The sequence below is a fragment of the Emys orbicularis genome, chromosome 1 (assembly GCF_028017835.1).
Source record: "Emys orbicularis isolate rEmyOrb1 chromosome 1, rEmyOrb1.hap1, whole genome shotgun sequence".
Classification (NCBI taxonomy): domain Eukaryota; kingdom Metazoa; phylum Chordata; order Testudines; family Emydidae; genus Emys; species Emys orbicularis.
In genome coordinates this window covers 166,123,206-166,267,384 of record NC_088683.1, presented here as the reverse complement: position 1 = coordinate 166,267,384, position 144,179 = coordinate 166,123,206, and the positions used below count along the sequence as shown (strand labels likewise).

The 144,179-nt window shown below is 45.4% G+C and overlaps 2 protein-coding genes and 1 pseudogene across 12 annotated transcripts; 1 reads left to right on the top strand and 2 right to left on the bottom strand.

Annotated features, from left to right (window-relative positions):
- The first annotated feature begins 15,468 nt into the window (after positions 1-15,468).
- On the top strand, positions 15,469-21,369 carry COL8A1 (collagen type VIII alpha 1 chain). Its single transcript, XM_065414976.1, has 2 exons — positions 15,469-15,826; positions 19,463-21,369. Exons 1-2 carry the CDS (start codon positions 15,514-15,516, stop codon positions 21,367-21,369), a joined length of 2,220 nt encoding a protein of 739 aa, XP_065271048.1. The 5' UTR covers positions 15,469-15,513.
- Positions 21,370-28,944: 7,575 nt separating this feature from the next.
- On the bottom strand, positions 28,945-120,383 carry ST3GAL6 (ST3 beta-galactoside alpha-2,3-sialyltransferase 6). 11 transcript variants are annotated; one of them, XM_065415931.1, is made up of 15 exons: positions 120,307-120,383; positions 118,526-118,582; positions 107,975-108,048; positions 86,136-86,965; positions 73,722-73,898; positions 72,973-73,072; positions 70,379-70,477; positions 68,910-68,987; positions 58,728-58,831; positions 55,268-55,331; positions 44,352-44,447; positions 40,342-40,528; positions 38,768-38,905; positions 34,957-35,109; positions 28,945-29,352 (listed from the first exon to the last, which is right to left on the bottom strand). In XM_065415931.1, exons 5-15 carry the CDS (start codon positions 73,726-73,728, stop codon positions 29,272-29,274), a joined length of 1,107 nt encoding a protein of 368 aa, XP_065272003.1. In that variant the 5' UTR covers positions 73,729-73,898; positions 86,136-86,965; positions 107,975-108,048; positions 118,526-118,582; positions 120,307-120,383; the 3' UTR covers positions 28,945-29,271. The 11 variants fall into 11 exon arrangements, with proteins under 11 accessions (XP_065272003.1, XP_065272040.1, XP_065271995.1 ...); XM_065415968.1 differs by lacking the exon at positions 86,136-86,965; XM_065415923.1 differs by lacking the exon at positions 107,975-108,048.
- LOC135873145 (U5 spliceosomal RNA) lies at positions 66,065-66,174 on the bottom strand (annotated as a pseudogene).
- Positions 120,384-144,179: the final 23,796 nt, after the last annotated feature.

Below are 144,179 nucleotides of genomic sequence, written 5' to 3'. Positions count from 1 at the left end.
TTAAAATTTAAGCCTCTTGTGATGAGTTTAACACAAAACACATTTAGAACACTGAGTCCTGCCGTGTCTTCTCGCACCACTCTTTGCGGCTGGGTAAAGATCAAGCACAATAAAGCATATAGCCAAACCCCACAATGTACACGATTGCTTTGGTTAAATTATAAAAAGGGCTCAATTCTAGCTTATCCACGTCATGTTATCTGGTGAAACTGATGATATAATTATTAAACTGCTCAAAATACCAAAGCCATGTGTGTCTGCTTATTTGTATTACTGTGTAAATGGGAAAAAAGTATAACAGTGTTAGAGAATAAAACTGAATAAGCTTCCTATGTACTGGTGGAGCTCTGCAGCCCCCTCATTTCCTCATCCAAAGGGCAAGAGAAATTCCAAAGCACAAATACTCTGAGATTTATAGGCCTGATTGCAGAGCTGACACTTGGCCAGCAGAGCTCCTTAGCAGGCCAAAAGAGAAGTAGTCTTTTCCTCAGGTATGAAGTGGGTTGGCCAATAGCATTGACTGAGATGCGGTGAAGTTATGAACAGAACTTTTACATTCCCACTTCCAGCTAAAAAGTCCTTTGAAGTATGATCAATTGATTTCTTGAATGCTTAAAACAAGCAAACTTCTGCAGAAAATGGGATCCATATGCATGTTTTCTCATGAGTTCCTTAGAAAACAATAGTCAAAACTTAGATGTGCATATGTGCTTTTAATGTAATAGTCTGGCTATTTTATAGATTCTGCCACCACCCCACCCCTCAAGAATGGATATTCGTACAGATGACCAAAACTTTGCCCTACTGAAGTCAATGGGATTTTTAATCACTAATTTCAACAGAACAAAGAAGTGGCTCTTTGAAGGCTGAGATTCACTCCAGCGGGCCAGTGGTATTTGGGTGGTGCATAGGAGTTGTGTTGGTCTTCCATATAGGGATGAATTTCACCCCAAGTTAACTAAGTTGTGTATAAATTTTGAATTAACACCAGAGGTAGAAATTGGATCAGATCCAGTAAGACTCAAGCCAAACCTTCACTCAAAAGGGGCCATTTCCATAATTATTTTGTTTCTTGACTCCCAGAGAACAAATGAGAGCCTTCCATTTTGGCCCTCAATGATATTGGCAAACAAGTGTTTTAAGGCTATACCCACTACCATATTAATTCCCCCCATGTCTATTTCTGGTGCTGTATTCTATCTGAACTTTGCTGAGAGAATTTCCAGAGCTAGATGGTGACAGGAGGCTTCAGCGAATGTTAAACTTAGTTGAAAATTTTGGTCTATCTTTCTCCAGCCAAATGTCTGGAATGAGCCAAGAAAAAGTAGCCAGGAAAACTCTACAACAACATTGTGTTAATCAATTTTGCATGCCCAAGATAAAACACACATGAATAAAACCCCCTATGTATATACCATGTGTCTTTTCTTCTGTAACAGAAGTGACTTTCAGGTGAAAATATTTTATGACTACAATGTCAATACTACATTGACCCAGTGTTGTTTAATACTGGGAGGAAAAATAGCCCAAAAATCTCAAGTTACCCTGGATGACTTGTCATACTCTCTTTTGAGGATTAAGATCATTTATTTCACATAGTCATATTTCATCATGATGAGGGTTTCATTCCAACCCAAATACATTGCAACACCTCACCACCATTTTTGCTAAATATCAAAAAGTAAATAATTTTCAACTGACTGCTATTGAGAGTCTTTGCATCAGGAAAGAAACTAAATAAAAGCTAAAAGGGTTAAAAAAAAAAAGACAAGACGCAGCTTTTTGTCATAAAGAGCAAAGTGGTGAAATGGGAAGAAACCCAAGGACAGGAGTGCACCAGGGTAGAATGAAAACAACTCTAGAAGGTTGATTTGGGATGCTGAAGTACAGTGGGTGTAATATTTTTATTTTATTTTATAATTATATAAGTTGATCTGAAATTATATAAGTGTCTTCAAGCAAACCTCCATCCTGGTTGTTCTTACGAATAAGTTGTGTAGTTAGCCAGTCTGATGTGACGGATGCTGACTGAGGCCCTGTCTTATTCCTAAACTTCCTCTTTTGTCCTCTCCCCATTAGTGTCTTATGGCTAGTTTAGCCTCATTATTACTATCATAGGACCCACCAGTCCCAACTGAGCGCCAGGTGCCCTTGTTCAAACACATAGTAAGAGAGAGTCCCTGCCCCAAAGACTTGTCTGAATAGATGAGACACAAAGCTGTCTGCAACTGCAAAATATGATGTTTTAAAACTGTCTCTCTCTCGTATGATGATTACGATGCTGACCTTTTTTCAGTTTATAGATAGAGGAATTGTTTATCATCAATATTAATCTAATATTAATAATTTAATCTAATCCTTTCAAGTCTAAATTATGGAGCATAGTGGCACTGCCCCAGGCCAGAACTTTGTATTTTTCTCCTAATGCAACACTTTAAAAAATAAAATAAATAACACGCTCCTAGAGGGATATTGCATTTGTTTAAATAAGACAACTGAAAACAATCATGAGTTTGCCTCATTTCCGCTCTTAAATGTTGCCTTTTTGATGCCCTACTGGTATAGGTTGATGTTTATTGCATCCAGTTTAGCAACAACCTACATTGGAAACAATATTACTAGCCACACACATGGACTGCTTACAGTCCCACAGATGATGAAGGTTCTCAGTTGTTGGCCAAAGCAGTCACTCTTAGCTTAAGCCAGTGAGCGGAAAAGTGAAATTACAGCTTGATTCTAAGCAGAGAGCTGTTAAAGCTCTGAATCTCAGTTAATTCCTCTACACTATCTTTCTCTCAATTCTTAAACGTAATTTTTTGTTGGCACATCTTCCTTTGGACTGAAATTCACCCTTTGTTCAGGGCCAGTACAAGACTGCTGAAGTCCCTTTTAAGCCTTCTGAGAGGCCCAAACCTGCAGATGATTACAGTCACAATAAATTTTAGTCGTATCAGTTAACTTCAATGGGACTACTCACATGTAAAGTTACACATGTGTAAGTGTCCTAAAAGCCTGATTTTTCTCCTGTTGAAGTCAATTGGAATTTTGTCACAGGTTTCAATGGGAGTATGACAGGATCCTTTATAAAAAAAAAAAAAAAGGGGGGGGGGGGGGGAGAGAGGAGATCAGGAAAATGTGGTCTATTGGGACAGTAAGTGTACCCTGTAACCTATCTGTTTCCTTAGCCTGGTAAAGTAGATCCTCTGTAACATTCATTAGGGATCCCTAGGATTGCCTCTGCGTTATGTTTGTACAGCGCCAGGGGCAGCTCCAGGCACCAGCGCAGCAAGCGCGTGCCTAGGGCGGCAAGCCGCGGGGGGCGGCCTGCCGGTTGCTGTGAGGGCGGCAGTGAGACAGCCTTCAGCGGCATGCCTGCGGGAGGTCTGCCGGTCCCGCGTCTTCGGCGTCAGGTACGCCGAAGGCGCAGGACCAGCGGACCTCCCACAGGCATGCCGCCAAATCCGCGTTACCAGCAGACCTCCCGCAGGCGTGCCGCCGAAGGCTGCCTGACTGCCATGCTTGGGGTGGCAAAATACATAGAGCCGCCCCTGTACAGCGCCTAGCACAATGGGGTCCTGGTCCATGACGAGGTGCTATAGTAATACCAACAAAAAACATATGAAGCCTGTTAATGTTTGAAGATTTGACTAAGTCTCTTTACCTAATTAATAAACTAGTCTCAACCCACATTGGGTGTCCCCCTGCAAAAGAAAACACTGGAGTTTCTTCCAAGGTTGAAGAACAATCAATGACTAGGACTTCTAAAGTGCTACAGTAACACACCTGTTAAATAAGAGGATTAAATATTTCTCCTTGGGTGAAACACTTGCGCCTGACAGATTTTCTGTTAATTTGTTTAAGGCCTGCCCTAGCCACTATCTTCCGTCTTTGATGTTAAGCAGGAGTGGTGTAACTACAAAGACTTCAGGGATGAATGTAGCCTCAAATGACTAAGTGCATTGGCTGTACACCTCCGGAATTTATAAAGTCAGCCATTATTAAAGAGGCACAGAATGATGCAAGTAATACCAGTCAAAAAATCAGTCAGATAGGTATGAAGAAGATTTAAGAACAATATTTGCTTCCAGACCTCATGAGAAAGTCTTTAAAATAATATCCGATGACAAAAGGAAAAATGCATCTCTCAGCTGATAGACAATGGGGCGTGGAGTCTTTTAGGAAACATTTCACAACTAACAAATTGTCAGATCATTGGGGCAGGGATAATTTTTTGTTCTGCGTTTGTACAGCACCTAGCACAATGGGGCTAGATGACTAGGGCTCCTAGGTGCTATGGTAATAAAAAAGAAAATAAACGCTAATAAATGCTGTTCCTTCTCGTTAATCAGTCGAGTGCATACTAAAGAAATGGTTCTCATTCAATGCTGCGCCAAATAGAAATACAAAACTCAGGCGGTATTTCCAGAAGGGGTCTATACGGCAGGAGCGGGGAGACATGATAAAGGAGTGCAATGGTGATATATTTGATGATGTATCGAAATGAATGTAATTCAGCAATGGTGACATTATAGAAATTATACAGATACTCCATTGATGGGGTCCACACACAAGGAGCCAGATCTTCATGGGATATCAATTGACATAAACCACTGACTTTCAATTTACACCAGCTGTTGATCTGGTACATAGATTAGCTAGATTAAATGAGGTCTAGAAGCATGTTAAAACTTAATTTTGAAACAAAAAACCCTAGACAAATATGCAGCATAAATTAAGACATTAATTTATTTGGAGAAAGATAGCGTGGAAAATAATATCTACTCTGTTCAGAATTAAGAAAGCTAGCTCATCTGCGTTTAACAATGTTCTGTAAAAAGAAGAGGACATGCTACCATGGTTAAAGTGAACAAACAACAAAATGCCACAAAAAGGAATTAAAATGTAAAAATAAAAAACCCAACAAAATGATGAGAAATAGGTTTAAACCTCCCTACTCTATTTTCCATCTGGATGGGCTGCTAAAGCATGTTTTGTCTTCTGAATTGAGACACTTCCTTCTAATATTTGACTTAAGGTAGAGAAAGTATGCACAAGGCAGGAGTCTTCCTTTCCAATGGAAATATCCTTCCAATAAAAATTGTCTGAAAGACGAGAGATACTTTCAAGAAAAATATTTTACAGACTTTTTATTTTTTAAAACACTGTTTACGTATCTCTCGGCTGGGGACTTTGGGTTTCTGAGCAGTTGTAAAGTTAGAACATAAAGAAAAATAAGAGAGACAGAAGCTGCCTTTTTTGACAGAATCATCAAAGCACAGCAAACGGAAATACTGTAGGTGGCACCAATTCATCTCCAAGATCTTTTGCTTTTATTTAAAAAAAAGGTTGTAAAGCAGCAGGAAGGCAAGAAGTAAGAAAACACATTGTGTGCACGATCGAAGTGAGAAAATGAACAGACAGTACTATGTTTTGCCAGTTTCAGAAACTAGTGAGCGAGACAAAATTTTATGACAAGGGGGCGACCCATAACACCAGGGGATTGTAATAGGGAGTCACAGAGAACAATAAATGGTTTCAACCTAAGATCACATAAAAGTACTTGAGAGTCCTGTGTGGCTTTCTATTTGCTGCTTCTGGAGGACCCACCCCTGCCCCCAAATAATTGTTAAAGCAATACTGCCAAGGTTGAAAGGGCTAGATTAGATTTAACTGCTATGGGTACGTGTATCTGCAGTCACTCCGAAACAAAGCCATGGGGGTGTGCAGCACAAAGAATAGTATTGTTTTCTTCCAGAGATTTTTTGATCTTGAGGCTTCTGGGTGTGGTGGGGCCTGGTTTGTCAAGTGTTAATTGCTCTTGACTGTTGAATCAGCCTTTAAACCTCTTCCAGCTATTAATTTCACCACTTAGGATCTCTGCAGAGGTCATCTGTCATCACATCACAAAATATTCTGATTCAATTAAGATTGGCTAAAAGTATATATATTTAAAGCAGTAAGAGGAGACATAGAAAATAGATTGTTGATGTTCCTTAGGTTCTTAAAATGAACAAATACAATCTAAAAACTTGGCTAGTTATGATTTACAGGACTAAGTATTGTTTTATGATGGTTTTCTTTTGATTATTTAATTTGTTCTTTTTACCCCCCTTTCCCTGCCCCCATATTTATTCACAGTGATTTTTGTGGTGGTGGATTTCTTGACTTTTGTATATTTTCCTTTGAATGTGAAGAGTAACAAACAACAATGAAAGTGTTTTCTAACTGGCTGTAGATGAATGCACCAACTGCTGCTTGCTGCGTTTAGGCAGCTTGCCAGAACAACGGTTCTATGCTGATGCACAGGCAGACAGCACCAGACTTTGAGCAATTGACGTATTTCAAGTTGATAGGTTTTTATATTTCTTTTCCCCTTGGAGGGGGGGGGGGGAAACTCTCTCATTGAAGTCAAAGGGAGTAGTTTGAGGTAGGATTACACATTTAATGTCAAACCCAGTTTGCCATGACCTCTTCTTTCCCACCCAATATAAATTAAGGGCCTAATTCTGATGCCCTTCTACTGGGTAAATTCTCATTGACATCAATAGGAGCTTTGTCTGGAAAAAAAAATAAATGAAGTGGACCACCAATGGGATTTCCAATAACCAGTATGACCTCCCAAAGATGAAAATCCAGGGCTAAGCTTGCAAACCCCTTACTCATATGAGTAGGTTTATTGTCTTTAGTGGAACTATTCATAGAAATAAGAGTTTGCAGGATGGGCTCCAACCCACAAAGTTCTCATCCTCTTTGGACTGAAAAGTCCATCACAAAACACCCATTGACTTCAACGAGAAAGGGATCGGGCCCCACCACAGATTGTTCCTCTTCAACTCTTTATTGCTGAAAAACTAAAATTAGCCTGTCCAGGCTGTTATTTCACTGTGTCACAGACAGTGATTGCAAGTTAGAGTAAGCCAGTATAAAGCTAGTGTCAAACTGAATACCCCACAGAGATTCTCAGATTTAGCTGCATATTGTCTCTCTCAAACAAATATCTGTTGCAGGGAAGTCACATCTCAGTAGAAGACTGATGAAATTGAACACAGTTTCCATTCTAACAGTAAAGTCTCACCAGACAGACCACGTATAAATGGTTTCACATCACAATTCCCACATGAATGAATTTCAGTACTTCCATGCATTCTTTACACAGCTAGATTAAAGTAGTGGTGGTACCCCTGGGAGTACGCAGAGGCCTAGTTTTAGAACAGTCTACATAAAAAGCACGAGTGAAGCCAGTACAAACTAAAATGTCATACAGATTATAGAGCAGTATAAACAAGTCATTTACTATACACTGAACTGTAAGTACCATATTTATATTCCAGTTGATTTTATAATTATATGGTAAAAATGAGGAAGTGAGCAATTTTTCAGTAACAGCGTTCTGTGACACTTTTGTATGTTTATGTCTGATTTTGTTAGCAAGTAGTTTTTTAAATTAGGTGAAACTTGGGGGTACGCAAGACAAATCAGATTCCTGAAAGGGGTACAGTAGTCTGGAAAGGTTGAGAGTCACGGGGTTAAAATGTTACTTTTTAATGGTAATTTAAGAAATGTAGTCGCTGGTACGTTATGTTTAGACCTGGGTCTCCAGTGATTACAGTAAATACGCAGAGGAACGGCCTTTTTTGTTTTCTCAGGAGAAAAAACACTATTGGGAAAGATTCTTACTTGAAGTTGGCCAGAAGCCTATCCTGGGCTCTCTATAAAGGGGACACTTAAAAAAAAAAATTAAAGGGAACATGTGTGGTGCCACTTTAGAGTAGTCTCCCTTCATTTCTGGTTGCTTTATTGAGGATAGAGCAAGCAAATTATGGGACCTGTTGTATGCACTGTGGCTAACCTTGAGCTACCACAGTACATGCAGTGCAACAAGAGACTGAATCCTCCATTGCAATGAACTGGCTCTGCTTGCCAGCCCTCCAGCCTTATTGAAGCTCTAAAGTGCATTAATGCTGTGAGAGGTTGTCACTGACTCACTGGGGCAATTTCCCCCCCGCATCTTCCATCAGACACTGATACAAGGGTTAAGGAAACTTTTTTTCTTTAGGTCAGCAGGGGTTCCCCCAGTCAAAGCACCCTCTCCTTTTCACTTGAGGCTTCTCAGAAGGAACCCACACACATTAGCGTAGGTATTTTGTACCACATCCAGCCCTGTGATATGACAGCCATTCAGGAGACTTGATTAGGAAGCTTGGTTGTGAGGTGAACTGATAACTTAGCTAACTACTCATCTGAGGCTTCATCAGATCATCTCAGAGTGAATCTATTTGGAGAATGGTCACTAAGTTGCTGGGAAGGGGGGGGCAGGGGAGAGATGTTCACATTTGTTGACTGCCAGCCTCTCCCCATGGGGTTTTCTCCCTCCTGCTCTCTACATTTGCGTTTTCTTGCTTTTTTACCTGCATTGTGACCATCTGCTTCTCCAGTTCATAAAAACTATGGAACCTTTAAATATAAGCAGATGGAGATTTCTGAAAGTCTTTAGACACCTAGAGATGCAGATAGATGCCTGGTGGGATTTGCAGTGGCTGGGTGCCTAACTCCCATGGGAGTTGGTGCTCAGGCCCTTTTGAAAATCCCCTCTAAGCACCTTGTCTTTAGATGCCTAAATACCTTTAAAAAGCTGGCCCTCAGAGGCAGCAAGGATTGATCCACAAGCTGCGCAACCCCAGGAGTAGTTTTGGAAGGCGCTGTGGTTCAGGGTAGGTCTACTCTGGAGCTGGAGGTGTAATTCCTGGCTCAGATAAACACTCCTACCTCTGCTAGCTCTGGCCGAGCTTGTGTACTAAAAAGAGCAGTGTCGCTGCAGCTGCCTGGGCAGCGGAATGGACTGGCCGTCCTACGTCCATACCCTATGGCTTCAGATGGAATTGCATTTGGGGCAGCTACACACACTGCAGCGGCTACATTGCTATTGCTAGCATGCGAGCTCAATCAGGGCTAGTGCAGATATGCCTATCCAAGTTAGGAATTACACTTCCAGCTCCAGTGCAGAGGTACGCTCAGAAGCACCGTTCCTTCCATCACTGCTTCCCTCTTTCTCTGGGAGAAGCAGGGGCCATAATTTGCTCCTGACCTGTACCAGCAGTAAATTACACCACCTTGCGCAGTGGCTCAGCTGTGCTGGCCAGTGGCTGGATGGAAAAGGCCACGGTTCTGCCCATTTCCTGTCCTTTCCCTAGCTATCTGCTGTAGATCCTAAGATCCAAGTAGCTCCCTCAGGGGCATTAGGAAATTCTTATTTCCCTCCATGGGAGCACAGTTCAAGTCACAATCTAGCCCTAAATAATTGCACAAAGAAACCCTGCAAACCCATCAAAGGCACCAGTCCTTGCCAAAACCAATAGATTAAAACAAATTTGAAGTTTCTAAGCCACACTGTTTTGGAGTTCCAATGAGCCACACAAAAAAAATATATATATATTTAAAAAAACCATTGTGTGAGATCACCTCATTTTTTGGAACCTTCTTATCTCCCATATGCCTTATCTGATTTGCCTCAGACTTTCCACCCTGGTATACTTTGTCTGTGAAATTGCAAGTGAATTGGATTAGGTTTGGCAAAGATAGAGGTCAGTAAAAAAAAAAAAAGTCTTAGGGTTGAGGGTTAAAAGTATTTTATTATCCATACGGTCTACTCTTCATTTGCTATCCCTCTCACCTGCACACAGTAGTCACATCTTGTAAGAAAACCACAAAAGCAGTGCATTGCAAGAGAAAAATTAAACCTAAAGGAATTTTACCTACTACCCCCTCTCTCTCCATTTCCCAACAAGATGGTCATTTTTTGTTGTTGGCAAGGCTTCCATTTAACTACTCCGTTCTCCAAGCCCCCCATATTCCAATTTTTAATGTCAGTCACAAGTTAGCCAGTGCCTTCAAAGCCAGGGCATCACTTTGCTTTTTATACAGATAATATCTTTGGTTTGAGATGGAAGTGGGGAAAGCAGGACACAAAAGTTATGCTTAGTGAGAGGGACTTTCACCTTCCCATTGAGACAGGTTCCTCCCCCCATCTAGTTGTTGTCAAAGCTGTATGCTAATTACCACTAAGAGTGGTAAAGGGACCAAAAAGGGATATTGAAAATATAGTGGGGAAATCAAAAACAACAAAAATAAGGATTAGGGTCTCAGAGGTCATGGGTCCTGTTGAAGTCTCTGGGTGAATCTTTCTATTGATTTCATTGGGCTTTGGATCAGGTCCATGGAGTCCAATAGAAGGGGGGAAAAAGGTGTGTTGGGGGGAAGTAAACGTAATGACCCCGATGTGAATGGTGAGTAAATCAAGCCCGGAGCTTCAGTACAAAACTCTACTACTCAAACTGAATAAATTATTTCACTAGTTTCAGCCGCAGTGGTCTGTTATCCTCTTGTGAACGAGTCATGGAAGGGGGATGAGACATACTTCGCCTGTATGTGCTGCATGTGTGTGTGGCGGGGGGTGGGTGGGAAGGATGAGAGGAGAAGGTGCAAGAGACATACCAACACTGAAATGGCGCATATTTTTTTTAAATTTAAAAAAAGGAATAGGACATTAGTACATTGACCTACTGGGTGACTTTGAGCAAGTCACTTCAACTTTCTATGCCTCAGTTTCCCCACTTCTGAAAAGGAGAGGATACTTTAAAAAAAAAAATACACGGAGCTCTACAAATGACTACGCTATAAGAACACTGTTACTATGTGCACAGATACCAGCAACTTAGTATTGTGAGTTACACAAAGCAGCACAAAGAATGCAAAAATAAGAAGATCTGCTGAAAATTAAACTAACAACTAATAAAAAGTTAGGGGTATTGCATCATTAAAGAAAAGAGAGCCACAAGCAGGATAGACTTGGTTTAGCTGCTGCCTACCTTTCTTGCTATACAATATCTGCCCATTCTTCCTTTGGAAAGGTTATCCAAAGAGGGCTTGACCCAACAACCCTTGATCCAATCCCAAAGTGAACAGAAAGATTTCCACTATCTTCAAAAAGAAGAGAGTGCAAGACAAACACTAAGCTCTTAGAATGGGTAATGGAATAAAAAGGTCTTATTTACAGAGTTGGTCAAAAATTGGGGGGGGGGAACAAACCCCACCTAGTTTCACAAGCAATTTTCAATCCTTTGAAATAAATTAAAAAAAAAAATACAAATGGACCGATGTATAGCTTTATCAAAAAATTTCATTATTTTTAAAAGAAAATTAAAGCTATAGAAAACATTATGAAAGTGATCAGAATTTTGTTTACCAAAACATTCAATAAAAATATTTAAAAAATTAAAAGGCAACATTTTTCACAAAAACAAAAAGTTTAACAATGTTGACAATTTTAGTGAAAATTTCATTTTGAAGAGGCCATCTTTCAAGGAAAAACCTTTTCATTAAGAAAACATGGAGCAATTCCCTTTCATTAGTTAGCTGCGCAAACTGTAGTTTTTCTGAGTTGTACAAAATTCATACCTAAAAATTGAAATTCTGCTTCTGATTTCATAAATGGTTGCTGTGCATATGGCTGAGATCCCACAAAACCAGGGATGATGTTACACAAAGTAGATAAGAGAGAGACTTTTAATAAAATCCCATAAGAAAAAAAGTGAGGCAAAAACACTCTCTCTCAACTGAAGGTTTTCCAAGGCTTTCCATGAGGTATCATGGAAGCTCAGCCACTGACTTCAGGGGTGCAAGATCACACCCTAAGGCCCCAACTCAGCAAAGCACTTAAATAAGTGCTAAAATCACATTGAAGTCAATGGGACTTAAGCATGTGCTTAAATGTTTTGCTAAATAGGGATGGACAACTGAATTGGGGTTTTATATATTTAGTACCAGCAATTTAATCCTAATTTGATCATTCTTACATCCAAAATTACAAACTAAATTTACCGTTTATTTGGACAGCGCTGTGTCTTTGCTACATTGTGTTGGATACTGTAAGCAACTAGCTACATTTGAGATCTTAAAATTCCTAGGAGAGGGAGTGGGAGTTCAGAATCATTAAACAAATCTACCATATAGAGTATGTTTGCTAACATACTTTCCTTATTTTAATGATTTATTGAGTTCTTCTTTCTAACAATTCAATCCTCTTCAGTTACTTTCAAGTGTGACTTAGGATCATTCTTGGAAAGATTAATGGATATGCACTATGCTAAACTAAGAAAAACACAATAATATTATACTATTCTAGAATTGATCCAAAAATGCACTAAGAGAATGTTAAAGCTGCAAAGTTAAGCATTCAAAAATTAAAAAGAACCAGTATTAAGGTTGCCTGTTCTCCCTGTGCAACCTTAATTTGCCCCCCTTGTGCATATTCATTATGATACAGTTCTCCTAGCTCTGCCACTGACCCATTTTATGAGCTTGGGCAAGTGACTTAGCCAATCTGTGCCTTATTTTACCCATCTGCAAAACCGATAGAATATGTATCTGATGTACCTCACAGAAGTGTTGTGTGGCATCATCCTTGTAAAATCTTTGAGGTCCTTATGTAGAAAGTGCTCTTTCTATAATCTGATTAAGTACTATTACTTTCCATTCTAATTTGAGAGTGGTCAGGCCAGTAAGAGGGGTATATGTTCCACCCAAGTGTTTGCCATCTTGTTCCTCTCCATTCATGTTTTGTTTGCTTAAATACTACTTCTTTGTGGCTTAACCCCGCAGCCTGAACCATTTGGCTGAAGAAGAAAATCCAAAATGGAGGACATTTCATTTTGAGAACACACTCTCTCTCTCTCTCTCCTGGGTGAAGTTAATGTGAATTAGGCTGAGTGGCCACAGCCCTATGGGCTTTTTAAGAGAGTCTGGGCTCCCCATTTTGGCACCAAAATCAGTGGTCAGATTTACAGAAGAGCTCAGCATGCTGGAAAGAACCAAACAGAGAAGCTGTGCCTTTAGTGATCCCTTATTATTTAATGGATCGTCAAAAAAGTTAAGAGCATGAGGTCTCTGTGGGAGCTGCCTTACACTGAGGCCCTCTCCCCTCCCTCACATACACCCTCAGGTCCCTGCTAAGTTGGAAAGGGGGAGCTTGGGGCTGAAGCTAGTAGGAGCAACCCAGCCCCAGGTTGATCCTTCCCTAGGTTCCTTTTGCTCCCCAGGTCTCCCTAACCTGTGGCTGGTCCAGTTGCCTTTGTCCCACTTTCCTTACACCCTCCCTGACATGGGAGGGCCTGAAGGGCCTGGAGAAGGGGGTCAGAGCAGCTGGTGGAGTGCACAACCACTTCACTGCTGGACCTGCTCCGTGTGTGTTGTGGGAGGCTCCCGTGACCCACAGGAGGCTTAACACATCCAGGAGCAGAGTACCCACCAGTACTCCTTTAGGTGCATTGATCCCCAACCTCCCTACCCACTTCCATCACCTCAGGGTCAGGGGGGAGACAAGAACCGCAGGCCCAGTTTTTAAGGCAGCAGCAGGAGCCACTGCTGCAGCCCTCCCACCCCACCACTGTACCCACCGCCCTTGGCTCCAACCACCCTTATCCTTCCCTCCCCCAATTGAGACCCCTTATTCACACACACACCCCTTCTGCTCTCACTGACCTGCCCCAGGACTTACCCCTGGAGTATTCTGGGAGGGGGCAGTGACCATTCCCACTTTCCCTCAGCTTCTGGGGAAGCCTGTCTGGTCAACCTCCCATCTTCCCTCCTGGGGCTGGGGGAGGGGCACTGCCCCCTACTCCATAGGAAGAATCTATCTTCAGGGCAGGACCACTGACCTTCCCCCTCCTGTTGGGGCGGAGGCCCAGGCCCAATGCACATTGAGCCTGGCAGGCTCTGGCCTGGCCCACTAATGGCTGAGCTGGGGAGCTCACCCCTTTGAGATGGGGAGTCCTGCCACACATGGTCTGGTCCCTCCACCAAGGGAACCCCAGTCTCTAGGGGGCAGGGCCTTAGTGGTAGCAGCCATACATATGAGGCAGGACCTTCCTTCACAGCGTCCAGGAGCTGGTAGACTCCATATATACCTGGCCTGAGCAGGAGGAAGGCAAAACTGCTCTGCCCCAAAATATGCCTCATTATGGACATAGTGCCTTGCTCAGTACACTTTACTTTGTCATCACCAAGACAAAAAGGGCCCCAATTCTCTGTTGGTACCAAACTGCACTTTGCAGAGAGGTGGTGGTAGCGGAAGGAGGGAGGGAAAGAAACTGGCTTTAGCTGCCTTTGCACTTCTCTGTATTTTCAGGCCATCCAGTGGCCCGCCCAGCCCTCGGTGTAAAGTAAAGGAGCTAGCTGGACTCCTAATTTTCATTTGGCTGTAATGGCCTCCTAGATGCTGTTCCACAGCCAAGAATACCCAGAGTACTCTGCCCTGGCCATGCCTCCGCTCTCCTCCACATATGTGATGGGGGGAGGAGGGGTGTGAAGAGCTATTTTGACACCTCGCTACCAGCTGTGGGAACCTCCTTGTTCAAAGCATTCCCTGGAGCTGAGTCTGAGGCCTGGGGGAAGTAAGGGAAGACAGAAGCAGGCCCAAAGTTTGCCGTGTACATTTGGACACTAGCAGCCAAACCACAAATACTAGAATACCCAGGAAAGCATAGCCTAGAGAGACTCTTCCCACTGCCTCAAATCATCCACGGCCACACCCTGCTCTGGTCCCCATATCTGTTCTTCCCTAGGAAACTCCCAGTTCTCTGAATCCCCACATCCCGCCAATAATGCAGCCAATACAGAAGGGAAGTGAGCTGGTTGGACATTCAGTTATAACTAAGAACAAGGACTGAGACATAGAATCAGGGCCCTGTGTACGCTGTAGTCACAGAATTCACCCTCTGATGCAGATTTCGGCTCCAGAATCTGAGCTTTTTTTTTTTTTTTTTTTTTAAAGTTACATTTCTAGCCCCCATTATCGTGAAGAAAACAGACACGTGGACTGAGTGTAGCCAATGTAATGATATCTGCCTGAGCTCATAGATAGCTTAATACAAAAGCTCTGTGAGGGGTGAAGCACCCTGTTCCTCTCAATGGGGTATTAACAAAGAGAACTTAAACAATCAGCATAGTTAACTCTTTCACTGCTGATTATTTTAGTAAAGAGAATTCAGCTAGTGCGCTTATCCCACAAATCCTAATTTGCTTCCCCCACCTGCCCAGGTGACAAAGCCCAGGGCATCCCATATCCAGTTACTCTAACTTCCAGCTCCCCTAACGACTTCTGCAGTGCAGATATGCATTTACAATACCAACACCCATGGCACAGTTAAACCTGAAAGCGTGGGAGCAGCAATGGTATAAAAGAAACCGGATTTAGTATAAACAAACATAGGGATTTGCTGTATTGAGTGTATTATTCATTTTTATGTCCAAACAAATCTTCCTATTAAAGTGCATATGAAGCTGCTAAAAATGTTTTCACCAATGATGCAGAATCTAGAGCTCTTGCTACAGAATTTAGGTCCAGCTTGCTGCAGAGAACAAGGGGCTTTGGCTAAGATATAGGATTTCTGGTATGAAAATATTATTTGCATGTTTTTATGTGCAATAATTATCCCCTTTTCTTTACTTCTGCAGGTCATGGCTGCGCTGCTAGCCCCTGTGCAGCTGCTGGCAGTGGCTGTAACAGTTTACCTAGAGCTAGTGAGATCCATTCAAGGGGGCGTCTATTATGGGATCAAGCAGCTGCCACCCCAAATCCCGCAATATCAGGCCCTTGGACAACAAGTACCTCACATGCCACTGGGCAAAGAAGGCATTCCAATGCAGCACATGGGCAAGGAGGTGCCACACATGCAATATGGAAAAGAATACCCTCATCTGCCTCAGTACATGAAAGAAATCCCCCAGCTGCCTATGCTCGGCAAGGAGATGGTGCCAAAAAAAGATAAAGGTAAACATAGAAAGTGAAACCACCTCCCACTCCTCTCAGATCCGCAGGGACCAACACTGGGTTAATATTTTAGGAACCATAATTAGTACCTAACTGCAGATAAATAATGGTCATAAGACATCACTGCCCATTGTTTCTGCAGCCAGGGGCTTACACAGCCTGGCACGCACCCTGAGTGGTTGGCCAGGTTCCTGCCATAGAAGAGCATGCTCGGGTACATTCCCAATGAATGTGGCCGAATCTGCTTGTGGTAGAAGTGGGGAGGGGCCAAGCACCAGCTCAAAGTGTCATTCACTCAGGTGTGGCCCAGCCACCCCTCCATCATGACAGGGGCAGCGGGGTGATGGGGGAGCAAATTTGAGTGAGTAGCATTGCAACCTGGCGCTCAGTGTGGCAGCAACCTCAGTCAGGTTTGGCCTGGCCACCCCAGCTGCCTAGTTTGCCTATAGCAAGAGCAGCCCAATAACCGCTTTCCCCACAAAGGTAGATGTAACCAAGGTCACACACTGCTAGGGGACCCCTCGTGGCCAGACATAGCACAACAGCTCACTCGCTGGGCTAGCCCCGACAGTTACTCCAGCGCTGTGGCAGTTTCTCTGTCAGTAGCTCAGCCCTCTGGCTGGGTCCCCATATTAAGGCCACCCCTCCCAGGGCCACAGTCCTCCAAACAGTCCCAAACAAATCTCTTTATCACAAACAAAAATCCTTCCACCTCTCTAGGGCACTTCTTTTGGGCCAATGGGGAACCCAGTCCCACCCTGTACTCTAGCTTCCAGCCCAGCGCCCTGTGCTGAACAACTAGGTCCACTCCTTTACCTGAGCTGCAGTTTTCTCTAGGCCACTTCCTATCCAGCCTTTTAAGGTCTCCTCTTGGTGATTCCATCTCTTCCCTGCTTAATCAGGGCCTCTCCCAGTCCTTCCTGCCTGGAGAGCTGGCCTTAATCCCTGGGCTTTCTGCCTAGCTCACCCTCCAGAGCTTTTCCCAGCTGAGCTTTATCACCACTTAAGCCTGGCTCTCATTCTATTACTGCAGTCACCTTCTGCTCTTTATGGGGAAGTGCCTGATTCCCCTCAGGTGGAGTTCACTCTGTAATCAGGTTGGCTTATCCCCAGGCCCTCCAGCCCACAGGGCAAGCTATCCTGTCACAAGGGTTAATGGAGGAGGGCAGCCAATCAGCAGGGAATTTCTCTGTGGCCTGGTATCGTTTCCCTGCAGACCTATATAGAAAGGTCTGAAAACCTGCAGTCCACAGGGAAAACTTGTAGTATGGGTAGGTCTGCATCTGTAAAATGGAAGTAAAACTTATCTACTGCATAGAGTGTAAAAGCACTTAGTGTTTGTACAGTGCTTTGAAGATGTTAAGTGCTATATAAATGCTATGGGCTAGATCAGGGGTCAGCCAAACACTGCACGCAAGCCGATTTTGACTGGCAAGCTGCTGCCTGCTGCAGTCCCGTCCCCCAACCCCACTCAGCCCCCCCGCCCACCGCTCTCCCCTGTGGGGGCAGGAGGCAGAAGCTTGGTCCTGCAGCAGCCAAGCTTCCCCCTCCCCTACTTCTTTCCCCAGCGTGGTGCCTTCCTGCCCCTCCTCCTCTCCTTCCCTGCGCCAATCAGCTGATGGCCCCGGGGAGGGGGAGGAGTGGCAGCGTCTTCGCTGCTCCGTAGAGGCAGAGAAGAGGTAGGGTCGGGGCCTTGGGGAAGGGGGTGGAACAGGGCATATCCCTTCCATCCCCCTGCCGTGAGCCGCTCAGGGCAGGGGGCTGGGAGCACCCCCACGAGCTGAGCACCCCATCCCTCTGCCCTGAATCCTCCCACACCCAGCCTTCTGCCCTGCACCCCTACAGCCCCCATCCCTCTGCCCTGACCCCTGAACCCCCCACCCCTACTGCCCTCTGCTGACCCCTGAACCCCCCCCACACCCAGCCTTCTGCCCTGCACCCCCACACACCCCCAGCCCTCTGCCCTGACCCCTGAACCTCCCGCACACCCCCAGCCCTCTGCCCTGACCCCTGAACACCCCCCCAGGTCTGGGGTCCTGGCTGCAGGCCCCGCTCAGCCCACTGCTGGCCTAGGTGAACAGAACCCCAGGCTGGCAGCAGGCTAAGCAGACTGGCGGTGTAAGATCAGCATTTTAAATTAATTTTAAATGAAGCTTCTTAAACATTTTGAAAACTTTGTTTACTTTACATACAACAATAGTTTAGTTATATAATATAGACTTACAGAGAGAGACCTTCTAAAAAACGTTAAAATGCATTACTGGCACGCAAAACCTTATATTAGAGTGAATAAATGAAGACTCGGCACATCACTTCTGAAAGGTTGCCTACCCCTGGGCTAGATTGTCCCTTGCTCTGTGTGCCTGTGCAGGGAATTAAGGGGGATTAAGAACTCCCTTTATGTTCCTACATGGGCTGTGCACATACTGTTTCCCTCTTACCCACGCACATGAGTGAGTGGGGAGGGGGCAGAGCTTTGACGCCACCCTCCCCAAAGCACCACCCAAAACAGCTGAGCAGATGCACAGGGTGTTATCGTTTGCTGCTGATATACATCAACAAATCACTAATACCCAGCACCCACTTCCGAAACAAGGGAGAAGCAGGGCAGGAATTGTGCCTCCCAAAGGTACAATCCTTCCCCGTGTTGCTACATATTTCCTCATACACAGGGCTGTGGCCAAGCTACAGTCTAGCCCCGACTAGTTTGATGCATTGAGCCAATACAGATTATTAAATTGTGTATCAAATCAGTTTAGATCTTTTAAAATGAAAGGGCACAACGTTCAGAGACAGAAAAGAATGGGGATATGGGGCCATGAGAGGGAAAAATGGGTGATTTAGGGTTAATGGGGTAGAAAAGATTAAGAATGCCAGATTTAAGGATAATGCTGAAAATATCACACTGGTAAATACCTTTTTCTGGTTTTCATTGGTTAAGTTCAATTCTTAACATCTCACTATAAATTTTTGTATATAGCCGGCTGCCATCAGTGCTGAAATACATTGACTTACTAAAAATGCATAGACTTAAGAAGTCTCGCATAAAAGTGGCATAAAAGTGTGTTTGGCTATTTAGCTTGTTTTGCTTGTCAAACCAGGAAAAGCTATCCCAGGAAAAGCACTTTTTGGCTGGTATAAGCTGCATTTCCACTGGAAGAGATTTGTCAGGATAGTTACAATGGTATAGCTATACCAGCAAAACATTTAAGTGTAAACTAAGTCATTGTAAGTCATCAACTAGAGGGGTGACATATTTATAACAAAATAAAGAACTACTCAAAATTTAAGGTTTTTTGCATTTCATTACAGACTTGAAAGTTGGCCCATATATGTGGAAAATTGACCTAAGGTGTGGATAGCTTTTACATAAAAATGAAGGGAAGATTTTGAGGGGAAAATAACTATTTCACTTAAACTATGAGTAAAGTGAAATTTGGGGTGCGTGAAATCATTCAGAACAATAGAAGTGCTATGCTTAATGCTAATCAACAACTGGGGCCATGAGGTGGTAGTACCTAGTGTATCTACCACAAATCCAAGTAATATCTAAATGAGACCAAGCTATTTAAACTGCATACATGATTTCCAATAAAGGTAAAATTATGGTTCATCTCTCTCTTTTCTTAAAAACAGAAATTCCATTAGCCAGTTTGAGAGGTGAGCAAGGTCTCCCTGGTGAGCCTGGACCAAGAGGGCCACCAGGGGCCCCAGGATTACCAGGTCATGGAGTGCCAGGAGCCAAAGGAAAACCAGGTCCACAAGGATATCCAGGAATAGGCAAACCAGGTATGCCTGGAATGCCTGGAAAACCAGGAGCAATGGGGCTCCCTGGGTCAAGAGGTGAGATGGGACCAAAGGGAGAGATTGGATCTATGGGAATACCAGGGCCACAGGGACCACCAGGGCCTCCTGGACTGCCTGGAATAGGAAAACCAGGTGTTCAAGGATTACCAGGACAACCAGGAGTAAAGGGTGAACCAGGAATGAAAGGACCACCAGGACTCCCGGGGCTTCAAGGGCCTAAAGGAGAAAAAGGCATTGGGATTCCAGGTTTACCAGGGTTAAAAGGTCCACCTGGGCTACCTGGCCCTCCAGGTCCAGTTGGACTCCCAGGGATAGGCAAACCAGGAATGATTGGGTTTCCAGGACCACAGGGACCTATAGGTAAACCGGGACTTCCAGGTGAACAAGGGCCACAAGGTCTTCTTGGGGCACCTGGGGTTCAAGGTCCACCTGGCCTTCCAGGTGTTGGAAAACCAGGTCAAGATGGAATCCCAGGCCAGCCTGGATTCCCAGGTGGAAAGGGGGAACAAGGCTTGCCGGGTTTACCAGGGCCCCCGGGCCTACCAGGAATTGGGAAACCAGGATTTCCTGGGCCTAAAGGTGATCGTGGCATGGGTGGTTTCCCTGGAGCACTGGGGCCTAAAGGTGAGAAAGGGCACATGGGTCCTCCTGGCATGGGTGGGCCTCCCGGGGAGCCAGGTCAACCAGGATTACCAGGAGTAATGGGGCCATCTGGTGCTGTTGGTTTCCCAGGACCAAAAGGAGAAGGTGGACCTGTAGGGCCTCAAGGACCTATTGGTCCAAAAGGTGAGCCTGGCCTACAAGGTTTCCCAGGAAAGCCAGGTTTTCCTGGGGAAGTAGGACCCCCAGGTCTTAGAGGACTACCTGGTCCAATGGGGCCAAAGGGAGAAGCTGGTCACAAAGGTTTGCCAGGCCTGCCTGGTGTTCCTGGGCAATTAGGACCTAAAGGGGAACCTGGAATCCCCGGTGATCAAGGCCATCAAGGTCCATCTGGAATCCCAGGTATCGCAGGACCCAGTGGCCCAATCGGACCACCTGGACTTCCAGGACCTAAAGGAGAACCAGGTGTACCCGGTCCACCAGGCTTTCCAGGAGTAGGGAAACCTGGTGTTTCAGGGCTGCAAGGACCACCAGGAAAACCTGGGGCACTTGGTCCACCTGGCCAGCCGGGTCTCCAGGGTCCTCCAGGGCCTCCAGGTCCACCTGGTCCTCCAGTAATAATCCCACCCACCCCACCGGCCATTGGACAATATTTGCCAGAGATGGGGCCTGGCATCGATGGAGTGAAGACCCCACCTGGCTATATGGGCAAGAAAGGCAAGAATGGTGGCGCTGTCTACGAAATGCCTGCATTCACAGCAGAACTCACCACACCCTTCCCACGGGTAGGGGTGCCTGTGAAATTTGACAAGCTTCTCTACAATGGCAGGCAGAACTATAACCCACTGACTGGTATCTTCACCTGTGAGATCCCTGGGATTTACTACTTTGCCTACCATGTTCACTGTAAAGGGGCCAGCGTCTGGGTAGCTTTGTACAAGAACAATGAGCCATTGATGTATACATACGATGAATATAAAAAAGGTTTCCTGGACCAAGCTTCTGGAAGCACCGTCATTCAGCTGATGCCTGGAGACAAAGTTTATATTCAGATGCCATCTGAACAGGCAGCGGGACTCTATGCTGGGCAATATGTTCACTCATCTTTCTCAGGATATTTATTGTATCCTATGTAAAAACAAAAACAAAACAAAACAAAACAAACCCCCAGACAAAATCACAACTCTGTTCCTCTGCTTCAAACTTTTATACCATTGAAAGATGCATTTACTGACAGTTTTAGATCCCTCTTGTACAACAAATGAAACACAAAGTTTCACATTATGCACAGCTTGTTATAAAAATGGTGTGGTGAACATATTTAATGATGTGTATCAGGTTCATAACAGTTGTTCTGTATCCAATGGGGACATATTAGCTGTACATTATATATTTCTGTGATACCATACTTACTTCGTTTCATTCACAATAATGCAGTATTAAGGGTCAAATCTTGCATACATCACTCACTCCTGTTGCCTATTTAACTGAACATTGATCTAAAGAGCGAGGTGAAAAGATAACTTAAAATAAACAGAATGTGTCAGTATGAAATGATCTGATTATATATATTTTATATATATATAAAGTTTGAATAATTTTTTTTTTAAAAGCAGGTTTTATCTAAACCTGCACCATAAGCAAAAATTCTCTTAGCTGAAATCCTTATTTTCCCCACATACAGTATCACAGAACAGTTTCTTCTAATAAAACACGTAAGATGGAAAAGAATGTTAGCACAAGAGAATTTTAATTCACTGCTAGCTGAGGGCTTTATCCAAACAGCCATTGGAATCAAAAGGAAAATTGCCATCAACTTCAGGGGGCAATAGATCAACCCCTAATACCACAGCATTCAAGAAGCCTCCATATATATTTACAAAGCAGAAGGTAGACATGGTAGACCTGAGATATGGTTTTAGTCTAATGACTTTAGATATGTTATGCCAAATTATTAAAATAATGTAGCATTTTGGCCAACGAACATCAGTGCAGTATAAAGACACGCACTTTCCCATACCTTTGCTAAGAAACTGCATTCTGTTTGGCTTTTAAGAGAATGCGCTTGTTCTGGGATTCAGCCAAAATTAGCTTATTAATGAACGTACAGCAAAAGTGGCACTTGCTCTTTTTGCTTAATAATAAATAAACTGGTTTGAGATTGTCCAATAATTTTAATCTGTAATAAGGATCAAGCAAACTCTTTTACTTTTGTCTCATTTCCATTGTGTGGGGGTGCTGAGAGGTGTTGGGGGCCTCTGATATACAGGAGGTCAGACTAGATAATCTAATAGTCCCTACTAGCCTTAAACTCTATCACTCATCTGAGAACAATTTCATTTAATAACTGATTTCCAGTTCTTTTTATTTATGTTTTGTTACCTATTGCCTAGGTTTGTATATTAGCATACATAGGCATCAAATGTGTGTGTATGTGGGGGAAGCAACATTTTTACAAGGTACTGTCTGTTCAACAATGGTGCTAATCTCACAGCAAAAAATTAATTACTGAGATTAATTTAAAAATATCTTAATACTGTACTTTTATGTGTTTCCCTTTTCAGTGTTGCACATCACACTATTGCATTAGTTTAAAAGTAGGCTGAACACATCTTCTATGTCTTGACTAATGCAACCCAATTTAATTCAAAATGAACTAGGTACTTCCATGCAGGGAAAAAAAAAAAAAAAGATTTAACTGGCATGACCATTATTTAAATACAGAGTTTAATGCAGTGTATTACCAACACAGCACTGCAATGACTGTAGTGCGGTGCGTGATCTCAGATATTTTATGGAATGTTGGTGGCAATGGACAGTTTACCAGACACTGGTGACTTTGGTGAGTTTCCAGAATATGTATGAGATATGTCAATAGCAAATAATTTTTGTATTTAAATTTTTTGTACTGATTTGAAAAAAATATCTTATTAAATATCTAAAAAAAAAAAAAGTTTCCCTTTATTAACAGAACGACTAGAAAGAAAGTTTGAAGCACCAAATTCGCATTTTGGAGCACAAGGACACTCAGAATCTATTAAAAACAAACCAGTGTGAATGATGATCTACAAAGGACATTCTTTTTTTGCAGAGCTTGCTATTAATCCATATTGCAAAGAAACCAATGTAATCGCTGAGCATTTACCAATAGATGGTGCCTCTAGAATCCTGAATGTGCTAATATGCAAATATCACTCTGAGAAAACACCACTGGCATTTGTACATAGGCCTTAATCCTGCATGACCTTGCTTGATGCACAGCAGTGTGTGGTGGGTGTTGTGGAGGCTCAGAGAGAGAGAGAGAGAGAGAGAGAGAGAGAGAGTTTAAGCATAGTTCTCCACACCAACCAGTACTATGTACCTTGCTTGAAAACACAGGTTGAAAAAAGAGTGGAGCATAGGAAGAGAGGGGATGTGCCTTGAGAGAGACAAGCTTAAGTATGATCCTCATCATTCTGGGTGGGCAATTAGTGACAGTCTCCTTTTAAGCTTTGAACCTACCAGTAGGCATAAATATACTCTGGGCTGCACAGCATGCTGCTGAAGATGGGCCATCAGATTGGGTGTCAGGAGATCTGAATTCTGTTCTCAGATCTGCCATTGTAGAACAGAGAAGTTTAGTCACCCAACTGGCATGGAGTGGGAAACAATCCGATACTGAAATAGACCAGTAGCAGATCCCTGGTTCCTTGATTGCTCAGACAGAGACCAGAGAACAAATTTTTAATTCTCACAGACCATTCCCTCATGTGCTCTTGGGGCAAGGCAGCCCCTTACTCATGGCAAAATGTAATGTCACAATCTAGCACAAAACGTCAAAACTGAAACGAATGAGTCCACATATTCATTCATGGTGGATTTTTTTTTCTTTTTGATCACTGGGCCACACTCAGAATCCCTAAAACCACAAACTGAAGAAAGGGCTTTTTCTTTTCCAAACTCAAATTCATGGGGAAAAAGTGAGAAAAAACGAACAGCACTGAAGCATTAAACCATATGTTCTTTAGTATTTCTCTCTGTGCTTTTCCTCTGAAGTCTCTCATGAGCTTCCTCTTTCCTCAAGCTCTTCCTATTGAGCTCCCAGACACTACTCATGAACAAGATTAAAAACCCACAAAAAATTGCCTGTAAGAGAATTTTTTTCTTTGACACAATTTATCATCACCAACCGTGACAAGATTTTGCTTTTGCTCAGCATAGAGTAATTTGAAACCTGATTTGCAAAAAGTGTCATTCTTCCCAAAAAAGAGTGATTTTGCCCTGCCCTTCAATTTTGAGAAAGCAAAAGCCGCCAGTTCTGATAGAATGTATCATTTTTGCACTATGCTACAGCTCATGTTAAAGTAACATGGATGGCACTTTCCCTCCCCGTTTCTCTACCCACCACCATAGAAACTTGACATCTCTTGTTAAATTAAATGTGTCAACTGAACGGCAATGATAGATCCACTATACATCATTTATATAGTGCTGTAATGAGGTCTAGCACTGTGATTTGCTAAAATGTATCCTTAAAACAGATTTATTATATGGAAAATAATCTGACAATATTCAAAACTCCACTTAAAACACCTGTTAACAGCCAATGACTGTCAAAATAAAGTTTGTATTAAAAGGCACATAAATATCAAGCCAAACAGCAAATGAAATCAAATATTTACTTAAACCAGAAAAACAAAACATTGATTTTCACATATTCTTAAAATTATACACTTTATTTAAACACAAACAGACACACAAACAACACCCCTGCTCCCATATTTTAGGTTAAGAAAATATTTAAAGGGGTATTTGAAAAAAGATAAGTATACTATTTGTGTACATAACATAACAAGACACGTCACATATTAATTATTAAACCCTTCTTGTCATTCCAAAATAGGAACAATACATTTTCATTTGAAATGTAATCTACAGATGTGCATTAAACACTCACAGATTCATCCTTAGTGCATTAATCTGTAACTTGCCTTTTAGTTATATCTGAGAATTGCCCTTAATTGTTACAGTTGAAGAAATTAAGATAACTTTCACAACAGAGCAAGCTCAGTCCATTGCTTTAAGAATCTTCCCCAAAGGCCACTGAAGACTCTCATTGACTTCAGTGGTGTTTTGACTGGGGCCTTAAAGCAAATGGACTATTGCAGCTGACAGAAGGAAAACGGAAAGAAATGTATTAATATTCGGCACAGTTATGCTGGCACTGTACATGGAAGTACAGCTTGCAGTACCCTGGAATTCGTACACTGAAGACTTCAACTTGTGCTGCTGCAGATATCAAATTAAAAAGCAGCTTTCAATAGAGTGGCCCATTGTAGATTCTGTACCCTCTAGACCAAATGAGAATGAAAGCAAATCTTAAAAAAAGATCCTGCTCTAGTTGCTCAATTTATTTTTAAAAAGAAAACTCTCAAGGCAAGTTGGAATAACAGTGGCACAGGATGACCTTAAAAATGAGTGCTATATTTAAAACAGACACCGTGATTCTGATTCTCCACTACCTAGCACCTTGTGTATTTACACCTGTGCAACATGGGTGCAAAATGCTACTATTCTGATTTGAAATCACGTTGTATCAGTATTCCCTGGGTGTAAATGACTACACAGGGTACATGGCAGTGGAGAAACAGGTCCAATGTATACAGAATTCTATAAAGCCTGCATTATGCTACCAAAAAAATTGTTGTAATAATTATTTCACTGCTTAGTATCAAAGATAAAATTACTTACCCATAAATGATGCTTTCTAAAGACAGTACCCTCTGCTCTATGTATGTAGCATTCAGAGCATGTATTAGGGGTGCTTTGAAAGCTTAACTTTGTTCTCTTTGCATTCCCTCACAACCATCTCCCCCTTCCCGGTTGTCACCATTTGGCGATGTGTGTATAGTTTAGGTGAATAACGAGACTGTCACAAACCCCAATTGTCAGCTCTTTTGGCTGACACCTACCCATAACTCTTTACTATGTCTCCAAACAAACAAAAAAACCTTATGACAGGAACTTAAGAAAAGATGTAGGTGGATGAGAGATTTATGGACGATACCAATTTGGAGAACAAGTATAGATGAGGAACTAATCACTTCTCCAAAGCTGTGTGTTGCTACATCCCTTCTTCAATGAGGAAGAAGGTGGAGAGGAAAGGAAAGAGAAATGACAAAGATAAATATCAAGGTACTCTCAAAAGGAGAGGGAAAATTATATAGCTAATTTTGGAAAGCGATCCTGTAATACTGTCATACTAAACGTTGACACTTTGATACAGTTGGACACTTTGGTGCAAGTCTTTACTGCCTACATTCTGCCAGAATGTAACGGGTTCTATACAGATACTTCAGAGACCTCATGTAGTTGTACCAGCATGAGGCTGCCACGTTCCTAGTTTGGTAAGGTAGAATTTTCACTTTTGGCCTAACTCTCCTTCCACTGAAGTGGGAGTTTTACCAATGTCTTCAAGGGCAGCAGAGTTAGGCCAACGCTGATGCTGAGTGCTTTTTGAAATCCGCACATGTAGTAATTACATAAAAACCTCTCTCAACAGCACTAGACACAAAAAAATAATGACTGTAGTTCTGATGCAACTTCCTCATGGTTTTCTTTCCACACAGACAAGCCTTTTAAATTAATTGAAATAAATGCTAGCCAGTTTCAAGAGGTCTTGTGAAAAATAATGTATCAATTTGTGTAAGGGCCTAAAAATGATGGCAGTGTGGAGATGAGAAAAATAGTGGAAACATGATTAACGGAGCAAGAGCCTCAATATCACCTTCTAAAGACATTTGGAATTACTCAAAATCATCATGTCCTTACAAAATGTAGTATGATGTGGCCTCACTAGAGCCTAAACCTGACTAATCCAACAAGCTTAATCTGAGACCATCAGGGATAAAAAAAATTATAGCACTCATTAGAACCAAGCAGCTTTAAAAAAAAAAAAAAAAAAAGAGAGAGAGAGAGAGGGTGAGACTTTTTTTTTTTTTTTTTTTAAATAATTGTAACAATTCTGACAGACAGAAATGGAAAATGGGTAATAGAAAATCTTTGACCACTTCACTCAAATCTAAACCAGGTATTTGTTTACTTTTACATTTATGATGCTAGGAAATTGTGGTCAATACTCTATAGCAAGATTCAGTCTTTTGCTTCATGCCCTGATTTCTGAAGAACACAATCCTGCGGTCCTAGTTTGTTAGATTAATCTCTGTTCAAATTAATATATACTGCTGTGGAATATTGGATTATTTTATCCACTTTCAAAATTCTTTTGAAGCATACTTCTTTGTGATTTTCTGATTCCTAGAAGATTGATCAATTGACCACAGAGTTTTAAAACATACCTTTCATGACTAATGTACCTTATAGGATGATTAGAATGGAATTTTACATTGCCACTTAGACCTTCATAGCCCCTGGTGACATTCTCAAGCAGATTTCATTTAGAGCTACCATGGACTTCTCTGAGACAACTGATTCACAATATATGACCATCCCACCAAATCTCTTATAGTTAAAGATCCTGAGTAAAAAAATTCAAAAGACCCTAAGTGACTTAGAGGTCTAGGCCCCATTTTCAGAATGACTTAGGCACTTAGGAGTTTGGATTTAGGCTCCAAAGTACCTAAATCACTTTTGAAAACAGGGTTTAGTCTCCTAAATCATTTAGGTGCTTTTGAAACTGTTACCCTCTCTCTCTCTCTCTCTCTCTCACACACACACACACACACACTCTCTCTCTCTCTCTTCACCCCACCCCCCAAAACTCAAGAGAACAGGAAAAAAGAAAAGGAAAGGAATTGCCAGATAAAAACAAAATTGTAACTCCCAGAATTGGTCAATGTGTGTCTCAGATGCTGCCTTGCTCACAATATAGAAGATAATTGGTACATGTGCTGATCTGTTGGTGCTCTTGAAACCCTTCACAGTTACCTGTTATGGTGAGGGGAACTGTGCTAAGGGGAACTGTGCTGTTTTGGAAAATACATCTTCATCTTTGGGAGAATAAGAAGCGTCAAGGCCTCTGGAATGCGTGTGTTGGGGGGGGGGGGGGGAAATCTATGCATCAAAGACATTTTGTTTGAAAGAAATTTTAATTTACAAACTCAAGATTCTAGTTCATATTCATTGGGGAGTTCTGGTTGCGAATGCATCTTAAAGTGGTCAATACTGCACAGTGGTGCCAAGACAACTCAAATATTTAAAACTCTTCTATAATTCCACAGTTTAAAGGAGATCGTGCTTACCTCTTAAAAATGAATTCAGGTGCTTGTGAAATAAATCAGACTGACAGCACTGAGAACAAATGTATCCATAAATTAGATACAGCACGAGCAGCATCAATCCAGACTTCCCCACACTGTTATACCAGTGGGTCTCCAACCCAAGTGTACACATGCTACATCCAGGAGTCCATGGGCAGTTCAGTCTGGGGCCTCTTTGTTGAGACAGACAACAAGAAAACACCAGCCTTTGTGAATTATGAAGGTGATTTTCTATGATATGGACATCTGCCCAGGTGGATTGAGACTAAAAATGCACTTTATATACTGTACAGCTACTAGACACCCTTCAGATAGTAATGATTTGCAGATACACTTATCCCAAACTGTTTTCAAACCAGAACAGAGAGGTGAAAGACTTTGTATCCCTTTATCAATTATCTCATAGCCTTCCAAGTCTCTGGGCAACAGGAAAGGAAGATACGGAAAAGAAATCAGTTGTTGAAAAATGTTCTTATTGTTAAATAAATGGTGTGCATCATATTTTTATATATCCCTGATATTTTTTAGCTGAAGGTTGTATTTTTTCATAATTAAATAGATTCACAGAAATCAGTTCACTCTAGTTGTGTGTCCCGAGATAGCGACAATCATCATCAGTCTTAGACAGTGGAACTCCGCTACCACCACCTTTGTGAGGCATCTGTGCTTCTTTTAAATATTTCTGTAACTGATATGGCATTTAAAAAATAAAAATACAGTACAAAAAATAAAATCTATCTTGTTGAAAATAGCGATCACTCTTCCATTGTCTATTCAGTCTCATGTCAAGCTGACCACAAACTGCTTATCTATAAGCGACTTCAAAAACTTTTGCTCAGCAATGATGTTGTGGTATCCATTCTAAAGGGGGTGGGGGGAAACAAGACAAAATCAAATTGTTACTGCAAGCAACAAAGATATACTCTTTTCCATGAATCAAATGGGTTACTTAGACAATACTATAGCCAGAATCTTTTGTGGAAAGGACTCATACACTTATAGGCAATGCCTTCTCTGCACACCATTAGTGACAGCATACAGTGTACATGTTCATAGATTCATAGATTCTAGGACTGGAAGGGACCTCGAGAGGTCATCGAGTCCAGTCCCCTGCCCGCATGGCAGGACCAAATACTGTCTAGACCATCCCTGATAGACATTTATCTAACCTACTCTTAAATATCTCCAGAGATGGAGATTCCACAACCTCCCTAGGCAATTTATTCCAGTGTTTAACCACCCTGACAGTTAGGAACTTTTTCCTAATGTCCAACCTAGACCTCCCTTGCTGCAGTTTAAGCCCATTGCTTCTTGTTCTATCCTCAGAGGCTAAGGTGAACAAGTTTTCTCCCTCCTCCTTATGACACCCTTTTAGATACCTGAAAACTGCTATCATGTCCCCTCTCAGTCTTCTCTTTTCCAAACTAAACAAACCCAATTCTTTCAGCCTTCCTTCATAGGTCATGTTCTCAAGACCTTTAATCATTCTTGTTGCTCTTCTCTGGACCCTTTCCAATTTCTCCACATCTTTCTTGAAATGCGGTGCCCAGAACTGGACACAATACTCCAGCTGAGGCCTAACCAGAGCAGAGTAGAGCGGAAGAATGACTTCTCGTGTCTTGCTCACAACACACCTGTTAATACATCCCAGAATCATGTTTGCTTTTTTTGCAACAGCATCACACTGTTGACTCATATTTAGCTTGTGGTCCACTATAACCCCTAGATCCCTTTCTGCCGTACTCCTTCCTAGACAGTCTCTTCCCATTCTGTATGTGTGAAACTGATTTTTTCTTCCTAAGTGGAGCACTTTGCATTTGTCTTTGTTAAACTTCATCCTGTTTAACTCAGACCATTTCTCCAATTTGTCCAGATCATTTTGAATTATGACCCTGTCCTCCAAAGCAGTTGCAATCCCTCCCAGTTTGGTATCATCTGCAAACTTAATAAGCGTACTTTCTATGCCAATATCTAAGTCGTTAATGAAGATATTGAACAGAGCCGGTCCCAAAACAGACCCCTGCGGAACCCCACTCGTTATGCCTTTCCAGCAGGATTGGGAACCATTAATAACAACTCTCTGAGTACGGTTATCCAGCCAGTTATGCACCCACCTTATAGTAGCCCCATCTAAATTGTATTTGCCTAGTTTGTCGATAAGAATATCATGCGAGACCGTATCAAATGCCTTACTAAAGTCTAGGTATACCACATCCACAGCTTCTCCCTTATCCACAAGACTCGTTATCCTATCAAAGAAAGCTATCAGATTGGTTTGACATGATTTGTTCTTTACAAATCCATGCTGGCTGTTCCCTATCACCTTACCACCTTCCAAGTGTTTGCAGATGATTTCCTTAATTACTTGCTCCATTATCTTCCCTGGCACAGAAGTTAAACTAACTGGTCTGTAGTTTCCTGGGTTGTTTTTATTTCCCTTTTTATAGATGGGCACTATATTTGCCCTTTTCCAGTCTTCTGGAATCTCTCCCGTCTCCCATGATTTTCCAAAGATAATAGCTAGAGGCTCAGATACCTCCTCTATTAGCTCCTTGAGTATTCTAGGATGCATTTCATCAGGCCCTGGTGACTTGCAGGCATCTAACTTTTCTAAGTGATTTTTAACTTGTTCTTTTTTTATTTTATCTGCTAAACCTACCCCCTTCCCATTAGCATTCACTATGTTAGGCATTCCTTCAGACTTCTCGGTGAAGACCGAAACAAAGAAGTCATTAAGCATCTCTGCCATTTCCAAGTTTCCTGGAAGTAGCCCATAGCTACATGTCAGTGAAAGGCTCTGGCAGGGGGAGGCAGCAGGGAAAGTCCTCCCCCTGCCAGAGCCTTTCCCCACTGGCAGAGTCTTTACATATGACAGTAAAAGGCCCGAGCAGCGGGACACTACATTGCTAAAAAACAGTAGTGTAGATAGGGAGACCCAGCTTGGGCAAGTAGAGAGCTACGTACGGCATGTACTCAGGTGTGTCCGTACTATACCTGGCCTGCCTAAACTGTCCCTCACGGCTACACTGCTATGTATACCCTTGCTGGGGTACAACCTGTGTATGTACTCTACAGCCACTGAAAGAAGTGTGCAGTGTGGATATATCCAAAGGCTGAGGAATAGCCTCCCCAGGGAAGTGATGGAAGTCAAACCAGACTAGACCCATATTAGATTATTCTCTGCAGTATAGTTTCTATCAGTGGCAGAGAGATGGACTGGGTGTGACCTCAGAGGCCTCTTCCATCACTAACTTCCAGGATTCCACACCATGCTTATATGAAATATAAATCTAAACATTTAGAAAACTTCTTTCTACATAAAGAATCGGAAAAGAATTTATTTTTAAAGCTCCACCTGATTTCATGAATTGTGCACATAGGAATTTTTGGCTGGTCTGTGTCCTGTCAATCAGTCTCTAGCCAATACATCAAAAACAGCCCCTCCCTCCAAATTCCAATCTATCTCCTCTTCCTCGGCCCCAATCCAAAGCCTACTGAAGTAAACTGAAGTCTTTTAATTAATTAATTAATGGAGATATCCCATCTCCTAGAACTGTAAGGGACCTTGAAAGGTCATCAAGTCCAGCCCCCTGCCTTCACTAGCAGGACCAAGTACTGATCTTGCCCCAGATCCCCAAGTGGCCCCCTCAAGGATTGAACTCACAACCCTGGGTTTAGCAGGCCAATGCTCAAACCACTGAGCTATCCCTGACTTCACTGACTTCAATGTGTTTTGGATCAGGCCCAAATCCTGTGGGGACAGACTAGGGGTTTTCTGACCCTTCTGTGTGTCTGTGGAAAAACCCCACCTAGGGAAATCCTCAACTGATTGGCCATCTGTTTTTCCTCATTCCCTGCCTCTTGTACAGCAGCAGCTAACACTGCCCCTGTCAAGCAGAGCTCTCCCTATCTCCTCAGGAGCAAACAGAAAATTTCAGATAGGGCAGAATGTAGAGCAGGGGCAGGCAAACTTTTTGGCCTGAGGGCCGCATCGGGTTTCAGAAATTGTATGGAGGGCCAGTTAGGGGAGGCTGTGCCTCCCCAAACAGCCAGGCGTGGCCTGGCCCCCGCCCCCTATTCTCCCCCCCCCCTGCTTCTCGCCTCCTGATGCCCCCCCCCGGGACCCCTGCCCCGCTCCCTGTCCCCTGACTGCCCCTGGAACCCCCACCCCTGACTGCCCCCTGCCGCCCCATCCAACCCCCCCTCTCCTTCCTGACTGCCCCCCAGGACCCCTGCACCCATTCAACCCCCCCATTCCCCGCCCTCTGACCGCCCCGACCCCATCCACACCCCCACCCCGATCACCACCCCAAACTCCCCTGCCCTCTACCCAACCCCACCTGCTCCCTACCTCTTTACCGCGCTGCCTGGAGCACCGGTGGTTGGTGGCGCTACAGCCACGCCACCACGCAACACAGAGCACCGGGTCAGGCTGGGCTCTGCAGCTGCGCTGCCCGGCTGCCCAGAGCATTGCGCCGGCAGCGCAGCGCACTGAGGCTGCAGGGGAGGGGGAACAGCTGTGGAGGGGCCGGGGGCGAGCCTCCCAGGGCAGGAGCTCAGGGGCCAGGCAGGAGGGTCCCGTGGGCCGGATGTGGCCCATGGGCCGTAGTTTGCCCACCTCTGGTGTAGAGGAAAGTAGCTGCTGGCCCAAATAATTTCCACAAGAGGGCAGGAAGGAGCAGAAAAAACCCCAGCAGCTCAAGGCCAGCTCTGCTCTTTCCTCCCATCAAGCAAAAATTGTGTGGGTCTGCTTCTTGGTTCCTTCTGACAGAAACCTGCCTGGCAGGAAAGTTTTGAAATCTGCCTCTCTTCCATTGGAAAATTTGTTGAAGCCTAATTTTCTTCTTTGACATGGTTCCTGGACTACTGCATAGGGGGGAAGCAGTAAACTCCCTCTGAAGCACCTGGCATTGGCCACTGTCAGAAGACAGGATACTGGGCTAGATTGACCTTTGGTCTGATCCAGTATGGCCATTCTTATGATGTGATATATCTTGATTTTGGTAAGGCTTTGACACAGTCCCACATGACATTTCCATAAGTTAAACTAGGGAAATGTGATCTAGATGACATCTACTATAAGGTGGATGCACAACTGGTTGAAAGACCATACTCGAAGAATAGTTATCAATGGTTCGCTGTCAAACTGGGAGGGTGTATCTAGTAGGGTCTCACAGGGGTCGGTCTTGGTTCCATTCAATATTTTCATTAATGAGTTGGATAGTGGAATGGAGAGTGTGGTTATAAAATGAGTAGATGACACCAAGCTGGGAGGGGTTGCAATCATTTTAGAGAACGGGATTAGAATTCAAAACAACCTTGACAAATTGGGGAATTGGTCTGAAATCAACAAGATGAAATTTCATAAAGACAAGGGCACAGTACTAAACTTAGGAAAACAAAATCAAATGCACAACTACAAAATGGGGAATAACTGGCTAGGTGATAGTACTGCTGAAAAGGATCTGGGGGTTACAGTGGATCACAAGTTGATGTGAGCCAGGAGTCATTCTGGTTGCACCCCTGATATGAGCCAAAAATGTGATGTAGTTGTGAAAATGGTGAATATTGTTCAGGGGTGTATTAACAGGAGCATTATATGGAAGACCTGAGGTAACTGTCACACTCTATTCTGCACTTGTGAGATCCCCACTGAAGTACTGTGTCCAATTCAGGGTGCTACACTTTAAGAAAGATGTGGTCGAATTGGAATGAGTCTAGAGGAAAGCAACAAAAATGATACAAGGTTTAGAAAACCTGACCTATGAGGAAAGGTTAAAAAACCCGGGCATGTTTAGTCTTGAGAAAAGAAGACTGAGGGGGACCTAATAGTCTTCAAATGCATTAGGGGCTGTTATAAGGAGGATGGAGATCAATTGTTCTTATCTACCTTCCTGGGACATGGAGAAGCAATGGGCTTAATCTGCAGTAAGGGAGATTTAAATTAGACTTTGGAAGAATGCTCTAACCATAAGGGTAATTAAAGACTGGAATAGGTTACCAAGGGAGGTTGTGGAATCCCCATCATTGGAGGTTTTTAAGAACAGGTTAGAGAAACACCTATCCAGGATGGTCTAGGTAGGTTTACTTGGTTCTGGCTCAGTGTGGGGAGATGGACGAGGTGACCTCTCAAGTCCCTCCCAGCCCTACATTTCTATGATTCTATGAAATAGACATATTTCTGCAGAATGTGTCAGTTTTGATGAATTGGCATTTTCCAACAGAAAAACATTCCATTGGAAAACTTCTGACCAGCTCCACCCATTTTACAGAAGGGGAAACTGAGGCAGGGTAAAGTGATTTGCCTAACGCCAAAAAACCAATCAGTACTAGAGCCAGGAATAGAACTCAAGACATTCTGACTCCTAAACCATGCTCATTCTTTCAGATCATTGTGTCTCCCAACTTATTAGTACAAGACTATTTTTCTCTAAGCATTTCCCATAAAAGAAAATAGTACATTACCTCAATCATCTCAGACATGGTCTCATTGCCATAATAGTGCAAAGAACTGTTTCGGTCAGTGAAGTTGTACTTAAAGCCTGCCACGTGAACTTCATTGCATATGTGAAATGCCAGTGTGATGGCAATTAGCCCTGTTGTAGGATGTTTGGGTTTCTAAAAGCACAAACAAACAAATATAATTGTCATCTTGATATAAGGAGACAAACCCAAGAGTGGGGTTTTTAACAACAACATAAAACCCACTAATGACTCTGCAGTACTAAAAAGTTGGCAACATTGCTAAAAGTAGCTCTGAGCTTTTTCAGAGCTGGAAATTTCAGAAAGAAAGAAAAAAATATTTCTTCTGGAAGAAAAATAGTCAAGAGTGATGAAATTGTTTATGTCCCTCCCTCTAGAAGTAGACCCAACAATATATATATCCACACCATATAAGCCAAAACATCACTTTGTACATTAAAGATAATTATGAGCAGTGTCCAGTTTTTAATTATGAAGAGCCAATTAAAATGTATTACCAGAGCAGAGGAAGACTATGTGAATATTCAATTTGTTGTTACTACTGGATCTATCTGATGATCCATTGCAGTAGTCTCCAACCTTTTTACGCCCAAGATCACTTTTTGAATTTAAGGGCAACCCAGGATCTACTCCACCCTTTCCCCAAAACCCTGCCCTGCTCACTCCACCCCCCACTCTCCCCCACCCTCACTCACTTTCACCGGGCTGGGGTAGGAGGTTGGGGTTCAGGAGGGGGTGCGGACTCTCGGCTGGGGCCAAGGGGTTCGCAGTGTGGGAGGGGGCGCTGGGCTGAGCCTGGGGCAGGAGGTTGGGATGCAGGAGGAGGTGCTGGATCAATCCTGCATAGGCAGGGAGAGGGACTGGACAACGTAATAGATAGATGGATCTTTCCATCCCTTATTTCTATGAAACTGGCTTCTGAGGACTGGAAGAGAGGCCTTAAGCTCATATAGATAGGGCCAAAAATATTTTTCATTAGTACATCATATTGAGATATTCTGATTTCCTAAACATTTGGTTCAGAGGAGTGAAGAATTCTTACTTTATAACACTTCACATTTGTAGAACATTGCCACAAAGTTTGATAGGTTTATCATAAAAATGCCATGTAAGAGTAAACATGCCCCATAAGGGCTTTAATATTCAGTTCTTTTGTAAGTGGAAATCAGAATCAGAGAACAGAACCATTATCTACGTGGAACTTTATCAAGTTACAGTATACTCTGAAAATAATAATAATTTACAATACACAAAGTGGTTGCCTCATGGTCCTGCAAATAAACAAAATAACTTTCTGCCTCTGGGCATTTAGATCATGAGTTTAGTGGTAAGACTCAAATCCCTCTGTCATTCACATCTGAAATTTCCCATACCCTTTAGTGCAATGGTCACAATGTTTGTTCTGGAGAGGTCCAAGACAGGCATGGCAGGTATGTTGTAAATCAGGAATGAAGTGAATTGATGGATGTATGGAGAATCTTACATAGAACTTGACTATACTATACCTCACTCTGTCTTTGACTTTCATGATTACCAAATGCACACAACATGAGTTAAACTTATAAAATATACTCTCATCTCCCAACAGTTTCAGAGCAGCACAACAACCAGTAATATTTAGCTGTAAAACAAGACAACCCTCCAACAAGTAAAACTATTTCTGTGGATTTTGCTGAGCTAAAGTTTTGTCAATTAAATACTGATCTGGTCAGGCTCAGAATTTGAACAAACATAAAAAAACTGTCATCAGCTGTTAAGAAAATTCTCTCCAGATTCTAGACTCCTTTTAGCATAGTCCATTCTGAGAGCCAGACATTTAACAGGAATAGGCGTGGCTTATGAATGACCTGGTAATATTTTAGCATTGCTGCTGACAAGGCAGCTATACAGGGGAGCACATATGGTTTTATAATTGCTACTTCTAGAACTGTGTTAATGTTGTGTGCAATGCTAATAAACACAGAAGTATATGACATTGTGCTGGAATATGAACAAAAAGAGGGACAGTAATGTTGGCATAATGGAAAAGATCAAAACTGGATGGAAAAGAAACATTACTGTTCAACATGTATATTCAGAAAAAAGGGATTGAAAAACTTAAAAACTATGACCTGGATTGCTCCTTCCCACATATGTACCTGCAGGAGAGGGCCTGGTGGATGCAAGACTCCATGAGGAACTCCTCAAGAATTTTCCTTGGATCACTCTCTCAGGGATGAAACAGGGGGGTGTTTACACTCTTACCGCCCTCCTCCCATGGAACAGAAAACAAGTTGGTCCCCAGAACTAATGCTGCCCTCTGGGAGCCATGTGAGACTGCCCCTTCTTGGAGTGGCTCTATGCCTCTACCGTTAAGTCAATCGCAATGCTCTGCCCCAATTTGCAAAGCTACCACTTGATGGCACTCCTTCCACTAGAATGCTAAGAGGCTGTTGGAAGAGGATAGAATGTATGCAGGAGCCCACTAAGGAATGATAGCCCCCAAATTCAGAGGGCCTTGTTATAAATTACAAATATATTTCATCATTAAAAACAATGTTTGAACAACAAAACCATGAATCTGGGTTCTGTATCTGCTTCCCTGGCTAAACGTCTTTCTTTTTCCTGGGTTTGTGACTCCTCAGACTTCTATGCCAGTACCCAGTCTTAACGGCACCACTGAGAAAACTATCCTCTGCCTCTCTTGTGGTTCTTTACTCAATACCACAGCAGTGTGACCCACATATTGGGCAGTGGTGATTTTTTGGAATCTCTGAAGGAACAGGTAAGATGTCACACACACTTCAATGTATTAAACGCAGAAAGACTCTCTGGGGCAGATGGTATACAGGTTTAATTGAGGATGCCCCTATTGCTCAGTTAATAAATACACCTCAACCTAAGCAAGTGCCACTAAACCCTTTATAACACACCCCACCATTAAGTATTCTGTTTATGCTGAACATTTTACAAACAAAAATATTTTAGGAATATTTTAGGCAGTTTAAAATAAAAACCACATTGGCACCATTTTTCATATTGCTCCAACACTCAAACCTTAGTATCGTGAATCTCACTGAGGAGGGAGAGGAAAAATAAAACCAATACATTTTACTAACTTCTGCAAAATTACCTATCTAGTTTTTCCATGCATGGTAATGCTGTATGGTTGTGATGCAATGTCTATGAACTTTCCAGGGCTGAAGTGAGGGCTATGTCCTATTGGAAGGCAAGGATAGAAGCCAGTGATATAAAGCTTTCCATTCTAGTTATGAGCCATTAGACCTTAAAACCACTATTTTTCCAGCACTGAATATTGCCCATCTCATTCCAGTGGCTAATTCAGCCAGCCCAAACCCATTATGATGAAGTCTTTATAGCCCCTCTCCCCACACATACTACTATGTATTCTTTTCCTCTGTAGGTATATGCTACATGAATCTATGTAGACACAGAAGCCATATCCACACTAGGATAAAAGGTGTATTTTTGATGTGTGTTAGCTTAAGCTGTAGGGCTCATCTCAACCAGTTAACCCATGTTAAAACTACAAAACAAGCATGGGAGATGCTACACACTTAAAGACATACAGATGTGCTTCAGATTCAATGACTAAACAAGGCCATGGTGTGGTTTTGTCTATTGAAAATTTCAACAAAATTATAAAAAAAGACCCCCCCCAAAAAAACAATAAAAGAATATAGTGTAAATTTGAAAGAGGTTTTTCAACATAGATAATTACAATAAACAGATGATTGTGATCATTTATATCGTCTGTTTGGAAACAATTGAAACAACAACAAAATATACCTACTTCTTTTCTGGGAAACTTTGTTGGGAACTGAAGCCATTCATGTGCTGTTTTTCTGATAATGATAGGATCGAGTATCCTGATTTGGTTAACTTTATAGATCATTTTCAAGGCAGGTTTCTTCCAGAAACCATTAGTGTTCTGTAATAGTCAAATATATTGTTTTACTTTTAGGATTAGTTGATTTTGCTTTTGTAGCATCTCTAAGTCTAACTCACACATCATGCATTTGGAGTGGGCAGAGAGGAGAAGCCACACACATGATTTAAAAAAAAAAAAATTACAATAGAGTCTTTGATTTTTTACATTTCTCAAAATGTCACTGAGGATATAGAAGAATGGAGTTTCTTGTATATGAAATATCTACCAGTAGTGCATTTTTATGACCATATTATGAAAACCCGTATACAAGTTTGCCAGAAAGAAAATATTACACAGTCCTAAATATCTCTGGCACAGCATAGGATAGTTAGAAAAACACTGGGCCCAACAATACCTTTGGATACATGGGGACATCTCCCCCTGAAGTCACCAGCACTTTCACCTATGTATCTGAAGGGAGAATTTGGCCTATACGATTTTGAGGCAATTTGACTGATCAGTCATATTTTCTGTACTTTGCTTGCTCGTTTGCATGGACAGGGGATTCATTTTGACTTTAGTTCCTTCTGCTGCTTACAGGGTTGCCCACTCTACCTTACAGGGTTTTCCCTATAGCCTGTGCAGATTTATTCAAAATGATGCAAGTTACACCACATTTATGCAAATTCAGAATCTACTGATGTTTGCTTTGAGAATGTTGGCAGGTACTGTGCTTATCGCTCACGTTGAAAATGGAGTAACTGATTCTGATCTCACTTGAACTGGTATATACATCAGGAGTAATTCCACTGAAGTTTAATAAATTTTAAGGCTAGAAGAGGCCATTACGGTCATCTAGTCTACCTTCCCCGGTAACCCAGTGATTCCAGAGTAAGGGAGAGCAGAAACAAGTCTAATGTCCTTCACTTGAGACTCAATTTTTAAAATACCACATGTCCTATAAAAAATTCTCCATTTCCATCTGCCATGTAAATCAATTGTTCTCCCCTTCCATGATCCGGTGTGGAGCAAAAGAATTCTCATTTGGAGGGGAAACAGAGAGCAAGTGGGAATGAATACTTAAAAAAATAGAAATTGGGGCTGGGAGGATGGGCAGTATCCTAAAACTATATGACAGGTAGAATGGTTTCAAAACAGAGGGTAATATCCTCAGCTGGTGTGAACTGCTGTAGTTCCATTCATTTCAATTATACTGATTGACACCAGCTCAGGCTTTGACCCAGAATATTTTCCAAAGTTTTTCTTGTCTTTAGCTAAATTGTAGGAACACAGCATGAGCTGTTCTGATATAAGCAAGCTCATGTAAATGTACAGTTCCATATTATAAACAAGATGTTGTTTAGTTTATTTCAGCACTTTATTTCTAAGGTTAGTACAAAGAGGTTGATGCATACACTCAGCCAAGGTAAACAAAGGTAAACAAGACAATTTGAACCAAAACTAACTAACTAAATATAATAAATAAACAAACTTACTATTTTATGACCATTCAATATGTTCCAGAGCCACTTTAAGTCATGTGGTTTGAAGACAAGAAGAACTACAGTAGTGTCAGGATCATAGTGAATCGGATCTGAAAAAATAGACTCTGGATAAAAAAGTCGGAAAGTTGTCCTCTTCCCAACATCCCCTTCGTACCCTCTGACGGGACCATTATTCATTCTGTAGGCAAGGGAAAAATAACATATACAAAGAGGATCACCATAAATCCATTTTGATGGGCTCTGCAGGGCAAATAGCACAAGGATTTAGCAGCATGACTTTTATTAATAATGTTAATTGGAAGATGTGCAGTTATACAGTAGATCCTGCATTGACAATTTAGCCCAGGGTCTTCAAACTGGTAAGGAAATTTAGTCAAGAAGGTTCAGAATAAATGACAATATTCCCAACCATGCAGTCCTACTCCAGCAAAAGTCCCTCTGACTTGGCCCATAAACTGGAACACTGTCTTAAAACTTCAGATTATCTAGTTCAGTTTAACTCAGTAGCAATTTTCTCCTAAATCATGATGGGGGAAGACAGGCCCTTTGTTTTCTGGTTTCATTTGTTTAGTAATTGATAGCCAAGATGGGAGAGTAACAAATGTGATAGAGCTGGTCACTACAAAGCTAAACTGTCCTAGAGCAGACAACAGGACAGTCACCATGGCAATTCCCCAGGGTAAATTTATGTATACTTACGGATGGGGAAGTTGCTGGCTGGTGGTAACTGCTGGAGAGTCAGCTGAAGGTGGATTTGTGCTGGAGACACAGCTCAGAAAGAGGGGGAATTGGAGACAGTATATTCTATACTTGGGTAGATCCTCAAATGAGGTGAAAACACCCCAAGGAAGACCTGGCGCGGATAGCTACGGATTAATTGCTGGAAGGTCCAGGTTCCAGAGAAGACAATACAACTCTCTAAGTGTTGGAGAAATGAAGGGAATTAATTCTCTTCTGCATCTCGACAGGATTCGGGTTCAGATTGTGTCCATCATTTACCTAGTTTTAATTTAACCTATGTGGTGCATATATATAGTTTCTATTTTTTTTATTGATATTTGTACATGCTGAGTGACTGCTGCTCTGAAAGATACTGAATTAAAGAAAATGGGAGAGCCAAGATATTGGGGACTCTGTTCTGCCCTGAAGAGTTAAACAAGCTGACTAGTGGTGGTAGTAGTGGTATAAATCACCTTCGCAGATCCTTTACTTTGTGGCTGTCCTGTACTCTTTGGAACAATCTGCCAATCCCCACATGCTAAGAACTCTCCCAGTCCTCCTTAAAATCCACTGCTTTCACAAAATCTCAAGAAGATGATCTCCCCCACCATCATCTCTGTCACTTTGTCTAAAACATTACACTGTGTATCACATTTGTCTGAGTTAGGCTGCAGACTCCTCAGGGCAGGAGCCTGGAAATGAATAATACTTAAAAGAAGAAAAGAAACTATGGAAAATGCTATTTGTTACAGATGGTTCCAGTATTTGTGGGACAGGTCCATGGTAATAAGTGAGTTCATTTTGACTCCAGAAGGAGAGGGGCCTGAAAAAAAATTATGCACTGTAATATTAATGATTACTGTATATACACATGTTGATTTTAAAGAGTCTTCATGAACTTAAAAAGACACCATAGATCAGCTAGATACCTTTGTCACATAACTAAGAAAATAGGATTTATTTAAGAGGAAAGTTCGATTCATTGTGGTGCTACTTTATTTATACCACCAACTCTCTCCCTTTGTTCTTCCCAATCCTCTTCCCTCACTGCTCCTTTCGGCTCTTTCTGCACTAAGCTTTGCACCTTCTATTATCTTGTTCGCAATACCTACAACACTACCACTTCATGTCCATCAAGTCCTCTGCCCCTTTCTCCAAAACCCTCCTTCAAAGCTACTTCTTCCAAGAATTCTGCTATCTTTCCTTCTCCTCAATAATTTTCCTTTCCCTGAATTTTCATGAGTCTTGTCTCATCTCTATCAGGGCCTGGCCTTGCAAACATTTGCTACCCAGCATAATGCATACTACCATGACTGGTCCCATATACTCTAAAGAAATTGACTACTGGCTGTAGAAAGCACTGTTTGCAAACTAATGCCATTAGATTATAAGCTCTTAAGGGCGAATGAGCATGTCTTCTATTTGTAAAGCACTGTTTTAATTTACACCACAATATACATTTTAAACAGTATATCAATACCATAATAAGAAGTTTGTTGGTAGTACCACTACAGTTAAAGTCATGCTAGGGTGCCATATGATTAAAATTTTTCTAGTGCCTGACATTTTCTTGGGATCCCTTTTTAAAATCACTATATCGCTCTAAGCTATGAAACTAAGGCTACGTCTTCACTACGGGGGGGGAGGGGTCGATTTAAGATACGCAAATTCAGCTACGCGAATAGCGTAGCTCAATTTGACATATCCGAGCTGACTTACCCCGCTGTGAGGACGGCGGCAAATCGACCTCCGCAGCTCCCCTGTCGACGGCGCTTACTCCTACCTGCGCTGGTGGAGTACAAGCGTCGATTCGGGGATCGATTGTCGCGTCCCGACGAGACGCGATAATTCAATCCCCGAGAGATCGATTTCTACCCGCCGATCCAGGCGGGTAGTGAAGACGTAGCCTAAGAATGCAATTCTTTGCTAGGAGAAGACTGAAATAAAGTTTGTTTAAAAGTTACAACATATTTTGTATAAAGAGTTATATAAGGTTTAAAACTTACAGCTTGAACACTGTTTGCAGTGTTGTTGCAACTGTGTTGGTCCCAGGATATTAGATGTAACAAATTATACAATGTTACTAATCAAAGCCAATATTGTTACTAATGACCTAAAGTAGAATGCAGACACAGGAGTAGTGCTGACACGTTAATGAAGACATAAGCTATGAGGACAGTTCAGGAGTTATCTCCACATGACAGAGGCTTTAGGAAGATTCAGTGTATCCAATATAGGGCTTACTACCCCACTACAGGACTTCAGGAAGGGGAAGAGCATCTTTGTGCACTGACTCACCACCCTAGTGAGGAGGGCTTTACACTCAGTTCAAAGGGGACAGGTGACAAAACCCCACAGGTAAAAAAGGGCAACCTTACCAGAAGGTAAATGTTGGGAGGGGCAGAGACATGGAAAATTGCAATAGAGTCATAGAAGCAACAAGAGGGAAATAAGTGGGGGAATCTGCTCAAAATCTTAGATGTCAATACAGCAATACAAGGAGTATGGGGAATAAACAGGGAGAATTTAGTTTATTAGTACGTAAACTAAATTATGAGTAGTCTTGGATGGTTTAGACACAATAAAACTTGCATTAGACTGGATGACCCTTGCAGTCTCTTCTAACCCTATGGTTCTATGATGTATCCAGCATATGCGTATAAAATCTGTGGAAGACACCAAGCTGGGAGGGGTTGCAAGCACTTAGGAGATTTGGGAATAACTGGGTAGGTGGCAGCACTACTGAAAATGATCTGGGGGATGCAGTGGATCACAAATTGAATGTGAGACTATGTCTACACTACCACTTATGTCAGTATAACTTATGTTGCTCAGGAGTGTGAATAAGCCACACACACAAGTGACATAAGTTACACCGACCTAAGCGCCGCTGTGGATAGCTTGTTGAATAAAGTTGGGGTACATATTACTTTTCTATATGCAGTGGAGATGTAAGTGAATGCCCTTTGGAGAGAGCTGTCAACAGCAAAATGAAGGTGGCAAGGAATGTTAGATACTTTCCCTTTTATCTGTTATTTCCCTGTTTTCCAAGATATGGGTGGGTGAGATGGGTCTTGGTGCAACCTTAAACCATCACTCAGTGTTATCTGTTAATTATATAGACTATAATATCACACAATTTATTGTTTTACAAATTGCTTTAAGTAGTCAGGAATATCCAGGATAGAACTGAATTTTATTGTTAAAGAGGTTAACCTATAACAGCTGAACTCCGAAGCTGCTCAAAAAAACTTTGTTATACAAGAAGAGATACAACTTACCTTATTACCACATTGTAGGAGTCAATTTTCTCCCCTAGTGTCTTGTTTCGAAGAACCCCTCCATTACCAACAACAACACACCTTCTACAGATCACACTGTTGAACAAACAGAGCTTTAATATGCATGCTCATCAAACATATCAAATTTATTATGTTTTCCTTTAAGTTGTATCTGTCTTATGAACCTTTGGCTTCAGGGGTAGCACAGAAACCAAGAACAACAGAATATGGCTTAAGGTGGGATTTTTAGTTTAGTTACCATTGTTTGGATTGGATTTGTGTGTGGTAAAGTGGGTATCCATCAGCACCCAAGCAGCATTTGATGTCAAACACTGACATTATAACATTCCCAACCCAGATTGAGTTATTTCTGAAACTGTCACAGCCATGAAACAATGACTTTTTTATCGAACACCTAGCATTTACAGATCACATTTCATCAATAAATAGCAAAGCACTCTACAAAGGGCACTCCTTGGAGTTGGTTTTATATGACTATGCGACAAGTTAAGGTACTACTCAACATGACTAAGGTTCTGTAATTTAGCCTATCGAGTAGTACTTCAATATACAAAGCAGTCCCATTTCTTTCAATGGGACTACTGATTTAGTAAAGTAGTACTTGACATAAGCAAGGGTGGTGGAATCAGACCCAAAGACAATACTGAAAAATAAAGCTTACAGAAGCAGTGGCAGATTAGCCAATGGACTGACGGGGCCTGTGCCCAGGGGCCCCAGCCACCTGGTGGGCCCTGGAAAAAATCCGCCACTTGGCAGCGGAAGCCCAGAGCCCCGGCCGCCGGAGCGGGGCATGGGAAGTCCCCATGCACTGACCCTGCTTTGCAGCAGCAGCCATGGGACGGGGGAAGCCCCCCACCCAGCACCCATCATACCTGCTCTGCAGCAGAAGCCACGGGGCAGCAGGGGAAGCCCCAGTGCCTGACCCTGCTCCCCACAGAAACGCTGGCGGTGGGGAGGGGAAGCCCCAGCACCCATACCTCGGCTGCGGCCCTGGGACTGGGGGAGCTCTCACTTTCTGCTGAGGCCCCAGACCATGGCATGGGGACAGAGCTTCTCCAATCTTGGGGTCACGGGGGGGGGCACAGAAAGGAGCAAAAGGATTTGTGGGGCTGCAGTGGGGGGGCAGAATGAGGACGACCCTGGGTGGAACAGGGGCACCCCAGGGAAGAGGCAGAAAGGGGTGGGGCTATAGGCGGGGCTGCAGGCGGAAGGGGCGGAATGGGGGCGAGGCCACAGGCAGAAGGGGTGGGGCGGGGTCCCCCAAAACCTTAATCTGCCTCTGTACAGAAGAGGTGAGACGAGCCAATGCTATGTCCCTCAGGCCTAGTCAAAGTGTTATAATTAAGGCTAAGATTTAGTCACGGGTATTTTTAGTAAAAGTCATGGACAGGTCATGGACAATAAACAAAAATTCATGGCCTGTGACCTGTCCATGATTTTTACTATAAATACCCCTGACTAAATCTTAGCTGCTCCTGGGGCGCCGATGTTCTGGGGGACCCAGGGGCTGACAGCTGGCCCCTGCTCCAGCAGCAGGGGCTGAATGCCTCTGGCTGCCCACTGCTCCAAGGCCCCTGGGGACTGCTCTCCAACAGCCTCCGGGATGGCCCCTGGGACCGCTGCTGCTCCGGCAGTAGCCGGTGCAGCCGGCCCTGGGGCTGCCACAGCAACTGCATAAGTCATGGAGGTTCCAGAAAGTCATGGAATTCATGACTTCTGTGACCGCCGTGACCGACTCACAGCCTTAGTTATAATGATCTCACTTGTACGGTAGCTTTTCAATAGCAGTTCTGTAGCCATATCTGCACTGGGAAATGCCTTTCCTTTACAAGGGGTTCTTGCTCAGCCTGTAACACATCTCAAAGGTCAATGGGTAGGTGTCTAACAAAATTGAATTTTGCAAAAAGCAGTCCCAAGGCTTGAAATGAGGTGCAAAGGGCTGGCACACCATCCCAACACATCTTTGGTGGCTCCAGATCAGTTTCCACAGGGGTGCAGGCTCCAGCAGCACTTACCTCAAGCAGCTCCCAGAAGCAGCAGCATGTCCCCCCTCCGGCTCCTATGCAGAGGCACGGCCAGGTGGCTCTGCGCGCTGCCCTGTCCGCAGGCACCGCCCCTGCAGCTCCCATTGGTGTGATTCCTGGCCAATGGGAGCTGCGGAGGCAGCGTGCGGAGCCCCCTGGCTGCCCTTACGTGTAGGAGCCAGAGGGGGGACATGCTGCTGCTTCCAAGAGCCATGCAGAGTGGGGCAAGCCCCCGATCCTGATCCCCAGCTGGAGTGGGGCAAGCCACGGACCCTGCTGTCCAGCGGGAGCTCAAGGGCTGGATTAAAACGTCTGGAGGGCCGGATGCTGCCCCTGGGGTGTAGTTTGCCCATCTGTCTTACCCTATACTATACAGATTTCTTGGGGGAGACCAGCGTTTCTCAAACAGGGGGTTCTGACCCAAAAGGTGCTGATTGGGGGTGGAGGGTCACAGTATTGCCACCCTTACTTCTGCGCTACCTTTTCAGCTGGGTGGCCAGTGAGTGGTGGCTGTTGGCCAGGTGCCCAGCTCTGAAGGCAGTGCCCTGCCAGCAGCAGCGCAGAAGTAAGGGTGGCAATACCATACCATGCCTCCCTTACTTCTGTGCTGTTGCCTTCAGAGGTGGGCAGCCAGACAGTGGCGGCTGCTGACTGAAGGCCCAGCTCTGCAGGCAGCGGCACAGAAGTAAGGGTGGCAATACACCATCCCATGCCATCCTTACTTCTGCGCTGCTGCTGGCAGCAGCTCTGTCTTCACAGCTGGGCTCCCGGCCAGCAGTTGTCACTCTCCAGTTGCCCAGCTCTGAATGCAGTGCGCTGCTGCTGGTGGTGGCAGAAGTAAGGGTAGCAGTACCGCAACACCCCCCCCAACACACACACACCTCTTTTTTGGGTCAGGACCCCTAAAATTACAACACTGAGATTTCAGATTTAAATATCTAAAATCATGAAATTTACGATTTTTAAAAAACTATGACTGTGAAATTGACCATGAATTTGGTAGGGCCCCAATGATGAACATCTGAACGTTAATATAATTAACTGATTCCTTGATGAATATTTTAGCTGAAACATCCAGCTAATGGCCTAATTCAGTATGGTTTGGTATCACAGAAGTTAGAGACGGAGAAAGCCTGTTTAGTCATTTTTATCCAACTCTTCAGGCTGTAATATAGGGTTACCATATTTCAGCAAGCAAAAAAGAGGACGGGAGGAGCCCCGCCCTAGCCCCGCCCCTGCCCCTCCCACTTCCCGCCCCCCTCAGAACCCCCAACCCTCCCCCCGTTCCTTGTCCCCTGACTGCCCCCTCCTGGGACCCCTGCCCCTAACTGCCCCCCAGGACTCCACCCCCTACCTAAGCCTCCCTGTTCCTTGTCCCCTAACTGCCCCCTCCTAAGACCCCCCCACCCTAACTGCCCCCCAGGACCCTACCCCCTACCTGTACCCTGACTGCCCAAAACCTTCTCCACCCCCCCCCCAAAAAGCCCCCCCCGAACTCCCGACCCCCCCCCCCGTCTCTTGACTGCCCCCTCCAAAATCTCCCTGCCCCTTCTCCTGCCCCCTGGCCCCCTTACCCTGCCGCTCAGAACATGGTGTTGGGCTCTGTGCGGAGCCGGACACGTGGCTGCGCTCCCCAGCGCAACACACAACCCGGTCCCACCCCACCCAGTGCTGCCGGAGCGGGGCGCTGGGCAGCAGGGGAGGAGGAGCTGCCGAGGCCCGATGCAAACGGCCCGCCAGGCCGGCCGGCTCAGAATGCGGGGGGGGGGGGGTGGGGGGGGCGCGGGGAGGAGGAGCTCTACAGCTGCTCCGGAGCCCAGCCCGGCAAGCTGCGGGGGAAGGGCTCTGGCTGCCAGAGCCCCATGCGAGCGGCTGAATTTCCTGCAGCCCTCCCAGCCGCGCCTCGCTCTGCATGGGGGGGAAATCCCGGACATTTTTAGTGATTTACAAATTCCCCCCCGGACGCTATTTTTAACACAAAAAGCAGGACATGTCCGGGTAAATCCGGACGAATGGTAACCCTATGTAATAGAAAGAGAGAGCCTGAGACATGAGGCCTGGTATAAGAGGCCTGATATAAGGCCTAAGGCCTGAACTAAAGTAATCAGGCCCTGCTGATATAAAGTAAAGTCAGCAAAAGTCAGGCTGTGAGCAGAAGTCAGGCCCTGTTACAAAACATGCCTACTTGCAAGTTCACAGAACCTGGTAAGAACAAGGCTGGTATTGCAAAAACACAAACAGCCCTAAGAAAGGCTAGGCACAGGACATTCATGTAAACACATTCCAGCAGGTTAGTATCAGAACACCCCAATAACAAGTATGGTATAAGCACACTCCCCAAAGATAATATAGGTCACGCTGACCCCTCCTAAAGATAAGGTCAGGGTGACAGATAGAGATGTTTTGACCAAACCAACATGTACAAGGTAAAGGGAGGTAACTAACCACATCAGAAGTGCAATATGTAACTTGTTTGTATCAGTGTATAAAAGAAGGGTCACAGGGGATGTGCCTTTGTCCAGCCAAGGGGGGAACAGAAAGTCCTGCCATTCACTGAGCTGGTCCATTGTAACGGGCATACAAGTCTTAGTATCCCTTTCGAGTCTATGGGGTGCTATTACTGTGCTTCGTCAACAATAAACCTGGCCGAGCACCTTCACTACTGTGGTCTTCTTGGGCAGTTCTATCAGAGTCTGCTGTGTGAGCTATCTGGCCAGATCCAGCAGCGAGAACAAACGAACGCATGCACGCACGCACACAGAGCCAACAACTGATGACACAGGCCACTGCAGGATTGCTCCCTACAGTAGATTTTCCAGCTGTTTGTCCAATCTAGTTTTAAGATGTCCTGAGCAATGAAGCAAATGAATGTATCCTAGAGTTTAATGGACCCCCCTCATTGCTGGAAAAATTGGAATAGAAAATGTCCTCTCTTAATTCTGCTCCATTGCTCCTAGTTATATCACAGGGTTCAAAGTGAGCCAGCTGGGTTGTAGGAGAGTAGCAGCCAAGGGAAAGGGAAGTGAAGGGAAGCAGAAAGGCAGCCTCTAAGGGATGGAAAGAAAAGAGACAGAAGGCTAGTGGGGGAAGGAGGAAGGGGAGAAACCAAGAAGGAAGGGGCACAGCAGGGGAGAAATGTGTACATTTCCACAAATTGTTTTTCCACTTTGAACTCTGAGCAGCACTAACAATGCAAATCAGTTACATCATAATAATCTGTCCTTTGATCAGTCCGTTTTTCATCTGCCAATAGCAACCACATGCCTCTTTAAGTGCTCAGTATAGATAACACCACCCTGATAGCCCAGGCACTATAAATAGTAGTTAATGTCTGTTATTTGCATGATTAGAGCTATCTGTTCTATTGCTCTTCTCCGCTTTTCAGATTCCAAAGTCAGCACAGCTGAGAATCTGGCCCTATAGATTTTTGCCAATGTGATGGACTAATCACCACTTATGAACAGATCTTTCGCTCACAGGTGTGGATTTCTCCACTGTTTCTCTCCCCCACTCCCTTCACCCCCAGGTGGTTGTTTTTTTATTCTCTCTGGTTGTTTGGTGTGAAGGTATAAAAAACTATGGACATCACTCTCTCGTCCATTAAGGCTGCTTTGTGCTGCTCTGATGATACAAAGTGTCCTTAAAGCTAGGTTAACCAGCCAATAAATGATTCATCCTCTATAGGGGAATCCCCAAGTGGTAGAGAGCTACCACAGTAACTTCCAGGTCACCCCTTTCCCAATCTTTGGTTTAGGGGCCATGGCCAGGGCATTCCTTCACCTCAGCAATGCCTGGCTGCTGAAATGGCCCCTCAGGCCAGAAGTTGCTGCTCTTTGCCCTGCGGACTCCATAGGTAGCTGGACAGCCCCAGGGTTGTGGGAAGGAATAGTTGGCTTTGCACCTGGTCTCTCAAGCTGCACTGAGCACAGGTTGGGCCCAGATCAGGATCAGAGCATGTGTTCTGGTAGAGTTAGAGTACTTGTTGTTAGCTTGTTCATTCTATTTTCTCCTCCTCATGGTGCAGTTAAGACCTTAATCCACAGTCCTAGTACAACTGGTTAAACAGTATTCAATTAATTGAAAATTCAGTGAGATTTATAGCTTGGTAAAACACACACATTCCAGCCCCATTAGTGATCCATTTTACACAGAATTTGAAAATACTGCTGAATATCATAAAAAAAGTGGCAGCCTCTGAATTACTGGTAAAGCATCCAATGTTGGTATCCAAAATTTGAAATTGGTTATCTAAGTCACTTGTAGATCGATTACACTTGATGTTGTATACAGTAGTTCAGAATCCAACAACTATCAACAACCAAATCATGAAGACTAGTTTTGCAGCTCTGCCTATACTAAGGGGCTTGAATAGGCTAAATCCATCTGGAGGTCTAGCAATATGCAAATTGTTTCTACATTATTTTTATCCTCCTTATGTAGCGTGTGCAGTAGCATCTGATCACTGTCTACTTTTGAGAGATGATGGAAATGGTTTAAGCGAATGGATTAAAATTATACAATATAGTTGTTGCTTTATAGCAGATATGTTCTGCTCTTGGTCTGATTCTGTTTCATAGGAGCCTTGGGTATGTAGCAGAGACTACTGGAGACATCTGTAACAGGACTAGACTTTGATCAGAGAAACTTTGATTTAAGGGACAACTTCTTCTAGTGCAGACATGGAAACAGATTGGCTGCTAAGACCATGCTCCAGGTATCAAACATGCCATTTTTAATAGCTTGTTATTCCTAGGACACTTTAGCAAGCACACTTAACAATTAATTGGCAGTAAGTGTGCTGTGAGTTAACCATAACTGCTGTAAATTGAACCTCAAGTACACCTCTACCTCGATATAACGCTGTTCTCGGGAGCCAAAAAATCTTACTGCATTATAGATGAAACCGCGTTATACTGAACTTGCTTTGATCCGCCGGAGTGCGCAGCCCCGCCCCCCCCGGAGCACTGCTTTACCGCGTTATATCAGAATTCGTGTTATATCGGGTCGTGTTATATCGGGGTAGAGGCGTACTGTCTATCTACTTATATTTTAAAAGGTGGTGGTGGGAGAAGGCGATAAATAATTGTGTCTAACACAGTGGGAGGTCTACATAAAGACCAGAAATCTAAAGGACCACTGCTGTTATATTAATATCTGGATTACTCGTGTGTCCAGCAAAGTCTCCTTTCTACACACACACACACACACACACACGCCATCTTGGATTTACCATGCTGGGGAGCCTCTTAATTTGAAGTTATAAAAGCTTAATTTTAGTTTAAATATTTAATTTATTGCAAAGTGCCTCTTCTTGCATTTTCCAATGTTAAAAGAATAATTTTTAAATGAAAGCAAAGCCTTTCAAGTTTAAAATTACTATGGGAGAGTTCCTTCCTAAAAATGGGATTCAAAATAGATGGAAGACACAGTCCACTATTTCACTGCAAAAAAATAATCTCAACCTCCCTAAACAGGAGGTTGTGAAGAAGTTTATATGATTTTCTTTGAGGCTATTTGGCAAGGGTTGGGTGGAAAAGAAATGTTCTGCTTACTCACTATTGCATAATCCATTAACAATAAAAATAGCTACTATAAATGTAAGCCAGGATTTGAATAAGAGTTATGATGAGAGAACATGTAAGTATCACGAATATAAGTATCCCATATAGGGAACTGGCATGCTTGAAAGTACATGCAATGCAGCCTTTCAAAGCTATGGCTCAGACCTGCAAACCCTTACTCAAGTCAGTAATTCCATTGATTTCAATAGGACTACTCATTTGAGAAAGGGTTTGCAAAACAGGCTCTTGCAAAATATGCATTTCAGTTAAGACTGGATTTCAAAACTGCATCACTATAAAAAACAACAACAACAACATTTCCCTCCCCTGTTCACTCTGGACTGTTTTACCGGTATCCCATATAATTTGCTTATTTTTATACAGATTTGAGGTACATGTCTTCATGGCCACAGTCCACTTTATACAAACAATGTCTGAGCCAGAATAAGAAAGCTTACTGGACAGATCACTCTATATTTTGAGTAAACAAAGCTAAATTGCAGTAATACTAAATTGTTTAATTACTTAATTGCTGTTCTACACATCTGGGTATGGAAATTGTATGGCAGGCCATAATGCTCACGAAATTGGGGGTCGGGTTGCGGGAGGGGGTGAGGGCTCTGGAGTAGGGCTGGGGATGAGGGGGTTGGGGTGTAGGAGGGGGCTCCAGGCTAGAACCAAGGGGTTCAGAAGGCAGATTGGGGGGGGGGGGGATCAGGGCTGGGGCAGGGGCACAGGAGGAGGTCAGGGGTGTAGGCTCCAGGCAGCGCTTACCTCAAGCAGCTCCCGGAAGCAGCGGCATGTCTCCCCTCCGGCTCCCATGCGGAGGCACGGCCAGGTGGCTCTGCACGCTGCCCTGTCCGCAGGCACTGCCCCTGCAGCTCCCATTGACCGTGGTTCCTGGCCAATGGGAGTTGCAAGGGCGGCGCTTGGGGCGGGGGAGGCGTGCAGAGCCCCCTGGCTGCCCCTATGCATAGCAGCCAGAGGGGGGCCATGCCGCTGCTTCCGGGAGCCATGCGGAGCGGCCCCTGACCCTGCTCCCCCAGTGGAGCGCCGGAACGGGGCAAGCCCCAGGCCCTGCTCCCCAGTGGGAGCTCGAGGGCCAGATTAAAACGGCTGGTGGGCCATATGCCGCCTGTGGACCATAGTTTGCCCACCCCTGTCTTAGATACTATAGTGATTCATGCTCTGTACATACTGCACAAATTAGATTAGTTAAAATAAAATATGTAGCACCTAGTCATCACATTTAGGCTTATTTAAACTACTGCCTGTTAAGTAACCACACTACCGATTGTTTTTACTACTAATGTATAATTCTGCAACAAAAATGAAAAAACCCTCTAAACATTATACAGCCCTCCTCCCCCAAATTTTGAGTGGAGAACAACATTAAAGGGATAAACAATCATTGTATTATTTTTGATCTATAGTGAGAATTGCTAAATTTAATTTTGCTACCTGGTTTTGCTCTGCTATCAAAATGTCTAGAAGACTCTTGACTGTATTCACTGTAGACACTACTGAATACAATGATCTTCTGAACCAACATCTGTGGGTTTGCTTCCTTCAAGACGCCTCTGAGCAGCAGCATGTTCTTTCAATGTGCAAAGTGTTCTGCCATTAAATAGCTTTCAGAGTAGCAGCCGTGTTAGTCTGTATCCGCAAAAAGAACAGGAGTACTTGTAGCACCTTAGAGACTAACAAATTTATTAGAGCATAAGCTTTCGTGGGCTACAACCCACTTCTTCGGATGCATATAGAGTGAAACATATATTGAGGAGATATATATACACACATACAGAGACTTGGTAAGACAACTCCCACCTGTTCATGCTCTCTGTATGTGTGTATATATATCTCCTCAATATATGTTTCACTCTATATGCATCCGAAGAAGTGGGTTGTAGCCCACGAAAGCTTATGCTCTAATAAATTTGTTAGTCTCTAAGGTGCCACAAGTACTCCTATTTCATTAAATAGCTGGCACTCCTCTACTCTATGAACAGCTTCTGCACTGGTCATTAGGGGCCAGGTTTTTTTGTTTTTGTTTTTTTAAGTACATCGGCGCCTAAAGATAGGAAGCTAGTGGGAACAGGTACCCTTAGGTGCCTAAAAATTTTTACAAATCTTGCCCTTGATCCTCACCTCCCTGACTGAGACTGCCTGTTGTCAGACCATCTGTAAGTGAGAACAGGAGGGCTTTTTTAAATTGAGAGCTCCCTGGGGGGGAAAAATTCATCCAATGTTAAAAATGACCATTTTTCTATCTCTAAAACAGGGGCCTAAAATAAGCTAAAGCTTGGGCTTAACCCCCAGTTTCTTAAGTTACAATATACAGAGTTCAAGTAGTATGTTTAAAATATGCCTTTGGTATTCTGATACAAGGCAATAATTTATAGCTTGATTTCTTTGAGGACAAAGAGACATAAATAAAAGAATAAATTACAATAAGCATTAATATTCTTTTATCAACATTTATGTAGTATTTTCCACCTTAACCAGAAATATGGTAAATATACCTCGTTTGGTGCGTGGGCTACAATGATGTGTATGTTGCTTGGTGCTTGAGTGTGGTTAGCTAGTTTGAAAATATGCTATCCTACTAAGAAATCAAAGTCCAGACAAAGTGGTGTCCACCCAGAAGACTTCAAAGGCCAAAACCTAATACACGGCAGTCAATGAGCAATCCACAGAGTTCCATTCCATCCCCATTCCCTATCAATCACTGGATTGCCAGAGACCGTCTTTTGTGGCTCAACACAAGGGAAGAGTCTAGGCACATAATAATGAAGTTGAATATGTATTCAAACTACTGGATTATTATTATTATTTTTAAATTTCCCCAGTATAGACATGGCCACTGTTGGTGACCTGGTTGAAAACCCACCTCAACCATGCCTTCTGAACTGGCACTAAAATCTTCTTAGTCTGGCCTATACTCAGACTTTTTAATAGAAAAGTCATAATATGGGCTTCAGGGGTAACTGCAATTTCCTAAGGTCAATAAGACTTTAAGGGCAAAGGGCCCATATTCAATTAGCAACCCCCTAAAGCATTCAACCCTCTTCAAAACAAAACCAGGATTCTAATTTACCCACAATTATTGAATGTTGACCCTACCTGAATTTAAAACTGGGCTTAATTATACATTGGGACCACTCTCTCTATATTTTTAAAATACAGTGGGTCGGATTCTGATCTCAGTCAAACTACTGTAAATCCAGAATAACTCCACTGATCTCACTTTCTGACTGACAGTTACATTTTAAAACACAAGAACAGTAACAAAAACAAAAAACAACCTCACCCATTATCTTCATTGAATAGTCCGCAGTTATGCAGTCTTGAAAGGGCTAGGCGAAAATAACTCTCTAGAAAGCAGAAAATGAAAAAAGTGTTTCAAATGAAAGTGGTCAATGTTTCACAGTGCAGAAATAAAGATACCACCTTGACTACAGCATTTTTAGCCAGAATAGCTTTTGTCCATTCATTGTCTGTCCAGAAAATAGAATCAGAACATTACCATAATCTAAGACTATATGTTAGTTCACAATACAGTTTTATTACAACTTCTCCAGGATAAACAGCTGCCCTACCTCTCCCATGCATGCCTGGGTCTGAGAACAGAATGGGATTCATGTTCAGAGACTACAGATCTGAGACTACTAGACACAGATGAATACAGTAAATATGGTGGACCAGAATCCTGGACAAGAATCGCAAATGGCAGCTTAAAAGGTCCACTGTTAGCCATTTTATCTATCTAAGGTAATCGAATGGCTTTCCATCATCATTAGCATTTGAGTGCCTCACAGTCTTTAATGTATCTATCCTCCCAACATGACTGTGAAGTAGAGAAATGATATTACCCTTATTCTACAGATGGGGAACTGAGGCGCAGAGAGACTAAGGACCAGAATTTTAAAGGTACGTAGAGATTGCTCCAGTCAGCATTGCAAGGCACTTATGACCCATTTTCAAGTGATTTTGGCACCTAAGAGCCTAAATCCCATTGTCTTCCTCCCAGATTTTTAAACAGTGTTTAGGTGCCTATCTAGATCTTTTGGTGCCTAAACACTTTTAAAAATCTGGCTATAAATACCTAAGTCACATTTTAACATGGGACTTAGCTGTCTAAGTCACTTGGCCTTGTCATGCTGCATGGGCAATGCCTAAATCCCTTTAAAAGTCTGACTTAAGTGACTCGCCCAAGGCCACACAGTAAGTGAGTGGCAAAGCTGGGATGAAAATTTAGTAGTTCTTGACTCTCATCTCTCTACACCATAAGAATTCAAGAACATAAGAACAGCCATACTGGGTCAGCCCAATGGTCCATCCAGCCCAATAGCCTGTCTTCCGACAATGGCCAATGCCAGGTGTTTCAGAGGGAATGAGCAGAACAGGGCAATCATCAAGTGATCCATCCCCTGTTGTCCAGTCCCAGCATCTGGCAGAGGCTTAGGGACACCCAGAGCATAGGGTTGCATCCCTGACCATCTTTGTTAATAGCCACTGATGGACCTATCCACCATGAACATATCTAATTCTTTTTTGAATCCAGTTCTAATTTTTGCCTTCATAACATCTCCTGGCAATGAGTTCCACCGGTTGACTGTGTGTTGTGTGAAGAAATGCTTCCTTTTGTTTGTTTTAAACCTGCTTCCTATTAAAATCCTTAGTTCTTGTGTTATGCGTAAATAATACTTCCTTATTTACTTTCTCTACACCATTCATGATTTTATAGACCTCTATCATATCCCCACTCAGTCACCTCTTTTCCAAGCTGAAAAGTCCCAATCTGTTTAATCTCCCCTCATATGCAAGCTGTTCTACACCCTTGATCATTTTTGTTGCCCTTCTCTGTACATTTTCTATTTCTAATATATCTCTTTTGAGATGGGGTGACCAAAACTGCATGCTGTATTCAAGGTGTAGGCATGCAATGCATTTACATAGTGGCATTATGATATTTATGGTCTTATTATCAAACCCTTTCCTAATGTCAAATATCAGAGGGATAGCCGTGTTAGTTTGTAAGCACAAAAACAACGAGGAGTCCGGTGGCACCTTAAAGACTAACAAATTTATTTGGGCATAAGCTCTCATGGGTAAAAAACCCACTTCTTCAGATGCATCTGAAGATCCCACACCAAAAGTTCTTAAGCAACTAAGGGTATGTCTACACTACCTGCCGGATCGGCAGGCAGCAATCGATCCAGCAGGGATCAATTTATCGTGTCTAGTCCAGACGTGATAAATCAATCCCCGTTCGCTCTCCTGTCAACTCCTGTACTCCAGCTCGGCGAGAGGCACAGGCAGAGTTGACGGGGGAGTGGCAGCAGTCGACTCACTGCGGTGAAGACACCACGGTAAGTCGATCTAAGTACGTTATTCATGTAGCTGAAGTTGCGTAACTTAGATCGATCCTCCCAGTGTAGACCAGGCCTAAGCAGTCATGGGATAAGAGGGAAGGTCCTCTCATGGATCAGTAATGGATTAAAAGATAGGAAACAAAGGGTAGGAATAAATGGTCCATTTTCAGAATGGAGAGATAAATAGCAGTGTCCCTGCTGTTTGAAGTGGGTTTTTTTACCCATGAAAGCTTATGCCCAAATAAATTTGTTAGCCTTTAAGGTGCCACCGGACTCCCCTTTCCTAATGGTTCCTGACATTGTTAGCTTTTTTGACTGCTGCTGCTGCACATTGAGCGGATGTTTTCAGAGAACTATCCACAATGATTCCAAGATATTTCTTGAGTGGTAACAGCTAATTTAGACCCCATCATTTTGTATGTATAGTTGGGATTATGTTTTCCAATGTGCATTACTTTGCATTTATCAACATTGAATTTCATCTGTCATCTTGTTGCCCAGTCACCCAGTTTTGTGAGATCCCTTTGTAACTCTTCACAGTCTGCCTGGAACTTAACTATCGTGAGTAATTCTGTATCATCTGCAAACTTTGCCACCTCACTGTTTATCCCTTTTCCCAGGTCATTTACAACTATGTTGAACAGCACTGGTCTCAGTACACACCCCTGGGGGACACTGCTAGTTACCTCTCTCCATTCTGAAAACTGACCATTTATTCCTCCCTTTGTTTCCTATCTTTTAACCCATTACTGATCTATGAAAGGATCTTCCCTCTTATCCCATGACTGCTTTGTTTGCTTAAGAGCCTTTGGTGCGAGATCTTGTCAAAAACTTTCCGAAAGTGCAACTACACTATATCCACTGGTTCACCCTTGTCTACATACTGCTTCTCTAACAATAGTAGTGTGTATATATTATATAGTACTGTACTTGAATAAAAAAAAAAGTAAAGATCCATTTAATAATTGATACTAAGGATGTCTACAGTGCACACCAAGCCTGGAATCCAACTCCGGTTTGAGCACAAGCCCCCCTTCCCTCCACACACAAATCAGTCTGATTCGGGTCAGCAAGCACTCATGACCCAGGTCCTAGGACCTTGCTAGGGGTGTGTGTCAGAGCCAGACTTGGGTCCAAGCCCTGTCACTTTGCAGTGTGGATACAGTCAAGCTCCAGACCCAAGTCAGAAGGTCTGCATAATGTAGTACAGCTGTGAGACCCAGGTCATCAACTGTAAACCCAGGTGTACAATGCAGTGTGGACTCTCAAGTACGGGCGTGGAAACACTGGTGTTCACAAGCCGGGTCCCACAGACCTAGGCTTAGTGTGCTGTGTAGACATACCCATTGATATAGCTTACATTTAATACTGTACTCATCCCTAATAAATACTTACCTGCTCTCTTTATTCCATAAGGTAACTCAAGCTTATCATTTCCATTGGACAGTGCTAGTTTCATGAAGTCATTAACACATAGGAATGGATATATTTTCTGACCACTAAGAGATGGGGGGCAAAACAGAAAGTAATTTTAATAAAACACCCATGCCCATTTGAATCAACCAACAATGCCAGCAATCGCTTTAAACACCTTCTAAATCATACTTTAAATAGCATGCTATCAGTTTTTTTAGAGAGACTAATGAAGGCATGGAAACAGCACAGCCCATGGAATGGGGAAAACATTTTACAACGTAACAGTATCAGAAGTTCAAACAGAAAGAAAGTCAGAGGGATAGATTCTCTGCTGGTGTAAACTGGCACAGACCCATTGAAATCAACACAGCTGTACCACTTCACACCAGCAGATAATTAGCCCCAAGTTTGAGAGAGTCTGCAACATGCTACAACAACCACAATTAATTTTGGTTTGAAAATTAAAAATTCTTATTCACACTGGAGGCAAAAGAGAGGCGATCTAATGAAGGTTTTAAAAAAGTTACATGAGAGGGATTTCTCAGAGGTTAACCAGATGCCCTGCTCTGAAGAGATCTCCTTGTGTTCTCTTTAATATGTTTGGGAGGTGCTCAGATTCCATGTGGCACTGTGTCAGAACCTAAACAGAGGAGACAGGTTATCTGCTCATTCAGAGGCTCCTCAATAGCCGTATATCAGGATTATATCACACAAAGGAAGAAACTGTACGGAATAAGTTGCCACGTCAAGTCAAGTCAAACATACAAACAGTAAATCCAAACCTATAAAGTGCTGAATACCTTCACCTTCCATTGACTTCCATGCACAACTTCCCTTCAATGAGCGTGCATGTGATTTGACTTTAGTAAGAATTGAGGACATGCAGCACCTCACAGAAGGTGCTCTGCAACGTGCAGGATCAGGCCTTAGATGAGGAGGTTACTTACCTGTAACTGGAGGTTCTTTGCGATGTGAGTGTGACGTTATTGACAAACTGTGACCGTATAGATCATTGTTACAACCAGGGTCCTATGGTTGCACCAGGTCTTGTACAGAGGAGGCCAAGTGGGGTGTCTATGGAAGGTTGTAGTTTGCTGGTTATGATTATGCTGTCTGTATGTGTGTATCATTTTTGTATTCGAAGTTATGAATATTGGCTAAGTACTTGTTTGATTCTAAGTAGCCTCAGTGAAGCATTTGGTCAGCTTCTTGAGAATGGGCACTTACTGAGAATAGTCCTATCAAGAAATACTTAATTGACAATGGACTTTGGGAGATGCCAATCCACATCTGAGCTTCCCTGGGAACATTCAAACTAACATGTAAACAATGGCGTCAGCCTGCAAAAAGCTGAATCACTCATAGACATGTGACTTGCCCAGGTGACTGCAAACTCCATCTTGTTGAGGGAATTTTACACAGGAGAACAAAGTGGTTTCTACCCACAAGAGAAAGACTATATAAGGCCCTGGAAACCCCTCCATTTTGTCTTCAGCTTGCTCAAAAGATAGCCTCTCCACCCCAAAGAGATGCCTGAAAGAAACTGGAACAAAGGACAGTAACTATGGGGGTGTAAGTGATTGCTGGACCCAGACTAGGAAGGAGTCTAGTCTATGAAAGAAGCTTATTGGAACATCTCTGAGGGTGAGATTTACCTGCACTTAGTTTCCTTCTGTATTAGGCTTGGATCTGTGTGTTTTTGTTTTATTTTACTTGGTAACTTACTTTGTTCTGTCTGTTATTACTTGGAACACTTAAATCCTACTTTTTATAATTAATAAAATCACTTTTTGCTTATTAATTGACCCAGAGTAAGTAAGTAATTCCTGGGGGAGCAAACAGCTATGCATCTCTCTCTATCAGTGTTCCAGAGGATGAACAATTTATGAGTTTACCCTATATAAGCTTTATACAGAGTAAAATGGATTTATTTGGGGTTTGGATCCCATTGGGAGCTGGGTGTCTGGGTGCTAGAGACAGGAGCACTTCTTAAGCTGTTTTCAGTTAAGTCTGCAACTTTTGAGGGATGTGGTTCAGACCTGGGTCTGTGTTTGCAGCAGGCTAGTGTGTCTGGCTAGACAGGGGTACTGGAGTCCCAAGGTGGCAAGGAAAGTGGGCTCAGAGGTAGTCTCAGCACATCAGGTGGCAGTCCCAAAGGGGTTTCTGTGACCCAACCCATCACAGTGTGGTCCCTATCTGTATTCCGCTGAGGGTTTAAGCATGCGCCCCATGTGTCCAGAGCTGGAGAATTTGAAAGTAGTAGCATCCGTTGATCCATGCATGTGTCATTGCATCGCCTAATAGTTTCCTTCGAGGCAATAAAGGGCTGAGTGGACCAACCGTGCTCCGGTTCCTTCTCCACTGCAAATCAAACAGATCCACAGTAGAGGGGAAGGAGGGTGGAACTGGAATACAGATAGGGACCACACAACTTAAAGAAAAAATGGTTACTCACCTTCTCGTAACTGTTGTTCTTCAAGATGTGTGGCTCATATCGATTCCAATTAGGTGTGTGCGCACCGTGTGCACTGTTGTCAGAAATTTTTTCCCTAGCAGCACCCGTCGAGTTGGTTGTGGAGCCCCCTGGAGTGGCGCCTCCATGGCGCTCCATATATGACCCTGCTGATCCGGCGCCTCCTCAGTTCCTTCTTGCCGGTTACTCCGACAGAGGGGAAGGCGGGTGGGTTTGGAATGGATATGAGCAACACATCTCGAAGAACAGTTATGAGAAGGTGAGTAACCGTTTTTTCTTCTTCGAGTGATTGCTCATATTGATTCCAATTAGGTGACTCCCAAGCTTTAACATTGTCCTGCAACTGTAATTCATTTGTTGTCAGGAATTCATGCATGTTTGGAAAAACTTCAGTGTTGTTTTCCTCCACTCAGCGAGCCCAGAATTCCAGCTCTTTTTCATCATCATTGACTTCAAATAGGTGCTCCTATTTGGGATTCCATAACTCTGAGCCCACAGCCCTTGAAGTCCTAGATTTAGATCATTCAGGCAAGAGAATCTATACGACAAGTATCCCAGCCGTGAAAGCCAGACTGAATCATGCAGATAGTGAGAGAGTGGGAATGGGTGGTCTGTAAAGAATACCTTGACCTCAGAGTGAAGTTCAAAGAAACATGTCATGGCCTCGCCTCGTGACAACCATCAAACATCCATGTGGAGCGATAGATTGATGTGCTCACTTCCCATTTCATAACAGTGGAAAAGATTTTGGAATTCAAGGGATGAACTTTTATAAAGTTTACCATCTTCACAGCATTGTCCAGCAGCCCACATCTGGCATCATGGGGTCCTTATATTCTCCTATTACGACAACTGGCTACTAGCAGCGCAATCAAGAGATGTGGCTCAGGCCTCGATCTCCATGTTACTCAGACTCCTTTTCTCCCTGGGTGTAAGTGTAAATGTTGAAAAATCAACTTCGGTGCCCACACAGTCCCTTCATTTCACAGGGACCTCCATCAACGTGGTCTCAGCAAGAGCCTACTTACCAAGGGACAGATTCCACACCCGGCAGGAACTTGTCATCCAAGTAGTCAACGGACCTTCTGTTCTGGTCAGGATTTGCCTGTCCCTCCTTGACCACCGCCTTCACTGTCTTCAGCTGTGGCTCCAGAGACTCTATTCACTCACATGACATACCATGGACTTTCTGATGACAGTCGCCCCCTGAAATGCTCTCCTTCCTCCAGTGGTGGACAGACCTGAGGCCAGAGGTGGGCCACTACCACAAAGAAAACTTTGGTGAAGACCCATGGAGCAGTAGTGAGTCCAAATGGTAGGACCCGATAATGGAAGTGCGGAGGGCCTACCGTAAATCTCAAGAACCTTGTGTGGGTTGGATGGATGTCTATGTGAAAATAGGCATCCTACATATCAAGAGCCATAAACCACATGCCTCTTTCTCTTTCTAGTGCCAGCATGATGGCTGCTAAGGCGAACATACGAAATTTGGGTTTGCGGATGAAGCGATTGAGACGGTGGCGGTCCAGGATTGGTCTCCACCCGTCCTCCTTCTTGGGTACCAGAAAATAAGTGGAATAGAAGCCCATGCTCGGATAGTTCAGAGGAATGTGTTCTACCACCCCCCTTTGCAGTCAAGAGTATACCTCTAGAGTGAGTATGCTGTCATGGGTGTGGTCCCTGAGGAGGGATTGGGGCAGGGGATGTGGATGAGGTAGCTTTGTGAGCTCGATTGTATAGTCATGACGAACAACATCCAGGACCCATCTGTTGTTATTTCACTCCAAGCTGGTAAAAAGAGTGCTAGACCACCCCGAAGGGGGTGGGTCAGGTGCACGGCAGGAGGGAAGGTGGTTGGTGGTGCTCTAGGTGCATTCAGAAGTATCACTTCTGAGAGAACTGAGCATGTGATGGTGAAGGCTGTGAAGGCGGTCCCGGAGGACGGGGTCGCTGGGTCTTCTGTCGCTTGTGAGGTGGTTCATAGGGTCATTGGTGGAAAAACTGGGGAGTCCTGAACCGTTGTGCAGGTCACAGATGGTAGAATTTTCTCTTGGGTGCAGGGGTAATAGATACCCAGAGATCATAACGTGGCTCCAGAATCCTTGAGGGAGTGAAGGAAACTGTCAGTCTTCTGGTTAAACAGGGGAGACTCGCTGAAAGGGAGGTCCTCCTATGGTATTTTGTACCTCCCTGGGGAAACCAGATGAATGCAACCACAATTCTCTCTGCACAACCATTTCCACAGCCATTGTGCACCAAGAGGTATCCACTGCATTTACAGCAGATTGAAGTGCTGTTCTTGTACAAGTCTGCCCTCGTCCAGGATAGCCTGGTAACAGGCTTGATCTTTGCCAGTAAAGTTCTCCAATTTACTGAGAAAATTATATTTGGCCAATAAGGCCTGCTAGTTCGAGATCCAAAATAGGAGGCTAGCCAACAAGAAAACATTGCAACCCAAAAGGTCCAGCCACTTGCCCTCCTTGTCTGCTGGGGTGGAGCGTGGGTGCTGTCACCTGGCCCACTCCATTGTCGCTTGGATCACAAGGGAATTGGATGGGAGGTGGGACAATAGAAACTCAGACCTCTTGGCTGGTATGTACCACCTTTTTTCTGCCCCCTTGGGGTTAGGTGTGTAAATGGCCCGGGTATGCCAAACAGTCCGAGCCAGCTGAAGAATGGCATCACTGATTGATAGAGCAACCCTGGTCGGTACCAAGGCATGAAGGATGTCCAGAAGCTAATGCTGCTTGTCTTGTACTTCTTCCAGTGGAATATGAAGGTCCTCAGCCACCCTGCGTAGGAAGTCCTGGAACTGGCAGGTGGGGGAGAAACTGAGGTCACAGCAGCATCTGGAGAGGATGATGGGAATCGTTCCTGTTCAATACTATCAGAACTGGACCGAGTGGCTCATCCTCCAAAACTGGTTCCAAACACCTACTTGAGGGTGCCCCAAGCGGGGATAGGGGTGAACCCTCTCTTGCTGAATAGGAAGGCTCCAAAGGTGGACATTGAGGCCAGGATCCCCAATATGGCCAACAGGATGGATCCGGAGGATGCTGCAGAGGGCCCCATGGAGTGGGATACCAGTGGCTCCTCTGTTGGGGGAAAGTAGGGTACCGCCACGAAGCTGGTGGTCCCTTAGGGCACTTGTAGTGGTGGTAGGAGATGAGCGGCCCTTACACTTCATCCGAATCCTCCAATGATGAAAACTCGGATCCCAGTTCCAATGTTGGTGGACCATATAAACTATAGGCAAATGGGCGGAAGCATAAGTTGACTGAGGTAAGCCCTGGGTTGGAGATCGTACCTCAATAGGCACAGGCAGCAGAGTAAGGCGTGGCGATCTTGGTTCCCCAAGGGCAAAGAGTTCATGTTGCTCCGGCGCCATTTCCAGCCTCCCTGTAGCCAGAACTGGAGCTGAAGCAGAGGACTGTCTTGAAACCGACGGTTCCCTTGAGTTAAGGGGGGGCCAACTTGGAAGGCATGCGTGGCTCAGTGCTCGGTACCACTGATCTGTGCAATTTCTTGTCTTGCTTGTGAGCCTTGGAATACACCGTTTCTCCATGGCTAGAACTCATGGAAGGTGTATCATCCTTCTTGGGCCTGGAGGAAGACTTACCATGCCATGCTTATGTGCATGCTTCCTTGCCTCCGGATTAGGCCCCAGCATAGGGTGCGTAGTACTAGTACCACTGGAACCAGACTCAATCTCCATGGTCGGAGGCATGCTCCTGGGATTCTCAGGTCGATGCACGTGGGGGGTTCCCCGGCCTGGATCTGACTGTGGCCTCATGGCAACCTCCAGAAGGTGCTTCTTGAGGCAGAGAACTGGGTATGGCTTGGGAAAGACAGGCAGATACTGCACCTTGATGAAATGTGGGTTTCTCCCAAGCAGTTAAGTAGAGGCAGTATTGGTGCTCGTTGCTGACTGAGAAGGAACACGGAAAGGAGGTGCAGATCTTGAACCCAATCATCTTCAGCATAATCCAATACCAAGGCATGGGGAGTGGGGGTGAGGGGGCATGGCACTGGTAAGCAGATTTCCCAAAGTCTCTTATCTCTTAAAAACAATTACTATACACTAAACTACACTAAAAACAGCAAAAATCAGAATAAAACTAACTATATGCAATTGTAAAACTGTTTTTATTTATTTATTTATTTAAGTTGGTCACAAACTAGAGGACACTAGCAGCTCCGACTTGGACCAGGCAGCAGTAAGAAGAAACTGGAGGCACGGTCAGTCCACCCTGCCCTTTATCACCTTGGAGGAAATCATGAGGCGAAGCAAGGGTGTATGAGCAGACCAACAGACACTACGGGCATGGCTACACTTGCAGATGTAGTGCGCTGTGAGTTAAACCCACCTTCGGAGAGTGCAGTAGGGAAAGCGCTGCAGTCTGTCCATGCTGACAGCTGCTTGAGCACTGGCGTGGCAACATTTGCGGCACTTGCAGCGGCATTGGGAGCAGTGCATTATGGGCAGCTATCCCAGCATGCAAGTGACTGCAACGTGCTTTTCAAATGGGGGGGGGGGGGTGGAGTGTGACAGGGAGTGTGGGGGGGAGAGACAGTGGGTTTTTGGGGGGCCCTCAGTGGAACGCAATAGGGACCATCACTCAAAGAGCAACAAAGCGTTAAAATGACAATGGAGAAATGATTGGTGAATATTGTCCTAAGGAGGGAGCCTAATGTAACAGCTGTAAGGACACATAGGCAGAGCAGTGTTCTTTGGGACTAGTTAGTGCAGGGCGTGCTTTTATGTTTTTCATTTAATAAAAGACTGAAGAATAAATACTTCCATCATAGTTTAATGAGTCAATATTGCTACTTCCTAAAACAAACATCAAGATTTATTAACATTAAAAATATATTTAACAGAATAAACTTTCTTCTCCACGGAAATCTTTAGTAAAAGGCAAAAGATTTATACAATCTGAAGAGAAACCAGAGAAAACAACAGAACAAAAGAAAACCATGGAAATAAGTTATGTTATATAAGTTATGTTATCTGAAATAAACAGGCTAGCCTAGATATGACACCAAACCCTACAAGTCAATATTATGATGTCGCTTTAGTAATAAGCTCTACTGTTCGCAGGCAGATGGAGCTTACTCCCTGCAAAGTGGACCTTAATTCTTCACTCTGTGATGTGAACGCACCTGGGTTTCTTTTCCATAAGGTTAAAAATCTTTTCATCCCTCCAATCTAACAAGTGACATAAGTGGAGGATCTGACCTTTGTAAATCAGCTCCATAGTGGAGCTAAGATAATTTACACCAGCCCAAGATCTGGCTCAGCATCCTAATTCTACTCCTGGGGGAATTCTGCATGACTGCGCACCTGCAGAAAACACCCTCCCTCCCTCTCTCCCCTGAATTCCTGTGCTTCCCTGCAGAAAACAGCAGGGAAGCAAAGGGAAGCCGCAACAGCGAGTGCAGGCAGTGGGTCTGGGGAAGGGGAGGTGGGGGGGGGGGGAGAAGAGGCAGTGGGGAAGGAAGGGGGGGTGGAATGGGGAAGGAAGGGGGGGTGGGATGGAGAAGAAAAGGGGATAGGGGAATCGTGGGGGGAAGCGGGAGCCTGGCTTGCAGCTTCCCCTTGGTAGCAGCTGGGGCTCCCCTGTTAAGCAGGCCCATCAAACTCTCCCCCAGACAAGCCCTACCCCCCTACACCTGGACCCCCTCAGATGAGCCCCCCACACTCAGACCCCCACCCCACTGAGCCCCAACCAGCTGCACCTGGACTCTCCCACCCCATCAAGCCCACTCACCCAGCACCCAGACCTCCCCACTTAGCCCCCCAACACCCAGACCCCCCCCCCACCAAAGCCCAACCACCTTCACCTGGATCCCCTGCATAGTCCCATTGCCCCTGCACCCGGAAGCCCACAATGAGTCCCTGTGCATCCAGATCTCCCACTGAGCCCCCTGGACCCAGACTGCCCCACACAGAAACCTCTCCCCCCACACTAAGGCCCTCCACACTTGGATTCTGCTGGGCTGAGCCTACCCACCCACACTTGGTGCACTCGGTGCAGAGGGGCAGGGCCCCGGAGTGTTTCTGGGGCAGGCCCAGCCCTTGCACTGTGTCAGGGTCAGGTGCAGCCTCACTGCCAAGTCCCTGTATTGGGGGAGGTGGGGGCTTCAGGGTGATCGCTCACCTCAATGCAGCCAGCAGCCTGTGCTCCCCACTGCCATGCTGGAGCCACATTTATTTATTGACAAATAAAATTTACAGAATTTTGCAGAAGTTTAAAATATTGTGCGCAGAATTTTTATTTTTTTGGTGCAGAATTCCCTCGGGGGTAATTTAATTCTTCTTCCCTTTTACCTCTCAAGTTACAATAAAACCAGAATACCTGTACTTTTGCTTCCTTAAATGGAGTAGGAGCTTTTGTGTTATGCCTGAGGATGAGGCTAATCAAACATCCCTTGTGCACAAAGGGGAGATGGAAAGTAAACCATCAGTAACTCACTTTTTTAGTTCATGGAAATGCAGATATTAAAACTCACATATTTCATTAAAGGTGGAATTAATTTTGACTCATTTGATGCATTGATTTCCAGAATAAGTTGGAGCTCCATCTTCAATGTGATGTGAGTTTCAAGAATGAAAGCATACTTCCATTAAAAGACAAGCTAAACAGAAACATACAGCCGAGTCCAGAGGTCCTTATTCAGTCCTAAATTGAGCTGAGATTTATAGTTTAGATTAAATTCATCCAGTACTTTCTATGCATACAGTGTCCGTGAGCAGATAATTTCCCCAAATATATGTTGTTCAAAATTTACCCAACAAATTTTATTTTATTCTTAACTCTATGGATTGATCAGACCGTTCACCATGTGTACAAAGGTCCATTTTCACAAATTTGAGCTGTGTTAGTTTGAAATAATACCATGTAACTAATCCTGTTTCCTGATTGGATGAGCACAGTTTTTGGCCTTTGAACTAGACACAATTCCACTGAATGGTAGGTATTGCCACAGAACGTTAAGAAAGCACCTCCGACCTTTAGTCCTTTGGACCTTTAGAGCTCAAATCAATACCCACTGAAGTCAGCAGTGATAGTCCCCCTAACTTCAGTGAGCTTTGGATCAGGCCCTGAATGCACAAAAATCTCCCTGGATTACTATCTGAGTAACAATAAATTCTGTCCTCAATTATAGCCATGCAACCCCACTGCCTTCAGTGAAGGCAGAGTTGGACCTGCTGCTCTAGCCTACCGATTGGAGTGTGATAGGGTTACAGTTTAATAGCTTGATTTTTAGAGATCCTGAAAGCAACTGTGGAAGCACAGATCACTGAAAAATCAGATGAAGCCCCTGAATGATTGAGTTCTAGAAACAAAGGCTTTATTTACTGTACAAGCATGAAACACTGTTCTATTGTGTCTCCCCATTATGGAAATAAAGTCACGATTATTAAATAATTATATTTAATTATTTATTCACTACAGATTCATAAGTATGCTCTGGCTGCTTTGTGCTGCCCTAGTGATGTAAAGTGACCACACAGCTGCTTCATGTTGACAGAGTGGCACAAAGCAGCTCATGTGTACTCAGGAATCTGACCCCGAGGGTCACATCTGATCTGGTAGTTACGATGAAAAATATTAATGGTCAAAATGTGTTGATAACTAAAATCTCTCTTCAGTTAGCACATTCCACCCACAATTTGGACTTACTTCCATAAAGACTCAAATGGTGGGTCCGATGAACAATTTTCTAGTCCAGATTTTCTTCGTGTAGCCGTAGGCGGCAGTCTAAAAGAAAATAATATTAAAGAATTGATATGAATTGAATAGGCAACTAAAGCAGGCGGCAGTGACAGGGTGGGAAACTTTGACAACCAAGTTCAATACATTGATTTTTTTAGTTCTACTGATGTCAACAGATCCCACCAACAAATAAAACAAATAAAATAGGACCTAATAAAGGTTTGCAAGTAAATCTTCTGGTTGCTTTCATATTAACTTTACTACTTAATACTATGCTTCTTACTGGTAAGACTTTTATCATTCTGTGCTGCTCCAAGATACCTATCTTCATTACCTAGTAGTTATTAAAGCTGCTACAACTGGAGGTCAGGTGTTAGGGCCCTGTGTGGAGATACAGAACTCTTTTGCTGACTCACCCCGATAGCCACACCAGGTGGGGTCTTACTAGTTCTACTTAAAAACATAAATACTGAGTTCTTCTGTGAGAAGAGAGAGAATATGGGGAGGGGAGGAGGAAATTCTGCATGGAGAAATCAGCCCATTCAGAATAAAGCTTGAGGAATAAGGCCTGGATCCACAAAAGGGCTTAGGCATTTGCAATACTGAGCATTGCAATGCCTAACTTTTAGGTGTCTAGAAAAAAATTAACTGGAACAACAATGGGATCCACAAAATTCAAGCTAGGCACCTCGGCTCCCTATATAATGAATGGGGAGAGATAGATGTCTTAGAATGCATTCCACATAAGCCAACACGCTAGACGTGGTGCCACCTAAGATAGTCAATGGGAGACGCTGACAAGAGGGTGTGTCCTAGCCCTGCTCCTCTCCTGGAGATAGGCACCTTCCTGAAGCCTGGATTTAGTTGCCTATCTCTGCTAGTGATCAACAAGCGGGAAACCCTCTTCTGGAGTTAGGTGGCTTACGTGCCTAAGTCATTTCTTGAGAGAATAAGTTAGGCATCTGACCAAGTCCATGTAAAATGGGGGGAGGGGAGGCTCTCCCTTTCTTCCTTTAGCTTAGGGTATTCATCCGGGATGTGGGAAATGCCTGGTTCAAATCCCCCCCACCTAATAAAAACAAGGGATTTGAACAAGGATCTGCCATCTCTCAGATGAGTGGTCTATCCACTGGATTATAGTGTGAGTCTCTCACACTATAACCCAATTAATATTTAAATTATTTCCTTACAGTGGCACAACTTCAACAGGAGAGATTGGGAAGATTCACATCAGAATTCTCCACAGCCCGATGGTTAGAACACTCACCTGAGAGGCAGCAGACCCCTGTTCAAATCCCCTCTTTATCAGGCAGAGGGGGGACTTGAAGCAGGGGTCTCCCACATCTGGGGTGAGTAACTAACCACTGGACTGGGAGGTCCTTTCCCCCGCCCAGAACTGTTTGGTATAGAGCTAGGTTGTCTCTGAGCATGCTTACCGGTTCAGGTCTGGCCGGCTAGATATGTGCTCCTCCGCCTGTCTTCCCTTTGTTTGTGGATCATGCTGGAGTTTAAGTGGGAGACAGGTGTCTGAATGCCTAGAGTGAAGCAACATTGTGCATGCTCAGAGATAGAAACATAGGTGTCTAGAGAACTTGTACTGCAAAACTTATGCACCAAATGAGTTTAGGTGCCTGCAGGGTTAGGCAGCAGCAGAGAGTGGGTTTTGTGGATCACAGTGGTGCCTAAAAATGGGACTTAGGCAACTACCTATCTTTGTGGGTCCGGGCCTAATGTTTACATTTGTAAGCACATTTCTGCCTTATTTAAGAAGGCAAAGCCCAGGAATGAAAGTGAGGTTCACTTTCTGCAATATCTATTGTGTGTGCGCTGCGTTAGGAGCAGGCAGGCGAAACCACCCATTTACAGCTGCATAATCAAATGCAAAATGATGTTCTGACTTCAAGTTGCCACATAGCACTGATACAAACCAAACTAAGGGAAATACTATGTTTGTTTGTTTTTAAAACATTAACCACTGAGTTCATGGTTTTATAGCACAAACCACACGAACAGCATTTTGCAGATCAGACTTAAAAAGAAGTGGAGGGCTATGTGCAGCCACAGTTCTGGAGCACACGCCCACAATTGTGCCTGAAACTTAATTATAGGTGTTTGCTTCCACAATAAACTCATGCACCCAGTTACCTGAGGTGTTTGTACACATGCACGTGTGAGTTTTTCACATGTAGGCAGCTCTTCAGGCTTTGACAATTTGGCCTTGTATGTCATAAAATGACACATAATAGTGTTTAAGATAGGTGGAAACTAAAGACCATCAAATCTAATCTTTCAGAAGGAAGTGTCTTTAAATCAAGGTGGATTGATTTAAGTCAAAGTGATTTAGATCACCAGTTTTAATCATGCTTTAAATCAGCAAGCAGGAAACTTGATTAAAAGAATCGATTTTAAATCTTATTTTGCATGTGTACTTTTTAGTTATTTTCCATTAAAGGTTGATTTTCATTGGTTGGTAACTATTAAAACATTTTTTTGATTTGCAACTAAATAGAGCCTTTACACTAAATTTAAGAACATAAGAACAGCCATACTGGGTCAGACCAAGATCCATCTAGCCCAGTATCCTGTCTTCCGATAGTGGTAATGCTAGGTGTTTCAGAGGGAATGAACAGAACAGGTAATCATCAAATAATCCATCCCCTGTCGCCCATTCCCATCTTCTGGCAAACAAAGGCAAGGGACACTTCAGAGCATGGTTTTGCATCCCTGCGCATTTTGGCTAATAGCCATTGATGGAGCTATCCTCCATGAACTTATCTAGATCTTTTTTTAACCCTGTTATAGTCTTGCCCTTCACAACATCCTCTGGCACAGATTGACTGCGCATGGTATGAAGAAATATTTCCTTTTGTTTGTTTTAAACCTGCTGCCTATTAATTTCATTTGGTGACTCCTAGTTCTTGTGTTATGAGAAGGAGTAAATAACACTCCCTTATTTACATTCTCCACACCAGTCATGATTTTATAGACCTCAATCATATCCCCTCCTCAGTCATCTCTTTTCCCAGCTGAAAAGTCCCAGTCTTATTAATCTCTCCTCATATGGAAGCTGTTCCATACCCCTAATCATTTGTTGCCCTTTTCTGTACCTTTTCCAATTCCAATATATCTTTTTTGAGCTGGGGCGACAAGATCTGCACGCAGTATTCAAGATGTGGGCGTACCATGGATTCATATAGAGGCAATATGATATTTTCTGTCTTATCATCTATCCCTTTCTTAACGATTCCCAACATTCTGTTTGCTTTTTTGACAGCCGCTGCACATTGAGTGGATATTTTCAGAGAACTATCCACAATGACTCCAAGATTTCTTTCTTGAGTGGTAACAGCTAATTTAGACCCCATCATTTTATACGTACAGTTGGTATTATGTTTTCCAATGTGCATTACTTTGCATTTATCAACATTGAATTTCATCTGCCATTTTGTTGCCCAGTCACCCAATTTGTTACTTCTTTATACTAACCAAGAGGATACACTATATCTATACACATTTAAGAAATTATATAGCTTGACATACACTTATTCAGATTATTAATTTTTTACTTGTCTCCTCCACATCCCAGGAAGTGCTTTAACCACTGGGCTAAATGTTTTTAGGTGGGCACCACCACTTTCTCCTCTGGCCCTTTTGTTTGGAACGAGGCAGACACCTAACTCATTCCAGCAAGAAGCAATTAAATCACGTAAGCCACCTGAGTCCAGATACTGGGTTCCCATTAATGGATTGCAAGTAGAAATAGTCACCTAAGTCCGGGCTGCAGGGAGGTGCCTATCTTCATGAGAGGGACAGGGCTTAGCACATCCTTCTGGTCAGCATCTCCCATTGGCTAACTTAGGCAGCTCGACACCTAGTGTGCAGGCTTCTGTGGATCTCCCCCCATTCATTGTAAAGGGCACCTGGATGCTTAAGACAAGCTTTGTAGATCACAGTGTTGTTCCTGTGATTTTCTAAGAGAGCTAAAAGTTAGGTGCTGTGACACCATCAGCCCAGCAGAAATTAAACTTACAAATAGACATTTGTCTTCCACAGATTGCAGTGAAGTATAACATACATCGCAGCAGCAGCCAGTAAAACCACCAGCAGAATCCGTTTCATGACTGGCAGACCTGAAATGCAACAAGATGAAATACTTTTGTTTTACACTTATTTCCACAAAAATATTTTGATGGATGGGTCAAACTGTCAACATCACTATTAATTGCATTTAATTCAGTCAAAATGGTTCCTCGGGCCTTAAAATCTGTAAATAGGGTTATGGGGTCCCTGAAGTTGAGGCATTCAAGAGCTCAGGAACAGCAACTGAATGCTATGTTCCTCTGCACTTATAAACATGAATATTGCACTGTGATAGTATAAACCAGGGGCAGGCAACCTATGGCACGGGTGCCGAAGGCGGCACGCGAGCTGATTTTCAGTGGCACTCACACTGCCCGGGTCCTGGCCACAGGTCCGGGGGGGCTCTGCATTTTAATTTAATTTTAAATGAAACTTCTTAAACATTTTAAAAACCTTATTTACTTTACATACAACAATAGTTTAGTTATATATTATAGACTTATAGAAAGAGACCTTCTAAAAACATTTAAATGTATTACCGGAACGCAAAACCTTAAATTAGAGTGACTGAATGAAGACTCGGCTCACCACTTCTGAAAGGTTGCCGACCTCTGGTATAAACTTATTGATTTGCATAGTTAAACAAATATACTGGCTAATGGCATTGAAATAGGACAAGATATGATCTCAGAAACCTACCTGTCATACTGCTAACTTTTAATTGATACTGCCTTTTTCTTTTCCCCCATCACATTTTATTAAAGTCAGGCTTTGATCAATGGAATATCCAAAGGCATATTGCGATTGGCTTCTTAGGCCTTCTTAACAATGTCACAGCCGTCCACTAACTCCCATCAGTTCATGACAGGGACTGCACTGTGGAGAGAAGAATGCTACTCGTTATTTTAAACGGATAGGAGGAAAACGCAGGTCCGAGTTCAGGAGAGCACTCAAGCACCTACTTAATTTGGGAGGAATAGCAGGAAAAGATGAACTTTTTTATTTGTTATTTTTAAGTTTTCACCTAATTTAAGTGGTTTAAGAAAACAATCAAAATTAAAAAGCAGATGGGCCAGACAAAGGAAGTGGTGGAAGAGGAAAAGTGACAGTTTCAAATGACCCTTCCTTCAAATTACCACGCTGCCCTTTCAACACTTATCAGTATGTCAGCTGCCACTTAACCTTCTGACAGTAGCAGTTTGGCCACAAAATGATGTAGAAATTTGCAAAAGAAAGATACACTCTTCTATTATTTTCACTTTTCCCTCAACTATGAAAAGTAGTTCTTAGTAGGACAATATGCTGCATATACGGCTCCCATGCTTTTTACTTATGTTTTTTAAAAAGAGATTTAATGCTAATGAACCATACTCTAATAGAAATCAGTTACACCAATATACGCATATTGGTATATTTCTCAGGTAGTTGAAAGTGCTCTGCCTTTGGCCTTGTAACTCTATCAACATCTGTTGTGGCTTGTTTTAAGCAGCATTAGGCTTGTTGGGTTTTTTTCCCCCTAGCAGTTTAAGACACCTGAATTACATCTCCCTGACTCATAACAAACATAAAAAAAGTGAAAACGTAAGACACTAATGCATTATACTGCTACATCCTATTGCCATATCCAGATTACTGCAGCATGAAAACACACAAAGCTGACAAAAGTATTACAGTTCATATACGCCTTGATCCTGAGGGAGGATCCATGCACCTGCTCAGAGACCCATTGAGTTCAAGACCCTTCCTCATGGATCTGATTGCAGGGTTGAAGCCAGGGTTTGTAATGGCATCCGTAGGTAAGGAACTCATGCAATAAACAAATTATATTTCAAACCAAAGAAGGACATGAGATCACCCCCAACATTGCCTTGCTTTACTGTTCTGAATTGTATTATCAGCCGCGACTGCTCTTTCAACCTGAACCCCTCACATATTACCCTCCCCTAGCATCTCCCCCACACCTTTAACTTAATCCAGACCGCATGCTTTTTGCCATAGTCCAGTCTTCTTCCACTTTAGGGGTACAAAGTGAGGGCTTGTCTACACTTACATTTTATAGCGCTCTAACTTGCTGGCTCAGGGGGGTGAAAAATCACCCCCCTGAGTGCAGCAAGTCTGAGCGCTTTAAAGCGCTAGTGTAGACAGGCTCCGAGCGCGGGGAGGTGGATTACCAGGAACGCTGGGAGAGCTGTCTCCCAGCGCTCGCGCGCAACCACACTTGCACTTCAAAGCACTCCCGCGGGAGTGTTCCCGCGACAGCGCTTTGAAGTTTCCAGTGTAGACATCCCGGAAACTCTGATTTCCACAAGACCTTCCCTAAAACTGCAAGGAAACTATAACCAGCATAGCCTGTTTGTTAGCAGTGCTCTGTATGAGTACAGAATGTCAGGTATGGGACTCTTTTCCAAGGAAATGGGCACATAATGATTTGTTAGAAACAGCTATCAAAATAGAGACTTTCTGACCCACCCACCTACACAGCAGAAGACAATGATATATTGGTAAGTAACAAATACTAAGGGCCTGATTCTCCTCCCACTTCAATCAGTGCACATCAGGAGTGAATCAGTTGAAGACAATGGGTCAGATTTTCAGCAGTAGCAAATCATTGACTTCATTGATTTCATTGACTTCAGTGGAGCTATGCCAATTTATATCAGATGAGGATCTGGCCTAGTGGAGTCAGAACAACAGTGTAAAAGCAGTGCAAATGAGAGGCAAATCAGCCCCTAAATGCTTTTATTAGAACAACCAATGAATTCTAAGTAGAAAAAAAGTTGAATTCTCAGCTCAAACTATATTTCAGTTTAGGTTTTAAGCACTGGAAAATGTATATCTACGTTTTTGAATAACTACTTAGGCCTGGTCTACACTAGGAGGTTATGTAGAATTTAGCAGCGTTAAATCGAATTAACCCTGCACCCGTCCACACAACGAAGCTATTTAGTTCGACATAGAGGTCTCCTAAATTCGATTTCTGTACTCCTCCCCAACGAGGGGAGTAGCGCTAAATTCGACATGGCCATGTCGAATTAGGGTAGGTGTGGATGGAATTCGACGCTAATAGCTCCGGGAGCTATCCCACAGTGCACCACTCTGTTGACGCTCTGGACAGCAGTCCGAGCTCGGATGCTCTGACCAGCCACACAGGAAAAGCCCCGGGAAAATTTGAATTCCTTTTCCTGTCTGGCCAGTTTGAATCTCATTTCCTGTTTGGACATCGTGGCGAGCTCAGCAGCACTGGCAACGATGCAGAGCTCTCCAGCAGAGATGGCCATGCAATCGCTGAATAGAAAGAGGGCCCCAGCATGGACTGATCGGGAAGTCTTGGATCTCATCGCTGTGTGGGGCGATGAGTCCGTGCTTTCCGAGCTGCGCTCCAAAAGACGGAATGCAAAGATCTACGAGAAGATCTCAAAAGCCATGACAGAGAGAGGATACAGCCGGGATGCAACGCAGTGCCGCGTGAAAATCAAGGAGCTGAGACAAGGGTACCAGAAGACCAAAGAGGCAAACGGACGCTCCGGATCCCAGCCCCAGACATCCCGTTTCTACGAGGCACTGCATTCCATCCTAGGTGCAGCCGCCACCACTACCCCACCACTGACCGTGGACTCTGAGGATGGGATATTGTCGACGGCCGCTTCCTCGGACATGTTAGCGGACGGGGAAGATGAGGAAGGAGATGAGGAGGTCGAGGCAGTCGACAGCGCTTACAACGCTGATTTCCCAGACAGCCAGGATCTCTTCATCACCCTCACAGAGATCCCCTACCAACCGTCCCCAGGCATTAACCCGGACCCTGAATCAGTGGAAGGATCAGTTGGTAAGTGTTTTAAACATGTAAACATTTATTTTGAACAGAACAGGAACATTAAGAATGGGTTTTTCATGATTGGTTTGCCCTAGGCGCTTAACATTTAAATCCTTGGCAGTGCAACTACTGCAAAAGAATCTAACAATGTCCAGTTTATCATGATGAGTTTGCCCTAGGCATTCTACTTTTCAGTCCTTGCCAGTGCAGCTACTGGAAAATAAGGTCTATATGTCCGGGGACAGAGCTGAAATCCTCATGGGACATCTCCACGAAGCTCTCCTGGAGGTAATTGGAAAGCCTTTGCATGAGGTTCCTGGGGAGAGCGGCCTTATTGTGTCCTCCGTGGTAGGAAACTTTTCCGCGCCAGGCTATCATCAAGTACTCTGGTATCATTGCCTTGCAGAGCATGGCGGCATACGGCCCTGGTTTTTGCTGGCTTTCACGCAGCATGCGTTCTTTCTCTGTCTCAGAAATCCTCAGCAGAGTGATGTCGCTCATGGTGACCTGCTTAGAATTAGGGGAATGTTACTATTGGGACTGCTTGCCTGTTCCTTTACAGAACTGTAACCGGCGGTTTACAGCCACGCGGTGGAGGCGGGAGTGGGGCAGCATACAGGGATCTTTCCCAGGGACAGCCGCGAGGGGGTGGGACAGGGGCAGAGTTCATGCTTGCCGGATTGCCGGCAGCAGGAACTGGCCAACGCTAGGAGCATTGCTTTGAACGTGAAAGGAGCAAACGGACGCTCCGGATCCCAGCCCCACACATCCCGTTTCTACGAGGCACTGCATTCCATCCTAGGTGCGGCCGCCACCACTACCCCACCACTGACCGTGGACTCTGAGGATGGGATATTGTCGACGGCCGCTTCCTCGGACATGTTAGCGGACGGGGAAGATGAGGAAGGAGATGAGGAGGACGAGGCAGTCGACAGCGCTTACAACGCTGATTTCCCCGACAGCCAGGATCTCTTCATCACCCTTACAGAGATCCCCTACCAACCGTCCCCAGCCGTTAACCCGGACATGGAATTGGGGAAGGATCAGTCAGTAAGTGTTTAAAACATTTAAACATTTATTTTTTACAGAACAGGAATATTAACAATATTAACAATGGGTTTTGCATGATTACTTTGCCCTAGGCGCTTAACGGTTCAGTCCCTGGCAGTGCAACTACAAAAAAAAATCTAACAATGTCCGGTTTAGCATGATTGTTCTGCCCAAGCCGCTCTACTGTTTAGTCCCTGCCAGTGCAGCTACAGTAAAATCCTGTCTATATGTCCGGGGATAGAGCAGAAATCCTCCATGGACATCTCCACGAAGCTCTCCTGGAGGTAATTGGAAAGCCTTTGCATGAGGTTCCTGGGGAGAGCGGCCTTATTGGGTCCTCCGTAGTAGCAAACATTTCCGCGCCAGGAGACAAGCAAGTACTCCGGGATCATTGCCCTGCAGAGCATGGCGGCATACGGCCCTGGTCTTTGCAGGCTTTCACGAAGCATCCTTTCTTTTTCCGTGTCTGAGATCCTCATCAGGGTGATGTCGCTCATGGTGACCTGCTTTGAATTAGGTAGGGGAATGTTAGTATTGGGACTGCTTGCCTGTTCCTTTACAGAACTGTAACCGGCGGTTTACAGCCACGCGGTGGAGGTGGGAGAGGGGCAGCATACAGGGATCTTTCCCTGGGACAGCCGCGAGCGGGTGGGACAGGGGCGGAGTTCATGCTTGCCGGATTGCTGGCAGCAGGGACTGGCATTGCTTTCAATGTGAAAGGAGGCCAGTGCTACTATTAAAGTTTTAAGCAGCCACAAGTCTACGGCTTACCATGTCGGCCTGCTACACAAATTCCGGTGTCCTGCCCTGCTTCTCTGATGTGCACTGCAAGACCCCAGGCACTGAATGCGAAGGCCGAAAATTCGACCTTGTCCTGAGTGCGCATGTGATAGGTGCTGTGCATGGTCTTGTTCACAGAGAAAGACTATGTTCTTTGTTCACAACTAAATTTATCTTTCTGAGGAATTCACTCCCTTTTTCCCATTCCCACAGCTGCGACTGTCTCCCAACCCAGCCTGGCATCACACTCCCAGAGGCTAGCGCAGATTAGGCGTAGGAAGAAGAGGACACGGGAGGACATGTTCTCGGAACTTATGGGCTGCTCCTGAGCCCAGGCAGCCCAGCAAACCCAGTGGAGGGAGAACTTGTCCCAAATCCACCGATCACACATGGAACGGGAGGAGAGGTGGCGGCAGGAAGACCAGCAGGCGACTCAAACGCTGCTTGGACTACTGAGGGAGCAAACGGACACGCTCCGGCGCCTTGTGGATGTTCTGCAGGACCGGAGGCAGGAGGACAGAGCCCCGCTGCAGTCTATCTCTAACCGCCCTCCCCCGCCACCAAGTCCCATACCCCCCTCACCCAAAGTCCAAAGAAGGAGGGGCGGCAGAGTCCGTGAAAACTCTCACTCCACCCCTGCAGACTGCTCTACTACTAGAAGGCTCTCATTCCCCAAAATTTGACAAGTCCTTTCCTTCCCGCCTCACCCAAGCCACCGTCCAAGTTTCACCCCCCAGTTTCATGTGTAGTTGCTAATAAAAAATACGTTTCTGTTAATTACTGTTTCCATCATGTTCTTTTAGAGGAGAGTCTGTCTGAAGGGGGGGAAGGGGGTTGGTAATTGGACAGGACAGTCACCTTTACCAGGGTACAGAGGCGGGGGCAGGTTCAGCAGCAGGGCACACACACATTGCAGTCACTAGTTACCTGGTCAGTCTGGGAGGTGGTTTTCATGTTCTGTGTGTGGGGGGGGGGGGGGGAGGCTCTGTGACTTTGTGGCGGGGGAGGGCAGTTACTGATCTTATGCAGCGGTCCTTATCCTGGATCACAGAGCCACGCAGCAGGGGATCTGTAACCGTCCTCCCCCTACCACAAAGTCACATAGCCCCCCCACACACAGAGTCCCGAACAGGAGGGGTGGCAGGCTCCGTTGAAACCACCAGTCCACCACTGCGGAGCCTGTCATTCCTGGAGTTTAGAAGCGTCATTTGCATCACTACACTACACCCGCTCCCCACCACAGTCTGCGTCCCAGTTTCAACACTTTCCCACGAAAACAGTAATAAAGAAAACGGTGTTCATTAACAAAATTCAAGTGATTTTATTTTTAAACGTGGGTTGTAAGGGGGGGAACGGGGTATGTAACTGGAGAGGATACTGAACATTTAGTGGGTAAAGAAACGGGGGCAGGTTCAGCTTCTCTGTACACAAACTGCAAAGTCACAGGTTACCCTGCTAACTCAGGAACCTAGCTTTCAAAGCCTCCCGGATGCACAGCGCGTCCCGCTGGGCTCTTCTAATCGCCCGGCTGTCTGGCTGGGCGTAATCAGCAGCCAGGCTATTTGCCTCAACCTCCCACCCCGCCATAAAGGTCTCCCCCTTGCTCTCACAGAGATTGTGGAGCACACAGCAAGCTGCAATAACAATGGGGATATTGGTTTCGCTGAGATCACAGCGAGTCAGTAAGCTTCTCCATCTCCCCTTGAGACGGCCAAAAGCACACTCCACCACCATTCTGCACTTGCTCAGCCGGTAGTTGAAGAGTTCTTTTTCACTGTCCAGGGTGCCTGTATAGGGCTTCATGAGCCGGGGCATTAGCGGGTAGGCTGGGTCCCCGAGGATGACTATAGGCATCTCCACATCCCCAAGAGTTATTTTGTGGTCCGGGAAGTAAATACCTTCCTGCAGCCATCTAAACAGACCAGAGTTCCTGAAAACACGAGCGTCATGAACCTTGTCCGGCCATCCGACGTTGATGTTGGTAAAACGTCCCCTATGGTCCACCAGTGCTTGCAGCACCATTGAAAAGTAGCCCTTTTGGTTAATGTACTGGCTGGCCTGGTGGTCCGGTCCCAGGATAGGGATGTGAGTTCCCTCTATAGCCCCACCGCAGTTTGGGAATCCCATCGCGGCGAAGCCATCTATGATGACCTGCACGTTTCCCAGGGTCACTACCTTTGAGAGCAGTAGCTCAACGATTGCATTGGCTACTTGCATCACAACAACCCCCACGGTAGATTTGCCCACGCCAAAGTGGTTCGCGACTGACCGGTAGCTGTCTGGCGTTGCAAGCTTCCAGAGGGCTATGGCCACTCGCTTCTGGACAGTCAGGGCTGCTCGCATCCAGGTGTCCTTGCGCTTCAGGGCAGGGGACAGCAACTCACGAAGTTCCAGGAAAGTTCCCTTCCGCATCCGAAAGTTTCGCAGCCACTGTGATTCATCCCAGACCTGCAGCACTATGCGGTCCCACCAGTCCGTGCTTGTTTCCCGGGCCCAGAATCACCGTTCCACAGCATCAACATGACCCATTGCCCCCATATGTTCACGGCGCGGTGTCCCGTGCTTTGCGAGAGGTCTGTGCCCCTCTCAGACTTAATGTTCTCACCGCGCTGCCGTAGCCTCCTCGCCCAATTTCTCAGCATCTGCCTCTGGAAAAGGTGGACGATAAGGTGTGAGGTGTTGACAACGGCCATAACTGCAGCGATGGTCGCAGGGGGCTCCATGCTCGCAGTGCTGTGGCGTCCGCGCTGTCACTGACCAGAAAAGTGCGCGAACTGATTGCCCGCCGGCGCTTTCAGGGAGGGAGGGCGGGAGTGACGGTTGGATGACAACAGTTACCCAAAACCACCCTCGACACATTTTTTTCCCCAGCAGGCATTGGGGGCTCGACCCAGAATTCCAATGGGCAGCGGGGACTGTGGGAATTGTGGGATAGCTGCCGACAGTGCACCGCTTCCAATGTCGACGCTTGCCCCGTTAGTGTGGACTCACAAAGTCGAATTACTGTCCTTAGTGTGGATACACACGTTTGACTTTGTAATATCGATTCCACATATTCGATTTAAGTAAAATCGAACTACTCTCGTAGTGTAGACATACCCTTAGTATCCCTTTACCCTTGCAAAGAAATTTACTAAACAAAAGAACACAAATCATTATACTCTTGAAGTAATAAAGATTCATATTACAAAATGTCACTATTTTCATTTATTTTCAACACCAAATTCCATATGGAACAGCTATGTTAAAAGACCATCACCAAGGTTGCAAAGTGAAGCACTCAGAAGTTAGAAAATGCCAGAATTAAAGGTTGCTCATGCAACCTTAACCTTGCCCCTTTATGAATTATGCATTATGATACAGTCTTTAATCACATGCTAAAATACTGTTTTTTCCACAGGATGTGAGAAGTTTGTGTGGTGAATTATGCTATTATCCATAGGATCCTTGCCTCATTTGCTGAAGAAATTAGGTTGCATTTGGTTAACACTGACATTTACTGGTTTTACTCCCCCCCCCCCAAACAAACAAACAAACAAACCCACGTTTTCTTTTATGTGACTTTAAAAATCCATTGCATAATTCAAGTCCTGTCCCCCCCCCCCCCAGATTGGTTTGATAAATGGAACCAGAATTAAAAGATGTAAGGATCTAGGCTCCAATCAGGGGGCATTGCTATTAACTTACAAGTGAGAACCTACAGGAGCAGGGATCATTTGTATTACATTGAAAACCATGCTATCCTTTCCCAATAGTGGGTTTTATCCATTGAGGACACTAGAGGTATGCAGGCAGAGTTGGCTTTGCCCACCATTCGTTATTAGGTGAGTAAACAGAGGGCTTAAATAGTGCTGTCCAAACTTTCACAAGAACTTCAAAAAATACTTACAAGAAAAGGAAAAGAAATGTGATAAGCCAGTGTCAGATATTCTTTGCATTATTTGTTTACAGTCCTTTGCTGAGTAATTTTCTGTGACTGGATATGCGGTTTTGAAGGAAATAGAGAACCATGGGAATTTCTAATAAGAAGCCTAAATAAACCTTTGCAAATTTACTTTCCTCTACTAAATGTAGGAAAACTAAGCTAGCAGATTCTATTACAACATTTGGAGAGCATTCCACATATTCAAGTGACAAAGTATCCAGATACCCAAGATTGCTCTATGTCCACTCTGAACACAAGGGCCTTAACCTGCTCCCATTGGCTTCAAATACAGACATAGTCAGGATAGATCACACACTATACTTAGTAAGGAGGTGTATTTGTAAACCTTGTGGCCACCCTTTTTCCTTGGGATAGGGGACCAGCATCCCTGCTGGGGCCATATTTTCATTTGAAATTAGCCTTTACTCTTCTGTGTCAATAATTACAGTGCCAGAGGGCGGGGTGCAACAACTTCACATCAATTGTGTGCCCTATCAAGCATTCTCATAATGATAACTTACAACTATGGTGTGGTCACCCCATTGTCTAATAAGTGTGTGCAGCAGCAGCTACCAGGGCCGCCCGGGAGGAGGAGGGGGGTACAAGTGGGGCAATTTGCCCCAGGCCCCCACAGGGGCCCCCACAAGAATATAGTATTCTATAGTATTGCAACTTTTTTTTATGGAAGGGGACCCCGAAATTGCTTTGCCCCGGGTCCCCTGAATCCTCTGGGCGGCCCTGGCAGCTACAAAGCCTAAACTGAGGCCTGGTCTACACTAGGAGTTTATGTCGAATTTAGCGCCGTTACATAAAATTAACTCTGCACCCGTCCACACCACGAAGCTATTTAGTTCGACATAGAGGTCTCTTAAATTCGACTTCTGTACTCCTCCCCAACGAGGGGAGTAGTGCTAAATTCGACATGGCCATGTCGAATTAGGCTAGGTGTGGATGGAAATTGACGCTAATAGCTCCGGGAGCTATCCCACAGCTATCCTCGGCGCTGGGTCCCGTGCTTTCTGACAGGTCTGTGCTACTCTCAGACTTCAGGTCCTCACCGCGGTGCCGTAGCCTCCTCGCCTGATTTCTCTGCATCTGCCTCTGGGAAAGGTGGATGATAAGCTGCGAGGTGTTGACAACGGCCACAACTGCAGCGATGGTCGCAGCGGGCTCCATGCTCGCAGTGCTGTGGCGTCGGCGCGGTCACTGACCAGAAAAGTGCGCGAATTGATTTCCCACCGGCGCTTTCAGGGAGGGAGGGCGGTAGTGACAGACGGATGACGACAGTTATCCAAAAGCACCCTCGACACATTTTTTTACCCAGAAGGCATTGGCGGCTCGACCCAGAATTCCAGTGGGCAGCGGGGACTGCGGGAACTGTGGGATAGCTGCCCACAGTGCACCGCTTCCTATGTCGACGCTTTCCCCGTTAGTGTGGACTCACAAAGTCGAATTACTGTCCTTAGTGTGGACACACACGTTCGACTTTGCAATATCGATTCCACATATTCAAGTAAAATCGAACTACTCTCGTAGTGTAGACATACTCTGAGTAACCATGTAATGTGTCAAGTATCAGAGGGATAGCCGTATTAATCTGGATCTGTAAAAAGCAACAGAGAGTCCTGTGGCACCTTTAAGATTAACAGATGTATTGGAGCATAAGCTTTCGTGGGTGAATGCATAATTCAAGTCCTGTTCCTCCCCCCCCCCCCCCCACCATTGCTTATGCTCCAATACATCTGTTAGTCTTAAAGGTGCCACAGGACTCTCTGTTGCATGTAATGTGGCCATTCTTTTCCTTTCTCAACCCTTCCTCTGCTCCCTACTGCTTGTTACCCTTACTCATCACATCATGTCTAAGAAATGATAAACTCTTAGGCCAGTCTACACTACAAACCTAAATCAGTATAACTGTGTCACTCAGGAGAATGAAAAATCCACGCCCCTGAGCAATGTAGCTATACCGACCTAACCACACATGTAGACAGTGCTGTGTCAGCGGTAGGGCTTCTCCCTTCAACATATCTACCACCTGTCAGAGAGGTGAATTAACTACACCAGCATTTCTCAAACTGGGATACTCCAGGGACCCCGTTGGCCCCACTGATCAATTCCTCCCCCTCCCTCTTTCAACTCCTCCCCCTCCCTCCCAGAGTCTCCTGCACACCGGGGAACAGTGTGCAGCAGGCACTGGGGCGGGAGGGGAGGAGTGGGGATGGGGCATGCTCGGGGGAGGGGGCAGAAAGAGGTGGGGAAGAGGAGGGGCAGGAGTGGAGCGGGGACGGGAAGAGGTGGGGTAGGGGTGGGCCTTGGGGGAAGGGGTGGAGTGGAGCTGGGGCCTGTGGCTGAGTGCGGGGCTTGGAGGTCCACGAAAACACTTAAATCAAAATGGGGGTACTCGGGTCGCTAAACTTTGAGAACGGCTGAACTACACCAATGGGAGAAGCTCTTCTGCCGGTGTAGTAGCATCTTCACTGAAGTGTTACAGCTGCACCCATGCAGTTGTGCCACTGTTGCGCTGTACGTGGAGACAAGCCCTTAGGGGCTCACAGGGGCTTCTTCCTTGTGCCTTCTACCTTATTAGTTCTATAAAGCAGATTTGGGGTGCAATTTAAATAAATACCAGTGTTGCAAACTGTTGCAATTTAATCGCAAGTCTTGCGATATGTGGTGTTTTGCTTCAAATCCTAGCTGCAGCAATTAAGAGGCGGCGTGAGAATCTCATCTTTCATTAAAACAAAGTAAGTTTTCAGCCCTCATGGTTGTGGAGAAAAGTTGAAAATGTGGAGTGAGGGCAACCTAAAAGTTCAAAAGCCAGTGGCAAAACACAAAACCAAACTTTTTTTAAAATCTCATGGATATTTAAGCCAATCTGATAAATTGGGGGGAGGGGGGAAGGGGGGGGGTACAACTCATGAATTTTGATTGCTTGAGGTAGCAATACTGTAATACAAAACCTTATATTCTTTTCCTGTAGTTGGCACTGCAGGACATTTCCTGTGGGCCACCTGCTCATTAAGATAAACACAGGCAGTGCTAATTCCAGGACTTAATGTTTAAAAAGAACTTCATAAACTGCCAATACACATACCCAGTAGAGTAGGTTTAAAGAATTTATTTATACTGCTCAGTTAGTGCATTGCATTATTTCTGACTTTTTCTATTTTTTGCTATCTGTTCCAAAATATCTTTGCATAGTTTGGTATCTCTACTCTTTTTCAGGAAAGAAATACTGCCATGGGCATTACATGAAAGAATTGTGGTAGGGCTTTAGTTTGATAATCTTATTTTATTACATTTACCAAGTCCTGAACTCTTACTCTTTTTTGCCATCTTTCCTTGCTTTCAATGCCATTCTGATATCGATTTAGCAAGAGACAAAGCCTCATTTAAACATAAATCATATATTTAAATGAGGCTGGGAAATTAATTTATCATCATCATGAAACGTCTCTGAATTAAAACTCCATTTCCTGGTTTGGGGAATAGGACAATGATTTGCTCTCCAGCTGTGTATGGTCAGTTTAATAGTTCAACTTACTTATATAACTTTTCTAAATGAGCAAGTCATTATAAACCTGCTTCGGAGATTTCCCTGTTTGTGGAGTTCCACACTAAACCACGACTGCCCACACTGAGATTCTACTGTGAAAAAGGTAGCGTTGGCTTCCTGATGGTGTGTTGCAACAAATGTGCTCCTATTACAAGTTAAAAAAAAATAATAATAAAAAGTTTCCCCCGTGTTGGATCCACTGATCAGGACAGAATTTATAATGTATGGGTATTCCTGTCCAATCCATATGAATGATAGGGGCAGAGGTGGTTTTGTTTGTTTGCTTTGTGGAAGCTGAAACCTCCTCTTGCTGGCACACTAGCTGAATGAGCCAGGCACTCCCACAGACACTGCCTCCATTAAAGACAGCATGTACTTCCCCACAAGGAGTGAGCTTTCTGCAGGAGATTTTTTCCAATATTTCTCCAGGAACAGAACACAGTGCTTCAGAAGCAGGGAGCAGGGGAGCTGGAATTTTCTTAGCAACAGGTATTTTCCCCAGTACTTATTCTCCACCAGTGATGTTCAGCAGGGATGGTGGTAGATGACAAGACTGTCATCTTGTTATTCTGCATTTCACCTGCTCCTGCAGCCAGCAGCTTAGCTGTACATTGCTGCACAGTACATTGGGGGCACTCCAGGAGGGTCAGCAAGTTGTTTTTAGTATCTGAAGGCTGGCCTGCCTTTATTTCAGGATGAGGTTGGTATCACATTAGGGACTGCAACGGTATAGTGCCGGGGTAGGCAACCTGCGGCACGCGAGCTGATTTTCAGTGGCACACACACTGCCCGGGTCCTGGCCACCAGTCCGGAGGGCTCTGCATTAAAATTTAATTTTAAATTAAGCTTCTTAAACATTTTAAAAACCTTATTTACTTTACATACAACAATAGTTTAGTTATATATTATAGACTTATAGAAAGAGACCTTCTAAAAACGTTAAAATGTATGACTGGCACGCAAAACCTTAAATTAGAGTGAATAAATGAAGACTCGGCACACCACTTCTGAAAGGTTGCCGACCCCTGGTATAGTGTTTAGAGAGCCAACACAACCATTCTGCTCTCCATCAGCACAGCCTGCCAGCCAGCTCAGACAAGGGAAGGAAAATCACTTCCAGCTGGGCCCTGAACAGACAAAACACCGTCATGGTTTCATTTTGTCCCAAGGCTTTAGGGAGACTTCTGCATCAGCACCTGTTGTACGCATACCTGCACTTCCCTACTCCACGCTGCTTGAGGCCAGTCACTCACCCCAGACTGGCGTATCCTTGGGCTCAAAGCACCTCGTGAAGAATGCAAGGCTAAGTGTAAATTGATTCTAACCCTTCTTTTCACCCTCAACCTGCCTTCATTTTCATAAGCAAGGTGATTTTCCAAAGAAGGAATTGAGCTGGTGTCTGGCACCCAGCAAGTAGTCACAGTGGCTGGCTCAGTTTAATTGGGGTGTGAAATAGACAAAAGCTCCTTTTGAAATTTCTCCAATTGCCCTTTTCACTTTGACTCACTGCAAAAAACCATCCACGTTGTGCTACAGATTGTCGCATCATCCTGGGGGGGAGGGGGAGGGGGGGGGAGAAATCTGCAACAGAGCCAGCTCAGGTAAGGGATTATCAAGAAGTTTATGGTGGGTTCTGGCTGGAGAGAGATGGGCAGGGTGGGAGTTTTTGGAGGGGGCAGGAACTACACTGCGTGGACATAGGAAGGGTACAGAGTATGAAAACCCAGGCAGAACTAGTTTAATCTGGGGCCTAGTTTCAAGGAACAGATTCATGGGCATTAGGAGTGGAATTTCCCTTTTGTGGAACCCACCTGATCCAGGCTGGGAAAAACTTTCCATACTCCCAGTGCTGGAGTCTGAACCTACAGACACTTGTTGCTGTCTCTCCCAATTTTGGTGTCGTCTGTAAACTTGATCAGTGATTATTTGAATTTCTCTTCCAGGTCATTGATAAATATGTTAAATAGTATAGGACCAAAAACTGCCCCTTGTGGGACACCGCTAGAAACACACCCGCTTGACTATAGTTCTCCATTTACAATTACAATTTGGGCCCGATTTTATTTAATCTATTCATTACTGACCTCGGAACCGAATGTAGGAGTGGGCTGATAAAGTTTGCGGATGACACAAAGTTGGGAGGTATTGCCAATTCGGAGAAGGATCGGGATATTCTGCAGGGAGACTTGGATGACCTTGTAAATTGGAGTAATAGTAATAGGATGAGATTTAATAGTGAGAAGTGTAAGGTGATGCATTTAGGGATGACTAACAAGAATTTTAGTTATAACCTGGGGACGCATAGGTTGGAAGTGACGGAGGAGGAGAAGGACCTCGGAGTCCTGGTTGATCGCAGGATGACTATGAGTCGGCAATGTGACGTGGCTGTGAAAAAAGCTAATGCGATCTTGGGATGCGTTAGGCGAGGTATTTCTAGTAGGGACAGGGAGGTGCTGCTTCCGTTATACAAGGCGCTGGTGAGACCTCATTTGGAGTACTGTGTGCAGTTCTGGTCTCCTATGTTTAAAAAGGATGAACTCAAACTGGAACGGGTACAGAGAAGGGCCACTAGGATGATCCGAGGAATGGAAAAGCTTTCCTATGAAAGGAGACTCGAGGAGCTCGGTTTGTTTAGCCTAACCAAAAGAAGGCTGAGGGGGGATATGATTGCTCTCTTTAAATATATCAAAGGGATTAATACCAAGGAGGGAGAGGAATTATTTCAGCTCAGTACTAATGTCGACACGAGAACGAATGGATATAAACTGGCCGTGGGGAAGTTTAGGCTTGAAATTAGACGAAGGTTTCTAACCGTCAGAGGGGTGAAATTTTGGAACAGCCTTCCGAGGGAAACGGTGGGGGCGAAAGACCTCTCTGGCTTCAAGATTAGGCTTGATAAGTTTATGGAGGGAATGGTTTGATGGGATAACGTGATTGTAGTCAATTAGGCATTAACGTGCCATCGCGGGTAAAATGAGGGTCCGGCTGTAGAATCTTGCCTGTATGCTTGGGGTTCTACTGATCGCCATATTTGGGGTCGGGAAGGAATTTTCCTCCAGGGTAGATTGGCAGAGGCCCTGGAGGTTTTTCGCCTTCCTCCGCAGCATAGGGCAGGGGTCGCAGGCTGGAGGATTCTGTGTGGGTGGGTCAGCTTTTGTGGCCTGCATCATGCGGGAGGTCAGACTAGATGACCATATTGGTCCCTTCTGACCTTACAGTCTATGAGTCTGTGAGTCTATATTTTGAGACCTATCAGGCAGCTACTTTTCAATCCATTTAATGTGGGCCATGTTCATTTATTGTTGTTCTAATATGCACTTTTATCAAGTCAAATGCCTTGATCACTTGATGATTCCCTGTTCTGTTCATTCCCTCTGAAGCACCTGGCACGGGCCACTGCCAATCCTAGAAGTTTAAATATATTACATTAACAATATTACCTTTATCAACCAAACTTCTAATCTCATTGAAAAACATATATAATTGATTGCATTGATTGGTATTAAATACATTACACTCCTTTAATTCTTTATCTATCAAATCCAGTATCAGATGCTCCATTATCTTGCCTGTTATCATTGTCAAACTAACAGGTCCATAATTACCAGGGCATCCCTTTTACACTTTTCAATTATTGGCAAAATATCAGTTTTCTTCCAGTCCTCTTGAATTTGCCCAGTGTTCCAAGACCTTGTGTCATAGGTAGAGCACAGAGTCTTAACACTAGCACCTTCTCATCTTAGGTCATGGCTACACTTGCGAGTTAAGAGTGCATTAAAGCAGCCCTGTGCACTCTAACTCACGACGCGTCCACACTGGCAAGGCATGTAGAGCGCTCGGACTCCGCAGCTAGAGCGCTCCTGGTAATCCACCTCAGCAAGTGGAATAATGTTTGATGCGCCCCCGCTGGAGCGCCACGGCGCCAGTGTGGACGCCCTGATCTTTTAATGCGCTCTAATCGGCCTCCAGAAGTGTCCCACAATGCCTGTTCTAGCCACTCTGGCCATCACTTTGAACTCTACTGCCCTGCCCTCAGGTGACCAACCATCAGACCCGCCCTTTAAATTCTCTGGGAATTTTGAAAATCCCCTTCCTGTTTGCTCAGCAAGGCGTGGAGTGCTCTCAGCGAATCTTTCCAGCTGACCATGCCTCCACGTGCCAGGCGATCCCCAGTATGGAGTAATGGCAAGGTGCTGGACCTCATCAGTGTTTGGGGGGAGGAAGCTGTTCAGTCCCAGCTGCGCTCCAACCGTAGGAATTACGATACCTTCGGGCAGCTATCAAGGGACATGATGGAAAGGGGCCATGACTGGGACGCGCTGCAGTGCAGGGTTAAAATGAAGGAGCCACGGAATGCCTACTGCAAAGCCCACGAGGCAAACAGCCACTCCGGTGCTGCCCCCACGACGTGCCATTTCTACAAAGAGCTGGACGCAATACTTGGGGGCAGCCCCACCTCCACCCTGAAGACCACCATGGACACTTCAGAGCCCAGTTCAACAAGGCAGGAGGAGGAGGAGGAGGAGGAGGAAAGTGGGAGCGAGGGTGCTGAGGAAGAGGAAGACACCCAGGAGCTGTTCTCAAGCCAGGAGGAAGGTAGCCAGTTGCGGTGGCTGGTGCTTGGGAAAGGACAAACACCAAAGGAGGTGCCCGGTAAGCGGTTTTTATTTTGGGAAGGAAGTTATTCGGTGCGGGCTCTTGGGGTGAGAAGGGTTAGGGCTGCATGCATGCCTAGATGTGGAATAGGGCGTTGATGTGCTCTCTCACATCGGCCTCAGTGATCTCTTCAAAGGTCTCATCCAGAACTTGGGCAACGCGCTTGCGCAGGTTTCTTGGGAGAGCCACTGTGGTCCTTGTCCCAGTCAGGATAACATGTCTGCACCACTGTGCCGTGAGGGGCGGGGGGACCATTGCTGCACACAGGCAAGCTGCATATGGGCCAGGGCGGAAACCGCATTGTAGTAGAAGACCCTCCCTTGCTTCCCAGGTCACCCTCAGCAGCAAGGTATCTTCCAGGACGAACTCCTGTGGAAAATGTGGGGTGCAGTGTTCAGTATAGGGGCCCCCTGCAGCTGTTGGCTCTCCCCAAGGCACAGAAACCCAGAGGGCAGTACGGCTGTGAAACAATCAGTCGCGCTTGACCCTGTGCTTACTCGCCATTTTGGGGCTCCCATGGGTTAAGTGCGCTCGCTTTGGGATGAGCAAATTCTGCTATTGTGCAGACTGTGCTTGCCCTTAAGTACGGGGGAATCATTGCTCTGTCTGGTGTGAACAATGCTGCCTCTCTTAAGTGTTGCATTTTGCCTTTACAGATGCAGCCTTAAGATCTCAGCGGTCCATGTTATCACCGGCCGAAAGACTCCAAAGGATTAGGAAGAGGCCACATAGAAGCAAAGAAGACATATTCCATGAAGTAATGCAGCAGTCCCTTAATGAGAATCTAAAAGTGCAGGAGTGGAGGGAGAGTGAAAGCAGGATCCGCCAGCAGAATGAGGATCACTGGCAGCAAAGCACGGATTGGCTGATAAGCATCATGGAGCGCCAAGTGGACTCTATCCAGGCGCTCGTAGCCATGCAGGTGGAGCACTACCGCGCCTGCCCCCCTGCAGCTCTTGTCCCAAAACCCTTTCCCTTGTGCCCCCATGTCACCTCCAACCCACTTTCCCCAACATCCGGGTTCTTATCACCACCAGCTGCCTCCAACACCTGTAGCTTCACCACCCAGCCCTGAAAACTATGACCCTTACCCACTGCACTCAGCCGCCATCACCATGCAGTATAGCCAGCCTGAAGTGCAGCACTCATTGCACAGCACTCCAGACAGGAAGGTTGAGTATGAGAACAGGACATACGCAAATCTGTGATTGAACTGTTCCCCACCCCACCCCCTGCCCTTTCTGTTTCCCAAGCAGTTGTGTTTCTTTTCAATAAATGGATTTTTTGGCTTTGAAAACATTCTTTATTATTGCATAAAGTAAAAGACACCTTAGCCCAGGAAAGCAACAGGCACTGCAAGTCAGCGTAGCAAACACAGATTCCTACTAACATTGGAACCACTGCACTTCACTCCCATGCAGGGCACCAAACATTACTGGTGGCTTTCAGCCTCAAATTGCTCCCTCAAGTAGGGTGACCAGACAGCAAGTGTGAAAAATCGGGACAGGGGGTGGGGAGTAATAGGAGCCTATATAAGAAAAAGCCCCAAATATCGGGACTGTCCCTATAAAATCAGGACATCTGGTCACCCTACCCTCAAGGCATCCCTAATCCTTGCAGCCCCACGCTGGGTCCCTCTAATAGCCCTGCTCTCTGGCTGTTCAAATTCAGCCTCCAGATGTTGAACCTCCGAGTTCCATGCCTGAGTGAATCTTTCACCCTTCTCTTTGCAAATGTTACTGAGGGTACAGCACGCGGATATAACCGCGGGGATGTCGTCATTGGCCTGGTCCAGCTTCCCATACAGAGAGTGCCAGCGGCCCTTTAAACAGCCAAAAGCACACTCCACAGTCATTCTGCACTTGCTCAGCCTGTTGTTGAACCGCTCCTTGCTGCTGTCAAGGCTCCCTGTGTAGGGTTTCATGAGCCACGGCATTAAAGGGTAAACGGGGTCTCCAAGGATCACAATGGGCATTTCGACTTCCTCTACGGTGATCTTCTGGTCTGGGGAAAAAGTCCCGGCTTGTAGCTTCCTGAACAGGCCAGTGTTCCGAAAGATGCGTGCGTCATGCACCTTTCTGGGCCAGCCCACGTTAATGTCAATGAAACGCCCACGATGATCCACAAGCGCCTGGAGAACCATAGAGAAATACGATTAACGTACTCGGAGGCTAGGTGGGCTGGTGCCAGAATTGGAATATGCGTCCCATCTATCACCCCTCTGCAGTTAGGGAAACCCATTTGTGCAAAGCCAGCCACAACGTCATGTACGTTACCCAGTGTCACAGTTCTTTGACTTTCCCACTCCAAACTGGTTAGTGACCAATTGGTAGCTGTCTGGAGTTGCCAGCTTCCAGATTGCAATAGCCACCCACTTCTCCACTGGCAGGGCAGCTCTCAATCTCATATCCTTGCGCTACAGGGTGAGGGCGAGCTCATCACACAGTCCCATGAAAGTGGCTTTTCTCATCCGAAAGTTCTGCAGCCACTGCTCATCATCCCAGACTTGCATGACAATGTGATCCCACCACTCAGTGCTTGTTTCCCGAGCCCAAAAGCGGCGTTCCATGGTGGTGAGCATGTCCGTGAATGCCACAAGCAATTTCGTGTCGTATGTGTTACTCGAGTCAATATCATCGTCGGAGTCCTCACTGTCAGTTTGGATCTTAAGGAGTAACTTGACTGCCAAACGTGACATGCTGGCGAGACTCGTCAGCATATTCCTCAGCAGTTCAGGCTCCATTCCCGCAGAGCGAAAGGGAAGACAGAGCGCACAGTACAAAAATCATTGAAAGATGGTGCCAAACGTGGACGGAAGCACAGGATTGCTAGGATGCGAACCGATGCATCACGGGGCAATGGGACAGGACCCAAAATGCCCCTCTCCCCCCCCTTTCCCACAAGTCACAGCGCCAGAATGGGAAGAGGTGCTCTGTGGGATAACTGCCCATAATGCACCACTCCCAATGCTGCTGCAAGTGTGGCCACGCCAGTGCGCTAGCAACTGACAATGTGAACACACTGCAGCTTTTCCCTAGTGCGCTCTCCGAAGGCTGGTTTAACTCACAGCGCTCTACAGCTGCAAGTGTAGCCATGCCCTTAGAAGGCCCTCTCCCTCCTTAGCCCATCAACACCTTTCAAGGAAACAAACCATGCAGGGTCTCATCCCTAATCAAATCAGGGATGGTTTAACACTTTGTCCTTTCAAGATCAGTGGTTAAATGGGCTACTTGTCTGTTGGCACCCCTCCCTCATGAGATAGAAAAGCAAAAACAATAGAACTGATACTAAACATCTGGATTCTGGCTTACACTTTGCACGGTATTGTTTCCTGGATTGTGCATCTTTACTCACAGCTACATGAATTGAGTGAAGAAAACCCATACAACCAACTGCCCCCAAACCTACATATTCACAACGTGCCACAGTGTTGTTCCACTCTAAGCTCCACCTCTAGAGCAAAACACAAAGTCCATCCCAGCAGTTCAGGCACCCTTCCAATTCCCAGGCCATGTCTACACTACACAATTAAGTCAACCTAACATAGTAATTACTACGGTTTTTCATGGCCACACTACCCTCCGTCCGTCAGTGGTGCGCGTCCTCACCAGGAGTGCTTGCACCGACTTAAGAGGGGCAGTGTGGGTGGCGGGGAGCCCATAGCCCAGGCTCTTAGTGCCCGTCTGTGAGGCTCCAGCTGTCAGCAATGCTGGGGCTCATAGCTGGAACACCCCCACACCCCATTTCAAAACAGGCACCCTACAACAAGTAAGGCAGTGTCTACACAGACACTGCTTTGCCCGAATTACATAGACCTAAGCCTCATGCCGCTCATCCATTTGGATTTACTAAGTCAGTGTAGTGGGCGAGTTACAGCGGGGGGGAGGAACATGGTAATGTGTTTGCTTACATAGTTAGATCGACATAAGCTGCCTTATGTCGACTTAACTTTGTAGTGTAGACACGCCCTCAGTCTTGCTCCAAAATCATGGTGGGAAGAAAAACAGCTACCTCCTCTCAACCCACTCAACCTTGGAGGTCTCCCATATCAACAAAGTTCTCATCCTCCCCCAATTTACCATCTTTGACTCTTACATGTAGGCGAGAGAAGCCAGTCAACACAATCCAGCCTCTCTTCCACTGGGGTGCAAAAGCCCTGGGGTACTGCCATTGGGTGAATTCAGTAACAGAGCTACAGCAGCTTGTCTTGTTCCCTTTGCAGCTCTCTTGCCTTGCTCGGGATCTCTTGTTCCTTCCCTGTCTATCTAGGATCTACTGCTACCAGCCCCCCAGTGCATGTTGCTTCCCCTCTAGCTGAAGTTGGGACTGACTACAGCCCAGAAGCTTTTGCATTTGCTAGTTAGTTGGGAAGCAGTAGACACAGACTGGGTGGCCCCTGGTCACAAACAAGGAAGCTAGAGGCACCCTCTCACTGCCCCCCCCCCCCCGTATCCTGCATAACATGCTCTAATACAGCTAGGAACAGCCCTAACAATTGGCTTCACCTACTTTCCCATGAGATGCATGTGCACCAGCTTTTTGTGCACTACACTTCTTTAAGGGCATGTCTGCACTGCAGTTGGGGTACGTGATTGCAGCTGGGGTAGGCATACCCATGCTAGCTTTAATCCAGCTAGCACAACTTAAATAGTAGTGAAGACCCAGCAGCGTGGGCTTTAGCGCTGGCTGTACAAGCCCATCTGGAACCTTGGGTACCTACTTGTGTTGCTATCCCACTCCAGGGTCGGTGCCCCTGCATCTTCACAGCTATTTTCAGCCGAGCTAGCTAGATTAAAACTAGCATGGGTCTGACTACCTGAGCTGCAATCACACCCCCAGTTGCAATACAGACATACCCTAAGTGGAGAGAAGTCTCCCTCCCTGCTGCAGCTTCAGAGCATACACATACTATGTGCTTTGTCTCATGGAGACCTTGCTTTTGTTCTGTTAATATAAAATAAAGGTCATTCTGACTGAGAGCGTATGGTTGCTTTGTGCTCATATACTATCTGCTAGTAAACATAAAAAACAACTTGAAACGGAATAGCTAGTGTAGTATAAATAGGTTTGTTTTTAAATATTATTATTACTACTACTAAGGGAGAGAGTGCTGTCCACTGCCAAATTTCCAAGATTCCAAAAACTGGTTTGAGACATTCCAACTTGTGACTATCCTTTCTTTAATGAAGATTAAAGACCAATAAATTACAAGTTTTAAAGATGCTATTAAATAGAAGGAGTCAGTGAGATTGTGTCCTTGCTTACCCCAGTCTTCTTGCAACTGACTTTGTTCAACCACTCTGGGAGACAATGAGATGGCCTCTCCTTGACAGTGTGGGAGCTACAAAGCATAACAACACTAGCTCAACAATAACTATAATGCAAGATTGGATCCATGTTTTCTTTTGTGTGTTTGATGATGAAGGAAGACACGATCCTCACAGCTAGAGGATACACATGGATAATTTTTCAACACAACAGCCCCTTTGAATTATTATTAAGGCAGATGTGTCTGTAATTATTATATTTATTCCATTCCAGACTTTCCTGATATAAATTAGCTACCTCCAGGGTCAGGAGTTGAAGGATGATGGGGAGAGCCACCAAATTGTAATGAGTTGACAGCTCCTGGGTGGGAAACCCTGATGGCATTTTCCATGACTAAATAAGGGTCAAAGAGGATTACCTTGACATTTTCCCCTTAATCTTCAATTATTTGGAGGAAATTGGCAAAATGACCAGTTCCTTTAGGTTGGATGAAAACTGGATTCCATTTGTGGGCTTCTGGAAGAAAGCCGTGAGGCCCTCTATTCACAGTTACTTCCTTAACAGCTTGATCTAACCTACAGCCAGTCTAATCTATATGAGATTGCAATACACCCAGCTAAAAAATCCTTTTAGCCTTCCAATTTCAGAAGCCCTCCTGGTGCAGTGCCTTTATTGGAATGTGATAGGGCAGTCAAATAAATTAAGCATCACCTCTCCTTCACCTCTTAAAAACCAAACAAGCACATTACTGCAATGAAATATATATATATAAATGCAACATTATGGCTAAACCTTGGTTGAGAAAGAGGAGTCAGGAAATTCAAAGCAATTGCTGCAGGAACCATAGCAACTACTATACCACATGACATTTGGTAGTTGCAATCTGACCTCCAAAATATATATACAGTGAAACCCCGCTAGAACGTGATAATTGGGGGTCCAAAAAATTTGATCGTGATAAATGCTGGGTGGGCAGAAAACGACTTGCATTTGCGAACTGCCCATAACGGTAACTGAAAGGGTGTAGCAATAATTAGTGACAGCAATTAGCCTATTAAACGAGCCAGAACCAGCCTGAGAATGGCTGGGTTTGGACTTTGAAAACCGGAGTTTTGGGACCTGGCAGACTGGGGCTGGAGCGGCTCTCGAGAGATCTGTACAAAGGCGCTCAGCCGACTCCCCTCCACCCGGAGAGCCGATTGCAGTGTTTGACACTGAGGAGTTGCTGATATTCAGAGCAGAGTTTGTGCCACTGTTTCTGTAGCATCCCTCCCAGCTGTCAGCCTGCTCCAGTAGAGGGGGCTCTCAGCCATGCAGTGAGAAAGGGAAACACTTGGGGAGAGCCGGGGAGACGTGCAAGGGGCAGAGGAAGAGTGAGAAGCAGCTGGGGAGGAGAACGGCTCTTCTCGCCAAAAGGGAAAGTGGGGGCAGGGGGGAAGAGGCAGTGAGGAAGGCACATTTCTTTTCTTTTTTTTGCTTCGGCAGCACTCTGGACGCTTTTTTTTTTTTTGCTTGGGGCTGCCGGAGCCACTTTATGATTGCGTTATATCCGAATTCGCATTATCGCGGGGCACATTATTAGCAGGGTTTCACTGTGTGTGTATATATATGCAGATTGCAGCAGCTAATTACTGATCTGTATTGGGGTCAGTGTGGAGCCACAATGCCCCAGTTGGACCAATGGGAGACAATGCTATGTATGACTCCCCAGTCCATGGGGGGCTGTGCCCACTGCACCACCTCTCAGAAGGGTGCAGTATTTGCTCCCCTCTGCAGTCAGCCAGCTCTATGGCCCTGTGCAGAGGAGAGGGTCAACGCCCTAGCTTCTTCCTTCTCCTTACTGCTTATGGCACGGCTCATACCCCTAGGAGGCACTAGCAGACTACCCTTGTGGCTGGCTTCTGTGAAGGGGTACAAGAGTTGAGAGTAAATATATTTGCATCCCTCTCACCCACCCATTTTTACACCTGCACTAGGACCATCCATTGATTGTATTGTGTTGATTTAAATGCTAAGTAATACAACAACTCAGCTGGAGTACTGCATTCGGTTCCAGGCACTTCACTTTAGAAAAGATGTGGACAAACAAGAGAGTCCAGAGGAGAGCAACAAATATGATAAAAGGTTTAGAAAACCTGACCTCTGAGGAAAGGTTAAACAAACTGTGCATGTTTTGTCTTGAAAAAGGAAGACAGGAGGGGATCCTTATAACAGTCTTCAAATATGTTAAGGGCTGTTATAAAGAGGACGGGGATCAATTGTTCTCCACGTCCACTGAAGGTCGGACAAGGAGCAATGGGCTTAATGTGCAGCAAGGAAGATTTAGGTTAGATATTAGGAAAAACTTTCTGACTATAAGTGTAGTTAAGCCAGGGGTGGGCAAACTTTTTGGCCTGAGGGCCACATCAAGGTTGCAAAACTGTATGGAGGGCCAGGTAGGGAAGGGAAGGCTGTGCCTCCCCAAACAGCCTGTCCCCCGCCCCCATCCGCCCCCTCCCACTTCCCGCCCCCTGACTGCCCCCCTCAGAACCTCCAAACCATCCAACCCCCCCCCCGCTCCTTGTTCCCTAACCGCGCCCTCCCAGAACTCCCTGCCCCTAACCGCCCCCGGGACCCCACCCCCTATCCAACCCCCCTGCTCCCAGTCCCCTGACTGCTCTGACCCCCTATCCACACCCCCACCCCCTGACAGGCCCCCCGGGACTCCCACGCTTATCCAACCACCCCCCCGTCCCCTGACCGCCCCCCAGAACCTTTGCCCCATCCAATCGCCCCCTGCTCCCTGTCCCGGCTGCCCCCCGGGACCTTATCCAATCCCCTGGCCCTGGCCCCCTTACCATGCCTCTCAGAACAGCATGTCTGGCAGCCGCACCGCCCAGCCGGAGCCAAACACGCTGCCGCTCTGCTCGGCAGGCGCGCGCAACCCCGCCACCCAGAGCGCTGCCCGCGCTGCGGCTGCGGGGGGCTAGCCTCCCCGGCCGGGAGCTCAAGGGCCAGGCAGGACAGTCCCGCGGGCCGAATGTGGCCCGTAGTTTGCCCACCTCTGAGTTAAGCTCTGGAATAGGCTTCCAAGGGAGGTTGTGGAATTTCCATCACTGGAGGGTTTTAAGAACAAATACCTAGGGATGGTCTAGGTTTACTTGATCCTACCTCAGCAGAGCGGGCTGTACTAGATGGCCTTTCAAGGTCCCTGGCAGCCCTATACTTCTAGGACTCCTGCATTGCTAAATGTGGTAAAACAAACAAACAAAACAAAAAACAAAACAAAACACCAACCTACTTACTGCATACTCTATGGGAATCTTAACTGTGTACTGAGAGCCTGATTTTTCAGAGATGCTAGGCACCTGAATCTCCATTGACTTCAACTAGAATTGTGGGTATTTTAGCAATTCTAAAATTCAGGTCAAACTGACATTTATGGATGTAAAATCTCAATCACAATACTATGTTACTGTAAGATCTTTTTCCATGCTGCCATATCATAGATTATCCTCTAAATTTTCAATTTTAACCAGATCAAGCTATGTTTTCATGTATAAATTGCACATGACATAAAAGACACACTAAGAATTAACAATATAAACCCAGACAATTATGACTTTTCCTCAGCCATATGTTAGGGCTCCCCCAATCCAACTACTCCCTCTCTAGCTCCTCTTCTAAAGAACCTTGGCAAATCAACAGGCCTTGCTGCTTACTCTGAAGGTCAACAGAGTTTGAGTCAGTTTAACTTGTTTCCCCTCAAGTCTTGGCATGCAACAGTAACAATGGACTGAGGCTTTCTTCTATCTCCAAATGTAAAAAATAAATAGAACACATGACAATAAATAAAGCGACATGCTGCACAATGTTTGAGAAAGCAGGAAGCAATTAATAGTAGGACTGTCGATTAATCGCAGTTAACTCACGCAATTAACTCAAAAAATGATAAACAGAAGAAATAGTATTTTTCAAGTCACCTCATACAAGTACTGTAGTGCAATCTCTTTATCATGAAAGTATAGCTTACAAATGTAATTATTTTTGTTACATAACTGCATTCAAAACAAAACAAAGTAAAACTTTAGAGCCTACAAGTCCACTCAGTCCTACTTCTTGTTCAGCCAATCGCTAAGACAAACAAGTGTGTTTACATTTACAGGAGATAATGCGGCTCTTCTTATTTACAATGTCACCTGAAAGTGAGAACAGTCGTTTGCATGGCACTTTTGTAGATGGCATTGCAAGGTATTTACATCCCAGATATGTTAAACATTAGCATGCCCCTTCATGCTTTGGCCACCATTCCAGAGGACATGCTTCCATGCGGATGATGCTCGTTAAAAAAATAATGCGTTAATTAAATTTGTGACTGAACTCCTTGGGGGAGAATTGTATGTCTCCTGTTCTATTTTACCCGCATTCTGCCATATATTTCGTGTCATAGCAGTCTCGGATGATGACCCAGCACATTTGTTTTAAGAACACTTTCACAGCAGATTTGACAAAACGCAAAGAAGGTACCAATGTGAGATTTCTAAAAATAGCTACAGCACTCGACCAAGGTTTAAGAATCTGAAGTGCCGTCCATACTCTGAGAGCGACTAGGTGTGGAGCATGCTTTCAGAAGTCTTAAAAGAGCAACTCTCAGATGTGGAAACTACAGAACCCGAACCATCAAAAAAGAAAATCAACCTTCTGCTGGTGGCATCTGACTCAGATGATGAAAATGAACGTGCGTCGGTCCATTCTGCTTTATATCGTTATCGAGCAGAACTTGTCATCAGCATAGACGCATGTCCCCTGGAATGGTGGTTGAAGCATGAAGGGGCATATGAAGCTTTAGCACGTCTGGCATGTAAATGTCTTGCGAAGCCAGCTACAACAGTGCCATGCGAACGCCTGTTCTCACTTTGAGATGACATTGTAAACGAGAAGCAGGCAGCACTGTCTCCTGCAAATTGTAACCAAACTTGTTTGTCTGAGCGATTGGCTGAAGAAGGACTGAGTGATTTGTAGGCTGTAATGTTATACATTGTTTTATTTTTGAATCCAGTTTTTTTCAACATAATTCTACATTTGTAAGTTCAACTTTCACAATAAAGAGATTGCACTACAGTGCTTGCATTAGGTGAACTGAAAAATATATATATTTTTTTTTACAGTGCAAATATTTGTAATCAAAAATAAATACAAAGTGAGCAGCACTGTGCACTTTGTATTCTGTGTTGTAATTGAAATCAATACATTTGAAAACGTAGAAAACATCCAAAAATATTTAAATGTTATTCTATTATTGTTTAACAGCGCGATTAATCGCAATTATTTTTTTTAATCACTTGACAGTCCTAATTAATAGCCATGTACACATCTCAGCAGCGGATTACTCCTTTGCGCACACTTCATTACTCTCTGACAAAGGGTCTGCTATCTGCAGTTCTGAAGAAAGAAAACATTCCAAAAGAAGGCACATAGCAGAGCTATATGAATCATTGTTTTCTATTCACATGGGTTGACACAGCCCAGAGTGTCGGGATCAAATAAACAACCCTTCACCATCCCAAAGAAAAAAAACCCACAAAGTCTAAAGCCCAGTTGAAACTAGTCAAGTTTTGCCCAGTTTTGGGTCAAAATTCATGCAAACCCACTCAATTTCCACCAGAAACCACAAATCTACCAAAGTTAATTTGGAAAGTTCCCAATAAAACCACAAACCCAGGGAGTTTTGCCTGATTACATGTGAATGTTTCCCAAACCCCTAGCTCCAGTCTCATTTTAAAAGAGGACACTAGCTTTTCCTTTTAATAATGAAGTGGAGATTTTCAGAACTGACTAGGAGATTTAGCCACACAGCTCCCACTGATTTTAATGGGAGTTGCAGATTTAGCCTCAGTTCCCATTAATAGTAAGGGGGAGTACATGTGGCTAAATCCCCTAGTTGCCTGTGAAAAACTCAGTCTAAATCCATAATAAATTGCATTTAAAATTGAAGAACAAAAAGAAAAAGAAATTTGAATGCAAAATCAGGGACAAGAGGTGTGACAATCTTGATTTAAAATGTAAGTTGAGTTAAGTATTATTATTAATTATTTGTGATACTATAGTCAGAGAGTGGGTTCGGGCCCCAGTAATTTGTACCGGCTTTCCCCCCCCACCGCCCCCCATCGGCCCTGACTATAGCGTCTAGAAGGACAAGTCACAGACCAGGACTCCGTGGTGTTAAAGGCTTAACTCGCCTCTCTACCAAGAGTTAAATATGGCTCAGCTACACCAATGGTAAATCTAGAATAACTCCATGTAGATATTCCTTCTCTCAGTCATACCAGGACAAACCCAGAGTAATTCCATTGACTTCAGTGGAGCTACTCCAGATTTTCACTGGTGTGAAAAAAAGAAGAATTTGGCCATACATAAAATCATTATTGTTTGTTACACTTGTTTTGCAGTAACACCCGGAGGCCTGAATCAGAGCCAGGGTTCTATTATGCTAGGGCATAGTAAAAACATATATATGAAGCCATGGCTACTACGGCTAGGCTAGGAAGGATTAGATTGTTATTGGTAACGGTCAGTAAACATCAATTTCACCACACACCCACACCCACCAACAAAAAAATATTTCCATCAATGACAACTGAACTTTACAAATAGGGCAAAGTAAGAAAAATGCTGCTTAAGAACCTATTTGAGTTTGATTTAAGGATATTTAATTTGTATATTTTGACATGCAATGTTGACAATTTGTGTTTTAATGATTGTGAAGCTTTAACTTTTTGAATCTCCGTGTCTCCTGTCATTAAGTAATAAGTCTGACCCCCTCCATTGTCTGACCTGTCCCCATAATTTCCTACAACTGTGAACATTTTAATAGATAAAAATCTGAAAAAAATGCTTAAAAATAAACATTAATATCCATTGAAATTTTATATAAAATTCTGCCAAGCACTTTGGGGAACTTACAGTCTAAGTTTATACAGGGACATCTTTCATATTCTTTGGAATTGGTTGGACTAGAAGTGTTTTAGGAAGAACGCATCAAGGAAACAATACATTTGGTATATAGAGAGTTGGTATTTAGGAATTTTTCTTTTAAGTTAGCACTATTGTGGTAAAGGAAAAGGGATCCTAACTAAAAATAATGCTACACAGGGAATAAGGTCACAGCAGTCAACAGTTCCGGGAACAGTGGCAAAATTCTGCTTGTGATTGCTATTTGAGTTCTACATGCCATTTAAGTTAAAGAAAGCAACCATTCAGTTCTTTCCTGCATGAGGAAATCCACATCCTAACTGCATACAATGCCCTTCTCTTATTTTAAAACTACTTCCTGATGTGGGGATGGATAGTTCATGAAGCCTACAATAGAATATAGGACTCCAGAGTGGCAAATTTACTTGGTGGAGAGAGCTGAATTCTATTTTTAGTTCTGGTCTGTGGGCCAGGACATAAATGTAGGACTTCACTGCTCTCTTCATCCACAACATTGCCCAGTGATGTCAATAGGAGGTTTGCACAAAGATGGAGGATAGAACCTGGCCTTTACGCAGTAACTAAACTTTTATTTATTTAGTACTTTATTGTCATATTCAATATCAATCAGTGGAAGAATATGACCCACCATGCCCCTCACTCCCCCAACTTTGGATCACTGCTATTTGTGCCCTTTGTTTCTCTTCTTTCCCCTTCCTCAATTTCTCTCCCATTTCCTTGTCTTTACATCTTTCCTTTGTTCTTCCTTCTCTGTTTCCTTCCCTGCAGCAATTCCCAAAGTCTACTGCCTAGGCTTCTCTTCAACCCTTTTCCCATTCCATCCACAAAAGGATCAGCAACATCATCGTTATTGTTGACATTAAAGTGTCACCCTTGTGGTTGATACTCCAGCGGGACTACTAGGGGACTGCAGTGTTCACACCTCTCTGAACCATTGTTTCAGCCTGTCTGCATACTCCCAGAGGTAACATTGCACCAGTTTACCCCTGGTTCATGTTTGGAAGTTTTTTTGCAATCACAAGGACTAGAAAATTGCTTCAAAAAAGAAAAACAAAACGGAGACTCTGCAGAATCTGGACATGCCCTGTGGGCTACAGAAATAGAACAGGTAGCTGCATTCACTGGATGGGACATGTCTGACACCCCAACGTAGAACACTTTAATTTAGTTCACTGGTTCAACTCCTGGCTGGGATAATAGTGACCAAAAGTTGTTACTATCTGGAGATTGCCTGGTTGGTTTTGGCGGAAGGGGTGAGCAGGGTCGGCAACTCCTAATGAACAGTTGTCTACATATAAAATAATAATAATAATAATAATAAAGCATCACCTATACAATTGGCCTTTCCTTTGGCAGTCCCAATAGGCAGGGTAAAGACTGAATAGTAAGGATGATTAGAAATATTTGCAACAAAATGATCTTTCCACCAAAACATTCCTGGTTCACAGTTTATGGAATGCAACCAAGTTTACAATATTTCAATAACTTTGTGCAAACAAAAATTGTATTGATTAAGATGGCTGCAACTATACAAGATCAAAGGTGTTCCTTTTTCACATTTTGAACTTATGTGGTTGAACAGCCCTCTCTTATTGACAGCTGCGGAACATTCATCTCTAATTATGCAGCAGAGGGACAACCTGCCTTTCACTGAGCAACCCAAACTTCTGGTGCTCCAGGAGGCCAGCCCCAAAGCACCATGAGACACTCATCTGATTCACAACCAACAGAAATATGGGGCAGCAGCTGCCCTTCCCCTTGCAACTGTTAATGCTTTGGCGTTTCTGGCCTTGCAAGATCATGGGGTTGAGGACCTTGGAAACACAGGACCCAATACATGCTTTGGAGGCAGAATGCATGTATGCCTGATGACCTCAATCCCTACTAACCTTTTCTGTGTATGTATTATAAATGTGGGTGTGAGACTGCTATGTGGCTCCACATCTTCTCTCCATAAGCCAAAGTTGCCAAAAGCAACTGTCTTAAGTCCTTCAGGGCAAAATTTCAACCTAGAAATGGACTTCATGAGCAAGTCTGTGATGTCTGGCTAGGTGGGGGAGGAGGGAGGACTAGGACGCTCAATATTCTCACAGCATGACTAGTAAAAAATGCAAAGCTAATTTTTTGGAGGGGAAAGTCATCAAATTTCCCCACACTTATTAATTAGTCCTGGAAGCTGATCTGTTCTCTTCACCAGCAGTGTCCCTTCCAAGTCAGAATTAAGGTAAAAGCTGCAGGTCAGCATGAAGGAAGCTTGCACTGCAGCTGCCTATGCTCTAGTCTTTGGATAACATGGAAGACTTGAAGCTTCAGGACTGTCAACACCTTTCTGATTCTAAATTCACACTGCTTTCGGATTTTGAAAATTAAAAGTAGGACTATGATCGCATCTTAACTACTAGTACCTGGGAGGAAGCTAAATCCAAACCTGAAACAAGGGCAGTGTCAAGTCTGAAGGGCTCAAATCTTTTGCATTTTAAATATTATGTATGTTTGCAAGCTCATACAATTGTCTATATACGTGGTTTAATTTTCCCAGTAATAATACATTGATCTTTTTCTTTAAAACAAAACACACACTGCAAAAGCTAAGCACTAGTGAGAAATTCTATAATACACAAGTCAGCGTATGCAAACAAAGGTGTTGGAAAATAAACCGATTTTCAAACTATCAAAGAATTGTTATATACAACAGAAAGAGTTATTTGCAAAATTGCAAAATGATCCCTGGAATGCTGTGGGTTTTTTTAAACACGAATTTATTATTGGCAAATTAACATGTCCAATAATGCAAAGCAGAGCTGAAAATTTCAGGAGCTAGTAAATACACAGTGTAGTTGCAAATCTGGCTCTAAAAAAACATTGCCGATGATGCAAGCAATATATTTAGCCCTTTTAAGTTAACAAACCTACATTATAGGGGGAAGGCAGCAATAAGTTTATACCGGTAAGTAATCAGTTTTAAAATCTTTTTGCCCCTTGGGCAATGTTTACACTACGAGCTAAAGGGTGTGATTCCACTGCTTGAGTATACATACTCGCTGTTGCTTGATGAAAGCTCACATGAGTATAAATTGTAGTGTAAGTCGCGGTAGCATGATCAGCCACAGCAGAGGCATGACTTAGCCATGAACACTCCTGAAACCAGTGTGGATGTACTCAGCACGGCTGATTTGTGCTGCCGCTGCACATGCGACCATAGCTGCACTGCTATTTACACTCGCACTAGCTCTCATTGCTCTACAGAGAGTATGTGCACACCTGCAGGGGAATCATTCCCTTGGCTTGCAGTGTAGACGTAATCTGACTCTATATTATTTTCAATATAGATATTTCATAGGATAGGATTCATCGATAATCAACTTTCAATACAAAATGATGGGGAACATTACACCAACTTAACACCACCACCTCCCCAAGTGGGGTAGAGCCACAGTCGATGTACTTAGGTCAATGCAGTGAGAGTGCAGACACTGCATTAGTTATGTCGACCCTAACTGTCCTCCAGCAGCTGTCCCACAATGCCCCAGACTGACCATTCTAGACACCACTGTGAACTCTGATGCCAGGGGTCACAGAGACCCCTTTAAAGTCCTACAGATTTTTGAAATTCCTTTTTCCTAATTACCTGGCTTGGCAAGCACATCTAGTGGCTCTCCATCGTTGAGTGCAACTGCCCAGCTGACCATGCTAGCTACATGCTCCAGACGTGCTCCTGCCTGGAGTAAATAGGAGATTTTGGCTCTCTTGGGAGAAGAGGTTGTGCAGGCACAGCTCCAATCCAAGCATAGAAACATGGACATCTAAGAGCAGATTGTTCAGGGGATGCAGAAGGGCTATGACAGGGACCAGCAGCAGGGCCATGTGAAAGCCAAGGAGCTGCGGCAGGCATACCAGAAGGCCAAGGAGGTCAACGATCGATCTGGTGTTAAGCTGCAGACCTGCCGCTTTTACAAAGAACTGTGTGCCATCCCTGGCAGAGACCTCCCTGCCCACAAAAAAGCATCCTTGTGCCCGAGTCACAAGCCCCTGCCAGGAACAGCCAGGAGGAGGCAGTGGTATACGAGGAAGAGGAGGAGGAGTATGGGGGATAGGTGATCAGGGGATCCAGTTGCGCAGTGGGCCAGGACCTGTTTTTGATTCCACTGCAGTTCAGCCAGCTGAGCCCAGGTGAGCCTGGTGCAGGGGTAGGAACTTCGGGGAAGTGTGTATACAAAGTTTCAATTAAAGGGATGCCCCTCTTCCTAGAGCAGCAGGACACAGTCTTTTGACTTTACATTCATTTGCTCATGCTAGAAGAGGTAATGGTACAACCAAGAGAGGTAGAGTATTATATCTGCTTTTCCTTCCCCTCGAGAGCTAGGTAGGGGGAGAGGGTTTGTGTGGAGCTGTTTATTTATGTACACAGGAACGTCCTTTGAATCCTCCTGAAAGATCTTAATGAAACTTCCATGGAGGTACTCTGCAATCCTCTCCCGAAGGTTTCTAGGGTTGGCAGCCTTATTTCTTCCTCCGTGGTAGGACACTTTCCCACGCCACTCAGCAATAACTTTGGCAACCACCATTGCAGTAAAGAGGCTAGCAGCATATGGGCCCGGGTGGCTTCAGGATGCTAGCAGCAGCTGTGTGTGCTATCTCTGCCTTTGTTACCCTCAGGAGTGAGATATGAACTAAAATGACCCACTTCCTATAGAAAACGGTGCCAGTATTCAGTGCCATTGTCTTATACAACTAGAAACATGCAGGCGAGAAATTCCCTTCTCATTTCCCCTCCCCTCCAACAGGCCACACTCACCCTGGCTGGCACTGTGACTGCCACCATGCACAAGCAATTCCAAGCAAAAGTGAGAATGGAGTGCTTAAAACTTTTGGGGAACAAGGGACATGAGTTCAGCATCTTAAGTTTCTCTTTCTATAGTGAATGCACTGACCATGATACATGTGTAGTGTTTTATCTGCAGCTGCTGTGGCCTTCAGGGTCTCTCCCTTCATATCCATGGAACATCTGAGCCAGATAAAGAGGAGAAAAAGAGGACTCAGGTTGACACGTTCAGTAAAATCCTGCAAGCCAGTGCTGCATCAGACCGTGAGCACAGGGCCTGGAGGATGAACACTGAGGACAGTCTGGAGAAGGAAAGTGTAGAGAAGAGAAAGGTGCAGGAAAATAAGAGGGAGATGCACCAGGACATAATAGGGCTTCTCAGGCAGCAAACACAGATGCTGCAGACTCTGGTGGATCTGCAGGTTCAATGATCCAGGGCTCACCTCCCTCTGCCGCCCATCGAGAATTCAGTATCACAGCCTCCCTATATGGCCACACACACACACACACACACACACGGCATATGGGGTCGCTGCACAATCCTTACCACTCCACCCCGGGAGACATTAAAGACAATCACAGCTTCACATGCACCAACCGTGGCTTTTACATGTCTGTGTATGTGCAGCTGAAATAGACACAAATGTTCTTTTCCCTTCATAAGGTCTGTTCTCTTAATTTATTAAGTTTTTAATGTATTTGTTTTAAAATTGCATAGGTTTTTTTGCACTGATTTTGTTACAGAATAAAATTTTATTATTTGGAATATAATTCATCTTTATTAGTTTGCAATACATGCTGCTGAGCGCTCAGCAGTTCTGAAAGCAACCAATTACCTATTACTGCACAACATCACACAACTCATCACATCATTGACAATCAAAAATAACAGCACCATTGGCAATGCTTTATTCCTACATGTACAGCAATCACTACAAGATTCCTACCAGGCCACAAAAGAGATGCCCCACATAGAGGACACTACAACAACACACACTACTCTGGCTCACTATCAAAACGGTCTTTCAAAGCCTCCCTAAATTGTATAGCTCCATGCTGAGCTCTAATAGCCCTTGTATCTGGCTGTTCAAACTCAGCAGACAGCTGCTCCACCTCCACCCCTTGGTGGGGGCAAAGAATAAACACCCGGGTTCCAACAATGGCCCCAACACAATGAGGGAAACCCAGATGGGCAAAGACATTAATAACCACCTGCACATTGCATAGTCTTATGACTCAGAAGGAAAGCACCGTCTTGATAGTGGTACACATCTCCATTACAACAGCACCAACAGTTGACCTACCAACACCAAACTGGTTAGCAGCTGAGTGGTGGCAATCCAGGATGATGAGCTTCCAGATGGTGATAGTCGTGCGTTTCTCTACACTCAGGGGAGCCCTCATGTTGGTGGTTCACTGGTACAGATCCTGGGTCAGAGCTCAAAGAAAGTGGCTTTAGACATCCTGAAGTTCTGCCACTGGTAATCCCAGGTCTGCAGCACTATCCTGTCCCATCAGCCAGCACTTATTGGGGGAGCCCAAAAGCAGCACTACTCTGTGTGAAACTGTTTCAGAAAGAGATGTAGGAGAAGTGACTGATTTCTTTCAGCCTCTTCATCCTCCTCTGCTGTTCTTCCTGGTCTAGTTCTGTAGCCATTGCACAGCTTTACATACCTTAGCAACAGTCGGTTTATATTCATGATTGTGAGAATTGCAGTGATCCATGCTTCCCCCATGCTGCCTGTAGGCGCTGGCTCACAGAAAGAATAGTGAGTTTGGCCCCAAAACTCTAATTCCATTGCCTTGTGGTAGGAATCCCACAATGCTCAGGTAAAAATTCCCACAATTCATATACAACTGTGGATGAGCAATGGACCCTGAGATGTCTAAGCAGAATATTGTCAGATGTCAGTGCAAAACAGCTCTGATGCTGTGTGGCTACTAATCACCAGAAAACCTTTTTGTGTGTACAGATTGTACTACTGTTGTCGTGGATCAATTAACACACCTATATGAAAACGGCATCCATTTAAAAGTGTAGACATGTCCTAAGCTAACTACTGAGACTGGATGCTGCGTTGAGGATTTGCCTCATATGATAATTTGCAGTGACTTGTGTTATATCTGATTACCAATTGTTAGTATCAACTTAGTTCTCGATTTTCTCAGCCAAAGCCACTTTGCATTGGATAGACAAAATAATAACTCTCAAAATGTTTTTTCTGCTAGTAGGTTTTTGAACGTAGTATTTTACAAATATTAAATATAGTTTTGCATTTCCCATAAATGCTTAATAACTTGATGCTTGTTTTATTTAATGCCTGTAATGTTTCTAGACAGTCTTTTCCTCAAATGGGAAGCCTTTGCTGAGTGCCAAATTCTTCCCTTAGATGCACGCACATGTAACTCCAATTGAAGTCAATGAGAGCATGACACATGGACCTTGAGGCAAAACGTGGGCCATACTCTGGCAAGTCAAGACATTACAGTGGAACCCTCTTATAACACAAATTCACTTTTCCTCAGAAAAGCTTCACTGTAAGGCAAGGATCTGTCTAAACAGAATTGCAGCTGGCACATTACAATGCGGGCCACTTTAATTCCACTTCAACATAAGAATGCAGTTCTGCTCTATCAGAATTCACTGTAAGTAGGTTCTACTGCATTACCTAAAAACATCTCCTCTTTGCTTCCCGAGACCTCAGCCCTTTATTTCCCATCACAGCTACTCCAGTTCCATCTCCACTGTGACCTCCCACCCTATTCGGTATGCTGTTAATATTGCAGACATCACAGAACTCCATTAGAGCATGAAACCTGTAGGTAGTCAAGTAAATGGCTTTTTTTTTTTGTTATATAGTGCAGTTTTTCAAAGATTTCTTTCAATGTTGCTTTTTACTCTAGAAGTTTGAGACAGAAAGCAAACTTATAAACTTTGAAAAGCCATAAAGTATTACAAAATAACACAACTGACCAATGCATCATGTTAGGGCAAGAGCCAGTGAACCCTAACATGAGGCACTGGGCAGATATGTACTATTTTGTAATGCTACAGGGCTTTTCAAAGTTCACAGGATTGTTTTATATGCACAGATGTGCATAAATACATGAAGGGCCAAATTTGCAAAATATGGGTGCCTGAAGATAGACATCTAAATCCCGCATTTGGACACCTCAACACCACTTTAAGGTACCTAAAGGTGTATGTTGACAACATGATAGGTAACATCATCAGATCCTAGTATAGACAAGGCAATCTGTAGTTTCAACTCAGTTGAGGTGATGAAGGTGAACTTTAGGCTTCTCCTAGCTAAACTGAAGTAGAACATGATAACTTCCATCTATGCTATGAAAAAGGTCAAGGTTAACTATACATTAGCTCAGCACTTTTACTAGTGTAGGTAAATCCAAAATTACACTGGCTTAACTAAATTGGCTTAACATCATGCCTTTAGTTAATTTCACGCAAATTCTGTGTTTAGAGAAGCCCTGAGGGTACCTGTATACAGCAATTAAATACCGACTACTGTTCCGTGTCAGCTGACTTGGGCTTGTCCTGTGGGGCTGTAAAATTTGTGTGGATATGTTCTGTCTCGGGCTGGAATCTGGGCTCTGGGACCTTCCCCCTCACGGGGTCCCAGAGCCTGGGCTCCAGCCCATGGCCAAACAAATACACTGCAGTTTTACAGCCCCACAGCCTGAGCCAATTGACATGGGCCAACCATGGGTGTTAACTGCTGTGTACACATACCCTGAGTTTCCTAACGGGGTTCCCTCCCTGTACCATGATCAGAGGCTCAGTCCCTCTTATTCCCTTCAGGCTAGTTGAAATGTTGGCGAGATAAATTTATTAATGTTTGTGAGGTGTTCAGATACTATAGTCATGTAAACAGATTTACATTTCTCTGCTTTCTATCTCCTTTTCTGGCTGCTGGAAGGAGAACAAGTTATCTCTCTCATTTCCCTTTTCTTATTCACTGTGCCCACAAGGACTAGAAATTTCCAGTTTTGAAATAAGTTAGAATTCTGCAGAAACTGAAGGCCTTAGCACTCCATTTCCCAAAGAAAGTTTTCTACTGGTTAATGGTGAACAGAGAAGTGGATTTATCAAACTAGGACACAGGAAACTTGCTTTGTAATAATCTGGTTCTAAACCAAGAGTGCCTATTTAAGTAAGAGCCTCAATTTATTTTTTATTGTCAGTTTACAACAGCTCATGTTAGTCCTGATTCTCAATTACTCCATTCCTGAATCTGGGGCACAATGGAGAAAGGGGGACCCTTGTGTCCCCCATATTCTGGGCCCATGCAGAGGTCAATTAAAGTAGCCTCAGGGCTGCTCTTACTTATTCTGAGCTGCTCAGAACCCACTCTGGATCCTGGGAAGCAGAGAATATCCATAGCACAATTGCTCTAGGCCTGGGAGCAGAGGCAATGTAGAGCCCTTATGCCAGCTGCTCACCAGCAAGGGAGCCAAAATGGTGTAAAAAGGCCTTAGTGTAAGTGAGAATTAGGCCTACTGTCCATGCTAGGTAACCTTTTTCTAAAGCCAAAATATTAACCATTCCTCCACTCTGATCCTCTCAAGAGCTGTCCTAATACAATAAATTTTTAAGGGAATTAAAGATGTGTCCTTATTTTTAGATGGAAGATATGTACCCAGCAGGAATCATATTATTATTAAGTACCTCACTGCACTATGTCCTTAAATATTATATAAATGCAACGGTAAGTGACACTGCTATACAAACTGCTCGCTCAATATTCTCATTACACAAACCACACCAGTAACCTCACACTACCTATATATTTTCACGGAATGCTACAAATTTATGTTGCCCTGAAGGTACCTATTTGTATTGCAGATTACTGTTGTATGAATAAATCAAGTGCTGAGCTATAAGTTAGAGAACCACAGAGCAAAAGCAGTTTAATTCCGGTACTTAAGGGTACCCTGCAAAGGAAAGCAATTAAATTCATGTGCTATTTTTTTTTTTTTTTTTTTTTTTTTTGCTTTTTTCATGTATAAAGAAGGGCTGATAGGCTTTTGGGGGCCGGGGCGGGGGGAAGAGGAGAAAAGGGTTTTTTTTTTTTTTAAACATTAGAAATTGTACCTCCTTTACCCTTTGAAGATGATTAATAACTGAAGAATTAGTAGGTTTTTGACACCACAGAAAACCAGGAAGTGAAACCAAGCGGAGAGAGGTGGTAGCAATTATTTAGAACTTCAACACCTATTTATGTTAGACAATGAAAATACACTAGTCAATTCTACATCCTGCTTTTTCTACACTAACGTGCATATAAGACAGGAGAATGTTTAAATTCATACTCAACACTGTTTTCATTGACTAGCATTTTTTAAAAGGGAAATACTTCTGGTTTAGAGACAAGAATAGAATTATTGCGGTAATGGGGGTTTTTTTTATGTCCTCCTCCCCCCGCCTCCTCCTACGCCCATGTACCCAATCTCCGCAGAGTGGGGGCAGGGGAGTAGGGCTCGGGTGTTAGATCAGACTGCTGTGGTCTGAACGAGCCTTCAGAGTGGTGAGTGCCTCTCTGCTTAAAGAGACAGCACATGGACTCTCAGACACTTCCCCAGCAACCAGTGCACACACACACCATCTCTTTCACACTCACCTCCCAACACATACACCTCTACCCTGATATAACACGACCCGATATAACATGAATTCGGATATAACGCGGTAAAGCAGCGCTCCGGGGGTGCACTCCGGCGGATCAAAGCAAGTTCGATATAACGTGGTTTCACCTATAATGCAGTAAGATTTTTTGGCTCCCGAGGACAGCGTTATATAGGGGTAGAGGTGTACTTGTGTTGTTGTTGTTACTTCTTGGTACTTCCTGCAATGCACATATATTCTCTGTAATTTTATTCTTTCAAAGTGCTGTTATTTTAGTTTTTTGACTGGTCTATGCATCTCATAATTTTATTTCTCGCTCATGCTTACATTTAAATTCTTTCAGTAGTGAGTTCTAAAATGCCTAACTTGTCCTGGCTAGAGTAATTATCCCTATAATTTTTTAAAAATATATATTATCTTTAGGTTTTTTGTTTCTACTGATGGTGCACAGCCGCACATTACCTCGACATTGGTGCACATAACAAAACTCATTCCGCACATGGATGGAAAAAATTAGAGGGAACATTGACCCAAAAGGGGGACTGGCAAGGCTGTTGTAGGGGAATTTGTGAGATCACCTTTTTCCTTGCCTTCAGAGCTGGCAAGTTTCTCCACTGGCAAGTTTCTGCGCAGTAAAGCAGCTTTCTTCAGTGTAACTCCAGAGGTGCACACACTGCCAAGCCACTCAGTGCGCAGAAACTGCACAGTTGCAGTGCTGTAAAAAAAAAAAAAAAAAAAAAAAAAAAAAAAAAAACACACCCCGACAAGAGGCATACAGCTTTCTGCGCTGGGGCTACAGCACTGCGGTGCTAGTGTAGACACCCAGGTCAATTACAGTGCTGCAATTGGCCTCTGGGAGGTGTCCCACAATGCCTGTTCTCACCTCTCTGGTCATCAGTTTGAACTCTACTGCCCTGCCCTCAGGTGACCAACCATGAGCCCCACTCTGTAAATTCCTTGGGAATTTTGAAAGCCCCTTTCCTGTTTGCTCGGTGACACGTGCAGTGGTCTCAGTGCATCTTTCCAGGTGTCCACGCCTGCTCCACGCACCAGGCAATTCCTCCACTTGGAGCAATGCCGAGCTGCTGGACCTCATGAGCATTTGGGGAGAGGAGGCTGTCCAGTCCCAGCTGTGCTCCAGCCATAGGAATTATGATACCTACAGACAGATTTCACGATGCATGACAGAAAGGGGCCATGACCGAGACACACTGCAGTGCAGGGTCAAAGTGCAGGAACTGCGGAACGCCTACCACAAGGCACGGGAGGCAAACAGCCACTCCGGTGCTGCACCGATGAGCTGCCGGATCTACGAAGAGCTGGACGCAATACTCGGTGGTGACCCCACCTCCACTGCGAAGACCACTGTGGCTACTTCAGTGGCTCGCGTGCCAGTCGAGAGCGGACCTAGCCAGGAGGAGGAAATCTTGGACGAGGATGTGGATGGGGACCCAGAGGCAGAGGACGAATCAGAAGTCAGAGATGCATGCAGCCAGGTGCTCTTCTCTACCCTGGCACAGACTAGCCAGTCACAGCTGTCGGAGCTTGGCAAAGCGCAAACAGGAGAGGAGGCCCCAGGTAAGTGGCTTTGATTTTGGGAATCGCTAAAGCAAGTTGTTGGGGGCAGGAGGGTTGCAGAAAGCAGGCTTGTGTCTATATGATGCGCGTACCACCACATGCCTAGTCTGAGGGGCGGAACAGAGTGTTGATTGACTCCCTCACTTCACGGGAATCTGCCTCAGAGATCTCCAGGAATCTCTCATGGAGATACTGGGCAATCTGCAACCGCAGGTTCTTTGGCAGAGCTGCTTTGTTCCTTGCCCCATTACGGGTAACTTTGCCGTCACTGAGGGGTGGGGGGACCATTGCTGCACACAGGCGAGCTGCATGAGGGCCAGGGCAGAAGCTGCAGTCTTGAAGAAGACCCGCCCTTGATTCCCTGCTCAACCTCAGCAGTGAGATATCTTCCATAATGAACACAGCCTGTGGAAAATGTGGGGACAGGAATGATTATAAGCCCCCACCCCCTATAGTGCTGGCTTTCCCTAAGAGCCACGTGTACAGTATGGCCCTGGAACACTGATTTCCCTTGCCCCTGCAGTTACTCACCATTTTGGGGGTCCTGTGGCTCATGTGTGCTTGCCTGGGGTCAGCCAGTTAGTGACAGGTATGTGAATAGTGGCTGCGTTTTAAATCACTGAATCAGTGGTCTCTGTGTTGCAAACAATACTGCTTCTGTAAAACGTTGCATTTTGGCTTCACAGATAGGACCTTGGGAGCCCAGCCTCCCTCTTTGTTATCGCCAGCTGAACGGCTAAGCAGAATTAGAAAGCGGCCATGAAAAACTAAAGAGGACTTTCTGCGTGATGTCATGATGCATTCCACGGCCGAAAAACAAGAATCGAAGGAGTGGCGGGACAGCAAGAAGAGGGACTGAAAGGAGAACGTGGCACGTCACAACGAAGCCACAGAGCGGCTCTTAAAGGTTATGGAGCACCAAGTGAACACGCTCCAAGCGCTTCTACCACTACAAACCAAGTAGCTCCATGCCTGCCCTTCCCTGAAGCCGCTGTCACAAAACTCTTTTCCATGCGCCCCCCAGACACTGCCAACACACTTATCAACCTGCTGGCTCCAGTCTTTACCCGCTGCATTCCACTCCTGCCCCATCACAGTCCAGCCCTTTGGACTCCCAGTACCCACTGCACTCAACACCCGTCCCTCTGCAGTTTAGCCCTGCTGAAGTACAGTACCAGCTGCATTGTACTCCAAAGGACAAGGCTGCATATGATACCTGGACATACACAAATCTTTAGCCATCCCGGGACCTTACCTCCGCCTGGGACCCTCCCTTCCCCCATCCCCCACAGTGCTGATGTGTTTTTTGGTTTGTCTCTCTCCTCCGGTTGTTGTTTTTTAATAAAATAATTGTTTTGGTTTGAAAGCAATCTTTATTCCATTAATTGAAAGCAAACAGAGCCCTGCAAAGCAACAGGTAATTTTCTTAAACCTTCATAGTGCATCGTCTACACTAATCACAATCACCTCCTAGCATTACAAGCACTGCACTCCCGAGCATAGCAACAAATATTAGTGGATTTCAGCTTCAAATTGCTGCCTTGACATCCCTGATCCTTATGGCCCCACGCTGTGCCCCTCTAATAGCCCTGGTCTCTGGCTGTTCAAATTCAGCCTCCAGGCGCTGAGCCTCAGCGGTCCAGCCCTGAATGAAACTTTCATCCTTCCCCTCACAAATATTATGGAGTGTACAGCATGCAGCTATAAGCATAGGATTATTGTCATCGGCCAGGTCCAGCCTCCCACATAGGCAGGACCAGCGGTCCTTTAAATGGCCAAAAGCACACTCAACAGTCATTCTGCACTTGCTCAGCCTGTTGATGAACATCTCCTTGCTGCTGTCAAGGTGCCCCATGTACGGTTTCATAAGCCACAGCATTAAGGAGTAGACAGGGTCTCCCAGGATCACAATGGGCATTTTGACTTCCCCTGCGGTGATCTTCTGGTCCGGGAAGAAAGTTCCTGCTTAGAGCTTCCTGAACAGGCCAGTGTTCCGAAAGATGCGTGCGTCATGCACCTTTCCAGACCAGCCTGCGTTAATGTCCGTGAAACACCCATGGTGATCCACAAGCGCCTGGAGAACCACAGAGAAATACCCCTTCCAATTAACGTACTCGGTGGCTAGGTGATCTGGTGCCAGAATTGGAATATGCGTGCCATCTATTGCCCCTCCGCAATTAGGGAAGCCCATTTGTGCAAAGCCATCCACAATTTCATGCATGTTGCCCAGAGTCATGGTCTTTTGGATCAGGATACGATTAATGGCCCTGCACACTTCCGTCAACATGAGTCCAACGGTCGATTTTCCCACTCCGAGCTGGTTAGCGACCGATCAGTAGCAGTCTGGAGTAGCCAGCTTCCATAGTACAATTGCCACGCACTTGTCCAATGGCAGGGCAGCTCTCATTCTCGTGTCCTTGCGCCGCATGGCTGGGGTGAGCTCATCACACAGTCCCACGAAAGTGGCTTTCCTCATCCGAAAGTTCTGCAGCCACTGCTCGTCATCCCAGACGTGCATCACGATGTGATCCCACGACTCAGTTCTTGTTTCCTGAGCCCAAAAGCAGCGTTTCGCTGTGGTCAGCACCTCCGTAAATGCCACAAGCAATTTCATGTCGTAGCTACTAACGCGTGGCAAGATCAATCTCGCACCCCTCTTGCCTTTGTAGTTTAAGGAATAACTCCACTGCCACTCTTGATGTGTTAGTGGGAGCGAGCAGCATATTGGTCTACAGTGCAGGATCCATTCCTGCAGACCAAAGAGGCAGTACACAAACCAGTACACAAACCAATTGAAAGTCAAGTATCAGAGGGATAGTCTGGATCTGTAAAAAGCAACAAACATGGCTAAGAGTCCTGTGGCACCTTATAGATTAACAGATGTATTGGAGCATAAGCTTTTGTGGGAATACACCCACGGAAGCTTATGCTCCAATACGTCTGCTAGTCTATAAGGTGCCACAGGACTCTTTGTTGCTTCAAACCAATTGAAAGATGGCGCCAAATGCAGACGGAAGCACAGGGATTGCTGGGATGCGAAGCATGCATCATGGGGCATTGGGTCAGGACCCAGGATGCCCCGCAATCCCCTCCACCGTCACACAAGTCTTAGCGGCAGAAGAGGAAGAGATGCTCTGTGGAACAGCTGCCCAGAGTGCACCGCTCCAAATACCGCTGAAAGTGCCACAAGTGTGAACACGCTATTGCGCAGGCAGCTGATCTAGATTTCTAGGTTTCCTTTCAGCGCTCTCTGAGCGGCGCTGTAACTGCCGTCGATGTAACTCTGCCAGTGTAGACATACCCATAGTTACTTAGCTCTGTAGGGATCTGCACGGATGCAGCAAAAGCATGTCCAGTACCAAGAGCAGGGTGGGGGATCATCACAGTCTGAAATATTTTCAAAGAGGGGCCCAGCAAAATATGTTTGAGAACGCCTACCTTAAAGAATGTGAAAACTTTTGAGGAAGCTCTTGTTAACATTGTGGCACCTGAGCACTGTAAAAAAGGTAAAAAGTGCTATTTTGACTTTTCTCATGCATCATATAGAAGCAAAAAAAAAAAAAAAAAAAGGCACATCCCTAATTTTTGTACTCTCCTTGGAATAACCTTTAATTGCAAATCAGAAATCTAATACAAGTACTGTGGAAGTTTTCCAGGGTGATATACATATACATCTCTGGTTACTACTTCCATTCAGTTTGGCTACAATGCAACTGTCTGTCATTACAGAAACAATCTCATCCCAATGCTAAGGTCTTGAATGTTCAGCCAACTAAAAATTGTCTTTGCCTAATGGCTTTGTAACTATGTAAACAGACAAATATTTTTATGCATTACAAACCTAACATAAGGTGGGAGAGACAAAGTATGAAGAAATTAGGATTTCATTTTACAATTTTTACAAATTTCAGGTTGATATAGGGCCCAGTCCAGTCTCCATTAAAGTAAATGGAAAGACTCCCAGCGATTTCAGTGGGTTTTGGTTCAGGCCTATAATCAGGTAAACTCCCACTGATTTCAGTGGAAATTTTGCTGAATAAAGACTGCAGGATTGGGCTCATAATTTTAAATAACTATAATCTGAATATTGACTGTCAGAACCAAAATAGACTGTTCAAATCATACTCTGGAAAGCCACCAAATAACAGCACACAAATAGAAACTTAGATTTTTTTCAGTGACAAAAAAGTAGCTGTCTTTGCATAATACGTTTGCTATAAAGGGTTTTCCCCATCTACGTGGGTTTTTCCAACAGGAAGAAGAGACAGACAGAGAGAAGAAAAACTTATTTTTATATTATATATATCCCTGTAACATCAGATTTTTCATGCTATTAAATACAGGGTCCTCTCAGCTTATAGCTCTTCAGACTTGAAATGTGGCAAACAAATTTGCACGGCAAGTAGATATGTATATAGTTAGAGAGAGATCAGCGAAACTACCACATGGATCAGCTGGCAGGAGAGGAAATATCTGTACTAAGGAAAGCGTACTAAGTGGTTTTACTCCTTGCGATTGCTACTTGAATCTTTTCACAAAAATAGGCGGGCTGTGCCTTGGTGTTTCCTGCTCCCAGAAATCAGAGGAAAAAAGGCAACGCCTCCGGAGCTCCCATTACGGACCCAGAGTCGATCTTTTCGGCAGGCATTAGGAGGATTTGGAAGCAAGCGCGAGGTGCCCCCCCATATGCTCTCCCGCAGCTCCGAACGCGGCGCTAGCAATCCCACTCCGCCTCCCTGGCATCGGTTCGCGGCCCCCGTTCACACCGCTCCCCGGGGACCCGAATTCATGCCGGGAAGGGGGCCAGCGCGGGGAAGCAGGAGACACACACGCCCCTACGGAGGGGTCCGCCTCGGAGCAGCGCCTGTGCCCTTCGCCTCCGAAACGCGCTCCCCGGGCCAGCCTGCCTGGGGCGCGCCTCTGGCTCCCTGCGCTACAGGGCGGGCTGCCTCGCCAGGGCGCTGGAGAACCCAGCCGCGTTCACACCACCCCTGCCCTGCTCCCAGCCCCCGGCAACCAGACCGCCACAAGAGGAGCCACCCCCTGCCCGCGGCCTCCCTGGGGGCGCAGCTTCCTCCACCTGACCCAGCAGCAGCAGGGCGCAGAACAGCCCCCCCAGTGCAGCGCCGGGGGTCAGCCCCAACCCCGCTCTCTCCCCCCGGGGGCCAGCCCCAAGCGCTCCCCCCCGCCTCGCCTCCCAACGCTGGCGCTTTACTCACTGTGCCTGCCCGGCTGCGGGACTCCGTTCCCTCTCACTGCCCCCAGCCCGCGCGGGCCAGCCTGCGGAGCAAACAAGGGGGGGGGGGGGGGGGGTTAGCCGGGGAACACCGCCCCCGGCATGCTGGGGGCTGGCGGTGGGAGGGCGCTGCTGGCTGGCTCGGGCTGAGCTGCTTCCACGTGCCCCGAAAGCAGCAGACGACGTCCAGGAGCCCGGGGAGCGTGGCCAGAGGCAGGCCCCGCCTCCTGCCAGATGTTGCAGCGACAGCTGCTTTCTCGGAGCGCGTCTCCCGTTAGGTAGACCGCAGACAAGCCAGGGGACCCTCCCCCCGCTACACTGGCCGGACACCCACAGAAGCCGTTCGCTAGAGCCCAGCTGGGAGCCGGCGAGACAGGCGTGGAGGGAAGGGGTCTCAGCGTGGGTTCCCAGGGCTTTGAACAGAAATAACTTTCGTTTGAGCACCCTGCGCTGCAGAGGTCAATCTGCTTTTGAATAGGCAGACAGCGGATGTTGCGTAAATGAGGCGCGGACTGGAGTCTAAACTGACAGAGAGAGTAAGAAGGGAGTGCAGCCCTCTGAATCCCAGGATATCAGAGACCCCAAGTGAGGCAGGGAATAGCTTTTATTCTACCGACTTCTGTTGGTGAGAGAGACAAGCTTTCAGATCTGAAGAAGAGAGCTCTGTGTACGCTCCAAAGTGTGTCTCTCTCACCAAGATCTTGGTCTAATAAAAATATATTACCTCACCCGCCTGCTCTTTTTAATAGGGTAACGGATACAGGCAAGAGGCGCTTTTAGCAGTGTGAACAGCACATTATTTTCAGCAGCTGATAGTAAAGTGGGATTGATTAAAATCGAGCTCCATGACAGGAGGGTTGTGATTTAAGATGAATTTCGCAGGCCAGTACTTGTCCCACTTGCTTCCAGACTCATTTGCAGGATGTTGTAAAAACGGCAAGGATAATTAGAGAAACCATTTTCCACCCTCCTGTGTGTCATTATTTCCTATCATGCAAATAGTTTATTTGTGCTGGGCAACGTCCTGAAGCCAACACTATGGCATCCTAGAACCATGTTAGTCTGAGGCCTTGTCTACACTACGAGAGTACTTCGATTTTAGTTAATTCGACTATGTGGAATCGATATTACTAAGTCGAACGTGTGTGTCCACACTAAGGACAGTAATTCGACTTTGTGAGACTTTGTGAGTCCACACTAACGGGGCAAGCGTCGACATTGGAAGCGGTGCACTGTGGGCAGCTATCCCACAGTTCCCGCAGTCCCCGCTGCCCATTGGAATTCTGGGTCGAGCCCCAAATGCCTTCTGGGTAAAAAAATGTGTCGAGGGTGCTTTTGGGCGCCTGTCGTCATCCGTCCGTCACTCACGCCCTCCCTCCCTCCCTCCCTGAAAGCGCCGGTGGGAAATCAGTTCGCGCGCTTTTCTGATTACTGACAGCGCGGACGCCACAGCAGTGCGAGCATGGATCCCGCTGCGACCATCGCTGCAGTTGTGGCAGTTCTCAACGCCTCGCAGCTTCTCCTCCACCTGTACCAGAGGCAGCTGCAGATCAATCATGAGAGGAGGCTACGGCACCACCGTGACGGCATGAAGTCGGACACTAGCTCCGACCTCTCTGAGAACATGAGACCCAGCGCCCAGGACATCTCGCTGTCACTGGGTCTTGTTGATACTGTTGAACGGCGATTCTGGGCCCGTGAAACAAGCACAGAATGGTGGGACCACATAGTGCTGCAGGTCTGGGATGAATCCCAGTGGCTGCGCAACTTTCGCATGCGGAAGGGGACTTTCCTCGAACTGTGTGAGTTGCTGTCCCCTGCCCTGAAGCGAAAGGACACCCGGATGCGGGCAGCCCTGACTGTCCAGAAGCGAGTGGCCATAGCCCTCTGGAAGCTCGCAACGCCAGACAGCTACCGGTCCGTCGCTAACCACTTTGGTGTGGGCAAGTCTACCGTGGGGGTTGCTGTTATGCAAGTAGCCAGGGCAATCGTCAAGCTACTGCTATCTAAGGTAGTGACCCTGGGAAACGTGGAGCTCATCAGAGATGGCTTTGCCGAGATGGGATTCCCAAACTGCGGTGGGGCTATAGATGGGACTCACATCCCTATCCTGGCACCGGACCAACAGGCCAGCCAGTACATCAACAGAAAGGGGTACTTTTCCATGGTGCTGCAAGCACTGGTGGACCATCGGGGACGTTTTACCAATATCTACGTTGGATGGCCTGGCAAGGTTCATGACGCTAGGGTGTTCAGGAACTCTGGTCTGTATAGACGGCTGCAGGAAGGTCTTTACTTCCCGGACCACAAAGTAACTGTTGGGGATGTGGAGATGCCTACAGTCATCCTCGGGGACCCTGCATACCCGCTAATGCCCTGGCTCATGAAGCCCTACACTGGCGCACTGGACTCAGGGAAAGAACTATTCAACTACCGGCTCAGCAAGTGCAGAATGGTGGTGGAGTGTGCTTTTGGCCGTCTCAAGGGGAGATGGAGAAGCCTACTCACTCGCTGTGATCTCAGCGAGACCAATATCCCCATTGTGATAGCTGCTTGCTGTGTGCTCCACAATTTGTGTGAGAGCAAGGGGGAGACCTTTATGGCGGGGTGGGAGCTTGAGGCAAATAGCCTGGCTTCTGATTACGTCCAGCCAGACAGCCGGGCGATTAGAAGATCCCAGCGGGACGCGCTGTGCATCAGGGAGGCTTTGAAAGCCAGGTTCCTGACTGAGCAGGGTCTCCAGTGACTGTTCACTTTGTGGACACAGATACTGAACCTGCCCCCGTTTCTTTACCCAGTTACTGTTGACTATCCTTCCAAGTTACATACCCCCTTCCCCACCTTCCCAACAAATAAAATCTGTTCCGTTTTGTTACTGAACAAGGTTCTCTTTCTTACTGTTTTCGCGGGAATGTTTTAAACCGGGGACGCAGACTGTGGCGGGGGGCTGGTTTATTGTTTTGATGCAAATGATGCTTCTAAACTCCGGGAATGACAGGCTCCGCAGTGCTGGATTGGTTGTTTCAACGCAGCCTGCCAGCAGTCCTGGGCGGGACTGCATGTATGTGTCGGCCAAGTGACTTTCTGGCAGGGGGCGGAGGGTAACAGATCCCCTGCTGCGTGGCTCTGTGATCCAGGATAAGGACCGCGGCAGAAGATCTGTAACTGCCCTCCCCCGCCACAAAGTCACAGATCAACCCCCTCGCACCCCAGAACATGAAAACCGCCTCCCAGACTGACCAGGGTAACTGGTGACTGTACTGTGTATGTGTCCTGATGCTGGACCTGCCCCCGCCTCTGTAGCCTGCTACAGGTGACTGTCCTGTCCAAGTAACAAACCCCTTCCCCCCCTTCAGACAGAATCCCCTCTAAAAGACACTCTCGGAAACAGTACTTAACAGAAACAGATGTTTTATTATGAACCGCACATGAAAAGGGGGGGAGGAAACTTGGACGTGGGCTATTGTGAGATGGGTAGGAAAGGGCTTTTCAAACTTTGGAACGAGAGCCTTCCATTGCTGCAGCAGTGTGCAGGGGCCGACTGAAAGTTTTAACGGCCCTTGCCGCCCCTCCTTCTTTGGACTTTTGGTGAGGGGGGTGTGGGACTTGGTGGCGGGGGAGGGCGGTTAGAGATAGACAGCAGCAGGGCTCTGTCCTCCTGCCTCCGGTCTTGCAGAACATCCACTAGGCGCCGGAGCGTCTCCGTTTGCTCCCTCATTAGTCCAAGCAGGGTTCGAGTAGCCTGCTGGTCCTCCTGGCGCCACCTCTCCTCCCGTTCCATGACTGCTCTGTGCATTTGTGACAAGTTCTCCCTCCACTGTGTCGTCTGGGCTGCCTGCTCTCGTGAGCACTCCATAAGTTCATAAAACATGTCTTCACGCGTCTTTCTCTTCCTTCTCCTAATCTGCGCTAGCCTCTGGGAGTGTGATGCCAGGCTGGGTTGGGAGACAGTCGCAGATGTGTCTGTGGGAATGGGAAAAAGGGAGTAAATTCCTGAGACAGATAAATGAAGTTGCTAACAAAGAACATAGTCTTTCTCTGTGAACAACACCATGCACTGGACCTTTCACATGCGCACACAGGACAAGGTCGAATTTTCGGCCCTCGCCTTCAGTGCCTGGGGTCTTGCAGTTGCGATCAGAGAAGCGTGGCAGGACACCTCTACTTTTGTTGCAGGAAAACATGGTAAGCCGTAGACTTGTGGCAGCTTAAAAATGTAATAGTAGCACTGGGCTCCTTTCGCACTGAATGCAAGGCCACTCTCTGCTGGCAGCAATCAGGGAAGCATGAGCTCTGCCCCTGTCCCACCACCTCGCGGCTGTCCCCGGGAAAGATCACTGTATGCTGCCCCTCTGCCGCCTCCACCGCGTGGCTGTAAAGCAGTCCCAATACTAACATTCCCCTCCCTAATTTAAAGCAGGGCGTCATGTGCGATATAACTCTAATGAGGATCTCGGAGAGCGAGAGGGGAAGAATGCTTCGGGAGACCATGCAGAGGCCAGGGCCGTATGCCGCCATGCTGTGCCGTGCCATGATCCCAGACTACTTACTGGACTCATGGCGTGGGAACGTGTGTTACCACGGTGGACCAGTTATGTTAAAATTACATGTTTAGATGTTTAAAGCACTCACTGCTTGATCCTTCCCCTGATTCGGTGTCCGGGGTAACGGCTGTGGATGGTTGGTAGGGGATCTCGGTAAGGGTGATGAAGAGCTCCTGGCTGTCGGGGAAATCAGTGGTGCAAGCGCTGTCGACTGCCTCGTCCTCCTCATCTCCTTCCTCATCTTCCCCGTCCGCTAACATTTCCGACGAGGAACCGGCCGTGGACAGTATCCCATCCTCTGAGTCCACGGTCACTGGTGGGGTAGTGGTGGCGGCCGCACCTAGGATGGAATGCAGTGCCTCGTAGAAACGTGATGTGTGGGGCTGGGATCCGGAGCGTCGGTTTGCCTCTTTGGTTTTTTGGTAGCCTTGTCTCAGCTCCTTGATTTTCACGCGGCACTGCGTTGCATCCCGGCTGTATCCTCTCTCTGCCATGGCTTTAGAGATCTTCTCGTAGATCTTTGCATTCCTTCTTTTGGAGCGCAGCTCTGAAAGCACGGACTCATCGCCCCACACAGCGATGAGATCCAAGACTTCCCGATCAGTCCATGCTGGGGCCCTCTTTCTATTAGATTGCACGGCCATCTCTGCTGGAGAGCTCTGCATCGTTGCCAGTGCTGCTGAGCTCTCCACGCTGTCCAAACAGAAAATGAGATTCAAACTGCCCAGACAGGAAAAGGAATTCAAATTTTCCCGGGGCTTTTCCTGTGTGGCTGGTCAGAGCATCCGAGCTCGAAGTGCTGTCCAGAGCGTCAACAGAGTGGTGCACTGTGGGATAGCTCCCGGAGCTATTACCGTCGATTTCCATCCACACCTAGCCTAATTCGATATTGCCATTTCGAATTTAGCGCTACTCCTCTCGTTTTCGAGGAGTACAGAAGTCGAATTTAAGACAGCTCTATGTCGAATTAAATAGCTTCGTGGTGTGGACGGGTGCGGGGTTAATTCGATGTAACGGCGCTAAATTCGATATAAACTCCTAGTGTAGACCAGGCCTGAGTAACTTAATTCCAAGATTTCATTCCAAGGGGAATGAAAACACAGTGTTAGCTAGTGCCAATTAACTATTTTTCTTTAGAGACTATTCTACCTTCAGTGACAGGTAAGAGAACTCTGGTCTACTGGCCTGAATACACACCCAAGAGCCAGTACCCCTGCATTCTAATTCCATCTCTGACACTGACTCCCTCTATGACCTTGGGCAATTCAGTTAACTCAGCCTCTGTTTCCCCATCTGTATAATGGAGATGATACCTTTCTCATAGAGTGTTGTATGGATTGGTTAAGTTTCTAAAACTCTTTGAAAATGTTAAGTGGTAGACATAATAACCACAATAGCTCTATATATGCTGATGTACCTGTGAGTAGCTAGGATATTTTATGCTTAAAATATCAATGGGCCAAGCATAGGCAATGTTTTAGTTCCTGTCCTTGCTGATCAAGTGCCCTGTGCTATTTGAAGGGCTTTACCATTAGAAGCTGCCATAAACCTCATTAAATAATCAGGTGTACATGCAAATTAATAGGAGTACTTGTGGCACCTTAGAGACTAATAGATTTATTTGAGCATAAGCTTTCGTGGTCTACAGCCCACTTCATTGGATGCATGCAGTGGAAAATACAGTAGGAAGATATATATATATACACAGAGAACATGAAACAATGGGTATTACCATACACACTATAAGGAGAGTGATTAGTTAAGGTGAGCTATTATCAGCAGGAGAGAAAAAGAACTGTTTGTAGTGGTAATGAAAATGGCCCATTTCCAGCAATTGACAAGAAGAGTGGGGGGGGGGGGGAGTAAATAAGCATGAGGAAATAGTTTTACTTTGTGTAATGGCCTATCCACTCCCAGTCTTTGTTCAAGCCTAATTTAATAGTGTCCAATTTGCAAATTAATTCCAATTCAGCAGTCTCTTGTTGGAGTCTGTTTTTGAAGTTTTTTTGTTGTAATATTGCAACTTTTAGGTCTGTAATCGAGTGGCCAGGGAGATTGAAGTGTTCTCCAACTGGTTTTTGAATGTTATAATTCTTGACATCAGTTGGAGAACACTTCAGCAAATACCTATTCTTCTCCTTACCAGATCTGCATACAGTGGAGGGATTTTCTTACCTGTTACCACTATGGAAGAGGTTTATCTTTAAACCATCTCCCAAAACAAATTACAGAGCCACGAAGGAATCTTATCTCTTTTATTCCTGTTATCAATGTTGTTCTAAAACTCCCAACTGTATAGTATTCACATTCCCAGTTTTGGGCAGGTCACCTGGGTGGGGTTGATCTAGTTAGGTTTTACAAATAATGATAGCAGGAAGCACATTACTCATCCAGGTGTAGATGTGCCTTAATTTATACCCTCAGGCTGATGCTTCTGGATGAAAACTTCTTTTTCCTCCTTAACTTAAAAACCTTGTAGGAGAAGAGTATTTGGCTGACTAAAAGTGAAAAGTTACTCCTTCTCCCATTCCCGTCTAATTAATACATTTTCTCTTACTGATTTCCATCTTAAATTACCTCTTGTTACAATTGTTTCTTCTTAATTCTTAAGTGAATCTGCAACATGCTAGAAGTTACTCGCTCTTTCTTTCTTTCCTGCTGGCCTTTCCTTTGGAACCAACAAACAGCACTTACCTGACTTCAGTCATGTGCAAACAACACATGATCCTCCTGATCCTGTTCTGACTATCAGCAAGTTCCTAACCTGGGACCAGACCAAAATTCTAGGAGTTAACAGTTGAAAAGCCCAACTGTCAATTCAGTGAGGAGAGAGAAAGCCAGGGGAACTAAACCCCATCCAGATAGCATTAGGGGCAGGATTTTCCCCAAATGTCTGTCTTCACTTATTGTCCCTTTTTGGATCTATAACGTGCTTCCAAGAAGTCACCTGAACCCACAAATTAATGAGAGCAGCAAGATCAGGCAACTATAAGAGGAACCATTTCAGAAGTTGCTGCTGGTGGCTGAACAGAAACACACCATATCCTATCAGTTCCCAAGAAAGAGAGTCATCAGTTTCCTGATAAATATTTCCTAAACATCAGGGCAGCCAACTACATCTGATTGACTCAGCAAGAATGAAGTATTTAAAATGAAAATACATAAAGCACTAGGCAAGCAATGAAGTGGACGCAGTAAAGCCATTTGGCTGAGATCACCTGCAGTACTGGTTTAATATCTAGTACACCTCTACCTCGATATAACGCGAACCGATATAACACGAATTTGGATATAACGCGGTAAAGTAGTGCTCGGGGGCGGGGCTGCGTACTGCGGCGGATCAAAGCAAGTTCGATATAACACGGTTTTGGCTCCCGAGGACAGCGTTATATCGGGGTAGAGGTGTATTATTGTCCTCATTGATGGGAGCCATCAAGATTCCAAATAACCATTAATGGCCCACACTTTGCATAATTACAATAGGCCCTCAGAGTTATATTTCATATTTCTAGTTTCAGATACAAGAGTGATACATTTATACAAATAGGATGACCACACTCAGTAGATTATAAGCTTTGTAATAATACCTTACAAGAGACCTTTTGCATAAAGCATATTCCAGTTACATCATATTTACTCATTAGCATATTTTTATAAAATCATATAAAGTGCAACGTCACACATCCTACCTAGCTAAATTCCTCCTGTAATTCCAATAGGGTATAATATTTACATCCTAGGCTGGATTGTGGTATAGAGTTGCTTACGCATCTGCTGCTTTGTGCTCTAGAGGTGGCTGCTCTTCAGTGGTGTGTGAAGTGATTCCTGTATGTATTTTGTAAATCATGTTTTTAAAGCAGTATGATAAAGAATTAGTCATTATCTCCAGTACTGAAGGAGCATTGATCCTGGTAGATAAACAATGGACTTCCCTCAAAACATTTCTTTAGAAGGAACACCTACAACTGAAGTGTGAACAGGAACATGAAGTGTACACTTTACACTTGGCACACTTTACATCAACCGCAACAGGATATTTGTTTTACAGTAGTAAGGACAGAATACGTAATATTGGGTGAGTGTAGCCAGGGCCGGCTCCAGGCACCAGCTGAGCAAGCTGGTGCTTGGGGCAGCAGATTGTTGGAGGCGGCATTCCGCCCAATCCTAGGGCGGCACGGCCGCTTTTTGTTGTTGTTGTTGTTGTTCTTGTTCTGCTCCGGCCGCCCTGTAGGGGGCGGCGCGGAGAACCAGAGCGCCCTGCAGGGCAGTCCTCTTCCTTCCCTCTCTGCTGACCGGAGCAGAGCCCTCCCAGCAGGCGGCAGGAGGCGGCGCAGCGGGAGGGGCCGCGTGGCAGCGCCCCTGCTGTAGCCCTGGCCGCCCCCTTCTCTCTCTCTCCCGCCCGCTCCCTCCCCCTCCCGTCCCCCCCAGCTGGTCCCCCTGCAGCTGCGCTCTGGCTGCGCCGCAGGGTTTTTTTTTTTTTGTGCTTTGCCGTTCTGGCCGCCCCGTTTTTTTTTTGCTTGGGGCGGCCAAAAAGCCAGAGCTGGCCCTGAGTGTAGCATTAAGCAGGGAAGAGTACACTGCCAGCAGGAGCAGTTAGAACAAGCTCTACTAGGCTACTTAAAATCAAGCAAGTGTACAGCCAATATTCCTAACTTCAAGTACAAAAATGATACATGCATACAAATAGGATGAATAGATTCAGTAGATCATAACCTTTACAGAGATATGTTACATGGCATATGTAGCATAAAACATATTCTAGTTATGTCATATATACATTCATAAGCATATTCTATAAAGCCTTATGGGGGGCACCGTCACACCACCATTTACTCTAGTTCAAACCACTAAGTGCCCCTTGCCTCTGAAGCATCCCTAGCCTCTGTTTGCCGGAAACTGGGAATGGGCATGTGCTCCAGTTCTTTCATTTGCAATAATCTCTGGTGCTCCCTCTCCTTTTCTGTAACTTGCAACCTAAAAAGCTCCAACTTTGCAATCACTTTACTGCTTTCACTCAGTTCCCTGTTTTTCTGTTCCTACTTCCCTTTCCCGAAATAAGCAAACAGAAATCAATAAACCAGTAACCACTTTGTCTGTTCTCCAGCCACTACACTTAAAACTCACTCAAAATCACTTCCATTGTCGCCAATCAGCTGTGCACAGATCCTGTTCAACTACGCCACTGTGACGGGTTTGGTCACCGAGACCCCCTTGGGATTGTCACCTGACGTGCTGAAATTACCTCTGAGCCTGTTTTCCCTGCCAGCTTGGGAGTCCAGAACCCTGCCTTGTTGAGCCAGACACGCTAGCCTGCTGCAACACAGACCCAGGTCTGGTCCACACCCCCAAAGCTGCAGACTTTAACCAAAAACTGCTCAGCAGGTCACCTATCTCCAGCACCCAGACTCCCAGTTCCCAATGGGATCCAAACCCCAAATAAATCCATTTTACTCTGAATAAAGCTTATACAAGGTAAACTCATAAATTGTTCGCCCTCTATAATACTGATAGAGAGATATGCACAGCTGTTTGCTCCCCCAGGTATTAATCACTTACTCTGGGTTCATTAATAAACAAACGTGATTTTATTAAGTATAAAAAGTAGGATTGAAGTGGTTCCAAATAATAACAGACAGAACAAAGTAAGTCACCAAGCAAAATAAAGCAAAAACACACAAGTCTAAGCCTAATACATTAAGAAACTGATTACAGGTAAAATCTCACCCTCAGAGATGTTCCAATAAGCTTCTTTCACAGACTAGACTCCTTCCTACTCTGGGCCCAATCCTTTCCCCTGGTACAGTCTTTGTTAGTTCCAGCAGGGGTGTTCACATGACTGGCAGCCACATTTGTTCTGTTCCACCCCCTTTTATAGCTTTGGCACAAGGCAGGAATCTTTTGTCTCTCTGGGTCCCCACCCCTCCTTCTAAATGGAAAAGCACCAGATTTAAGATGGATTCCAGTATCAGGTAACATGTTCACATGTCCTGTGAGACTCCAGCCTCCATTCTTCCAGGGCTGGCCCACATGTACCCAGGAAGGTTTGCAAGTAAACAGAGCCGTTTACAGGTCATTGATTCTGAAGCACCCTTAATGGCTTCCACTTAATATGTTTACCTTAGTAATACAAGTTTATATCTTATTCTCCTAACTCCAGACATAGAAATAATACATGCAAACAAATAGGATGAACACACTCAGTAGATTATGAGCTTTGTAATGATACCTTGCAAGAGACCTTTTGCATAAAGCATATTCCAGTTACATCATATTCACATTAATAAAGTATATGGAGAGCAACGTCACAGGGCGACAGGGGATGTTCATTCTCCCTGAAACACCTGGCATTGGCCATTATCAGAAGACAGGATACTGGGCTAGATGGACCATTGGTCTAACTCAGTATGGCCGTTCTTATGTCCTTATGCCTGTGACAGGGTGCAGTATTCACCTGGTGGTTCAGAAAAAGGGGGGAGGCGTGTGACAGGGTGCTAAGCAGAAAACTGCTTAGCCAACCCTCTGTCACTCCAGCTCCAATTAAGGGAGGTGAATTGGAGCTAGGTAGATCACCTGGCCCTGATTGGGGAAGCTGGAACAGCTGCTGCCTCATCAGGCTGGGGCTGGATAAAAGGTGGTGGGAACACAACCTGTAACTAAAAGCACCAGGTGAGCACTGTACCAAGGTTTCTGTGTGACCCTCTCAGCCCAGGAGGGGCAGAAGCCAGGAGTGCCCTGCAAAGACCCCGTTACACATGGGGGCTCGTCTGGGATTTGTGCCAGAGCAAGAGTTTGGCAGCCTGAGATAGAAAAGACCTTGTAGTGGCTGATCAAGCAGCAGGAAGAGCTGCAGAAGGCAGTACAAACCTTTCAACAGTCCCAGCAGCTGGAGAAGCAGGCCCTGCTCAGCTGGTAAGCTGAGCAACAAAGGAGCCTGCAAGACTTTATTTGGGAGCAGACCACCGTTCAACAACAGCTCCTCTAGAAGGTGGTGAGTCCCCCCGTAGGGGATGGCATGTGGGCACCGGGCTTAGGACTATGTAAAATGGGCCCGGCAGATGACCCTGATGCCTTCCTAGGCACTTTTGAGCAGGTAGCTATGGGGACAGGATGGGACAGGATAACCTGGGCCCTGCAGGTGGCTCCCTACCTGGCTGGCGAAGCCCAAGCAACCTATATGGCCCTGAGTGAGGAACAGGCCAGGAGCTACGACACGGTAAAAGCGGCTGTCTTAGATTGGGTGGGGCTGTCGGCCGAAAAATATCGCCAGCGCTTCCAGGAGGCGAAGTGGAGAGGGGGTTTGAGGCCCCAGGCCTTCACTCAGAAATTAATGGACTGGGCCACCTGATGGTTGAGAGCTGATGCCCAAACCATTAAGGAGCTTATGGATGCGCTCGTCCTGGAACAGTTTTTATAAAGCCTCCCTGAGAGGACAAGGGTATGGGTGAGAGGTGGAGGCCGTGGTAAAGCTGACAAAGGAGTATGTGGAGGCAGACTCCCCCAGGAAGGAGGGGCACCCCTATAACGATGAGGACTGTGGGAGAAAATCCAGGGAAACCCTGACTGGGAAGGGTCTGGAGAAAAGGCGGGAGACCAACTGGGGAGCTCCCACTGGGACCAGGCAACTCGTCTGCTGGCAGTGCGGGCGAGTGGGACATAAAGCAGGACTGCCCGGATATGGACTGCGGCTTTGCAGAATTTTGTGGGTGGCCCAACTCTGGAGGGTGGGGGAAGGGGTGGAAACTGTCCACCATTCCTGTGAAAGTGGGGAGGAGACCCTAGGGGGGTCTGGTGGACTCAGCCTCGGCCTGCGCTCTTGTAAGGAGGGAGCTGGTGAAGCCACAGTGGATAATCCCGGGGGCCCAAATAAATCCAGAATGCATCGATGGGGATGAGAGGCAGTGCCCAATGGCCCAGGTACCCCTTGAGGTTCGGGGCCAGTTCTGTTGGAAACAGGTCAGGGTGGTAGAGGGCCTGCTGTACCCAGTGGTGGTGGGCACTGACTGGGACCCCTGACCCAAAGGGAAAGGAGATTGGGCGAGAAGGCCCAAGGTGAGAGAAGGGAGAGTCCCATTGAGGAAGGGGGAAGAGGTCTTGGAAATAGAAAGCCCTAGACAACACAGCCTGAGTCAGGAAGGACGGGACAAAGAAAAGGAGAAAGAAGATAGGGAGGGAGTATCCGCCCCAGGGCTCTCCGCAGAGCCAGTGGGCCCAACAGAACTCTCTGTAGGCAGACACCTAGGAGACGAGGCCCGAATCCTGCTTGAGGGGTCTTGGGAATCTGAGATCCTGGGTGCCCAGGAGGAAGCTGGGGCCAATCCTGAATCCCTGTCAGAGGTGAAGGAGTGAAAGAAAGAGGAGTGCACCCAGGGGTGTGACTGGTGTGATAACCTCTGGGCGGAAGCAGTGCTATGGAGTGGCGCACCTCCCATGCAATGTACTTGCTGTGGATAGGGGATGGTCGAACCCCGCAAGGAAGCTCAAGCAGGTCACCCAAAAGATGAAGGCCTCCCCAGTAGGACTCCACCCATTAGAAGGGGGAAAAAGGGACCTGTACGGTCGAATCAGGTGGTTCAGAAAAAGGGGGGAGGCGTGTGACAGGGTGCTAAGCAGAAAACTACTTAGCCAACCCTCTGTCACTCCAGTTCCAATTAAGGGAGGTGAATTGGAGCTAGGTAGATCACCTAGCCCTGATTGGGGAAGCTGGAACAGCTGCTGCCTCATCAGGCTGGGGCTGGATAAAAGCCCCAGGGGAAGGAAGCCAGGGGAGGAGCTAGAAAGAGGGAAGCTGCACTAGAGGAATGGCAGTGAGGGGAAGCAGAGATAGATAGCTTGCTCCATCTCTCTCCTGCTGGTGGACTATAAGAAGGGGACTATGTGTATGGTGGAAAGGTGGTGGGAACACAACCTGTAAATAAAAGCACCAGGTGAGCACTGCACCAAGGTCTCTGTGACTCTCTCAGCCCAGCAGTGGCAGAAACCAGGAGGGCCCTGCAAAGACCCCGTTACAATGCCCCACGCTGTGGAGCAGAGGTGGGCAAACTACGGCCTGGGGGCCACATCCAGTGCTCCAGAGATTTTTAATATGGCTCTCGAGCTCCTGCTGGGAACCGGGGTCTGGGGCTTGCCCCACTCCGGCGCTCCAGCCGGGGAGCAGGGTCGGGATCTTGCCCCACTGTGGCACGTCCCCACTCCGGCTCCTACGTGTAGGGGCAGCCAGGGGGCTCTGCACGCTGCCCCCACCCCAAGCACCGCCCCCACAGCTCCCATTGGCCAGGAACCACAGCCAATGGGAGCTGCAGTGGCGGTGCCTGCGGACAGGGCAGCACACAGAGCCGCCTGGCCACCCCTCCGCATAGGAGCCAGAGCGGGGGGGCATGTCGCTGTCTCTGGGAGCTGCTTGAGCTAAGCGCCGCCCATAGCCTGCCCCCCTCCAGCCCCAACCCCCTGACCCAGTCCTGATCCCACTCCCATCCTCCAAACCCCTTGGTCCCAGCCCGGAGCACCCTCCTGCACCCCCAACTCCTCATCCCCCAACCCAGAGCCCACACCCCCAGCTGGAGCCCTCATGCCCTCCTGCACCCCAACCCCCAATTTTGTGAGCATTCATGGCCCGCCATACAATTTCCATACCCAGATGTGGCACTTGGGTCAAAAAGTTTGCTGCCCCGCTCCTCCCCCTCCCCCGGCTGTAGAGGAAGGTGAAAACCCCCAGGGTCTCTGCCAATCTGACCTGGAGGAAAATACCTTCCTAATCCCAAATATGGCAATCAGTTAGACTCTGAGCATGTGGGCAAGACCCACCAGCCAGACACCTGGGAAAGAATTCTCTGTAGTCCTCAGAGCCCTCTCCATCTAGTGTCACATCTCTGGCCATCGGAGTTATTTGCTAATAGCAATCACAGATGGCCCATAAGCCAGTGTAGGCAGTCTCCTCATATCACCCCCTTCATAAATTATCAGTCTCAGTCTTGAAACAACTTAGATGTTTTGCTGCCACTATTCCCCTTGGAAGGATGTTCCAGAGCTTCACTCTGATGGTTCGAAACCTTCATCTAATTTCAACCCTAAACATCTAACTTAGCATCAAATGTATCAAACTCCAAGTCCCTGAATTGCACAGTAAATGGGTTTGAACAAAATCACTCTAAATCTACCCTTTCTGCTGCTGAGACACCCCATCAGCCATAAAAAGAACCCACAAACCGCTTCTAAAGATGCAAATTCAAATGGGGATCAGAACAGAGATTTAGATAAAAGAGAAAATCTTGTTATAGGATCCATAGTCTGTCTGGGTGTCATGTAATAATCACTAATTATGTTTTTTCAGACAAACCCTACACCTTCTATATATTTCTACTTTTTTTTCCGGATTGTTTTTTAAGAATACAAATCAGGAGGAAAAGTTAGCATTACCATTTTAAAATAACCAATTTATAGACCAAGCTCGTCCTAGGAGATGAATGTTGTTGTAAGATATTGTGGCACTGATTCTACACTCTCTATTTGCAGGTACATGATTTTGTGGGGCTGATTCTGATCTCTTTTATACGATTGTAAAATCAGTGAGAGCGAGAACAGAATCGGGCCCAATGTGTGCCCATCTCTTCCAAGTGGTTGAATGCTAAAATGTAGATCCGCACAATCCTGTTCTCTAGGGATCCTGCCAGTCCCACACCAGCTGTGAGAGAGCTCTCTGCTACATCCAGTTACACAGATTACAGTAACTACTAATCACCAATGTGGTACATTCACACAGAGAATGGCAGCCTGCTGAAACGAGTCTCAGAGCCCAGGTTGACAGACTCTGGGGCTCATGCTATGGTGCTAAAAATACCTGTGTAGACTTTGTGCCTTGGGCTGGAGCTTGGGATCTGAAGCCTGGGGAGGGGTGAGTTTCAGAGCCCGAGCCGCAACATCTACACCTCTCTATTTAGTGCCGTAGCCACAAACCCTGAGAGCCCGAGTCTGTTGACCTGGGCTCAGGGACTTGCTGGCGCAGGTTGCCAGCTGCTATATAGACATACCCTAGATGGCTTGTTCTGCCACCAGTTGCAGCTTAGTGAAGTTTCCGCCAGAGGCTGTCAAGCATGCCTAAGAGCTTTTAAAATGGCTGTTAGTCACTATGGGTATGTCTATACTGCAATTAGATACTCATAGCTCGTGGGGCTCTGGCTAAGGGGCTGTTTAATTGCAGTTTGGGCTCAGGCTGGACCCCAGGACCTAGGAGCCTGCGAGGTGGGAGGGTCCCAGAGCTCGGGCTGCAGCCTGAGCCTGAAGATCTGCACTGCAATTAAACAGCCTTTTAGCCTGAGCCCCTTAGCCCGAGTCAGCTGGCACAGGCCAGCAGCAGCTGTCTAATTACAGTGTAGATGTACACAGTAAGACACACTATACAAATACAGAACACTAGCTATGTAGTTCAAGCCTAGCTTCTCTGGGCCTGATCATCCGATGGACTATGCAGTACCCACAGTCCCTTAGTTTGTAAGGAATTTTACTCATTAAAGAATTGGGTAAAGTGCACACCTAGCCTTTCTCCCTGCGTATCATCACTGCATTGTGTACTGCTGCATTTACAGTGTGCATAAGAGAAGGGGTAGCCATACAAATTTGGGGAGGAAGGGGATGTGATGGAAGAAACCCAGCCAGCACAGTATTGTTTCCCAGCTCAATGCATACAGCAAGCTGACAGCCAAATAAATGAAATTGAAAGCATGTATAATTACATGACACACCAACCACCAAAGGTCCCCACCACAAGTTGAACAGTGTAGCCATAAGAAATGTTCATGTACATGCAGTCAAGTATCGGGGGGTAGCCGTGTTAGTCTGTATCTACAAAAACAACAAGGAGTCTGGTGGCACCTTAAAGCAGGGAACACTGGTTCTCCACTTGCGAAGTAACTCCCTGCTCTCCATGTGTCAGTATATAATGCCTGCATCTGTAACTTTCACTCTATGCATCCGAAGAAGTGAGGTTTTTGCCCACGAAAGCTTATGCCCAAATAAATGTTAGTCTTTAAGGTGCCACCAGACTCCTTGTTGTTCATGTACATGCAGAAGCATCCACAAACCCCAGAGAGGTGTATCCCAAGCAAGCAGAAGTAAATGCCTCGCGCTACACAGAGTGGAGACAATGGGTCAAGGCACATGGGACCATTGAGGAGTTCTGAGAGTACAAATAACAGAGAGGAAGAGGACAGAGTAAGATGTGGACCACAAGGGATACAAAGAAAGTGGTGCAGGCATATCCTTCCTTCTCCTATATACAGACACAGGCTAAACCTAAACAGACTTCCATGGCCTTGAAAGCAGCCCTTCTTCACAGTGGGACAAGAGATGACAGCTACCTCCTTTGGCATAGGGCAGAGCCCAGGAGCCAAACGCAAGGCCTCAGATTAAGAAGGATGAACAGGATGCCATGGTGATTGTGGCGTTGTATCTTTTCCTCTTTGCCTTGTGTGCCTCTGTCGCTTAAGTAAGGAGTTTTTAAGTGGGAGGGGTCAGTATGCCCGGGTCTTTTTGTGGCAGTTGTGGCACTCACTGTCCTGCTATTGTTGACTATTTCCTGTGCACCAGTGAACAAGCTGTTTTGTGGAAATGGTAGCAGGCGAAGTGCTCCTGCCATTTTGAGTGCAGTTTGGCACCCATTTTCAGCACCCCATGTGAATTTTGCTTTCTCGCTCTCCTTTGTGTGACCACCCTTTCTGTCTTCCTAGCTCTCAATTCCCTTTTCTGTAGGGCTGTGTCCATTTGCCCTTTGTCCTGACCTGTGCAATAGCATAGTTATTATAAGCATCAACAGGGCCGCCCAGAGGATTCAGGGGGCCTGGGGTCTTCGGTGGCGGGTCCCGGGGCGGAAGGACCCCCCGCCGCCGAAGGACACCCCGCCGCCGAAGACCCGGAGCGGAAGAAGCTCCGGGGGCCCGAGCCCCGCGAGAGTTTTCCGAGGCCCCCGGAGCGAGTGAAGGACCCCGCTCCAGGGGCCCTGAAAAACTCTCATGGGGGGCCCCTACGGAGCCCGGGGCCTGGGGCAAATTGCCCCACTTGGCCCCCCCCCCCTCTGGGCAGCCCTGAGCATCAAGCCAGATCAAAGAGACCTCTGATATATAACCATGTTCACTTTGTCCAGATTCTTAACTGTTGTAAATAGGCATGGTTCCATGTATTGATTCACAACAGCTGAAGATTTGGATTAAGTATAAGTGGTTATATCTCTGAGTGCTCTTTCAATTGGCTCTGTCTATAGAATGATGCAATAGTACAGGATGAAGGGAACACAGAATGAACACAGAAAAATAACAAAGAATAGCAGAGATTAGACACAGGGAAGGGGGACAGTGAGAAAGATAGGCAGGTATAAACCAGGAGTTATTCCACAGAAGCTAACAGAGTTACACTGCTGTAGGAGAAGGTTAAGGGCTTGATCCTGCACCACTGAAGTCAGTGGGAGTTTTGCCACTGCGAGCTATAGCAGGGCTGAAGTGAGGAGAATCAGGCCCTGCCTGTTTACTACTTCTGAAGTACTTCTACAGTGACCTACTTTGAACTTAAAGATGGGGAGATAGCTACAATATAAGGGATGCCGGATATGTAATTTTGAACACGTCATTTTCTTCCTCCAACTTATTTATCAGTTCACGAATTCTGGCTGGTAATGAGACATACCTATAACCTTGGGCCAGATAATCCCCTCAGTACACAGCCTGAGTGATCAGGCATGCCAGTGGCGGATTAGCCACTGGCCCAATGGGACCTGGGCAATGTAGAGGCAAAGTAAATGGTGGTATATGTTAGTCAGCAGAGGAAAAGCTTTAGAGGGTGTAAGCTGGTGCAATTTACACAGCAGAAAGGTGGGAAAGTAGATTTATAGCATGAAAAATAAAGTGGGTCCCTCTCATGCTACACACTTTTTTTTACTACTTCCTCCTATTTGCTTTTTCTTCTAAACCCTCAGTGTATAAATTACAACATTTACTTACCAACCTGCAATTTACACCACCATTTTCCTCATCACTTCTTTTGGCTGAAGAGTTATAGGGTTACATCATCCTTTCCTATGAAAAAGTCAGTGGGAGTCGGGAAGTTTCTTGGGGACTCCACATGGACACATTCTTTGGGGAGGGAAGAGGGTGTTAAGGCCCATGGAGAGAGATGTGTTGGTATTCCAAGATCTCTGGGCATTTCAGTGGAGGATAAGCCTCTTCACAAAACTCCTGGGTTGCCCCTTCTTTCTATAGCTATGCTGCCATTAGCTCCCAGACGATGCAGGATTCTTAAGGTTTGGGAGGGGGATGATACGGCACTAAGGGCTGTCCCCCTTTCACTGTCCTATGTCATATTAACCCTCAAAGCCTCTACGGGTCAGTGTTTGAATGGAGGAGCTTCTGTAGGTGCAGAGGAAGTAGGAATGGGGGAAAGAGAGACTGCTACTTTGGCCTCTCTGCCCTCTGACACTTGTGTTTATTAGAGTGAGAACTCTGTTCATTTCATCCACTCTGTATTCAATATTGCCAAAAACTCAGGCACTCCCACTCCCATTTTCCCCCCCCCCCCGTCACAGGATTGATTTAAAAATCGTGAGATTTTAAAAAACAACTACTTTGGGATTATTTTTATTTGCTTTCTTTTCATGGAACCATTAGGGCTCCCATTTTCAACCACAGCCACAGTTTTTGGGAAAATAACGTTTGCACAAGTCAAAAGTCCGGTGGCGATTGGCGAGTGGCAGCGGGAACAGGACAGTGAAATCCAGAAGTTCCTAGTTACAGACCGACACACAGGCGGTGTGTGTGTGATACAGTCGCCTTGCTCGAGGATTGAGGAGGGTCGAGCATCTCGGCAGCTGCACCCATAACTGAGCAGTCCTTTTTAGGATCCACTCTGCTCACCCCACATGGGAAGGGAGTTAGAAAAGGTACCCTAAAAATAGTCTTGCCTCTGTTTTTCCTGGCTGGATAGCCGCATCCAGCAGGATCACCACCTCAGCGGTCGAAAATGTAAGAAACTTTTCAACTTTGGAACTTGGAACGTATGTACCCTGATGGACAACTCAAACAGCGACCGACCAGAGCGACATACAGCCATTATTGCTCGTGACTTGAGTCGGTTTAACATCGATATTGCTGCTTTGTCCGAAACTAAAAGAGCTGATGAAGGACAGGTGAGGGAGGAGAAAGGAGGATACACCTACTTCTGGAAGGGAGAATCTATAGATGAACCCCGATTGCATGGAGTGGGCTTTGCTATAAAGAACAAGCTCATAAGGTGCCTCTCTGAGGTACCAGTTGGCATCAATGAGCGGTTTATGACACTCACCAAAAATTAACAGGCAACTATTGTGAGCGCCTATGCACCAACACCGGATGCTGATGAGAATGTAAAGGAAGATTTTTTTTTTTTTTTTATTCTCAGTTGAAAACCATTTTATCGGAGACCCCTACAGAAGACAAGATCATCCTTCTGGGGAATTTCAGTGCACGTGTTGGACAAGACTCAGACCTGTGGAAAGGAACAATCGGGAAAGAAGGAGTTGGCAAAAGCAATTAAAATGGAATTCTGCTCCTGACCAAGTGTGCTGAACATGAACTTATTATTATGAACACTCTTTTCCAACAAAAGGAAAAGTTCAAAACATCTTGGAGACACCCACAGTCAAAGCACTGGCATCTATGTCATAGTTCGTGCCCGAGCTCGTAGTGAGGTACTTCTCACAAGAGCAATGACAAGTGCTGATGACTGTTGGAATGATCATCGCCTTATTCAATCCACAATGACAATTAAGATCGCTCCCAGATGGAGGCTGCAAAAGAAGCAGGTCAGGTGCAAGTTGACAGTTCAAGATTTGAAGGACCCTATTAAGCGTGACCACTTCCAAGCAGACTTAAAAGAAAAGCTCCCATCAGAGTTTCCGGAAGAAATTGAGGAACATTGGAGCCAGTTGAAAGCAGTAATCATCAATGCCTGTGAGGAAACCATAGGCTACCAAACCAGAAAACATCAGGGCTGGTTTGACGAGAATGATGCTGAAATTGAGCAACTCATCAATGAGAAGAGAATGGCATTTCATGCTTGGCAGAATGACATAAATTGTAATATAAAGAGAGAAGCCCATGCCAAGGTGAGGGCAGAAGTCCAATGTAAAAGCAGAGAAGTCAAGAACAAATGGTGGACTGAGAAAGTGCAAGAACTCCAACATCTCTCGGATAGCCACAATACATATCGTTTCTTTAGTGCCACCAAGGCTATTTATGGGCCAATTTGACATGGTATGAATCCTCTTTGCTCTAAGGACGGAACCACACTTCTGAAGGACAACAAAGCATCAATTCTTGCTGGAAAGAATATTTTTGAAGATCTCCTTAACCGTAATTCTATGGTTGCAGATGAAGTCCTTGAGCAAATCCCTCAACAACCATTTAGGGATGAGCTCGGAGACCCTCCCAATTTGTATGAGGTACACAATGCCACCAAGCAGATGAAGAACAACAAGGCAGCAGGTCTAGATGGGATCCCTGCTGAAATCTTTAAGACAGTGGACCAGAGCTAATTTGGCAGCTTTACCTGCTTATCCTTAAGATCTGGATCCCAGTGAAATGAGGGATGCCCTGATTGCTACCCTCTTCAAGAAAGGGGATAAAGTGGATTGTGGAAATTATCATGGTATCTCCCTCCTAGCCATTGCAGGCAAAGTTCTGGCGTGGATCCTTGCAACCCGCCTTCTGCCCCTGTCAGAAGAAATTTTACCGGAGCCACAGAGTGGTTTCTGATCATGTCATGGAACTGCGGATATGATCTTCACAGCATGGCAGCTGCAAGAAAAGTGTCGGGAGCAAAACCGACCACTGTACATGGCTTTTATTGATCTAACTAAAACCTTTGATTCAGTGAATCACCGTGCCCTCTGGACTGTATTTTCTAAGATTGGATGTCCTGATAAATACATCAATGTCCTAAAATTGCTTCATGTTAACCTAAAAGTGACCTGAGCAACACTGGCTCCCAGAGTGAACCTTTCAAAGTACAAACAGGAGTCAAACAGGGCTGTATCATCTCTCCAACCATGATTGCGGTTTTTATCGCTGTCATTCTTTACCTAATTGCTGGGAAGTTTACAGCTGGCGTTTGAAATAATTTACAGAATGGATGGAAAGCTGTTCAGGCTGAAAGCCAAGAGTAAGATCTCCACAACATCTATTGTGAAACTTCAGTATGCTGATGACAATGCAATCTTTGCCCACTCTGAGAGAGATCTTCAAACTATCTCAAATGTGTTTGCCGATGCTTACGCATGTCTTGGTTTCACTCTTAGAGCACTTTAGTCTTCTTGATATTATCAGCCCTCTCCAAATGAGGTATTACATGGCCCACCTATCAAAATCAATGGAGTGGCACTGGAGAATGTCGATCATTTCCTCTATCTTGCAAGTCAACTTTCATCCAAGGCTGATATTGATGCAGAAATTCAACATCACCTGAGCTGTGCCAGTGTAGCTTTTTCTCGTTTACGGCACAGGGTTTTTGAAGATCACGACATTCGAATAGACATCAAGCTTCTTGGTTTATCAAGCCGTTATTCTCCCAACACTGTTGTATGGGTCCGAAACTTGGACAACCTATAGACACCACTTGAAAGTCCTTGAGAGGCACCATCAATGCTGCCTTCATAAGATTCTGAAGATCAAATGGGAAGACAAGCGCACCAATATTAGTGCTCTGGAAGAAGCAAAGACCACCAGTATCGAGGCAATGCTCATCTGTCAGCAATTCTGCTGGACTGGTCATGTCCAGATGCCAAACCATCATCTCCCAAAACAGGTCCTGTTCTCTCAGCTGAAAGAAGGGCACCGTAACATGGGTGGACAACGGAAGTGTTATAAGGACTTGCTGAAGGACAACAAAGTGTAATATTGACATTGACACTGGGAGATACTTGCCCAGGATTGCTTAAAATGGAGTGAAGTCCTATGTTATGGTCCCCTGCATTTTGAACTTGCTCACTGACAAGCTGAAGAGGACAAGAGGCATAGGAGGAAGGAGAGACTGGCTTCCAGTCATGGTCAACAGCCTCCTGCTGAGCCTGAAAACATCTGCCCTCATTGTAATAGAACTTGTGGTTCAAGGGTTGGCCTTATTAGCCACCTGAGGACCCATAACTCCCATGGAAGATGATCATACTCGGTAACGAGTGATCACCCATCATCATCATCGCTTCCTCCTCTAAGGTTAAAGTCTGCTTAGTGTTTATGAGAACAAAGAGTTCAAAGACCTTACTTACAAAACAACTAAGCTATGCCCTGGGGCTGGATTTTCCAGGCCATTTAGGCCAGAGGTGTCCAACCTATGGCCTGTGGGCCATACATGGCCCACCAGAGCATTTCATAAGGCCTGTGGCAGGGCTCGGACTGTCAGCCTTGGGCAGAGAATCTGTTTGGCCCACACAAGGTTGTGCTTAGATTTATGTAGCCCTCCTGTGTCATAAGGTTGGGAACCCCTGATTGAAGCCATTTTGTGGCACAAAGTAACCTTGCACCAGCTGGATCGAGCTGATGGAGAATTCGCACTGCACAGGAGAACTCTCCGCTGGCAGAAAACTGGTGATGGCGGCTCTGCTGCCTTCTGCACAAGCCACTTCACCCACCCCCTGCACTTCCTCCACCACAGGCTGTGCCCAAATGGCCCATTCTAGTTGTGAGTAACTTCACAGGTGTTAATATGGATTTGTCATATTAGACTTTGCCTTTTAACTGCATAAAGGCTTTTATGGCAGTAAAATATTAATCCTAAACCCATAGGGCCGGATTCTGATCTCAGTGGTGTTACCAGTGTAAAAATGGTGTGAGATCAGAATCAGGCCCAAAGCTACTATAATTGATAATCAAGTGGTCATCTCTTTAAACTAATCGCGTGAGATTCAGTGTGCGCCTCTCCTCTGCAACAGAGTTTTCAGAAGGTGGAGTGTCAGGTTACAACTTCAGTGCCCATTTTAGAAGCTGTCTTGGGGCCCAACCGTGTTCTCTATTGCTCTGCTGTAAATCTAGTGAAACTTCATTGACGTTAATAGCGTTGCTCTGTAATTACCCTTTTGTAACAAATCATAACTTGGCCTGCTACGTGTGGGTGTTTTTTTTTTTTTTTTTTTTTTTTTTTAAGCTAGAAGTTAAATTTAGAAGCTAAGCATACTCATTCTGGCTTCAAATACTAGTTAAGTATGTGAGTGTGGGGGGTGCAAATACATATTGTATCTTAGATCTCCCTGCACGCTGGTCATCCATACAGGCATATTGGGAGTTCAATTCTGATCCTCCTTCAG

Excerpts from the sequence above, each read along its gene's own strand:
- COL8A1 (XM_065414976.1), top strand. The coding sequence starts at position 15,514 with ATGGCTGCGCTGCTAGCCCCTGTGCAGCTGCTGGCAGTGGCTGTAACA. Across the intron at positions 15,827-19,462 it reads GGTGCCAAAAAAAGATAAAG|AAATTCCATTAGCCAGTTTG; the intron begins GTAAACATAGAA and ends TCTTAAAAACAG.
- ST3GAL6 (XM_065415931.1), bottom strand. Across the intron at positions 70,478-72,972 it reads TGGAAGACAAATGTCTATTT|GCATTCAGACACCTGTCTCC; the intron begins GTAAGTTTAATT and ends GCTTCACTCTAG. Across the intron at positions 35,110-38,767 it reads CAAAGTTTCCCAGAAAAGAA|AAACCCAAACATCCTACAAC; the intron begins GTAGGTATATTT and ends TTGTGCTTTTAG.